We start from the raw sequence: 140,779 nt of genomic DNA, 5'->3' as shown, positions 1-140,779 counted from the left end.
GTTCACCTGAAGGCTTGGCCGGGGCTGCACGGCCCGCTGGTCAGGAGGCGCCCCTGCAGGGCCGTGGGCAGGAGGCGTTAGTTCCTCCGCACGGGGGCTTCTCCATGGCCACCGGCCTCCCACAGAGGGTGGGATGCCAGAGAGGGAAGGGCAGAAGCCACCATGTCTTCTGTGTCCTCTCCATGGAGGTGACACACACTCACTTCCGCAATGTTCTATTGGTCACACTGACCAACTCTGATTCTGTGTGGAAGGGGACTCCACTGTGGAGATTGGGGAGGTGCGGTCATGGGGACCCCACGGAAGCTGGCCGCCCAGTCCTTCCGACCCACCGCCCGCTCCCCTCAGCCTCGGCCACACTCACTTACCCTGGGTCACTCCCTCAGAGCCCTGCTGCAGGAGACCCCCAGGAGGTGACGTATGCGCAGCTGGACCAGCGGAACCTCATACGGGGAGCAGCTCAAGCCGTGTCCCCACCGTCCATGGAGCCCACAGCTGAGTCCAGCATGTACGCGGCCCTCGCCAGACCCTGACCTCAGGACCACCTGGCCTCTGCACCTAGTGACACAAGGAGTCACTCTTGCAAAGGCCTTTAGTGGCCACTTGGAGGGCCTCCCAATGGAACCAATCCTTTCCTGAAAGTCATGTAGACATTTCTCCTGGAGGGAAGACCTGGAGTCTGTGGACACTGAGTAACTTCTAGGAGGTTGATTAACCAGGCGTCTCTCCGACAACCAACCAGCTCTGTGGAGCAGATGTGTAACACCTGTTTCCAGAGACCCAGCTACAAGCACCTGGCTGTTTCTAGACACCCAGCTAACGTCATCCAGTGGTTTCACCAGACCCTGTTTAGGGGGTCAAACCCAGCTGCTCCATCAGGTTGAAACAAGACTTGACCTTGAGAACCAATACGGGGCACCAGCATGTCATTCGGATTAATTTTGCTTTTTAATAAAAAAAATAAAAAAGAAACTCGCATGCCTGTTACAGGCCTGGTATTAAAAATAGTATTTTATATTAAAAGAATGTCTTAAAAAGTTCAACCAAAACTCAGCCTGAGGCCAAGCTGCCTCCCAGGCTGCAGCTTTGCGGGAAACTCCTTGTCCAGCTGAGGTTTCAAGACCACGGAGGAACAAATTTATCCAGGACACTGTATTTTGTCTGGGGAATGGGAGGTGGCTAATCTCTCTAGTGGAGAAGAGCACAGAACTTCCGTCTCCTGTATCTTTTATTGAGGAGGGGATTCGGGAGATACAAGGTCAGGACTTACGAATCATCAATAAGCTTTCCGACGCTTGGGTTACATTGACAGTTACTGATTACAGATATCAGTATAGAGGGCACAGTGACCAGTCTGTCAGGGTCTTCGAAACACCCTGACGCCATGCTGACTTCAGGTGCAAGGCTTCATACATTTTTAGCTATAGATTGTGTATAGTTAAGAGATCAGGAAAGCAGAGCAAGCTCTAAAGCATAATATGTATTCTTTAAACCCAATTCCCATGGGCGCCCTCTGCGTGGCCTTCAAACCTGTCTGCCTCTTAGCCTTCCGGTTTTCCGTTGAGACTTAGAGGGCTCCCGGGGAGCTGGCTCAGGGTTTAGGCTACCATTCCTGAAATCACAGGGAGCAGTCCCCTGCATCAGCCAGCTCTTTAAAAGTGCAATTGCTATTTTAATTCTGTGAAACATTAGCATATTGAATCTTGGTTCAAACCCTTCATAGTACTTTCAGTCTTTTTTTGTTTCTTTGTTTGTTTGTTTGTTTCAGTTTTTCAAAAGCTAGGCATGGAAACATTCACTAACTTGCCCAAGGTGGGCTAGCTCTAAGTGGTGGTGGTGGTGGTGGGGGATAGGGTGTCACTGTTCTGACCTCAGGACACGTTCAACATCTCACCAGTCAGGAGGTTTCCGTCCTGGCTCAGAGATGGTGGGGTCCCAGGCTTCCTCCTCAATTTCAAATTCTGCTGATATTTAATTGACTCTTTCCATTCAAGATTCATTTCCTCAAGGGATTTCCTTTCTAATTCTATATTTTATCTTTATTTTCTTGGGGTGACATCATGTATAGGATTTCTCTCTCTTCCCATCATGTTGTCACTTGTCATCTGTGACTGTGTCAGTCTGCATTCTCCAGGTGAACAGAACCGACAGGCTCTGATGTCTAGGTCGCCTAGGGGTAAATAAGGGGAGATTTAGTACAGGAACAGGTTCCCGGGTTATGGAAGCTGCCAGTCCCACTCCCTGTCTGCTCTCTGCACACGAGAGACCCAGGGAAGTCGGTGGTATAATTCAGTCCAAGTGCAAAGGCCTGAGGCCCACAGGGCAGCTGGTGTGTGTCCTGGAGTCCAAAGGCCGGAGACCCAGGAGCTCTGACGTCCGAGGGAAGGAGAGGTGGATGTTCCAGCTCAAGACAGGACCTATTTTTCTTTTTTGTAGGTCTTTAGGGACTGGGTGGTGCCCCCACATTGGACAGGGCAGATAACTCATCCACTGAATGAAAGCTCACGTCCTTCAGCCACATCTCGCAGACACGCCCAGAGTAGTGTGTTACCAGCTCCCCAGGTGTCCCGGAGCCCCGTCAGGTGGCTTCTAAATAAGATCACAGACAGGTGGGTTCATTTCTGCTGAACTCTGGCTTGTTCTGCTCAGATGCGAGACGGACGGGTGGACACAGGCTTGGTGGGCAGGAAGGGACACACTCAACATCCGTGTTTGCCTTGCACAGGTGCATCTTAGAACAGGGTGTGTTTCCTTGCGAACTGAAGGTGGTTGACCTCACCTAGGACAAGAAAAGCTTTCTGAGGGGAGGGGCTCCTACTGCAGAACCCGGCTCCCTGTAGCATGGGGGGGATGTAATCTGCTGTGGCCTCAACTACCTGAATCCAAGGTGGCCACCATCTTGGTTTTTTCCAGGGCAGGGCCCATAGTCTGAACTCTCCGTTTCTTACAGGCACTGGGTAACTTGGACTCAGGGATACGGAAAACTGGGCAGAGTGGGGTGAGCCCAAGGATCATAACGCACACGGGCCTTGGTGTCTGTAGGGATGGCGCACGCCCAGAGCTTGACTCTCTTCTCCTGTAACAGCAGCGACCACAGGACTGGGTCTCCCCTGAGCTTGAGCTTGAGGTCTGGGGCGAGTCGCAGGTCTGTGCCCTTGGAGAGGCAGAGCCCCACCCCGTCCGGGAGGACATGACAGCCGGCATGCAGACACCTCCTCCGTGTCTATCAGACTCACCTGGCTGACCCAGGTCAGTGAGGAGGTCCCTTCCCGATGACCCCGGCTCTGCCTGGGAGCCTGCCTGGGGCTGCGGCCGTGACCCTGAGCGGTCTCAGGTCTTTCCCTCCAGGTCCTGGTTCCCCCCTGTCCCCTCCTCACGGGGCTGGGCCCTCCCTGTGACATCACAATCATGGCTCACTATGTGACGTCACAATCATGGCTCACTGTGTGAGGTCACAATCATGGCTCACTGTGTGAGGGGCGGAGGCTAGGAGACCTACTTTAGTCACAGTGCCTGTGATCCGTGTCACACATGGACCGAGGGGTGTGGTCAGTGCAGGACAGAAATCCAGCCACCAGCCCAGACTCATCTGCTTCTTCACAAACTCCACCTTCAAGGAGTCGCCACCCCCTGCCCCCACCACCGTGTGGACGACACGCCTGTGTCTTGGGTGCATTTGCTTCTGCAGACTTCGGGGCTTTTCGTGTAGAAATAACCGGAGCCAGCGGGGAAGCAGGTGTGTGCGGCGCACAGCCCAGGGTCCCAGGACACAGGGGCACAGAGACAAGGGCATCGCGCCTGAGCTGGTGCCACCTGCCTGGGGCACGAGGGGTGTGACTGAGTGTCCTTCCAGCGCCACTCTCCTCTCTGCGCTCTCCCCGTGACAGCGTGAAGGCGTTGAGTTTGCGGTTCCCCTGCTGCATGTGGGGAACCAAGTGTTTGCGTGAATCAATGTGTGGTTTGGGGACATTCCGCCTGTGAGGACCCGATGGCAAGCCAACCGGTTTCCTGCTTATACTGCCCACCTCGGTATTTATCAGTGATAGACGAGACGCCATGAGGATGAAGTTTAATGGAAATGTTGGTATAAGTTCATGATAAATAGTTACAGGTAGATGAGAGATACATCAATACATGACAGAAAGCTACACAGTGGATGAGGGAGAGAAAGAGATGGGGGGTAGGGAGAGAGTCTTATTTGGCCAAGGAATAAGATGATTTTAGATGAAACCCTAAAGAAATAGTTTTTACGTGTATCATACGTTGATCTTAAATGAAATTCAAAGGCACATTCAATAACTCATTGGCCTCCATGCAGGAACATCAATGGCTTTATACGTGTGCTGACTCTAAATTCTAGTTGGAATCATCACCTGAACGTGTGTGTTGTAGATGTTTTTGTCTTACAAGAATGATACACTTACCTGTTTCATTGGTAAAGCAGCATTGGGTGCTCTAAGCAGACCTTGTAGTTCAGGAAAGTTTAAAGCAATTAAGCTTTGACCTGAGTTGAGCCTTAAACACTCATGAGAGACCTGAGCGGCGAGGGTGGCCTGCCGCGGCCTTGGGTCCTGCGGAAAACCGTCAGGGGGCTGGGTGCCTCTCTCAGCCACAGCCCAGGGAGGGTCCGAGACCTACAGGGTGGAAGGAAAACCGCTCGTGTGTATGTATAGCTGCTGTGCGCACTGTGGTGTGGGGCCCGACACACCACATCCCGTGTACGCGCTGGTCTGCGGCGCCGCCGAAGCCTGTTTACCCCCCACGTTTGTCTCCGGTGGTCTCAGCGAGCCCCGAGAAGGAAGACAGGGAGGGGAGGGCGATGCTGGGAAAGCCTGCCCTGAGGACGCGGCCTTCCCCAGGCCAGGGCTGCAGGTGGGGCCCGTGGGAAGCTGAGTTCATCCACCGCCCACGTCCGGGCCAGGCCGCCAAGGCTTACAGCCAAGACCACGCCGCACTCTGGGAGCCTGGGCTCCAGAGAAAGGCGGGTCACCGGTCATGAGGTCTTCCTTCCAGGTTCCATCAAGGCCTGAGGACCTGGTCGCAGGCGGATGAGTGCACCCCCGCCCGAGGCTGCTTGCTGGGCAGGAACCCAAGGTTCCCCGAGCAGGAGGAGTGGAGTGCGGGGCAGCGGGCTGATTTGGATGACCTGGGACGGGCTTTGCATCTGGGTCTCCCGGAAACACCACGAAGCAGGACTCCTGGGCATCCTAGGATCAGGTTCTGTCCTGGAGACCCCATGGCAGGCACGGTCCTCAGAGTCACGGCCCCACACAGTCCCGGGAGGAGGACTGGGCAGCCCCACGGCCCCTGCTGGAGCATTTTTGCAACATCCCAATTAATTCTGATGCCGATTAATCTTTAAACATTGAAATAAGTTGAAATGAAACATAGTGTAAGTTTAAGGTGTACAATGAGCTGGTTTGTTGCATTTACCTGCAACATAATTGCCGCAGTAGCTGCGAGGTGCACACACGCTGTCCCCACCCCTGGTCCTGCCCTTTGTCCAAGCACCCGATGGGTGTCCCAGGCGGCCCCACCCCAGGAACAGCTCCCACGCCCTCTCCTTATCATTCAGTCCCTTTAGAATTTTGTATCAGCTGATGGGGCCCCCTCGGCTCCCATTTCCAGGCCCCCTGGGGGGAAGATGGGAAGAGAGCTTGTTGAGCAGCATTTATTTAATGTCCTGAATGCCCTGCTGGGGTCTCACATAGAGCATGACATTAAAGGCTTGGGGGGAGAACGTAGGCTTCCATTGTGTGTGTGAGGACATGTCAGGGTGACGCGGTGGAACGCTCTGCCCAAGAAAGAGATGGCTCATTGGTGGGGTCGGAGGTGACGTTTATGCCAGTTGGTTGCACTAATTCCTGCTCTGCCTGGTCCCGCAGACTCAAGTGAGGCGCACGCTCAGCAGGGGGCGGGGAGGGGGCGGCTGGAGCTGAGCTCAGACTCTGAGCGGGCGGGGAGGTAATGGCTTTGGAAACCCAGGCCCTCCGCTGCCTCATTAGCAGGAAACTTGGGAAGAACTGGAGAAAGCTCTTCCGCTTTGTACGAGGACATTGACGTAGCAACCACCAGATGGGCCCCGACCAGCACTTCCTGTCCCTGCACCAGCTGCAGGCTCTGCCCTTCACCCTCTGGCTCCAGGACGGCGTGTGAGCTGCAGGGCTCCCATGGGCCCCTGTCCCACCGCCCTCCTGGGCCTTGGTGAGTTCTGGAATGGGCGGACGGCCTCCCTGGACAGGTCGGGGGAAGCTGGTCCTGACCCCAGCCCCGGAGACTCCTGGTCCCCCCTGGGGGTCTAACCCCCACCCAAGTCTGACTTGGGAGGTTGAGTCCTAGAAGCAGGTACCTGGGTATGGGGACAGGATCAGACTGAGAAGCTCTTTGGGAGAGGGGACTGGGGTTTTACTGAAACTCAGAGCAAGAAGAGGGGCTGTGCTCAGAGGTGATGCTGAGGAGGGCGCTGGGAATTCTTGGGGGCTGAGCCCCTGCCTCCATCAAGGCCCCCAATGCAGCCACCCGAGGAGCCGGGCGCTGGGCGTTTTTCTCACGATGGCTTCTCTTCCAGTGCTCTGCCTGGGCCAGACCGTCCGCACGCAGCACGGTGAGTCTACGTTTTACAGTTTATGCTTTAACTTTTTCTTGTTGTTGTTCTATTGTAGTTTCCCCAGTTTTCATGATCTGTTCTATTTTTAGAAGAAATAATAATTTCCTTAGAGTCCTCTGAGGGCTTATGGTCAGGAAGAATGAGACCCGGGCCCCTCTCTGTGTCTGGGTCTGTCTGTTCTCACGCTATCTGCTCCCCGATCTGTTTAGCCCTGGCCCTGCTGTCACTTCCACAAATGCCACTGTCCCGCTGCACCTGATCCCTCCCAGGCTGACGTCTCCTCTCGCTGGGCTTGGCTGGTTCCCCCTTGCCCATCTTCCCGGTCTCCACTCAGCGCTTCTTCCTTCTGACTCCCAGACGAGGTCGGCTGTCCCTGGGTGGCTGGGACCCCCACACTGACCCAGGGCCCATATCCCTGCCAGGGGCTATGGGTTTGCACCATCCCATCATTGGCCTCTGTGTTCTCTCGACCCTTTCAGACAAGGAGGCTGTGTCCTTGTGTGTGTGTCTCATGTTTGGGGGCAACATGGAGCGCACCTGTCTTTGCATGAGAGGAGCCAGGATGTGGTTGAAAGAATGAGCGAGGGAATGAGGGGGGAGCCTCGGCCAGCGCTTGCCTTTATCAGGGACGGCATGACGTGGGTGCCACCTTCCTCTGTCGGACCTACAAGCCCTTTCTCTCCCCTGCCCCAGCCTAGTGACACACGTGGGCTTTCCAGGAGCCCCAATAATAAGAAAAAGAGAACAGGCAGTGGGGAAAGTGGAACATGCAGAGGGAACCAGAGAGGAGTGCTGCTCAGAGGACGTGCCCTGGAGGCGGGGACCCTCTGGCACTGGGGTCTTGTGACCAGATCGGGGCGCGAGCTCCACCTCCCCCACTGGACTTCCCGTGGAGCTCTGCAACGCCCATGGCCCGCCACGGTGTCACCCAGCTGTCCTCAGACCCTGCCCAGGTCATTCCCACGTCTCAGACACCTGCTTCCCTGTCGCCACAAATGACCCATCGTCCTCATCCTCTGCCTCCCTCCCAGTGTCTCTGTCCCTTAGAAAGTGGTCATGGCAGGGAGACATGCCTGGGGCCCAGCCTGCTCTTTGTCACCCTGAGAAAAGCCCGGCATGTCTCCAAGCCTCGGGGTCCTGTGTCACGGGGGGGGGGAGGGGGTCACCGCAGTGATGAGAGCTCACTGTCCCCTACAGTGGGTGGAGGGGGTGGTGTTTGGGGGAAGGACGGTGGGAATGTTCTACACCGGGTGGTGGGGTGGTTGCTCAACTCTGCAAGTTGGGGAAAAGCATGGAGGGGAGCACTGGGAACGGGGGGCTGTGAGGTCGGCGACTTCCTCCCATGGACCCTGAGCTCTGCTCCCTCCCAGGGGTCTGGCCTAAACCCTCCATCAGCGCCGAGCCGGGCCCTGTGCTCCGCCGAGGACAGCCTGTGACCATCGTGTGCCGGGGCCCAGCGGGGGCTGAGAAGTACCGCCTGGAATACGGTGGAGGAACTGTGCATGGGGAAGAGAAAAGCATGCCTCGGCGTGGCTCACCGGGGACGGAGGCCAGGTTCCGTGTTCATGCAGTGAGTAAAGCCATGGCCAGGAGTTTCCGCTGCCTCTATCGCAGAGGGGCCTGGTGGTCGGAGCGCAGTGATGTGCCGAAGCTGGAGGTGACAGATGAGGACGTCCCCAATTCACCCTCAGGTTTGCTCCAGGTCCCTGCATCCTGTCCCCGCTGTGTCCCCTGTCCCAGGGTCCCTGCTCTCCAGGGGTCCACTGTTCTAGGGATACCCTGCCCCTCTGCCACATGTCCCTCAAACTTCGCATGCAGCTCAGGGCCCTGGAGTCCTATCCCCTCCGGGCACCACAGTGGCCTGGACACTGAGCCGGCATGGGGTGGGCTGGGAGCTGTCCTGCAGGGCTGGCTGGGGAGGGGACTTCCAGGGACAGAACCCCTCCAAAGATACCTTTGTCCTTGTACTCAAGATGGTTTAAGTCTTTTTTGTCTACTTGGGCACACTCTTGGGGGCCCCAGGTAATGTGTCCCCTCTGGACAGTGCTTTGGGGGGACCTTTGGGATGGAGATGTCCATCCCCGGTGTGGTCAGCTCCTGAGACGTCCCGGAGTCAGAGTTCATGGGAGGGGGATGAGGAGGGTGGGGTTCTTCCTTCAAAACCAAGTATTTTCTCTCCCTTTGCTCTTTATGCTGCGGTGACTCAGTCTCCCATGGGTCAGTGCGCATGTCCAGGCCATCCTGACCCTGTGACCCCTCCATGCCCTGGGAAGTGTGGGCGCACAGTGGCCCTGATAGGTGGGGTCAGCCTCCAGGAACTGCTGACCCTGTGGGCAGGTGCCCCGGCTACCCCTCATCCTGCTTGTCTCTGGGCCGGGGACCAGCTGCTTTGTGCTCACGTAGCGAGGATGGTGGGACATTCTGAGGGGTGTCCAGCCCCCAGACAAGCAGGAGCAGAGAACTGCATCCTGGTGTCCTCCCATCTCCCTGTCCCCTTTCCTGGGAGTCTAGGGGGCATCCCCTGTGCTGACAGGTGCAGGGACAGAGGTGAGGGGTGGACGCTGGGGGAGCTAAAGGGCCAGGCTGAGGGGGACAGGCCGAGGAGGAGCCTGGGCTCAGTGCCTCCCTGCCCCACACAGGAGCCCGCTGAGACCTTGGTCTCCCACCCGGAGCCCCCTCCTTGGCCAGGGAGTGAGGCCTCAGCCTGGGGCATCCTTTCCTCTGGGCCCCGCTGGGGAGTGGGCAGCGTGGTGGCAGTGGGGCAGGGGCCTGCTTCTCACCTGGTGGGCAGACACTCGGTGGCAGTGAAATGTTGCACCTCAACTGCCACAGGCCTGCTCACCTGGGGGTTTGTGAGCCGGGAGGGGAGACCCGCCCTAGATCCCCACGCGAGTCTGCACCTCGCAGCTGTGCGTGGACCTGGGTTCCTCTACCTGGGGATACACCCAGGGGTCTCCAGGTGGGCGAGGGCAGGGGCTGGGGGTTCCCAGTGCAAGGAGAGTCTCTGCAGGACAATCCCCCAGTCCCTTCTCATTCACAGAAAAACCCCCTGAAGTCACCCCCACACCCACAGAAGCGGGCTCCCAGACAGGTAAGTCACCTGGGAGAGTGCCGGGGTGGAGGGTACTGAAAGGGGCAGGTCCTCCCCAATAAAGAAGCAGCTCCTGTCTCAGGTCCTGGGCTTGGCTGGGCCTTGTCCACCTGTCAGTGACCCCCTGTCCTCTGCTTCCAGCCCCCGCCTCCCGGAATTACACGCTGGGGAACTGTGTGCGTCTCGGCCTGGCTGGCGTGCTCTTGCTGATCCTGGTGGCGATCCTGGCAGAGGCTGGGCACAGCCAGTGCAGGTCCCCACAGGGACCACAGGGATGAAGACCGGGAAGCTCCTGCTGGAGGGATGAGGCCGCAGGCCCCAGAAGGCACCTCCCCCAGACCCTGAGGTTCATGCTGGAGCCCAGGAGACACAATGCTGCTCCCTCTGTGGCCTCCACGGGAGGCTGGCCTTTGAGACTTCTCCATCCTCATCCTCATGCACAGGGTGCTCAGCAGTGACATCCTGGCCCCTCCTGCGTGGTCCCTCTCAGGTCTCCAGGGTTTGGCCCCAGGTCTGACTGGCACCAGGATCATGGCCCCACCCCTCTGCTTCCTGGGCTCCCTTCTCGCCAGGTTCTAGGACAGGCCCCAGGTCCCTCCACCCTCTTCCCCCCACTCCTCGCCCTGGAGTCCCACATTCTCACCTGCTTCCTGGGAACCAAGACTTTGGTCCCACCCACACCCATCACCTGTGGAACTGCACCTGCTCTGGGCCCCCGCACCCACTTCTGTCCCTGGAATGGTCTCTGCCTGCTGGGTCTGTCCCCTCAGGTCCCAGCTGACTTGGATCTGACGTCCCGGGAAGAGACATCCACCCAAACCACGGAGAGATGTCATGCACTCTCCTCAGGATGGCGCTGCTGAAATCGTTGTTAAATGACGGGGACTCGGCTTATTGGGGTGATCACTTCACAATGTATATAACTGACTAATCCTCGTGTTGTGCACTTGGAATAAAATGTTGTATGTCGACTGTCATTGTAGAATCAATTAAAAACAATTACTGAAAAAGGAGGGCAGCGAGCGTTGCAAGGCTGTGGACGAACGGGAGCACTTGTGCGCGGCGGGGTGCAAAGCGGCGCAGGAACGTCGCGAGCCCGGCACCCGACACTCGTGGTCTCAGGGCGCCCCAGGTTCCTGCAAACCCGGGCAGGGGGTCCCTGACAAGCTCCGACCGCACCCCGGACGCTCCATCCGAACCTCGCCCGCCGGAGACGGAAGCCCAGCCGGGCGCGCGGGGGCTCCAGGGCCTGGGGGACTCGGCGGGACTCGGAGCCGCCGCCCTGCGTCTGGGCTGCACCCGCGCGGGGTCCCCGGGCGGCGGCCGGGGTGCGGGACAAGCAGGAGCCCCAGGCACCTCCTCCTGCAGAGCCGGGCGGGCACGCGACCCCGCGCCTCCCCTGTCCCCGCACCGCCGGCAGCGGGGAGGGAGGCTCCCTTCGCGCCCACCGAGGCTTCTCCTCTCCGGGACACTGCGGGGGGTGGGGGGTGCCCTCTGCCAAGTGCCCACTGTCTGAGGGGCGGGCGGGGAGGGGATGTCACGTGTCAGGCAGGAAGCGCTGGAGGAGCTGAGGGGTGAACCCCCCACCCCCACCCCATCGTTGTCTTGGAGGGCAGTGCCTGCGGGCGCTCTGGGGGCGGCTCTCGTCCTCCCAAGGAAGGAAGTGAGGGCTGTTGCTACCAGGAATCGTTGGGGATGGACTGTGCAGCTTATTCACAGGACGTGGCGAGAACGGGGGACAAGGAGAGCGCCCCTTTTCTCGGTGAACCGTGACTGTCAGGAAGCATCACCCAGACACCGAACACCGTCTTCCCGACAAGGGGGGGTCCTCTCTGCCTTAAAAACAAAGGCTCCCCGGAGGCCTGTTATCTCCCCATCCACTGGGAGAAGGGAGACGATCCAACACCCGCCCTTCCCTCCCCAGCGGACACGAGAGCGCTTCTAAGGGCTCTGGTCTCCAAACTGGGTGCAGGACGCCTGAGGCCGCCGGAGGGGCCCATAGGGACACACCCGGGACAAGCACTCAGCATCCCGAGCCTGCGCTGGGCCCGTGAGTGAAGAGGAGAGGCCACAGGGCCGGCGCGTGTCCCTCCTGCCACCCAGAATGCAGCCCAGACAGTCCCCAGCTTGAGGACAGCGTGAGGACTGTGATTCCAAAGCCCCTTCCCGGCCACGTTCATAGAAACGGAGTGTCGGCTGGAAAGTCCCAGGAAGAACCAGCAGCTTCTCCGAAAACACAGGACCTCACGTCCACGGAAGGGTTAGAAGCTCACCTCGCAGCAGCGTGAACTCTAAATCCTGCTTTAATTCCTTAGATTCTCCTGGGACTCAGCCTCCAAACTCCCTCACTGATGACAGACACCGGGCAGGAAACAAGCAACTTGCGGTGGCCTCACAGCAAGGTGGGGAGGGGGAGAGAGCAGGCACTGCCCATCACCCTCACTTCCCCAAACATGTCCTGAGACCTCCCATAACTGTAGGTTTTCAGATCACTTTAAGTTTAAAAAAAAACAAAAACTTTTTTATACAAAGGAATCCAGGAACTGGATGAATGACAAATATAAATATCTGCTTACTGATCTCACTTTGCTTTTCATGCTCAGGAGAGACAGAAATCGGAGCTCTGAGGTGGAGTTGCCGATGGAGGAAAACGAGTTCTTAGGAAGGACACCCGAATTGTCTAGACAGTTCCTCATCTCATGGTTCATCAATTCCATCCATGGGGAAACCATGGAAAACAAACCAACAACAACAACAAAAAAAACCAAACGGAATAGAGAAGAGATTCCCAAAGTAGAAGTATTAGCCCTACTTGCTGATCTAACAATCTAGCCAGTCTTTAACCTCAGGGGTCCCTGCGGTACCGGGAAGCTATGACTGAAGCGTCAGAAAGAAGATAAGTCCCCCTGGCTGGTGTGGCTCAGTGGATGGAGCATTGGTCAGTGATCCAAAAGGTCACTGGTTTCATTCCCAGTCAGGGCACATGGCTGGTTGCCAGTTGGGTCCCCAGTTGAGGGCATGTGAGAAGCGACCACACACTGATGTTTCTCTCCTGCTCTTTCTCCTTCCCTTCTGCTCTCTCTAAAAATAAATAAACAAAATCTTCAAAGGAAAAAAGAAGAGAAAGATAAGTCCCGAGAGAGCACTCTGGGATCCCGCAGATGGGTCACCTAGTGACCCTGTCTCTGCTGACTTAGAAGGAAATGGACCTCTGCTCCCACAACCTGTGGGGACTCTCGTCTCCAGCACTAAAGACTCTGGAAAGAATACAATGGACACCTGCCCCTCTCCTCAAGAACACCTCAGTTTTCTACTTCAGGGATGTGTAAACGGCATTGGTCTAAAAGTACCAAGGAAGACGTGACCTCTGGCAGCACGGGCTAATCTTGCATGATGAACGCACAAGGTGACATGGAAGGAGGGTACCATGAAAGTCCATATGAACAACATTTAGAGCAAAAATGCCCTCTGTTTTAGAGACAGAAAAAAGTTAACAAAACTTTCTCAAATTGTGTCTAAGTAGCATAGCTCATGGGTGCTTTCTAAGAAATACAAACAAGTAGTCTTAGCAGACGGTGGGCGATGGGCCACGCTGGGCATGTTTCCCACACAGTAGCTTCCCCCTCCGACTACAGTAAAAGCTACGACTGGTTCAGGCCTTGGGTAGAAAGGCCACGTCTGTCGGGATGCTAAAATATTGGCGGTATGATGGCAGGCAGGATCCGTGCCTCCACGTGCATGTTTTCCCAGCTCGCCCTTATCTTGAGAGTGTCTTCATCCACAAGTGCCACGCGACCTCCCAGCACTCCTTGGCCCCATGCCCCTTTGGGGCAACCTGTATTGGGGGTTCCCTACCCTTGGCCACATGTCCCTCAATGTTCACATGCAACTCAGGGCCCTGGAACCCTGGGCCCATCTGGACACCCCCATGATGGGGACACTGACCCAGTATTGTGTGTACAGAGCTGTCCCTGCTGGGCCAGGTGGGGAAGGGACCCCCAGAAGTCAGGTGGGAACAGACACCCTCGAAGTGAACATGGGTCCTTTCCTCAGGATGGGGTTAAATTGCCCTTCCCATGGGTGCAACTCTGGATCCTCAGGCAGCGTGTGCCCTCTGTGGTCACCCAGCACTGGGCAGGTCATGTGGTCCAGGGGCCCAGACCAGGGATTTTGGGTAGTGCTGTGTGTTTGGTCCCTGAGACGTCCTGGACTCAGGATCCCATGCAGACACTTCAGCCTCAGGAGCAGCTCCCTGCTGCCTCTGTGAGGTCAAGCGCAGCCTGGTGGTGGGAGGGGAGAGGAGTGACCCCTCCCCCACAGCAGGATGGAGCAGGGTGCCCCTCCCAGGTCTCCTGAGCCCCACTGACCCCATTTCTCAGGATGGGATCAGGGACTGAGTGATGCAGATGTGGCCTGTGAGTGGCACTTGGGGTGGAGAGGGCCCAGGCTGAGTGGGAGGGACCCCAGCAGCACCCCCATAGCATCAGCCCTTCTCCTGCCCTGTTCACAGGAACCCCCAGAGCCATCAGCTCCACCGCCCTCACACACACCCAGAGCCCCCACCTCAGCTGGTGAGTAGACACTTCAGCCTGGAGGGGCTTGGGGGGCTCCGTGAGGTTGACCAGGCTCCGTGGCTCGACCCTCTTCCCTGGGCGACGCTTAGAAACTGTAAGACCACAGCAAGGGGCTGGCACCGCGGGATGTCACTAATGTTCCTGACTGCGGTGGCATTAACTGCAGGTTTGACCTACTGGGTGCCAGGCCCTGTGAAAGCATTTCCTGCCAGCAACTGCCCATGAAGGGGTGCTAGCCTGACCTCTGAGAGACCCGCTTTTTTTAATCTGCAGAAACACAGCTCCAGTTTTTTGCCCAAAGACACAGGTGATGGAGAGGCCAATCCAGCCCAGGGCGGCCAGAGCTCAGACCTCAGGGTTTGTTCGCAGCTCTGCAGCGCCCCTTGTGGTCAGAGTCCTCCTATCTGCAAGACTAGAGACAGAGGGACAGAGGGACAGAGAGAAAAGGGACAGAGGAACTGATAGCTCAGCTTCCAAACTTGGACATTTGGAGAAAAGGGACCTTTTGATGGTTGTACCCGAACAGCGACTAAGTCACCTGGAGGCAGAGAGACCCCCGTGGGGGAATCCTGAGCACAGCGCTGTTGAAGGGACACAGGGCACCGCGTTTAAATCCGATCCGCGGGACAGGAGCAGCGGGACAAGCTCTTCCTACCACTGAGCAAGTATTTTCTTGTCACGTCGTCTGCAGCCGAGGACCCCCGCGGCGGGCTTGGGGCACACGGGGAATGAGGAGATACGGTCCCTGTCCTCCCAACCCTAATGGGGAGAATTAACTAGAATGACAAAAAAAAAAAAAAGGTAAATATTAAAATGTCTATACGTGCAAATATAAATATATAATTTATAGTGTGAAGTTTCAGATCTCTAAATTCCATTGTTAGGGTATATGTTTAGATTATATATTAAAGATGTAAGTAATATAATTAATAAAATACATTAACATATCACAAATGAATGTAGACTACATTATTATACATGATGTTATCCATCAATTCACGTATTTCTAAAACTGATATATGTAGATTTTAACATATATACCATACAGGATATAATAAAATGTATATTTGGTATAATTGATATTATCTATAATATGTCATATAAGTTCTTTTAAATTATCTTTTAAAAATATTTACATTATTTAAATCATACATATATAAGTTAAATCATCTAATTACATATATTTACATTTACTGGAATTATATTATACTCAAGTATTGATTATATATTAATACCCCCTACATATTACATGTGTTATACACATATTGCACATACATGTAATCTGAAGTTGCCATAAAGGTCACAAAGGGAAGCGCAGGCAGCGCAGTGTAGAAACGAGGGTGGGGGCGCTGCTCCCCGAGAAGGAACCGGGACGCGCTCCCTGTGCGGGGCCGACCCCGGAGCTCAGCCGCCCACCTGTGACCGGTGCTGGCGCGCGTGGGCAGGGGGGTCCCTGGCACCGTGACGGACACCCGCGCATGCCCTTAAATATCTGTGGGCGCGGGACCGCGGGGTTACCCGTGGGGACAGGACAGACGTGGGTACGTTCATCCTTACGGACAGTCCCACGGGCAGGGCCGCTCGGGGGGAGCCGGTGAGGGCCGCGGGGCCCTCCTTCTCTTCTTTCTCCTCCTCCTCCTCCTCCTCCTCTTCCTCCTCCTCCTCCTCCTTCTCCCCCCTCCTTCTCCTTCTTCTCTCTCTCTCTCCCTCTCTTTTTAAAAAATCAGTAAATATATCTGTGCACGAAGATTTCTTTTTTGGAAAATACAGATCAACTGGACTATCCGAGATTTACAAATCCTGTTCTTTAAAATACACGAGAAAGTGAAACTTCAGCTACACTAGTAGATACAATGAATGTTTCCAACAGCGAACTCATATGTGTAACGGGAAGAGAAAGCTTCCTACTGTTTAGTTTAAGAAAGGAAAAAGACGGTCAACTCATTTTAATGAAAAAATGAGAAAATGACCCCAATAGACATTTCAGAAAACTAAAAATGGATATGCATATTACCGAAACTGCATGCAAATACCCCCAACTGCATTAGTCGTCAGAGAAGTGCAAACGAAAGCCACAACAGTGTAGCAAAAATAAAAGGGTGGAAACTCAGAAGCTTGGTAACGTAAACAGGAAACTGAAATGCACGGGGTGTGAACGGATACCATTGTTTGAAAAATGTTTGGCGGTACCCACAAAAGTAGAATAAATGCACAGGATGAAAAAAAAAACAATTTACGCCCCCAGCTTTAGAGCAGAAATGTACATACAGGCTCAGTGAGAGACACGCATGAAGGCATCGAAAGCGATATTATCCATCATAACCAACTAAACAGAAACAGACTCATCGAAACAGAGAACAAACTAATGGCCACCAGATGGGAGGAGGTTAAAGGTGGGGAGTGAAAGGGGAAGGGTCAAAGGGCAGCTTGGTAGCCACAGAACAGTCACCGGGCTGTAAAGTCCAGCACAGGGAATAGAGACCATAATATCGCACTAAATGTAGGGTGTCAGATGGGTGCTAGACTTATTGGGGGGAATCGCTTCATAAATGATATAAATGTCTAACCACTACGCTGTGCCCCTGAAATGAATATGATATTGAATGCCAACTGCAATCTGAAATTTAAAAAGTTTAGACGTAAATGAGAAAAGTAAATAAATAAACAAATGGGGAATTAGAATGGATAGAAACGTTGTGATTATTTCCACCATCAAGGACTCCAGAGGAAAGGCGGATCTGTTGTCTGCACCCCCACGCATTACTGTGGATAAATCTGACAAATGTTTGGTTTAGGAAGAGAAACCAGGAACCCACAAAAGACAGCAGTATACGTTCACATCTCTGTAAAGAACCAAACACACTGTTGCAAGCCAGGGTGGTCATCGCCTTTGGGGGGAGGTTACTGGAAAGAAGATTGAAGGCACCCTGGCTGGTGTGGCTCAGTGGACTGAGTGCTGCCTGCAAACCAAAAGGTCACCAGTTCCATTCCCAGTCAGGGCACATGCCTCTGTTGCGGGCCAGGTCCTTGGTTGGGGGCATGTGAGAGGCAACCGATCGATGTTTCTCTTCCTCTCTTTCTCCCTCCCTTCTCCTCTCTCTAAAAATAAATAAATACAATATATTTTTTAAAGCCATGTTTTATAAAAAGAAGAAGACCAGAGAGAGCTCACGTGGGTCTCGAAGTGTCTGTTTGGGAGTCGGGGTGGTGGGGAGGACGGGGTGCCCAGTCTGTGGAAATCCATCCGGCTGTGCACCTGTGTGTGAACCTCTGGTCTACGTTGCTTCTACAGAAGAAAACGCACAGCGAGACACAGCATGGTCAAACGGTGAAACACAAAGACAAAATTATGAGAGCATTGGAAGAAAAAAAGACGTCTTTTCAGACAAGCAACCATAAGATTTAATTTTATTCACAACAGAGAGACCTTGTTCAAAGTGCCCCAAGAAAGCAGATGGCAGCCTAGAACGCCACAACGGGACAAAATTGGCAGAAAACTTAGTTATAGAAACGTCTAACCACTATGTGGTGCCCTTCAAACTAATAAAATATGGAGTGTGGACTATAATTGAAAAAAAGGAGAATACATTTTAATAAACTGGCCCCCTGTGATTTCACTCACATGTGGGCTATAAAACAGAAAGCTACAAATACACAGATGAAAAAGAAACAAAAAATTGTAGTCACAGACAACAGTGTGGAGGTGACCGGAGGGAAGGGGGGTTAAAGGGTAAAGGGGGCCAAACCGGAGGTGAAGATTAGACTTGGAGAGGTGGGCACACAATGCAACATACAGGTGATGTGTTACAGAAACGTGCACTTGAGACCTATATGCTTTTTTAAAAGAATTTTAAATTTTATTTCTTTAGAGAGAGGGGATGGGAGAGAGAAAGGGAGAGGAGCATCAATGTGTCGTTGCCTCTTGTGCGCCCTGAACTGGGAACCTGGCCCACAACCCGGGCATGTGTCCTGACTGGGAATTGAACTGGTGACCTTTTGGGTCACAGACCAGTGCTCAGTCCACTGAGCCACACCAGCCAGGGCTCTGAAACCTATATGCTTGTATTAACCAGTGTCACCCCAATGCATTCTATGACAAAAAAAATTGGGACATACTATTTCTGATTTCAAAAATTACTTTGAAAATTATAGTCTGTCATAAAGTCCAAAGTGTGATGAGTTCATGTGAAAACTACGTGCACACAGATACATATGTGGTAACACTTTTTACAGAAGAGTGAGGGCAACGTGAGCACAAGATTTTGGGTGCGGTTCTTTGGGGTGGGGACGTCCGGGGGCAGGTTGGGTACAAGTGACACAGACTCTATTTTGACCCATTTCTGTCTTTCTTGCAGGATGTTGATTTCACAGGGGTTTTCTTTATGTTTTTGTTTGTTTGTTTAATTTTCTCTAAGGTGGCCTTTAGACATGGACAGCAGCATGGGGATATGTGTGGAAAAATCAGCTTTCAGAGAAAAAGAAAAGAAACACCTGATTTGTAGCATTTGCCAGTTTCTGTGGCGTGAGTGCTGACCGAGGCTGATTTCAAGCAACCGAGGTGGTGTCCCTGAATGCGGAATTGGCAGAGACATCCACAACCAGGTGTCAGGAGCCAGTGTGAGCTGCCTGGCCCCAGCTCACCACTGAGGGTAGCATTGAAGCCAGTGAAAATGGTCTCTATCCAAAGGCCGGGGGCTACTGGGCTGTCCTAAAGCAAAATAAGGGTGAGGGAGGGAGAGGAGGGAGAGTGAGCAGTGAGAGGGAAGGAGGGAGAGAGAGAAAGAGAGAGAGAGAGAGAGAGACAGAGAGAGAGAACGAAGGAGAGAGGGGGAGATGAAGAGGATGGATAAAGAAGAGAGACAGATAGATAATGGATGGATGGATGGACAGACGGTAGACAGACACACAGGGAGACAGACAAACATGTTGGTAGGTAAAGGTGGATGATACATAGATGATTCTTAAATGCTACATAGATATCTAGACATAAATATAAGATTGATCAGTGAAATACAGATGAGAGACCATGAGGATGAAGTTTAATGGACAGGTTGATATAAGTTAATGATAAATAGATATAGGTAGATGAGAGATACATCAATATAAGACAGAAAGCTAGTAGAGGATGAGGGAGAGACACAGAGAGAGAGAGATGGGGGATAGAGAGAGAGAGTCTTATTTTGCGAAGGAATAAGAGGATTTTAAATGAAACCCTCAAGAAATAGATTTTACATGTATCATACGTGGCTCTAAAATGAAATTCAAAGGCACATTCAGTAACTCATTGGCCTCCACGTAGGAAAACCAATGGCTTTGTACGTGTGCTGAGTCAAAATTCTAGTTGGAATCATCACTTGAACGTGTGTTGCAGATGTTTTTGTCTTACAAGAATAACACACTTGCCTGTTTCATTGGAAAAGCTGTATTGGGTGCTCTAAGCAGACCTTGTAATTCAGGAAAGTTGAAAGCAATTAAGCTTTGACCTGAGTTGAGCCTTTGGGAGGCAGAGCTGCACCCCCATAAACACTCATGAGAGACCTGAGCGGCGAGGGCGGCCTGCCGCGGCCTTGGGTCCTGCAGAAAACCGTCGGGGGGCTGGGCGCCTCTCTCAGCCGCAGCCCGGGGAGGGTCCGAGACCTACGGGGCGGAAGGAAAACCGCTCGTGTGTATGTATAGCTGCTGTGCGCACTGTGGTGTGGGGCCCGACACACCACATCCCGTGTACACGCTGGTCTGCGGCGCCGCCGAAGCCTGTTGACCCCCCACGTTTGTCTCCGGTGGTCTCAGCGAGCCCCGAGAAGGAAGGCGGGGTGGGGGGCAATGGTGGGAAAGCCTGCCCTGAGGACGCGGCCTTCCCCAGGCCAGGGCTGCAGGTGGGGCCCGTGGGAAGCTGAGTTCATCCACCGCCCACGTCCGGGCCAGGCAGCCAAGGCTTACAGCCAAGACCACGCCGCAGTCTGTGAGGCTGGACTTCAGAGAAAGGCGGGTCCCCAGTCATGAGGTCTTCCTTCCAGGTTCCATCAAGGCCCGAGGACCTGGTCGCGGGCGGATGAGTGCACCCCCTCCCGAGGCTGCTTGCTGGGCAGGAACCCAAGGTTCCCCGAGCAGGAGGAGTGGAGTGCGGGGCAGCGGGCTGATTTGGATGACCTGGGACGGGCTTTGCATCTGCAACTCCCAGAAACACCACGAAGCAGGACCCCTGGGCACCCTAGGATCAGGTTCTGTCCCGGAGACCCCATGGCAGGCACGGTCCTTAAGGTCATGACCGCATCGAAGTCCCAGGAGGAGGACTGGGCAGCCTGAGGACCCCTGCTGGAGTAGTTTTGCAACATCCCAATTAATGCTGATGCCGATTAATCCTTTTAAACATTGAAATAAGTTGAAATGAAACATAGTGTAAGTTTAAGGTGTACAATGAGCTGGTTTGTTGCATTTACCTGCAACATAATTGCCGCAGTAGCTGCGAGGTGCACACACGCCGTCCCGACCCCTGGCCCTGCCCTTTGTCCCAGCACCCGGTGGGTGTCCCAGGCGGCCCCACCCCAGGAACAGCTCCCACGCCCTCTCCTGACCATTCAGTCCCTTTAGGCCAGTGGTTCTCAACCTTCCTAATGTCACGACCCTTTAATACAGTTCCTCATGTTGTGGTGACCCCCAACCTTAAAATTATTTTTGTTGCTATTTCAAAAGTGTAATTTTGCTACTGTTGTGAATCATAATGTAAATATATAATATGCAGGATGTATTTTTATTATTACTAATTGAACATAATTAAAGCATAGTGATTAATCGTAAAAACAATATGTAATTATGTATGTGTTTTCCGATGGTCTTAGGCAACCCCTGTGAAAGTGCCGTTCAACCCCCAAAGGGGTCATGACCCACAGGTTGAGAACGGCTGCTTTAGAATTTTGTATCATTTTTGGGGTCCCCTCCCATTTCCAGGCCCACTAAGGGGAGAGATGGGAAGAGAGCTTGTTGAGCAGCATTTATTTAATGTCCTGAATGCCCTGCTGGGGTCTCACATAGAGCAGGACATTAAAGGCTTGGGGGGAGACCGTAGGCTTCCCACTGTATGTTTGAGGACATGTCAGGGTGACACAGTGGAATGCTCTGCTCAAGAAAGAGACGGCTCATTGGTGGGGTCGGAGGTGACGTTTATGCCAGTTGGTTGCACTAATACCTGCTCTGCCTGGTCCCACAGACTCAAGTGAGGCGCACGCTCAGCAGGGGGCGGGGAGGGGGCGGCTGGAGCTGAGCTCAGACTCTGAGCGTGCGGGGAGGTAATGGCTTTGGAAGCCCAGGCCCTCCGCTGCCTCATTAGCAGGAAACGTGGAAAGAACCGGAGAAAGCCCCTCCCCTTTGCACGAGGACGCTGACTTAGCAGCCACCAGACGCCCCGACCAGCACTTCCTGTCCCTGCGCCAGCTGCAGGCTCTGCCCTTCACCCTCTGGCTCCAGGACGGCACGCGGGCTGCAGGGCTGGCCATGGGCCCCTGTCCCACCGCCCTCCTGGGCCTCGGTGAGTCCTGGAATGGGCGGAGGGCCTCCGGGGACAGGGCGGGGAGAAGCTGGTCCTGACCCCAGCCCCGGAGACCCGTGGTCCCTCCTGGGGGTCTGACCCCTCAGCGCTGCCCCTACCCAAGTGTGACTTGGGAGGTTGAGTCCTAGAAGCGGGAACCTGGGTATGGGGACAGGACCAGACTGAGTAGCTCTTTGGGAGAGGGGACTGGGGTTTTACTGAAACTCAGATAAGAAGAGGGGCTGTGCTCAGAGGTGATGCTGAGGAGGGGGCTGGGAATTCTCGGGGACTGAGCCCCTGCCTCCATCAAGGCCCCCGATGCAGCCCCGTGAGGAGCCGGGCGCTGGGCGTTTTTCTCACGATGGCTTTTCTTCCAGTGCTCTGCCTGGGCCAGACCGTCCACATGCAGAAGAGTGAGTCTATGCTTTTTAATTTATGCTTTAACTTTCTTTTTGCTATATTACAGTTGTCCCAATTTTCATGATATGTTCTATTTTCAGTAGAAATAGTAATTTCCTTAGAGTCCTCTGAGGGCTCATGTTCAGTGAGAATGAGACCCAGGCCCCTCTCTGTGTCTGGGTCTGTCTGTTCTCACGCTGTCTGCTCCCCAATTTGCAGGGCCCAGGTCCCACTGTCACTTCCGCAAATGCCACTGTCCCAGTGCACCCGACCCCTCCCAGGCTGACATCTCCTCTCACTGGGCTTGGCTGCTACCTAGCTGTCCATCTGTCTGGTCTTCGCTAGTGCCTCTCCCCTCTGACTCCCAAACGAGGTCGGCTGTCCCTGGGTGGCTGAGCTCCCACACTGACCCAGGGCGCGTATCCCCGCGTGGGGCTGTGGGTTTGCACCATCCTGTCACCGGCCTCTGTGCTCCCTCTACCCCTTCAGAGAAGGAGGCCGGGTCCTTCTGTGTGTGTCTCATGTTTTGGGACCAGCGGAACATGGAGCGCACCTGTCAGTGGATGAGAGGAGCCGTGATGTGGTCGAAAGAATGAGTGAGGGGATGAGGGGGAAGCCTCGGCCAGTGCTTGCCCCAATCGGGGACTATGTGATGTGGGTGCCACCTTCCTGTGTCCCTTCCCTGTGCCCCAACTTAGTGACACACATCGGCTTTCCAGGAGCCCCAATAGTAAGAAAAAGAGAACAGGGAGCGGGAAAGGAGGAACATGCAGAGGGAACCAGAGAGGAGTGCTGCTCAGAGGACGTGCCATGGAGGCGGGAACTATCCCTCACTGGGGTCTTGTGACCAGATCGGGGCTGGAGCTCCACCTCCCCCACTGGACTCCAGTGGAGCTCTGCAGCCCTCGTGGGCCCCCACAGTGTCACCCAGCTGCCCTCAGACCCTGCCCAGGTCATTCCCACGTCTCAGACACCTGCTTCCCTGTCCCCACAAATGACCCATCGTCCTCATCCTCTGCTTTTGTCCCAGTGTCTCTTTCCCTTAGAAAATGGCCATGGCAGGGAGACATGCCTGGGGCCCAGCCTGCGCTTTGTCACCCTGAGAAAAGCCCAACTTTTCACCAAGCCTCAGGATCCTGTCTCAAGGGGAAAGTCAATGCAGTGATGAGAGTTCACAGTCCCCTGCAGTGGGTGGGGGGTGGTATTTCGGAACGATAGTGGGAATATTCTATACCGGGTGGTGGGGTCTTTGTACAACTCTGCGAGTTTGCTAAAAACACGGAAGGGAGCACTGAGAATGGGGGGCTGTGAGGTGTGGTGACTCCCTCCTCATAGACCCTGAGCTCTGCTCTGCTTCCCTCCAGGCATCCTGCCCAGACCCTTCATCTGGACCGAGACGGGCCCTGTGATCCGCCCGGGACAGAATGTGACCATCGTGTGCGGGGTCTCAGGTGGGGCTGAGAAGTTCCGCCTGGAGGACCGGAGTTCATTTGCTTCTTGGGATCAGAAAAACATCCTTCGACATGGCTTACGGGGGACAAAGGCCAGATTCCACATCCCCGCAGGGACTGAAGTCACGACCAGGCGTTATGGCTGCCGCTATCGTAAAGGGCCCTGGTCTGAGCTCAGTGATGTGCTGGAGCTGGAGGTGACAGGTAAGGACGTCTCCACTCCACCCTCAGGTTTGCCCCAGCTGTGTCCCCTGTCCCCACTACATCCCCTATCCCAGGCTCCTTGCCCTCCTGGACCACCAGCCCTGGGGCTCCCCAGCCCTTCTACCACATGTCCCTCACACTACACACCCAGATCAGGGCCCTGGAGTGTTGGTCCCATTTGGACACCTGCATGGCAGAGACACTGACCCAGCGCTGTGTGTGTGCACAGAGCTGTCCCTGCTGGGCCGCTTGGGGAGGGGATGCGCTGAGGTCAACTGGGGACAGACCCCCTCCAAGGGAACACAGATCCTTTCCTCAGGACGGTGTTAAACTGCCCTTCCCATGGGGGGACTCTGGAGCCCCAGGCAGCCCATTCACTCTGTGGTCCCTAGAACGGCACTGGGCAGGTCATGTGCTCCAGGGATTTTGGGGATGACCTGGTTATTCGCTCCCTGAGACGTCCTGGACTCAGGGTCCCATGGGACACTTCGGCCTTAGGAGCAGCTCCCTGCTGCCTCTGTGAGGTCAAGTGCAGCTTGGTGGTGGGACCCCTCCCCCACATAGCAGGTTGGAGTAGGGTGCTGCCCCCCTCATTTCTCAGGATGGGATCTAAGACTGAGTGATGCAGATGTGTCGTGTGGGTGGGCACTCGGGGTGGAGAGGGGCCAGGCCTAGTGGGACGGACCCCAGTTGCCCCCCCATAGCGTCAGCCCTTCTCCTGCCCTGTTCAGAGGAACCCCCAGAGCCATCAGCTCCACCGCCCTCACACACACAGAGCCCCCCTCCTCAGCTTGTGAATAGAGGTTTCAGCCTGGAGGGGTTTGGGAGGCGCCTTATGGGGATCAGGCTCCACAGCCCGGGCCTCTGCCCTGAGCTTGGCTTAGAAACTGTAAGACCACAGCAAGGGGCTGGCACCCCAGGGCGTCACTAATGCTCCTGACTGTAGTGGCATCACCCGCACGATTGACCAATTCGGTGCCATGCCCTGTGAAAGTATTTCCTGCCACCAACCGCCCATGAGAGGGTGCTTGCCTGACATCTGAGAGCCCCCCCGCATTTTTAAATCTGCAGAAACAAAGCTCCCGTTTTTTGCCCAAAGACACAGGTGATGGAGAGGCCAAACCAGCCCAGGGCGGCCAGAGCGCAGACCTCAGGGTTTGTTCGCAGCTCTGCAGCGCCCCTTGTGGTCAGAGTCCTCCTCCCTGCAAGATACACAGCGGGACTAATAGCTCAGCTTCTTCAAACTGGGACACTAGGAGAAAAGGGGTCTATTGATGGTTGTACCCAAACAGCGACTAAGTGACATGGATGCAGAGAGACCCCTGTGGGGGAACCCTGAGCACAGAGCTGTTGAAGGGTCACAGGGCACCGCGTTTAAATCTGATCCGCGGGACAGCAACAGCGGGACAAGCTCTTCCTACCACTGAGCAAATATTTTTTTGTCACCTCGTCTGCACGGGGAATTCGGAGAAATGGTCCTTGTCCTCCCAACCATAATGGGGAGAATTAACTAGAAAGACCAAAAAAGGAAAAGAAAAAGAAAAGGCAAATATTAATATGTCTATACTTGCAAATATAAATATATAATTTACAGTGTGAAGTTTCAGATCTCTAATTTCAATTTTTAGTGTATATATTTAGGTTATATATTAAAGATCTAAGTAATATAATTAATAAAATACATTAAGATATCACCAAAAATGAATGTAGACTACATTACGATACATGATGTTATCCATCATTTCATGTATTTCTAAAACTAATATATGAAAATTTTAACATATTACCATATATGATATAATAAAATGTATAATTGGTATAATTCATATTATCTATAACATGCCATATAAGTTCTTTTAAGTTTTCTTAAAATATTTATATAATTTACATAAATAAATTAAATCACATAATTACAAATATTGATATTTACTATAAAGATATACTATATAATTGATTATAAATATATCAATACCTTCTACATATTATATGTGTTATACACATATTGCACACACATGTAACCTGAAGTTGCAGTAAATGTCACAAAGGGAAGCACAGGCAGCGCAGTGTAGAAACGAGGGCGGGGAGCTGCGTCTCGGACGCCCCAGGTATTGAGGGAAGGTCACTCTGGCAGGTGACGCTTCCCACTTTCTCAGGGGACAGTGAGGACAGGTCACCGGCAGGGGAAGGGGCGCTGCTCCCCGAGAAGGAACCCGGGACGCGCTCCCTGTGCGGGGCCGACCCCGGAGCTCAGCCGCCCACCTGTGACCGGTGCTGGCGCGCGTGGGCAGGGGCGTCCCTGGCACCGTGACAGACACCCGCGCATGCCCTTAAATATCAGTGGGTGCGGGACCGCGGGGTTACCCGTGGGGACAGAACAGACGTGGGTACGTTCATCCTCACGGAGAGCCCCACGGGCAGGGCCGCTCTGGGGGAGCCGCTGAGGGCCCCGCAGGGAGGGAGACCCACCGGGGTGGGGGGCACAGAGACGCAGAGCCTGCTCTGTCCAGCTCGGGCCTTTGATGCGTGTCCTCCTGAATCCTCTCTCCTAGGAGACACGGGGACGGAATCGCGGGGCAGTAACCATGGCGGTGAGTGATGGGGACAGAGGACCGTGGTCCCGGAGCTGCCTCCTGGGGGAGGGGAAGAGAATGGGCGTTGTTGTTCGTCGCATTCCAGGTTTGTCAGCGTCCTGTGGACAGAGGACGTCAGCGCTGAGGGCCCTGGTTTTGTAAAACAGGGGTGATGGTTCCCGAGTTGGCAGGACTGCTAAGCGTGTGAGAGGATTTATATATATATAATCTATAAATATATATAGGAACATGACTAGCACCCGGCATATACATGGCATGCAGTAGGTGCTCAATAGTTGCATGCTGTCAATACGTTGCTTCCATCTTCCCGGCTCCCCAGGCCTGATGACAAAGTATATTTATATTATTATCGGGGTGTCTGTGGCCTTCCTGCTTTGTCTCCTCCTCCTGGTCTTCCTCTTCGTCCGTCGTCAACATCAGAAAAAACGCAGTAAGTCTCAGGGTCAGGGTGGGGTGATGTGGGAAGGCATTTGGGGTGCTGGGAAGACAGCCTCCCTCCTAACTCACACGCTGACTGTCCTCAGGGCCCCCCGGCAGCCAGGACAAAAAGCCGAGGCCCCAGCAGAGGTGAGGACGCCCCCTGGAAATACCGTGGACCCCCTCCCAGTTCTCTGCCTCCAGGTGCCCCCCGGGCTCACTTGTTCTTTCTCCGCAGGCTCAGCCCGACTGTCACAGAGAGCACAGCAGGTAAGGGGACAAGGGGAGGGGACCGCGTGGGAGGAGGGAAGAGGGCATTCGGCACCATTCCAGAAGCAATGGGGGTGGGAGGGCCTTTGGGAATATGACAGGATGTCCTAGAAGGGGTGGGCATGAACTCTGCACCTGTGAGAGCTCAGGCACATTTGCCTTTAGGGGTCCGCCCCAAGGAACTGACCACTGCTCTCTCCCCTCCAGATGCGGCCGCGGTGTGCACACTGCCTGGGGAAAACCGGGGCACGCACCGCCCAGTAAGTCCTTGGATTAGCCATCGGTGTCTGGGTACCAGAGCACCCCAACCTGAACAGCTTCCCACAATTATCCCATGTCTTGGGTGAGGAATTGGGAGGTGGATCCAGTCTGCTGGGTGGGGCTGGCTCACGGCCCCTCCTGAGGCGGGGGTCCCGATGGCGGGGGCTGCGTTCACCTGAAGGCTTGTCTGGGGCTGCACGGCCCAGTGTCTGGGCAGCACCCCCGCAGGGCCATGGGCAGGAGGCCTCAGTTCCTCCACACGGGGGCTTCTCCATGGCAGCCGGCCTCCCACAGAGGGTGGGATGGCAGAGAGGGAAGGGCAGAAGCCACCAAGTCTTCTGTGGCCTCTCCATGGAGGTGACACGCACTCACTTCCGCAATGACCAACTCTGATTCTGTGTGGAAGGGGACTCCACAATAGAGATTCAGGAGGTGGGGTCACGGGGGTCCCATGGAAGCTGACCGCCCAGTCTTTCCTTCCCACAGCCCCCTCCCCTCAGCCTCGGCCACACTCACTTACCCTGGGTCACTCCTTCAGAGCCCTGCTGCAGGAGACCCCCAGGAGGTGACGTATGCTAAGCTGGACCAGCGGACCCTCATACGGGGAGCAGGTCAAGCCGTGTCCCCACCATCCATGAAGCCCAGAGCTGAGTCCAGCATGTACGCAGCCCTCAAGAGACGCTGACCTCAGGACCACCTGGCCTCTGCACCTAGTGACACCAGGAATTGCTCTTGCAAAGGCTGGTAGTGGCCACTTGGTGGGCTTCCCAATGGATCCAATCCTTTTTGGAAGTCATGTACACATTTCTCCTGGAGGCAAGACCTGGAGTCTGTGGACACTGAGTTAACTTGTAGGAGGTTGATTAAGCAGGTGCCACTCCTACAGCCAACCAGCTCCGTGGAGCAGCTGAGTAACACCTGTTTCCAGAGACCCAGCTAGAAGCACCTGGCTGTTTCTAGAGACCCAGCTACAGTTGTCCAGCAGTTTCCAGAGACCCAGCTACAGTCTTCCAGCAGTTTCCAGAGACCCAGTGAACGTCATCCAGTGGTTTCACCAGACCCAGTTAATGGGGTCAAACCCAGCTTCCCTATCATGTTACAATGAGACTTCACCTTGAGAACCAATAAGGGCTGCCAGCATCTCATTTGGATTAATTTTGAATTACTTTTAATAAAAAAATAAGAATCGTGCATGCCTGTTACAGGCCTGGTATTAAAAATGTTATTCTATATTGAAAGAATATTTTTAAAAGTTCAACCAAAACTTAGCCTGAGGCTGATCTGCCTCCCATGCCCCGGCTCGGTTGTAAACTCCCTGTCCACAGAGGTTTCAGGACCGCGGCGGAACAAACTTATCCAGGACACTGTGTTTTGTCTGGGGGAATGGGAGGTGGCTAATCTCTCTAGGGGAGAAGAGCACAGAGCTTCCATCTCCTGTGCCTTTCATTGAGGAGGGGATTTGGGAGATACACAGTCAAGACTTATGAGTCATCAATAAGCTTTCAGAATTTGGGTTACAGTTGAGAGTTACTGATTACAGATATCAGTATAGAGGGCACAGTGACCAGTGTGTGTTGGGGTGTGCTAATATCCTGAGGCCATGCTAACATCAGGTGCAAAGCTTCATAGATTTTTATCTACAGACTGTTTATAGTTGACTAAGAGATAAGAAAAGCAGAGCAAGCTCTAAGGCATAATAAGCATTTTAAAATCTAATTCCCATGTGAATCCTCTGAGTGGCCTTCGGTCCTGTCTGCTGCACAGTCTTTCGGTTTCCGCTGAGACTTAGAGGCCTTCCCGGGGGTGGGGGGAGCGGGGAGGGGGCTGGCTCGTGGTTTAGGCTACAATTCCCAAAGCCACAAGGAGCGGTCCCCTGCATCAGCCAGCTCTTTTTAAAGTGCAATTGCTATTTTAATTCTGTGAAACATTAGCATATTGAATCTTGGTTCAAACCCTCCACAGGACTCTCTGTCTTTTCTGGTTTTTTGTTTGATTGTTTGTTTGTTTCATTTTTTGAAAAACTAGGCATGGAAACTGACAGCCTTGGTTCCCATGCCATCCCCCCCTCTCCCCGCCCTCCTGCAGCTGCCTGGGACTTTCCCCTGATCGTGGGGTACATGAGCCCAAGCTCCGTTGGCCTTGATGAGCCCTAGACTCACAGCTGCGAGATAACGACTGAATTCAATAGTTTCTTTTTTCTTCCCCCTATAAAGTAACCCCCTCCTCCCTAGGACCCCGGAGTCGGGCTATTCATGTCATGGCTTCCTCCCCGCTTGCTAGTTCCCTCAAAAAACTCTTTTTCTCTGCTTGCTGCATCCTCATGGTTCTCTGAGCAACACCGTTCTTACATGATGGTGCCGGAACCCGGGATTGGCACACCGGCTCAATCAGGACTCCCGAGTCGGACTGAGGCCTGAGCTGACCCCAATCCTTGGACCTGGAGTCGCTCAGACCTCCATAAGTTAGCGGCTCGAGCTACCCCTCTGGCTAGCTGACCCTTTCTGCCTCCTTTTTCCTCCGACCCCTCCCCCAACTGCCATCTACTCCCAGTCAACACTGGCCCTTGGATTTATGCATGAGTTCTCTGCCTCCCTTTTCTCCGTGGTTCTGTTTCCTGGTCTAATCAGAGTCCATTCCGGGCAGTCCGGCCCTAAATCTGAGCGCTCAGTCGGAACCACTCTCAGAGTCTAACTCCTCGGGGTCAGTCCGGACTACTCTCTCCGGAGCCTGATAATCTCAGGGGCGCCTGGGATAAATCAGCGCCCCTCTTCTCGGCCTTTGGCCCTCCACACTCTGGTCGAAAGAGGGACGCTTGTCTTGACATAGTGCAGAACCAGAAACGTTGACTTGAACTCGCCCTCCCCCTCCCCTTCTTTCTCGGACCCACAATAACCATAACCGTCGCCATGGGACTTGGCCAGTCCCTCCCACCCAAAAATACCCCTCTTGGGTGGTTAGCCTATAATCTCAGATATCTCCAACTAAATGGAGAGGTCAAGGCACTGTCGTGTAACCCCAATATCCCCTAAATAACCAAAGTCAGTAGCCAAAAATAAAAGAACGGCACTTCGGAGTTTTCACAGACCTCCATAACCTTCTCTGGCAGTTGGACAGGCGGTCAAAAACTCTCCCTATGCTCAGGCTTTCTGAACTCTTCAGACCACTCTCTCTACAAACAGCTCACTGTCCACCAAACTCTCCTTATCCAAAAACCCAACTTCCTCTTGACCTTCTGCACCCCCTTTAGCCCCTCCTTCTTCCTTACACACATACACACACACAAAAAAAATTAATTACCATAAAACATCAAAACACAGATTTTTAGCAAAAACCAAAACATTTATTCACAAACCGGCAGCTCTGGGCGCAGCCAAGGACCAAGGGGGCTGCCTAGCTGAATTTTCCCATTTCCTAGGGTTTGGTAACGAACGTCCTCTCCTCGGAGTTCATATGTCTTGTTCTCAGAGGCGTTGGTGCTGAGCCCCGGAATGACTCTTTTCTAATCCTAGTATTATTGTTAACTCTGACTCAAGCCCCTCTAATTACATTGGCCCTTTACTGCTAAATATTTTTCCACTGGTCTAAAAGCTTCTTACATTTAAACACTTTCGCTCCCGCGCCGCCCGACCTGAGACCGGGCTGCCAGGCGCTTGGCACCAGAAATGAGAGCCCCTTCGGGCTCGCCTTCCCCCGCCCCTGTTCCTGTCTCCCCTGCCAGCACGGCCGCCGCGCGCGGAGGGAGAACTAAGGCGCGGGGCTTCGCCTCCCCCCGCCCCCCGCGAGCGCGCTGGCTCCTGCCGCAGCTAGGACGATCCACAGGAAGGACCCGACTCCCGTCCAGAGTTGCCGCCGGCCCCCCGGGTGTCCGGGCCCCCACCCGTGGAGAAAACCTCCCCCTGCCGCCTTCAAAACCTCTATCACCTAACTCCTCACAGCTCCCGCCCACGCCCCTCCGTGCGCTGGTACACGCGCATGCAGAACGCACACGCGGGGCCCGGGCCTCGCCCCGGTCGGAGTGCCCGGTCTGCCACGGAGGCCGCGGGAGCGCGCTCGTTAGGGCCCCGCCCGGCCCACACGTTCATTCACTTATAATAAAAGACATCCCTATAGCCGGCGGACAGCCCCCACCTTCTGAGCACTTCTTCCCTCTCCCAGCCCTGCGGGAGCGCTAGGCACTCCCACCTTTCCCGCTCCATCCCGCCCGGCTCCTCGGGCCCACCCACGGCCCGGGACTCCCTATCCCAAAGGCAGCGAAGTCACCCTCCCTGCGGCCGCGGCTGCCCCTCCCATTAATGCTGCCACCTTCTCCAGCCAATCCCAGAGGCCCATCCCTGCCTCCCCTCCCCCAAGTTCCTCCCAACCTCCATCAGCATCGCCCCTCTAGCCTCCACTCCCCACTACAGCCACCGTCACTCATGTTATAGGTCCTGCCGCTCTCTGCCTCCGCTTCAGATGTGTCAAGGACACCCACATTCAGCCTCGCTCCTTAGGCGCATCCTCCCTGTCCCTCCTCTACAACCACACCCTAGACCTGGCCTTCATACACGGTAAGAGTCGACCAAAAACTCCTATTCAACCTTATATATTAGCCCAAATTCACAATCATACCAACACTTCAAATTTTCTACCTCCCTATCCTCTCACGCCTGTTTGATAAGTTTCTGAGCCTCTTCTCATTTTCCTTACTTTTCGTTTCCTCTTTCTGCACTGGTTGACTGTTTGCTCCTTCCCTATGTTCCGATTTGTTGATTTGATCCCTGGTTTTCTTTTCCTCACCACTAGTTTCGTATATGTTTTTGTTCATTTCAGCAGGACTAGCCTTCATTCCTTCCCCATCTTGTTTAAAATCTGCTGTCAGGTCTGTAAGCATTTTTATAACCAAAGCTCTGAACTGAGCCTCAGACAGATTTTCTATCTGCTGAGCCATTAGATTAGATATTTGCTGTGTGGTCAGCTGTGTCACCGGGGTCTCTATCATGATCTGTGCCATCCTGACCATTTTGTGTTTACTTTTGCTTCCTGGGCAGGGCTGTCACACCTCCTACGCTATAGGGGGCGGAGCCTCATGCACTCTTCACAACTAGGCGTCCCATCTCACCACGCTATGACGTTTTCTGCAGGGGTGGGGGTCCAAGATGCATTTCTGCCGTTCACTCTCTGCTGAGAGACGGGAGCCTCCTCCTCCATCCCCCATCCCCCGGGCCTCACAGTCCAATGCAATGAAGGTCTGCTTTGGAATCGCAAGCTGATGGGTGTGGTCTGCAGCTGGGGGTGCTCCCCAGGCGCTTCTGTCCTCCCGTTAAATGCGGGTGTCTGTGCTTACCGCTGTCCTGCCTTCATCGCTGCTGCTGCCGCGGACAGCACAGCTTGACCTCTCCTCCCCGGCTTCACCCCTCCTACCTGTCCAGATGAGCACCACTTCTTTATAACTTCATACGTTGGACTTGCATGTATTTTCTGAAACTTCTGGTTATTTCTGGTTTTGTGGTAGTTGTATTGCTTCTTAGTTTTGGAGGGAGACGGAGTGTATCAGTCTAGGCCTCCATCTTGGCCAGAAGTCTCCTGTTTTCGTTTGTTTTCATGTCCCAGGGAGAGCCGTCGCTCCTTCTACATTGGAAGGTGCAGAGACTTAGGTATTCATCAGCAACGGGGCATCCGGTTTCACCACGTTGTGGCGCTGTGTGCAGGGGAGGGGTCTGAGAGGGAACAATGCTGCTTGCACAGCACTCGCCCCTTTTCCAGGCACTTTTCCCACTTCCACACCAGACTGGCGTCCCTCTAGCTGTTGCCCCGGCCATCGTTCCCAGAGTGGGTGGGTCTGCGAATGTTCTAGGCCCTTTAAACAAGCAGACTCTGCTGAGATACCAGCAGTTTCTGCCTCTGTCCCAACCCCCACTGGTTTGCACAGTCAGAAGAAATTAGGCTTTATTTTCCCGGTGCTGGGACCATGGGCTGCGCGGTCTGGTGAGGAGCTGGGAATGCTCCCCAGGTGTCCCTCCTGACTTTTTAAAATGTATGACTGCCCTTTCTGCCTGCCTGCCGCTGTTACGGCTGTTGCCAACACCACACCGTGTCCTCTCTGCCCCGCTCCACCCCTCCTACCTGTCTGGATGAGTATTTCTTCTTTATATCTTTGTTTGCTGGACTTCCATGCGGTTTGATTTCCTGGAACTTATGGTTGTTTCTAGTTTTGAGGTAGTTGTGTTCCTTCTTAGTTGTGGAGGGAGACGCAGTGTGTCTGTCTACACCTCCATCTTGGCCGGAGTCACATATAAGTTCTTTTAAGGTATCTTTCAAAAATATTCATATAATTTAAATCATACATATATAAGTTAAATCACATAATTATATATATTTACATTTACTATGATTATATTATACTCATGTAGTTGATTATAAATACATTAATACCTCCTATATATTACATGTATTATACACATATCGCACATACATGTAACCTGAAGTTGCAGTAAATGTCACAAAGGGAAGCGCAGGCAGCGCAGTGTAGAAACCAGGGCAGGGAGCTGCATCGCGGGCGCCCCAGGCGTTGAGGGAAGGACACTCTGGCAGGTGACGCTTCCCACTTTCTCAGGGGACAGGGAGGACAGGTCTCCGGCAGGGGCGGGGGTGCTGCTCCCCGTGAAGGAACACGGGACGCGCTCCCTGTGCGGGGCCAACCCCGGAGCTCAGCCGCCCGCCTGTGACCGGTGCTGGCGCGCGTGCGCGGAGGGGTCCCTGGCACCGTGACGGACACTCCCGCACACACCCCGCCCCGCCCGCGCCAGGTGCTCCATCCACTCGCCGCCAACCGCAGGGCTTCGGGCGATGGAGGCCGTCGGGGCCGGGCCGCCTCCCTCCCAGAAGGGCTCTGAAACCTATATACTTTTATTAACCAATGTCACCCAATATAATTGGTGCATATTATATTTCAGATTTCAAAAATCACTTGGAAAATTATAGTCTGTCATAAAGTTTAAAGTGTGATGAGTTAAAGTGAAAACTACATGCACACAGATATATATGTGGTAACACTTTTTACAAAAGAGCGAGGGAAACGTTGGCACAAGATTTTGGGTGTGGTTTTGTTGGTGTGGGGACGTCCGGGGGCAGGTTGGCGTACAACTGACACAGACTCTATTTTGACCAATTTCCTGGCTTTCTTGCAGGGTGTTGATTTCACAGGGGTTTTCTTTATGGTTTTGGTTTGTTTGTTTAATTTTCTCTACATTGGCCTTTAGACATGGACCAGCTGCATGGGGGTAAATGTGGAACAATCAGCTTTCAGAGAAAAACAAACAAACACATGATTTGTAGCATTTGCTGGTTTCTGTGGCGTGAGTGCTGACCAAGGCTGATTTCAAGCAACCAAAGTGGTATCTCTGAATGCGGAATTGACAGAGACATCCACAACCAGGCGTCAGGAGCCAGTGTGAGCTGCCTGGCCCCAGCTCACCACTGAGGGTAGCATTGAAGCCAGTGAAAATGCCATTGATCCAAAGGCCAGGGGCTAATGGGCTCTCTTACAGCAAAACAAGGGTGAGGGAGGGAGAGGAGGGAGAGTGAGCAGTGAGAGGGAAGGGGAGAGAGAGAGAGAGAGAGAGAGAGAGAGAGAGAGAGAGAGAGAGAGAGAGAGAGAAGGAGGGAGATGAAGAGAATGGATAAAAATTAGAGACAGATAGATAATGGATGCATGGGTCAATGGATGGACAGATGGATAGACAGACACACAGGAAGACAGACAAACATATGTAGGTAGGTAGATATGGATGATACATAGATGATTCTTAAATGCTACATCGATATCTAGACATTAATATAACATTGATCAGTGATAGACAGATGAGAGACCATGAAAATGAAGTTTAATAGACAGCTTGATATAGATTAATGATAAAGAGTTATAGGTAGAACAAAGATATATCAGTTTATGACAGAAAGCAAGATAGAGGATGAGGGAGACAGACAGAGAGAGAGATGGGGGGTAGGGAGAGAGAGAGTCTTATCTGGCCGAGGAATAAGAGGATTTTAGATGAAACCCTCAAGAAATAGATTTTACGTGTCTCATACGTTGCTGTTAAATGGAATTCAAGGCACATTCAGTAACCCATTGGCCTCCACGCAGGAAAATCAATGGCTTTATACGTGTGCTGACTCAAAATTCTAGATGGAATCATCACTTGAACGTGTGTGTTGCATTTGTTTTTGTCTTACAAGAATAACACACTTGCCTGTTTCATTGGTAAAGCAGTATTGGGTGCTCTAAGCAGACCTTGCAGTTAAAGAAAGTTGAAAACAATTAAGCTTTGACCTGAGTTGAGCCTTTGGTAGGCAGAGATGCACCCCCATCAGGCACTCATGAGACATGAGCAGTGAGGGCAGCCTGCCGCAGCCGTGGGTCCTGCAGAAAACCGTCGGGGGGCTGGGCGCCTCTCTCAGCCGCAGCCCGGGGAGGGTCCGAGACCTACGGGCGGAAGGAAAACCGCTCGTGTGTATGTATAGCTGCTGTGCGCACTGTGGTGTGGGGCCCGACACACCACATCCCGTGTACACGCTGGTCTGGGGTGCAGCCGAAGCCTGTTTACCCCCCACGTTTGTCTCCGGTGGTCTCAGCGACCCCCGAGAAGGAAGGCGGGGTGGGGGGCGATGGTGGGAAAGCCTGCCCTGAGGACGCGGCCTTCCCCAGGCCAGGGCTGCAGGTGGGGCCCGAGGGAAGCTGAGTTCATCCACCGCCCACGTCCGGGCCAGGCCGCCAAGGCTTACAGCCAAGACCACGCCGCACTCTGGGAGGCTGGACTTCAGAGAAAGGCGGCTCACCCATCATGAGGTCTTCCTTCCAGGTTCCATCCAGGCCCGAGGACCTGGTCACAGGCGGATGAGTGCACCCCCGCCCGAGGCTGCTTGCTGGGCAGGAACCCAAGGTTTCCGGAGCAGGAGGAGTGGAGTGCGGGGAAGCGGACTGATTTGGATGACCTGGGACGGGCTTTGCATCTTGATCTCCTGGAAACACCACAAAGCATGACCCCTGGGCATCCTAGGATCAGGTTCTGTCCCGGAGACCCCATGGCAGGCATGGTCCTCAGGGTCATGACCCCACACAGTCCCAGGAGGAGGACTGGGCAGCCCCACGGCCCTTGCTGGAGCACTTTTGCAACATCCCAATTAATTCTGATGCCGATTAATCATTTTAAACATTGAAATAAGTTGAAATGAAACATAGTGTAAGTTTAAGGTGTACAATGAGCTTGTTTGTTGCATTTACCTGCAACATAATTGCCGCAGTAGCTGCGAGGTGCACACACGACATTCCCACCCCCGGTCCTGCCCTTTGTCCCAGCACCCGGTGGGTGTCCCAGGCGGCCCCACCCCAGGAACAGCTCCCACGCCCTCTCCTGAACATTCAATCCCTTTAAACCAGTGGTTCTCAACCTTCCTGATGCCGCGACCCTTTAATACAGCTCCTCATGTTTGGTGACCCCTAACCATAAAATTATTTTCATTGCTACTTCACAACTGTAATTTGGCTACTGTTATGAATCGTAATGTAAATATCTGATATGCAGGATGTATTTTCATTTTTACAGATTGAACATAACTAAAGCATAGTGATTAATCACAAAAACAATATGTGATTATGTATGTGTTTTTTGATGGTCTTAGGCGACCCCGTGAAAGGTCTTTCAGTCCACAAAAGGGTTGCGACCCACAGGTTGAGAACGGCTGCTTTAGAATTTTGTATCATTTATGGGGTCCCCTCCATCCCATTTCCAGACCCCCAAAGGGGAAGATGGGAAGAGAGCTTGTTGAACAGCATTTATTTAATGTCCTGAATGCCCTGCTGGGGTCTCACATAGAGCATGACATTAAAGGCTTAGGGGGTGACTGTAGGCTTCCCACTGTATGTTTGAGGACATGTCAGGGTGACGCAGTGGAACGCGGTGCCCAAAAAAGAGACGGCTCATTGGTGGGGTCGGAGGTTACATTTATGCCAGTTGGTTGCACTAATACCTGCTCTGCCTGGTCCCGCAGACTCAAGTGAGGCGCACGCTCAGCAGGGGGTGGGGAGGGGGCGGCTGGAGCTGAGTTCAGACTCCAAGCGGGCGGGGAGGTAATGGCTTTGGAAGCCCAGGCCCTCTCCTGCCTCATTAGCAGGAAACGTGGGAAGAACCGGAGAAAGCCCCTCCCCTTTGCCCAAGGACATTGATGTAGCAACCCCCAGATGGTCTCCGACCAACACTTCCTGTCCCTGCGCCAGCTGCAGACTCTGCCCTTCACCCTCTGGCTCCAGGACGTGCTCGGGCTGCAGGGCTGGCCATGGGCCCCTGTCCCACCGCCCTCCTGGGCCTCGGTGAGTCCTGGAATGGGCGGACGGCCTCCCGGGACAGGTCGGGAGAAGCTGGTCCTGACTCCAGCCCCAGAGACCCCTGGTTCCTCCTGGGGGTCTGACCCCTCACCTCAACCCCCACTGGAAGCTTGAGTCCTAGAAGCAGGTACCTGGGTATGGGGACAGGATCAGACTGAGCAGCTCTTTGGGAGAGGGGACTGGGGTTTATTGAAACTCAGAGCAAAAAGAGGGGCTGTGCTCAGAGGTGATGCTGAGGAGGGCGCTGGGAATTCTCGGGGGCTGAGCCCCTGCCTCCATCAAGGCCCCCAATGCAGCCCCGTGAGGAGCCGGGTGCTGGGCATTTTTCTCACGACGGCTTCTCTTCCAGTGCTCTGCCTGTGCCAGACCGTTCGCACGCAGGACGGTGAGTCTACGTTTTATAATCTATGCGTTAACTTTTTCTTTTTGTTATATTACAGTTGTCCCAATTTTCATGATCTGTTCCATTTTCAGAAGAAATAGTAATTTCCTTAGAGTCCTCTGAGGGCTCATGGTCAGCGAGAATGAGACCCGGGCCCCTCTCTGTGTCTGGGTCTGTCTGTTCTCGCGCTGTCTGCTCCCCGATCTGTAGAGCCCCAGCCCCGCTGTCACTTCCACAAACACCACTGTCCCGCTGCACCTGATCCCTCCCAGGCTGACGTCTCCTCTCGCTGGGCTTGGCTGGTTCCTATCTGTCCATTTGCCTGGTCTCCGCTGGTGTCTCTCCCCTCTGACTCCCCGACGAGGCCGGCTGTCCCTGGGCAGCTGAGACTCCCACACTGACCCAGGGCGCGTATCCCTGCGTGGGGCTGTGGGTTTGCACATTCCCGTCATCGGCCTCTGTGCTCCCTGTACCCCTCAGACAAAGAGGCCGGGTCCTTGTGTGTGTGTCTCATGTTTGTGGGACCAGCGGCACATGGAGCGCACCTGTCAGTGGATGAGAGGAGCCAGGATGTGGTTGAAAGAATGAGCGAGGGAACGAGGGTCGACCCTTGGGCAGCGGTTGCCCCAGTTGGGGACGGCATGACGTGGGTGTCACCTTCCTGTGTCAGAGCTACAAGCCCTCTCTTCTCCCTGCCCCAGCCTAATGACACACGTGGGCTTTCCAGGAGCCCCAATAACAAGGAAAAGAGAACGGGCAGCAGGGAAGGGGGAACATGCAGAGGGAACAGAGAGGAGTGCTGCTCAGAGGACGTGCCCTGGAGGCGGGGACCCTCCCACACTGGGCCCTTGTGACCAGATCGGGGCTGGAGCTCCACCTCCCCCACTGGACTTCCCGTGGAGCTCTGCAGCCCCCATGGGCCCCCACTGTGTCACCCAGCTGCCCTCAGACCCTGCCCAGGTCATTCCCACGTCTCAGACACCTGCTTCCCTGTCCCCACGAGTGACCCATCATCCTCATCCTCTGCCTCCCTCCCAGTGTCTCTGTCCCCTAGTAAGTGGCCATGGCAGGGAGACATGCCTGGGGCCCAGCCTGCTCTTTGTCATCCTGAGAAAAGCCTGACATGTCACCAAGCCTCGGGGTCCTGTCTCAGGTGGGGAGTCAGTGCGGTGATGAGAGTTCACTGTCCCCTACAGTGGGCGAGAGGGTGCTGTTTGGGGGAAGAACGGTAGGCGTGTCCTAACTGGGTGGTGGGTGGTTGCTCAACTCTGCGAGTTTCCTAAAAACACATAGAGAAGCACTGGGAACTGGGGGTGTCAGGTGTGGCGACTTCTCCTCCATGGACCCTGAGCTCTGTTCTCCTTCCCTCCAGGGACCCTGCCCAGACCCTTCATCTGGGCCGAGACGGGCCCTGTCATCCGCCCGGGACAGAATGCGACCATCGTGTGCGGGGTCCCAGCTGGGGCTGAGACGTTCCGCCTGGAGGACCAGAATTCATTTGCTTATTGGGTTCAGGAAAATATTCTTCGACATGGCTCACAGGGGACAAAGGCCAGATTCCACATCCCGGCAGGGACTGAAGTCACGACCAGGCGTTATGTCTGCCGCTATTTTACAGGCACCAGCTGGTCTAATAACAGTGATGTGCTGGAGCTGGAGGTGACATGTGAGGACGTCTCCACTCCACCCTCAGGTTTGCCCCAGCTGTGTCCTCTGTCCCCACTGCATCCCCTGTCCCAGGTTCCCTGCCCTCCTGCTGGCCCTCAGCCCTGGGGCAACCCTGCCCCTCAGCCCACACATCCCTTGGTGTCCACACCAGGCTCAGGGCCCTGGAGCCCTATCCCGTCCGGGCACCACAGTGGCCTGGACACTGACCCGGCATGGGATGGGCTGGGAGCTGTGCCTGCAGGGCTGGCTGGGGAGGGGACTTCCAAGGACAGAACCCCTCCAAGGGAACATTAATCCTTGCACTCAAGATGGTTTAACCATTTTTTGTCCACTTGGGCAGACTCTGTGGGGGCCCCAGGTAGTGTGTCCCCTCTGGATGGTGCTTTGGGGGACCTTTAGGGTGGCGATGTCCATCCTCATGTGGTCAGCTCCTGAGACGTCCCAGAGTCACAGTTCAAGGGAGGGTGGCAAGCCGGGTGGGGGGTTCTTCTTTCAAACCAAGTATTTTCTCTCCCTTTGCTCTTTCTGCTGCAGTGACTCAGACTCCCATGGGCCAGTGCGCATGTCCAGGTCATTCTGACCCTGTGACCCCTCCGTGCCCTGGGAAGTGTGGGCGCTCAGTGGCCCTGACAGGTGGGGTCAGCCTCCAGGACCTGCTGACCCTGTGGGCAGGTGCCCCGGCTACCCCTCACCCTACTTGTCTCTGGGCCGGGGACCAGCTGCTTTGTGCTCACGTAGCGAAGATGTTGAACATTCTGAGGGGTGTCCAGCACCCCAGACAAGCAGGAGCAGAGAACTGCATCCCGGTGTCCTCCCATCTCCCTGTCCCCTTTCTGGGGAGTCTAGGGGGCATCCCCTGTGCTGACAGGTGCAGGGACAGAGGCCAGGGGTGGACGCCGGGGGAGCTGCAGGGCCAGGCTGAGGGGGACAGGCCGAGGAGGAGCCTGGGCTCAGTGCCTCCCTGCCCCACACAGAAGCCCCTGGAGATCTCAGCTCCCAACCTGGAGCCCTCTCCTGGGCTTGGGAATGAGACCTCAGCCTGGGGCATCCCCTCCTCTGGGTCCGCTGGGGAGTGGGCAGCGTGGTGGCAGTGGGGAAGGGGCCTGCTTCTCTCCTGGTGGGCGGACACTCAGTGGCAGTGAAATGTTGCACCTCAACTGCCACAGGCCTGCTCACCTGGGTGTTTGAGAGCCGAGAGGGGAGACCCACCCTAGATCCCTGCATATGTCTGCACCTTGCAGCTGGGGTCCTCTACCTGGGCTCCTCTACCTGGGGATACACCCATGGGTCTCCAGGTGGGCGAGGACAGGGGCTGGGGGTTCCTAGTTAAAGGAAGGTCTCTGCAGGACACATCCCCCAGTCCCTTCTCATTCCCAGGAGAATCCCCTGAAGTCACCCCCACACCCACAGAAGCAGGCTCCCAGACAGATGAGTCACTTGGGAGAGTGCCTGGGGTGGGATTGGGGTGCTGGGAGGGGCACGTCCCCTCCAATAGAGAAGCAGCTTCTGTAGCAGGTCCTGGGCTTGGCTGGGTCTTGTGCACCTGTCAGTGACCCCCTTGTCCTCTGCTTCCAGGCCCCGCCTCCCAGAATTACATGCTGGGGAACTGTGTGCGTCTCGGCGTGGCTGGCGTGGTCTTGCTGATCTTGGTGGTGATTCTGGCAGAGGCTGGGCACAGCCAGTGCGGGTCCCCACAAGGACCACAGGGAGGAAGACCAGGAAGCTCCTCCTGGAGAGATGAGGCCGCAGGCCCCCAGAAGAGACCTCCCCCAGGACCTGAGCCTCATGCTGGAGCCCAGGAGACTTAATGCTACTCCCTCTGTGGCCTCCATGGGAGGCTGGCCTTTGAGACTACTCCATCCTAACCCTCAGGCACATGGGGTTCAGCAGTGACATCCTGGCCTCTCCTACGTGGTCCCTCTCAGTCTCCAGGGTTTGGCTCCAGGTCTGACTCGCACCATGATCATGGCCCCGCCCCTCTGCTTCCTGGGCCTCCATTCTCTTCAGGTCCTAGGACAGACCCCAGGTCCCTCCATCCTCTGCTCCCCCTACTCCTCGCCCTGGAGCCCCACATTGAAGTGTTGAATATGGCCAGGGACGCTGAGATAATTCCAGCAAGCAGGATGAATGGCCAGTACTCATGGAGGACTGTGGCTTGCTCAGACCATCAGCAAAAAGCGAGAGGTCACACTGTCCTTTTATTAGGATTTCAAAAGTTACTAGAACAGGGGGTGTGATGTTCCAGCCAACAATAAAAGAATTTTTACAAGTGAAAGAATTCTTACAAAGTATCATTAATATGTAAAATACAGCCAGGGTAACTTCTGGTTTTGATAACATCTCTCAGGGATGCAAAGCAGATCCACTAATCATCAAGGCCAGCCCCAATTTAAGACTTTATCTTCAAGGAGGCAGATGGAATACTCAACAGACCTCTTTGTCCTCAAGATTCCATGACCCAGTGGCCTGAACAGCCTAAAGCCAAAGGCAGAGACAAGATTAGCTCATCATCTCCTGAGTCACAGGACACCTGGGCGGAGGGGCATGAAAATGCCCCTACTCAGAGATCTGTGTTCCTGCAACATCTCCCCATTTTTGTTTTACAGACGTCTTATGGAGCATGTCCAAGAAGATAGCAGATTTAACTTTCTGTTTTTTCTTATAGTGCAGAAACATAACAAACACTAAAATGAGAATAAGGAATAAAAAGATTGTACCAACATGAGTTCCAATGAACCCATTAATATATGAAACAGGATTTATTTTATCAATTCCATTCATAACATCTTCAAAGATATTTTGACCAGATAATTGTTCTAAATGTTTCTCAAAAGTAGTATGAATTTTAGTTTGCAAGGTAATAATATGGTAGGTTAGATTATCATGATTTAGCAAATGTTTACGAACCTTTTCCCAAGGGAATTCAGTTTCATTCTAAGGAACAGGAGTAATACAATAGGAAGATTGGTTCCAATCACATTTTAACAATAACTGCCTTTTAACACTTTGTAACTGATCACCTACTAAAACAACCGCTTGGTTCAAATCAGCTAACTCAGACTGCATTTCAGCATCAATTTGGCGTTGAGCAGTCCATAATTGTTCAGAATTCTGGTGCCAGGTCTGTACAAAATCCGCAGTCTGCACAGACTGATGAAGAGCAACACCAGCAGTCGCAGCGGTAGCGGTGACAGCAATTAGTCCCATGATGACTGCAATAAGGAGGCCGAGAAAGTGCTTGCCTCAGCGAAGCAGTCATTCAGTCACCTTACGAAGGAGTCCAGAGGCAGGGCTGTCTTGCCATGCATGGTCAAGCTGAACAGGCATCCAGACTCCAGTTCGGACTCTCAGGAGGTAGAGACTTTCCTTGGGAGACAAACTCATGGTATGATTAACACAGGTATGCAGAGTACAATTAAAACAAGGGATTTCTTCTGTCTCAGGAACCCAGGTGACTTTCCCTTTGTGTAGTAAATAGGAGTCTAACACAAGCCTGAAAATTTCTGGTAACACTTTGTACAAAAGTAATGTTATGTAAACTGTTGGCCTGATATAGCCATCCCATCCAGACTCTAAGAGGTCCAAGAGCTGCACTCAATTTCCACAAATGAGGTTGAGAATAAAAGCCTTTCTATAGGGTCATGATGGTGAAAAACCACTTTCTTGCCAAACAATGGAATCTCTGGCAGTACCGGTCATCCAAGTAATGCGATTGGTCCACTGTATATTTTGCTTAGGATTTGCCGTACGAGCGGATCCATATGGACTCCAAGTAATGACGCTTCCATAGGAAGTATTAACAGTAACTCGTACTTGTTCTCCCCTGCACTGAGTCCAATGGACCCAGTCAGTTACTGAGTGAAACGCTGGCATTTTACAGAGTGGCTTATCCGGTGGAGAACAAAATTCACAATGATTTGGAATATAACCAGTAGGAGTATAAGCAGAGAGCATTATTAACAGCTTATTATATAACCCGGTGGTATTTCCTTCTGCTGTGACCCACTTTTGAAGACCAATATTAAAGCAGTGGTAACCGGCACCAAAACACATGGGTGGACCAGAAACTCCTGTAACATAATATGGAACCATGGTTCCTTCCTCATCAGGCTTTAAAGGACCACGTGTATCAAAAGGACCAGGAAGCCAACGTGTTTCATTATGATATATAGGAACAGTAGGTTCCCACCAAGAGACCCCTCTCATTAAAGGAGGATTAGCAATGTAAGCCCAATAAGTATGAGTTTCAGCATTAGCTCTGGGGGTCTGAATAGACAAAATGGTGAGCATTGCCAAAAAACAAGGCCTCAGCTGTAAGCGGGCTATGATTAGCGCTTACTAATACTTTTCCTTGATTTAATAATTCTTTAATTTGATTTTAAGTTGGCAGGTTTGGCAGGTTCCTCCAGTCCTCCTCGCCACTGTCCTCTGACCCCTCTTCTGGGTGGACATGATGCAGTTTAAGGTGTTTTTCAGGAATCCAAATATTCTGAGTGTCTGTGGAAATATAAGCATAGCCTCGGCCCCATAACAGTTGCTGGGAGCCAATTGGATGTTAAAACATCATAATAAAAAACAGATTGATTTATTGGTGAAACAGTTTTCATTGCCCAATGCCTTTGAGCTGGAATGAGAGAATAATCACCAATTTGCAAAAAATTTAGAGCAAATATTGCATTCATTAATCTTTTCTTTGGGGAGTCCATACCATATCCCCCCTTTTGTTTTTCAAGAAGCTCTTTTAACGTTCGATTATGGCGTTCAATGAGAGCTTGCCCAGTGCTGTTATGTGGAATGCCAGTAATATGTTTAATATTATGCTGAGAAAAAGATTCCTGACATTTCTTAGAGAGATAAGTTGGAGCATTATCTGTCTTAATAGTTTCTGGCTTTCCAAGAACAGCAAAAGCTTCTAATAGGTGTGTAATAACACATCCTGCACGTTCAGAGGACATTGCTGGAGCCCATGAAAATTTAGAGCAAGTATCAACAGAATGATGAACAAATTTAAGCTTTCCAAAACTAGGTACAATAGTAACACCCATTTGCCAGATTTGATTAGGTAGCAAACCTTTAGGATTAACACCTATTGGTAAGGAAGGTTGGTTAATAAGTTGACATGTAGGACAATCCCTAACAATCTGACGTGCTTGACGCCAGGTAAGATTATGCCGGTGTCTAAGCGACCGAGCATTATCATGATGAAGCTGATGTTCAGCTTGAGCTTTGATAACAGAACCAACTAGCGTGTCTATATAATTGTTGCCTTCAGTTAAGGGTCCTGGCAAACCTGTATGGGATCGAATATGGGTTATGTAAATTAAATGATGGCGAGTTCGAAGGAGGAACTGCAACTGTAAGAAAAGAGTATTAAGTTCAGAACCATTCTGAGGTATGGTTACAGTCTCCAGGGCTTGAACAGTATGGGCAGCATACTGTGAATCTGTAATGATGTTTAAAGGAACTGAAAGTACATCAGTTAGAAGCATAACAATAGCGAATAACTCTGCCTTTTGTACAGAAGTATAAGGGCTTTGAATAGTTTTGTTATTTTTCAGGTTACTATAACCAGCAACACCAAATTTATCAGCATCAGTAAAATATGTCTGCCTCAGATAAAGTTGTGAGACAACACATTAGGAAGTATCCACTGAGTCCACTTTAAAAACTGAAACCTTTTGGAGAAAGGATATGAATTATGAATTTTACCTAGAAAGTCAGAAAAGGCATTTTGCCATTTCTCACATAATATCCAATGATTAGTAATTTCTTTATTGGTAAAAGGAACAATGATTTCATCAGGATCTTGACCACATAGTTGTCTAAAACATGATCTGCCACGAATTATAATTTGAACAATTTTACTGAGATAAGTGTCTAGTCTTTTGGTTGATTTGTGCGGTAAGAATAGCCATTCGATAATGTTTTCTTCTTGACATAACACTCCAGTAGGAGAATGAGTGCTGTAGATAATGATTAACTTAAGATTAATTAGTTGCTGAATACGATTTAATTGGCTATTTTGGAAATATTGTTCAATTAATTCAAGCTCCTTTTCAGCCTCTTTAGTTAGTGATCTGGGGCTGTTTAGATTGGAGTCACCTTCAAGGGTGTGAAAAAGATTTTCAAGAGCATATGTAGGAATTCCTAAAGAAGGTCGGAGCCAATTAATATCTCCTAATAATTTTTGAAAATCATTTAAGGTTTGAAGAGAATCCTTACAAATTTTAACCTTCTGAGGTATTATATGACTTTTAGTTACTTGGTATCCTAAATAATTTCACGGCTCCTCTTTTTGTATTTTTTCTGGAGCAATTTGAAGGCCATACTTAGCACACAAATTAGAAGTTAATTCAAACATTTGTAATAGTTGTGCCTCAGAGGGATGTGCTAGTAGAATATTATCCATGTAATGTAGGCACATTCTCTCTGGAAATTGACCTTGGAGTTCTTCCAGACATTGATTAACAAAATATTGGCACATTGTAGGACTATTCAGCATTCCTTGAGGAAGTACCTTCCACTGATATCTTTGACTAGGCTTTTGATTATTAAGAGAAGGTACAGTGAAAGCAAATTTTTCTTTTGCTGAGCAGAAGCTCTTTATTTTGATGTGGGGGAGGGGGGAGGGAGAGAAGGGGGATAAGTAAGGGAAGGGTTTAGTCAAGGAACGTGTATAAATGACTCATGGACATGGACAATGGGGAGGGATATGATGCGTGAGAAGGGATGGGCTGGGTGGGGGGGGAGCAATGGGGGAAAAATGCGACAACTGTAATTGAAAAACCAAAAAATAAAAGAAAACTAAAATAAAATAAAAAAAGAAAGAAAGCAAACTTTTCACAGTCCTCCAGCTGTAAGGGAATAGTAAAGAAACAGTCCTTTAAATCAATTATAATAATATGCCAAAGCTTTGGAATTAATGCAGGGTTAGGTAGCCCTGACTGTAAAGATCCCATAGGTTGAATTACCTCATTAATTTTCTTTAAATCAGTTAACATTCTTCACTTCCCAGATTTTTTCTTTAATACAAAAACAGGAGAATTCCATGGTGACGTACTTGGTTCGATATGTCTCTGATTTATTTGTTCCTGTATTAATTGATGAAGTGCTTCTAATTTGATATTTGTTAGAGGCCACTGTTCTACCCACACCGGTTTATTTGTTAACCATTTCAGAGGAAGGGCGAAGCGCTCAACAGTGGCCTTTAAAATAAATTTGCATCAGAGGAAGGGTGTCCCAGGCCTTGACAATCCTGTCCTGTCCTGGTATCAAATTCTGGCAGCTTAGGTTGTGAAAGAGTACGATTATAACCCATATTAAACATAATATCCTTTGATACGGGGGAAATTGTGGGTATTGATAACGTAGCACCCCATTGCTGTAGTAAATCTCTTCCCCATAAGGTGACAGATATTGGGGCCATATAAGGCTGTAAAACTGCAGTTTGTCCCTCAGGCCCATAGCAAGAATAAGGCTTAGTGCTTTGTTGTATCTTGTTAAGGGTGTCCAACCCTACAAAGGTAGCCTTAATAATATTAGTGTCCCAATGTTTAGGCCAATGTTCCAAAGATATAACAGATACATCAGCTCCGGTATCTGCTAATCCAGTAATAGAGGTTCCATCCTCAAATTGTACGGTTAATTGAGGCCTCTGATCATTAATCAGAGTGTGCCAAAAAACTCGTTTGTCAATACTTCCAAATCCCCCAGTGCACTTAGCAGGCACTGATTTTCTGGGGATGTACGGAAGAATTAACAATTGGGCAATGCGCTGCCCTTGCTCAAAAGAGAAAGGCTTTTCTGCTGTCATCATAACCTCAATTTCTCCCATAAAATCAGCATCAATTACTCCTAAATGTACTATAATTCCTTTACTAGTCAGGCTGTTTCTTCCTATTAGTAAGACAACACTGCCAGCCGGCAGGGAGCCACAAACACCAGTAGGAATTCTCTGGATCCCTTTGTCAGGAGACAAAGAAAATGCAGAAAGAGCTGGTATATCTAAGGCCACACTCAACCCGGTGGCGTGGTATAATTCTGAGAATAATAATTTGGATTTAGATTTAGATTCATCATCTGATGAGTTTGCCCCAAGCTGACAGGAAACTGAGTAATTAGGCTCATATTGTTTGATGTTGGGCCCTGAGCTGGGCCCTGCTGCCAGTTTCCCGACCCTGCTGAAGGGAGGGGCGGCAGAAGATTGCCCTGTTTATCTTTTTTGGAATGGCATTCATTGGTCCAGTGCCTTCCTTTGTAACACCTTCAGCACAGTCCTGGAGGCTGGGAAGATTTTCCTCCCCCCTTTTCCCCTTTTCCTTTTCTGCAATCTTTTCTAGTATGTCCAATTTTGCCACAATTATAACACTTAAGTTTAGAATTTTGAGAGCCTTTCTTTATAGCTGAGGCTAACAAATTAATACCACAAGTCTGAGATCCAGTTTCTCTACATGCTCTGATATAATCTTCAACCGTTCCGCCCTTTTATTTCACAGGAGCCAACACCCTTTTACAATCCTCATTAGCATTTTCATATGCAAGGGTTAAGAGTAAACAATTCTGTGCTTCAATGCCAGTAGTGACCTTTTTGATAGCAGTCTGGAGTCTGGCAAGAAACTCAGTATAGGGCTCATTAGCCTCTTGGAGGATTTTTATGAAAGATTTTGCCATCTCCCCAGGATTTTGTAATTGCTGCCAAGCGAAGAGGCAAATATCCTTCACTTGCGCAAGAGTCTGATTAGGTAATTGAATTTGATTGGTAACCACGGAAAAGGCCCCGGTACCCATAAGTTGCTCAAATGTCGCTCCAGGCGGCTGATGGGCAGCGTTCTCATGGCTGACCCGTTCCGCCTCTTCGCGCCACCAAGGTTTGAATTTTAAATACTGTGCGGGCTCCAGGGGGGACCGAGAAAGAACATCCCAATCTGCTGGGATTAAATGATTATCATTAGCAAATGAGGAAATGAGACCGTACAGGTAGGGAGAGTTTGGTCCATAACTAGAAACGGAGGATTTAAGGATTTTTAAAAACTGAAATTCAACATTGCGATGGGCAACAACAACCTGGCCCTGCGGATGTCGATCATCCGGATGTTGTTGAATTCTTATTGCTGGAAATATTGAAGAAGTATTAGTCAACACTTTTGGGGGAGGTGTTCCGTCCTCTGCCTGAAGCATGACCCTTGTTAAATTTGGAGGCTCAGTGAAACAAAAGGTGGACTCGGTATAGTCAGAAGGATTTTTTGGAACAAAAGCTGCAGTAGTGGCAGCTGGAGGCAGCGTCGGGAACAGACAGCGGAGCCTCCTGAGCTAGAATTGCGGCAGGAGGAGCAGTAGGCTCCTTAGAATCTATACGATTAACAAGTTTCTCAAACTTAGTATCTAGATTAACAGCAAACTTCTCAAACAATCTAGACATGTTGTTAAAGGCAGCTAACAGCTGGGCATTCTCACCAGGAAATGCTGGAAGTGGCGACAAAGGAGGATAACGGGGTGGAGCCTCATTTTCTAATTCAAAATCTGAAAGCGGGACTGGAGCCACCGACAGCGGGGGGCTGGGCGCAGCAGCTGCAGTCAGCACGGGGACATGGCTCTTGTTCCCGGTATGCTCTGCCAGAACGGAGTGGGCCGCCACGGCACCCTGAATATCTCCCGGAGCTTCATTGAGAATTACCTCTGGGTGGTTATAAATTTGAGGCGAGGGCTGATAACAACAAGCTTTCACTGAATCTGTCTCAGAGTCCGACTGAAATGGCTGCAAGGCCACAGCCACCTTGTTAAAAGCGGCCCATGTTTCGCCTGCTATGGGATGACCAGTTTGATGAGCTCTTCTAAGAGCTTTGCCAACTTGTTTCCAAGCCTTTAACTTTAACTGATTCTTTTTCTCTAGAGTAAACCAATAACAGTGGTTCCTGACCTGCAGGAGTAAATCTGTCAAAGTACTCCCTTTTACCTGTAAACCTGAGCTTTTAAGTAAAGACTTTAAAAGCCTAACATATTCGTCATTAACTGAAGGATTGTTTCCCGTTACTCCGATGCGTTTTTCCGCAGAGTTCTGTGTACAACAACGCAGTCAATTCCTTTTCGGTCCTACCTGTTCCAGGTTCTTACCTTCGGGTCCCTAGGTCCGGGAGCCAGATAAAGTGTTGAATATGGTCGGGGTCGCTGAGATAATTCCAGCAAGCAGGATGAATGGTCAGTACTCACGGAGGACTGTGGCTCGCTCAGACCATCAGCAAAAAGCGAGAGGTCACACCGTCCTTTTATCAGGATTTCAAAAGTTACTAGAACAGGGGGTGTGACTTTCCAGCGAACAATAAAAGAATTTTTACAAGTGAAAGAATTCTTACAAAGTATCATTAATATGTAAAATACAGCCAGGTAACTTCTGGTTTAGCTAGCACCAATCAGAGATGCAAAGCAGATCCACTAATCATCAAGGCCAGCCCCAATTTAAGACTTTATCTTCAAGGAGGCAGATGGAGTACTCAACAGACCTCTTTGTCCTCAGGATTCCATGACCCAGTGGCCTGAACAGCCTAAAGCCAAAGGCGGAGACGAGATTAGCTCATCATCTCCTGAGTCACAGGACACCTGGGCGGAGGGGCATGGGAATGCCCCTACCCAGAGATCTGTGTTCCTGCAACACCACATTCTCACCTGCTTCCTGGGAACCGAGACTTTGGTCCCACCCACACCCGTCACCTGTGGAACTGCACGTGCTCTGGGCCCCCGCATCCACTTCTGTCCCTGAAATGGTCTCTGCCTCCTGGATCTGTACCCTCAGGTCCCAGCTGACTTGGGTCTGACGTCCTGGGAAGAGACACCCACCCAAACCACAGAGAGACGTCATGCACTCTCCTCAGGATGGCGCTGCTGACATTGTTTTTAAATGACGGGGACTGGGCTTATTGTGGAGGGATCACTTCATAATGTATGTGACTGTCTAATCCCCGTGTTGTGCACTTGATATATGTTGTATGTCGCCTGTCGTTGTAGAATCAACTAAAAATAATAAACTGACAAAGGAGGGCAGCGAGCGTTGCAAGGCCTTGAAGGAACGGGAGCCCGTGTGCCCCCGGCGGGGTGCAAAGCGGTGCAGCCACCCCGGGCGCTTGCAGGGCGTCCCCGGAGCTGAAACAGGGAACCAGCATCTATGCAGCAGGTGCCTCCGACCTCTCGCGCCTGGGGTCCGCGCGAAGGAAGCGACAGCGGGGCCTACACGCTGGTGCTCACAAGCGTCCCCGCAGCAGCGTGACTCACAGCGGTCCCCGCATCAGAGGCCCCTCGGCCGCGGGGCAGGCGGCAGACACGGGGCCGAGTGACGGTCCCCGGGGAGGACCCGCCGGCAGCGGTGCCCCTGAAGACCCCGGAGGAAGGGGCAGGCGTCCCGGGAGGCGGGGTCGCTAGATGCTGCAGGACGAGGAACAGCGTCTCCCCGGAGCCTCCGGGAGGGGCGCAGCCCTGCAGACCCTCAGGCTCGGACCCCCTCGGACCTCTGACCCGCGGACCCGAGGGCTAATGCGTCCGCGCTGCCGGGAGCCACCACGCGGCCGCCCCGGGGTCACAGGGCGCAGGAACGTCGCGAGCCTGGCGCACGACACTCGTGGTCTCAGGGCGCCCAAGGCTCCTGCAAACCCGGGCAGGGGGTCCCTGACAAGCTCCGACCGCACCCCGGACGCTCCATCCGAACCTCGCCCGCCGTAAACCGAAGCCCAGCCGGGCGCGCGGGGCCTCCAGGGCCTGGGGGACGCGGCGGGACTCGGAGCCACCGCCCTGCGTCTGGGCTGCACCCGCGCGGGGTCCCCGGGCCGCGGCCGGGGTGCGGGACAAGCAGGAGCCCCAGGCTCCTCCACCTGCAGAGCCGGGCGGGCACGGGACCCCGCGCCTCCCCTGTCCCCGCACCGCCGGCAGCGGGGAGGGAGGCTTCCTTCGCGCCCACCAAGGCTTCTCCTCTCTGGGGAAGTGCGGGGGGCGGGGGGGTGCCCTCTGCCAAGTGCCCACTGTCTGAGGGGCTGGCGGGGAGGGGAGGTCACCTGTCAGGTAGGAAGAGCACGGGAAGCTGAGGGGTGAACCCCCCACCCCCACCCCATCGTTGTCTTGGAGGGCAGTGCCCGCGGGCGCTCTGGGGGCGGCTCTCGTCCTCCCAAGGAAGGAAGTGAGGGCTGTTGCTACCAGGAGTCGTTGGGGATGGACTGTGCAGCTTATTCACAGGGTGTGACGAGAACGGGGGACAGTGAGAGCGCCCCTTTTCTCGGTGAACCGTGACTGTCAGGAAGCATCATCACCCAGACACTGTGCACCGGCTTCTCACAAGGAGGGTCCTCTCTGCCTTTAAAACAAAGGCTCCCGGAGGCCTGTTACCTCCCCATCCACTGGGAGAAGGGAGACGATCCAACACCCGCCCTTCCCTCCGCAGCAGACAGGAGAGCGCTTCTAAGGGCTCTGGTCTCCAAACTGGGTGCAGGACGCCTGAGGCCGCCGGCGGGGCCCATACGGACACACCCGGGACAAGCGCTCAGCATCCCGCACCTGCGCTGGGCCCGTGAGTGAAGAGGAGAGGCCACAGGGCCACGTGTGTCCCTCCTGCCACCCAGAACGCAGCCCAGACAGTCCCCAGCTTGAGGACAGCGTGAGGACTGTGATTCCAAAGCCCCTTCCCGGCCACGTTCATAGAAACGGAGTGTCGGCTGGAAAGTTCCTGGAAGAACCAGCAGCTTCTCCGAAAACACAGGACCTCACGTCCACGGGAGGGTTAGAAGCTCACCTCGCAGCACCGTTAACTCTAAATCCTGCTTTATTCCCTTAGATTCTCCTGGGACTCAGCCTCCAAACTCCCTCACTGATGACAGACACCAGGCAGGAAACAAGCAACTTGCGGTGGCCTCACACCAAGGGGGGGAGCGGGCACTGCCCATCAGCCCCACTTCCCCAAACATGCCCTGGCACCTCCCATAACTGTAGGGTTTTAGATCACTTTAAATTTGACAAAAAATCTTTTTATACAAAGGAATCCAGGAACTGGATGAATGACAAATATAAACATCTGCTTATTGCTCTCACTTTGCTTTTCATGCTCAGGAAAGACAGAAATCAGCTCTGAGGTGGAGTTGCCGATGGAGGAAAACGAGTTCTTGGGAAGGACACCCGAATTGTCTAGACAGGTCCTCATCTCATGGTTCATCAATTTCATCCAAAACCATAGAAAATAAACCAACAACAAAACCAAATGGAATAGAGGAGAGATTTCCAAAGTAGAAGTTTTAGTCCTGCTATCTGATCTAACAATCTAGCCAGTCTTTAACCTCAGGGGTCCCTGGGGTACCCTGAAGCTACAACTGAAGCGTCAGAAAGAAGATAAGTCCCCCTGGCTGGTGTGGCTCAGTGGATGGAGCATTGGCCAGTGATCCAAAAGGTCACCGGTTTGATTCCCAGTCAGGACACATGCCTGGGTTGCCAGTTGGGTCCCCAGTTGAGGGCATGTGAGAAGCGACCACACACTGATGTTTCTCTCCCTTTCTTTCTCCTTCCTTCCCCTCTCTCTAAAAATAAATAAATAAAATCTTCAAAGGAAAAAAGAAGAAAAAGATAAGGCCCTAGAGAGCACTCTGGGATCCCGCAGACAGACAGGCCACCTAGTGACCTTGTCTCTTCTGACTTAGAAGGAAATGGACCTCCGCTCCCACAATCTGTGGGGACTCTCGTCTCCAGCAGAAGGACTCTGGAAAGAGTCCCCCTTCTCAAGAAGACCTCAGTTTTCTACTTCAGAGATGTGTAAATGGAATTTGCCTAAAAGTACCAAGGAAGACGTGACCTCTGGCAGCGTGGGTTAATCTTGCATGATGAACGCACAAGGTGACATGGAAGGAGGGTAACATGAAAGTCCATGTGCACAAAACAGAGCAAAAATGCCCTGTTTCAGAGAGAGAGAAAAAATCACCAAAAACTTCTCAAATTGTCTGTAAGTAGCATAGCTCATGGATGCTTCCTAAGAAATACAAACAAGTAGTCAGAGCAGTCGGTGGGCGATGGGCCACGCTGGGCATGTTTCCCACACAGTAGGTTCCCCCTCCGACTACAGTAAAAGCTACGATTGGTTCAGGCCTTGCGTAGAAAGGCCGCGTCTGTCAGGATGCTAAAATATTGGCAGTATGATGGCAGGCAGGATCCGTGCCTCCACGTGCATGTGTTTCCCCAGCTCACCCTTATCTAAGAGAGTGTCTTCGTCCACGAGTGCCACGCTACCTCTCAGAGCTCCTTGGCCCCATGCCCCTCTGGGGTCCCCTGTCTTGGGGGTCCCCTACCCTTTGCCACATGTCCCTCAACGTTCACATGCAGCTCAGGGCTCTGGAACCCTGGGTCCATCTGGACACCCCCATGATGGGGACACTGACCCAGTATTGAGTGTGTGCACAGAGCTGTCCCTGCTGGGCCAGGTGGGAAAGGGACTCCCAGAAGTCAGGTGGGAACAGACACCCTCGAAGTGAACATGGGTCCTTTCCTCAAGATGGTGTTAAACTGCCCTTCCCATGGGCAGGACTCTGGAGAGCCAGGCAGCACGTGCCCTGTGTAGTCACCCAGCACTGGGCAGGTCACATGGTCCAGGGACCCTGACCAGGGATTTTGGGTAGTGCTGTGTGTTTGGTCCCTGAGACGTCCTGGACTCAGGATCCCATGGGGACACTTCAGCCTCAGGAGCAGCTCCCTGCTGCCTCTGTGAGGTCAAGAGCAGCCTGGTGGTGGGAGGGGAGAAGACCAACTCCTCCCCCACACAGCAGGATGGAGCAGGGTGCCCCTTCTGGGTCTCCTGAGCCCCACTGCCCCCGTTTCTCAGGATGGGATCAGAGACTGAGTGATGCAGGCGTGGCCTGTGAGTGGCACTCGGGGTGGAGAGGGCCCAGGCTGAGTGGGAGGGACCCCAGCAGCACCCCCATAGCATCAGCCCTTCCCCTGCCCTGTTCACAGGAACCCCCAGAGCCATCAGCTCCACCGCTCTCACACACAGAGAGCCCCCTACCTCAGCTGGTGAGCAGACGCTTTAGCCTGGAGCGGCTTGGGAGGCTCCTTGCGGGGGATCAGGATCAGTGGCCCAGCCCTCTGCCCCAGGCTGGGCTTAGAAACTGTAAGACCACAGCAAGGCGCCGCCACCCTGGGAGGTCACTAATGTCCCTGACTGCCGTGGCATTAACTGCAGGTTTGACCTACTGGGTATCAGACCCTGTGAAAGCATTTCCTGCCACCAACCGCCCATGAGGGGTGCTCGCCTGACCTCTAAGAGCCCCTGCTTTTTTAAATCTGCAGAAACAAAGCTCCCGTTTTTTGCCCAAAGACACAAGGTGATGGAGAGGCCGAACCAGCCCAGCCCGTGGGTACGTTCATCCTCACAGAGAGTCCCACGGGCAGGGCCGCTCTGTGGGAGCCGGTGAGGGCCCCGCAGTGGCCCTCCTCCTCCTCCTCCTCCTCCTCCTTCTTTTCCTCCTCCTCCTTCTTCTCTCCCTCTCGCTCTGAAAAATCAAGAAATGTATCCTTGCACAAGGACTTTTTAAAAAAATACAGATCGACTGGACTATCCGAGATTTACAAATCTTGTTCTTTAAAATGCACGACAAAGTGAAACTTCAGCTACACTTGTAGATACAATGAATGTTTCCGACAGCGAACTCATATGTGTAACAGGAAGAGAAAGCTTCCTACTGTTTAGTTTAAGAAAGAAAAAAGACGGTCAACTCATTTTAATGAAAACATGAGAAAATGACCAAAATAGACATTTCAGAAAACTAAAAAAGATATCCAAATGACCCAAACCATATGAAAATGCCCCGAACTACATTAGTCATCACAGAAGTGCAAAAGCCACAACAGTGTAGCAAAAATAAAAGGGTGGAAACTCAGAAGTTTGGTAAAGTAACCAGGAAACTGAAATGCACGGGGTGTGAACGGATACCATCACTTTGAAAAATGTTCGGCGGTACCCACAAAAGTAGAATAAATGCACAGCATGAAAAAAACAATTTACGTCCCCAGGTTTGGAGCAGAAATGTACATACAGGCTCAGTGAGAGAAACGCATGAAGGCATTGATAGCAATATTATCCATCATAACCAACTAAACAGAAACAAACTCATAGAAACAGAGAACAACTAATGGCTACCAGATGGGAGGGGGGTTAAGGGCTGGGTGTGAAAGGGGAAAGGTCAAAGGACAGCTTGGTAGCCACAGAACAGTCACGGGGCTGTAAAGTCCAGCACAGGGAATAGAGACCATAATATCGTAATAACTGTAGGGTGTCAGGTGGGTGCTAGACTTATTGGGGGGAAATGCTTCATAAATGATATAAATGTCTAACCACTATGCCTTGTAGCTGAATTGTATATAATATTGAATGCCAACTGAAATATAAATAAAATAAGTTTAGACATAAATGAGAAATGTAAATAAATAAACAAATGGGGAATTAGAATGGATAGAAACGTTGTGAATATTTCCACCATAAAATACTCCAGAGGAAGGCGGATCAGTTGTCTACACCCCCACGCATTACTGTGGATAAATCTGACAAACGTTTGGTTTAGGAAGAGAAACCAGGCACCCGCAAAAAGACAGCAGTATGCACACACATCTTTGTAAAGAACCAAACACACTGTTAAGAGCCAGGGTGGTCATCGCCCTTGGGGGGAAGTTACTGGAAAGAACATTGAAGACACTCTTGCTGGTGTGGCTCAGCGGATTGAGCGCTGCCTGCAAACCAAAAGGTCACCAGTTCCATTCCCGGTCAGATCACATGCCTGGGTTGTGGGCCAGGTCCCTGGTTGGGGGCATGTGAGAGGCAACCAATCAATGTTTCTCTTCCTCTGTTTCTCCTTCCCTTCTCCTCTCTCTAAAAATAAATAAATACAATATATTTTTTTACAGCCATCTTTTAAAAAAAGAAGAAGAAGACCAGAGGGAGCTCACGTGGGTCTCGAAGTGTCTGTTTGGGAGTCAGGGTGGTAGGGCAGACACGGTGCCCAGTCTGCGGAAATCCATCCAGCTGTGCACATGTGTGTGCCACTGGTCTACGTTGCTTCAACAGAAGAAAACGCACAGCGAGACACGTCATGGTCAAACAGTGAAACACAAAGACAAAATTATGACAGCATTGGAAGAAAAAAAGATGTCTTTTCAAACAAGCAACCGTAAAATTTACATTTTATTCGCAACAGAGACACTTTGTTCAAAGTGCCCCAAGAAAGCAGATGGCAGCCTAGAACGCCACAACAGGACAAAATTGGCAGAAAACTTAGTTACAGAAACGTCTAACCACTATGTGGTGCCATCAAACTAATAAAATATGGAGTGTGGACTATAATTGAAAAAAAGGAGAATACATTTTTAAAAATTGGCCCCCTGTGATTTTACTCACATGTGGGCTATGAAACAGAAAGCTACAAATACACAGATGAAAAAGAAACAAAAATCATAGGCACAGACAACAGTGTGGAGGTGACAGAGGGAAGGGGGGTGGTTAAAGGGTAAAGGGGGCCAAACCGGGGGTGAAGATTTGACTTGGAGAAGTGGGCACACAATGCAACATACAGGTGATGTGTTATAGAAATGTGCACTTGAGACCTATATGCTTTTTAAAAAGATTTTTCAAATTTATTTTTAGAGAGAGGGGAAGGGAGAGAAAAATAGAGGGAGAGGAGTATCTATGTGTGGTTGCCTCTTGGGCACCCCGAACTGGGAACCTGGCCCACAACCCAGGCATGTGTCCTGACTGGGAATTGAACCGGGAACTCTTTGGTTCATAGGCCGGCCCTCAATCCACTGAGCAATGCCAGCCAGGGGTCTGAAACCTATATACTTGTATTAACCAATGTCACCATAATACATTTGATGAAAAAAAAAATGGGACACACTATATTTCAAATTTAAAAATCACTTTAAAATTTATAGTCTGTCATAAAGTTTAAAGTGTGATGAGTTAAAGTGAAAACTACATGCACACAGATACATATGTGGTAACACTTTTTGCAAAAGAGTGAGGGAAACGTGAGCAGAAGTTTTTGGGTGCGGTTTCGTTGGGGTCGGGGACGTTCGGGGGCAGGGTAGGGTACAAGTGCACAGACTCTATTTTGAACGATCTACTGGGTTTCTTGCATGATGTTGATTTCAAAGGGGTGTTCTTCATGGTTTTTGTTTGTTTCTTTGTTTGTTTGTTTGTTTAATTTTCTCTAAGTTGGCCTTTAGACATGGACCAGCAGCGTGGGGGTAAATGTGGAACAATCAGCTTTCAGGGGGGAAAAAGAAACACCTGATTTGTAGCATTTGCTGGTTTCTGTGGCGTGAGTGCTGACCGAGGCTGATTTTGAGCAACCGAGGTGGTGTCCCTGAATGCAGAATTGGCAAGAGACGTCCACACCAGGTGTCAGGAGCCAGTGTGAGCTCCCTGGCCCCAGCTCACCACTGAGGGTAGCATTGAAGTCATTGAAAATGGTATCAATCCAAAGACCGGGGTCTACAGGGCTGTCCTAAAGCAAAATAAGGGTGGGGGAGGGAGAGGAGGGAAAGTGAGCAGTGAGAGGGAAGGAGGGAAAGAGAGAGAGAGAGAAGGAGCGAGACATGGAGGGAGAGGGGGAGAGGGAGAGGAAAAGGATGGATAAAAAAGAGACAGATAGATAATGGGTGGAAGGATGGACAGATGGAAAGACAAACAGGGAGAGAGACAAACATATACAGGTAGGTAGAAATGGATGATACATAGATGATTCTTAAATGCTACGTAGATATCTAGACATAAATATAAGATTGATCAGTGATAGATAGACAAGAGACCATGAGGATGAAGTTTAATAGACAGGTCCATATAGATTAATGATAAATAGTTATAAGTAGATGAGAGATACATCAATACGTGACAGAAAGCTTGTTAGAGGATGAGGGAAAAAGACAGAGAGAGATGGGAGTAGGGAGAGAGAGAGTCTTATTTGACCAAGAAATAAGAGGATTTTAGATGAAACCCTCAAGAAATAGATTTTACATGTATCATACGTTGATCTTAAATAAAATTCAAGGCACATTCAGTAACTCATTGGCCTCCACGTAGGAAAATCAATGGCTTTATACGTGTGCTGAGTCAAAATTCTAGTTGGAATCATCACTTGAACGTGTGTGTTGCAGATGTTTTTGTCTTACAAGAATAACACACTTGCCTGTTTCATTGGAAAAGCAGTATTGGGTGCCATAAGCAGGCATTGTAGTTCAGGAAAGTTTAAAGCAATTAAGCTTTGACCTGAGTTTACCCTTTGGGAGGCAGAACTGCACCCCCATAAACACTCATGAGAGACGTGAGGGGCGAGGGCGGCCTGCCGCAGCCTTGGGTCCCGCAGAAAACCGTCGGGGGGCTGGGCGCCTCTCTCAGCCACAGCCCGGGGAGGGTCCGAGACCTACGTGGCGGAAGGAAAACCGCTCGTGTGTATGTTTAGCTGCTGTGCGCACTGTGGTGTGGGGCCCGACACACCACATCCCGTGTACGCGCTGGTCTGCGGCGCAGCCGAAGCCTGTTTACCCCCCACGTTTGTCTCTGGTGGTCTCAGCGAGCCCCGAGAAGGAAGGCAGGGAGGGGACGGCGATGGTGGGAAAGCCTGCCCTGAGGACGCGGCCTTCCCCAGGCCAGGGCTGCAGGTGGGGCCCGTGGGAAGCTGAGTTCATCCACCGCCCACGTCCGGGCCAGGCCGCCAAGGCTTACAGCCAAGACCACGCCGCACTCTGGGAGCCTGGGCTTCAGAGAAAGGCGCGTCACCGCTCATGAGGTCTTCCTTCCAGGTTCCATCAAGGCCCAAGGATCTGGTCACAGGCGGATGAGTGCACCCCCTCCCGAGGCTGCTCGCTGGGCAGGAATCCAAGGTTCCCCGAGCAGGAGGAGTGGAGTGCGGGGCAGCAGGCTGATTTGGATGACCTGGGACGGGCTTTGCATCTGCGTCTCCCGGAAACACCACGAAGCAGGACCCCTGGGCATCCTAGGATCAGGTTCTGTCCCGGAGACCCCATGACAGGCATGGTCCTCAGGGTCACGACCCCATCAAAGTCCCAGGAGGACTGGGCAGCCCGAGGGCCCCTGCTGGAGCATTTTTGCAACATCCCAATTAATGCTGATGCCGATTAATCCTTTTAAACATTGAAATAAGTTGAAATGAAACATAATGTAAGTTTAAGGTGTACAAGGATCTGGTTTGTTGCATTTACCTGCAACATAATTGCCGCAGTAGCTGCGAGGTGCACACACGCCGTCCCCACCCCTGGCCTGTCCCTATCTCCCAGCACCCGGTGGGTGTCCCAGGGGCCCTACCCCAGGAACAGCTCCCACGCCCTCTCCTGACCATTCAGTCCCTGCAGGACAGTGGTTCTCAACCTTCCTGATGCCGCGACCCTTTAATACAGCTCCTCATGTTGTGGGGACCCCCAACCATAAAATCATTTTTGTTGCTACTTCAAAAGTGTAATTTTGCTACTGTTGTGAATCATAATGTAAATATATAATATGCAGGATGTATTTTTATTATTACTAATTGAACATAATTAAAGCATAGTGATTAATCGTAAAAACAATATGTAATTATGTATGTGTTTTCCGATGGTCTTCGCCATCCCCTATGAAAGGGTCGTTCGATCCACAAGGAGTCGCGACCCACAGGTTGAGAACGGCTGCTTTAGAATTTTGTATCAGCTGAAGGGGCCCCCTCCCCTCCTGTTTCCAGGCCCACTGGGGGGAAGACGGGAAGAGAGCTTGTTGAGCAACATCTTTTTAATGTCCTGAATGCCCTGCTGGGGTCTCACATAGAGCATGACATTAAAGGCTTGGGGGGAGACCGTAGGCTTCCCACTGTATGTGTGAGCAGATGTCAGGGTGAAGCGGTGGAACGCTCTGCCCAAGAAAGAGACGGCTCATTGGTGGGGTCGGAGGTGACATTTATGCCAGTTGGTTGCACAAATTCCTGCTCTGCCTGGTCCCGCAGACTCAAGTGAGGTGCACGCTCAGCAGGGGGTGGGGAGGGGGCGGCTGGAGCTGAGCTCAGACTCTGAGCGTGCGGGGAGGTAATGGCTTTGGAAGCCCAGGCCCTCCGCTGCCTCATTAGCAGGAAACGTGGGAAGAACCGGAGAAAGCCCCTCCCCTTTGCACGAGGACATTCATGTAGCAACCCCCAGACGCCCCGACCAGCACTTCCTGTCCCTGCGCCAGCTGCAGGCTCTGCCCTTCACCCTCTGGCTCCAGGACGTGCTCGGGCTGCAGGGCTCCCATGGGCCCCCGTCCCACCGCCCTCCTGGGCCTCGGTGAGTCCTGGAATGGGCGGACGGCCTCCGGGGACAGGTCGGGGGGTAGCTGGTCCTGACCCCAGCCCAGGAGACTCCTGGTTCCTCCTGGGGGTCTGACCCCTCAGCTCAGCCCCCACTGGGAGGTTGAGTCCTAGAAGCGGGTACCTGGGTATGGGGACAGGACCAGACTGAGCAGCTCTTTGGGAGAGGGGACTGGGGTTTACTGAAACTCAGAGCAAGAAGAGGGGCTGTGCTCAGAGGTGAGACTGAGGAGGGCGCTGGGAATTCTCGGGGGCTGAGCCCCTGCCTCCATCAAGGCCCCCGATGCAGCCCCGCAAGGAGCCGGGCGCTGGGTGTATTTCTCACGGCGGCTTCTCTTGCAGTGCTCTGCCTGGGCCAGACCGTCCACACGCAGCACGGTGAGTCTACGTTTTTAAATTTATGCGTTAACTTTTTCTTTTTGTTATATTACAGTTGTCCCAATTTTCATGATCTGTTCCATTTTCAGAAGAAATAGTAATTTCCTTAGAGTCCTCTGAGGGCTCACGTTCAGCGAGAATGAGACCCAGGCCCCTCTCTGTGTCTGGGTCTGTCTGTTCTCGCGCTGTCTGCTCCCCGATCTGTAGAGCCCGGGCCCTGCTGTCACTTCCACAAACACCACTGTCCCACTGCACCCCACCCCTCCCAGGCTGACGTCTCCTCTCGCTGGGCTTGGCTGGTTCCTATCTGTCCATTTCCCTGGTCTCCGCTAGTGTCTCTCCCCTCTGACTCCCAGACAAGGCCAGCTGTCCCTGGGTGGCCGAGACTCCCGCACTGACCCAGGGCGTATATCCCCGCGTGGGGCTGTGGGTTTGCACATTCCCGTCATCGGTCTCTGTGCTCCCTGTACCCCTCAGACAAAGAGGCCGGGTCCTTGTGTGTGTGTCTCATGTTTGCGGGACCAGCGGCACATGGAGCGCACCTGTCAGTGGATGAGAGGAGCCAGGATGTGGTTGAAAGAATGAGCGAGGGAACGAGGGTCGACCCTTGGGCAGCGGTTGCCCCAGTTGGGGTCGGCATGACGTGGGTGCCACCTTCCTGTGTCAGAGCTACAAGCCCTCTCTTCTCCCTGCCCCTGCCTAGTGACACACGTGGGCTTTCCAGGAGCCCCAATAACAAGGAAAAGAGAACGGGCAGCAGGGAAGGGGGAACATGCAGAGGGAACCAGAGAGGAGTGCTGCTCAGAGGACGGGCCCTGGAGGCGGGGACCCTCCCACACTGGGCCCTTGTGACCAGATCGGGGCGGGAGCTCCACCTCCCCCACTGGACTCAAGTGGAGCTCTGCAGCCCCCATGGGCCCCCACAGTGTCACCCAGCCGCCCTCAGACCCTGCCCAGGTCATTCCCACGTCTCAGACACCTGCTTCCCTGTCCCCACGAGTGACCCATCGTCCTCATCCTCTGCCTCCCTCCCAGTGTCTCTGTCACCTAGTAAGTGGCCATGGCAGGGAGACATGCCTGGGGCCAGCCTGCTCTTTGTCACCCTGAGAAAAGCCTGACATGTCACCAAGCCTCGGGGTCCTGTCTCAGGTGGGGAGTCAGTGCAGTGATGAGAATTCACTGTCCCCTACAGTGGGCGAGAGGGTGCTGTTTGGGGGAAGGACGGTAGGCGTGTCCTAACTGGGTGGTGGGTGGTTGCTCAACTCTGCGAGTTTCCTAAAAACACACAGAGAAGCACTGGGAACTGGGGGGTGTCAGGTGTGGCGACTTCCTCCCCACAGACCCTGAGCTCTGTTCTCCTTCCCTCCAGGGACCCTGCCCAAACCCTTCATCTGGGCCGAGACGGGCCCTGTCATCCGCCCGGGACAGAATGCGACCATCGTGTGCGAGGTCCCAGTTGGGTCTGAGAAGTTCCGCCTGGAGGACCAGAATTCATCTGATTATTGGGATCAGAAAAACATGCTTCGACGTGGCTTACAGGGGACAAAGGCCAGATTCCACATCCCCGCAGGGACTGAAGTCACAACCAGGCGTTACGTCTGCCGGTATTTTATAGGCACCAGCTGGTCTAGGAACAGTGATGTGCTGGAGCTGCAGGTGACAGATGAGGACGTCTCCACTCCACCCTCAGGTTTGCCGCAGTTCTGTCCTCTGTCCGCACTGTGTCCTCTGTCCCAGGCTCCGTGCCCTCTTGGACCCCCAACCCTGGGGTTTCCCAGCTCCTCTGCCACATGTCCCTCACACTTCACACCTGCATCAGGGCCATGGAGCCCTGGTCCCATCTGGACACCTGCATGGCGTGGACACGCACCCGGCACTGTGTGTGTGCACAGAGCTGTCCCTGCTGGGCTGCATGGGAGGGGACTCCCTGAGGTCAGGTGGGGACAGGCACCCTCAAGAGAACATGGGTCCTTTTCTGAGGACAGTGTTAAACTGCCCTTCCCCTGGGCGGGGCTCTGGAGCCCCAGGCAGCGCGTTTAGTGTGTGGCCCCCCAAATGGCACTGGGCAGGTTGTGGTCCTGGGATTTTCGGCATTAGCTGTGTGTTCAGTCCCTGAGACATCCTGGACTGGGAGTCCCATGGGGACACTTCAGCCTCAGGAGCAGCTCCCTGCTGCCTCTGTGAGGTCAAGCGCAGCCTGGAGGTCGAAGGGGAGAGGACCGACCCCTCCCCCACACAGCAGGATGGAGCAGGGTGCCCCTCCTGGGTCTCCTGAGCCCCGCCCCCCATTACTGAGGATAGGATCAGGGACCGAGTGATGCAGACGTGGCCTGTGAGTGGGTGCTCAGGGTGGAGAGGACCCAGGCCAAGTGGGACAGACCCCAGCAGCACCCCCATAGCATCAGCCCTTCTCCTGCCCTGTTCACAGGAACCACCAGACCCGTCAGCTCCACTGCCCTCACACACACCAAGACCTCCACCTCAGCTGGTGAGTAAAGGCTTCAGCCTGGAGGGGCTTCGGGGGCTCCGTGCAGGGGATCAGGCTCTGGGCCAGCCCTCTGCCCTGGGCGGGGCCTAGGAACTGTAAGACCACAGCAAGGGGCTGGCACCCCGGGATGTCACTAATGTTCCTGACTGGGGGGGCTTAAGCGGCAGGTTTGACCTACTGGGTGCCAGGCCCTGTGAAAGCATTTCCTGCCACCAACTGCCCATGAGGGGGTGCTCGCCTGACCTCTAAGAGCTCCCCGCTTTTTTATATCTGCAGAAACAAAGCTCCCCTTTCTTGCCCAAAGACACAGGTGATGGAGAGGCCAATCCAGCCGAGGGCGGCCAGGGCGCAGACCTCAGGGTTTGTTCGCACCTCTGCACCACCCCTTGTGGTCAGAGTCCTCCTCCCTGCAAGACAGGTAAGGGACAGAGGGACAGAGGAACTGATAGCTCAGCTTCCAAACTCAGACACTAGGAGAAAAGGGACCTCTTGACGGCTGTACCCAGACAGTGACTAAGTCACCTGCAGGCAGAGGGACCCCTGTGGGGGAATCCTGAGCACAGCGCTGTTGAAGGAACACAGGGCACCGCGTTTAAATCTGACACTCTGGCAGGTGACACTTCCTACTTTCTCAGGGGACAGTGAGGACAGGTCACCGGCAGGGGAGGGGGGTGCTGCTCCCCGAGAAGGAACACGGGACACGCTCCCTGTGCGGGGCCGATCCCGGAGCTCAGCCGCCCGCCTGTGACCGGTGCTGGCGCGCGTGGGCAGAGGGGGCCCGGGCACCGTGACGGACACCCGCGCATGCACCCCGGTAGTGCGGCTCGTGCCGCTTAGGGGCTGGCTGCTCCATTTACTGACCTTAAATATCAGTGGGCGCGGGACCGCGGGGTTAACCGTGGGGACAGGACAGACATGGGTACGTTCATCCTCACGGAGAGCCCCACGGGCAGGGCCGCTCTGGGGGAGCCGCTGAGGGCCCCGCAGGGAGGGAGACCCGCCGGGGTGGGGGCACAGAGAGCAGAGCCTACTCTGTCCAGCTTGGGCCTTTGGCGCGTGTCCTCCTGAATCCTCTCTCCTAGGAGACACACGGACGGAATCGCGGGGCAGTAACCATGGCGGTGAGTGATGGGGACAGAGGACAGCGGTCCCGGAGCTGCCTCCTGGGGTGGGGGGGAGGGAATGGGAATTGGTGTTCATCGTATTCCAGGTTTGTCAGCGTCCTGTGCAGAGGACGTCAGTGCTCAGGGCCCTGGTTTTGTAAAACGGGGGTGATGGTTCCCGTGTTGGCAGGACTGCTAAGCCTGTGAGAGGTTTCATATATATATAAAATCTGTAAATATATATATGAACACGACAAGCACCCAGCATATGCATGGTATGCAGTAGGTGCTCAATAGTTGCATGCTGTCAAAACGTTGGTTCCATCTTCCCTGCTCCCCAGGCCTGATGACAAAGTATACTTATATTCTTATCGGGGTGTCTGTGGCTTTCCTGCTTTGTCTCCTCCTCCTGGTCTTCCTCTTCGTCCGTCGTCAGCATCAGAAAAAACGCGGTAAGTCTCAGGGTCAGGGTGGGGTGATGTGGGAAGGCATTTGGGGTGCTGGGAAGACAGCCTCCCTCCTAACTCACACGCTGACTGTCCTCAGGGCCCCCTGGAAGCCAGGATGAGGAGCTGAGGCCCCAGGAGAGGTGAGGCTGGAAATAATGTGGACCCCCTCCGGGTTCTCTGCCTCCAGGTGCCCCCCGGGCTCACTTGTTCTTTCTCCGCAGGCTCAGCCCGACTGTCAGCATCTCAGAGAGCACAGCAGGTAAGGGGACAAGGGGAGGGGACCGCGTGGGAGGAGGGAAGAGGGCATTCGGTACCATTCCAGAAGCAATGGGGGTGGGAGAGCCTTTGGGAATATGACAGGATGTCCTAGAAGGGGTGGGCATGAACTCTGCACCTGTGAGAGCTCAGGCACATTTGCCTTTAGGGGTCCGCCCCAAGGAACTGACCGGGCTCTCTCCCCTCCAGATGCGGCCGCGGTGTGCACACTGCCTGGGGAAAACCGGGGCACGCACCGTCCAGTAAGTCCTTGTATTAGCCATCGGTGTCTGGGTACCAGAGCACCCCAACCTGAACAGCTTCACACAATTATCTTGTGTCTTGGGTGAGGAATTGGGAGGTAGATCCAGTCTCCCGGGTGGGGCTGGCTCACGGCCCCTCCTGAGGCTGGGGTCCCGATGGCGGGGGCTGCGTTCACCCGAAGGCTTGGCCGGGGCTGCACGGCCCGCTGGGCAGGAGGCGCCCCTGCAGGGCCGTGGGCAGGAGGCCTCAGTTGATCCGCACGGGGGCTTCTCCATGGCAGCCGGCCTCCCACAGAGGGTGGGATGCAGAGAGTGAAGGGCAGAAGCCACCATGTCTTCTGTGTGCTCTCCATGGAGGTGACAAGCACTCACTTCTGCCATGTCTATTCGTCACACTGACCAACTCTGACTCTATGTGGAAGGGGACTCCACAATGGAGACTTGGGAGGTGCGGTCACGGGGGCCCCACGGAAGCTGGCCGCTCAGTCCTTCCTTCCCACAGCCCCCTCCCCTCAGCCTCAGCCACACTAACTTACCCTGGGTCACTCCCTCAGAGCCCTGCTGCAGGAGACCCCCAGGAGGTGACATGCCAAGCGGGACCAGCGGACCCTCACACAGGGAGCAGCTCAAGCCGTGTCCCCACAGTCCATGAAGCCCACAGCTGAGTCCGGCATGTACGCGGCCCTCGCCAGACCCTGACCTCAGGACCACCGGGCCTCTGCACCTAGTGACACCAGGAGTCGCTCTTCCAAAGGCTGGTAGTGGCCATTTGAAGGGCTTCCCAATGGAACCAATCCTTTCTTGAAAGTCATGTAGACATTTCTCCTGGAGGCTGGGGACACTGAATCAACTTGTAGGAGGTTGATTAACCAGGCGTCTCTCCTACAACCAATCAGCTCCGTGAAACAGCTATGTAACACCTGTTTCCAGAAACCCAACTACAAGCGCCTGGCTGTTTCTAGAGACCCAGCTACAGTTGTCCAGCAGTTTCCAGAGACCCAGCTAATGTCGTCCAGTGGTTTTACCAAAATCCAGTTTATGGGGTCAAACCCGGCTTCCCCATCAAGTTAAAATGAAACTGACCTTGAGAACTAACAAGGGGTGCCAGCATCTCATTCGGATTAAATTTGCATTATTTAAAAAAAAAAAAGGAAAAGAAACTTGCATGCCTGTCAGAGGCCTGGTATTAAAAATGGTATTCTATATTAAAAAAAAAATTTTAAGAAGTTCAAACAAAACTCAGCCTGAGGCTGAGCTGCCTGCCTCCCATGCCCCAGCTTGGTTGGAAACTCCCTGTCCAGCAGATGTTTCAGGACCAGGGAGGAACAAACTTATCCAGAACACAGTATTTTGTCTGAGGGAATGGGAGGTGGCTAATCTCTCTAGGGAAGAAGAGCACAGAACTTCTGTCTCCTGTACCTTTTATTGAGGAGGGGAATTGGGAGATACACAGTCAAGACTTAAGAGTCATCAATAAGCTTTCAGACGCTTGGGTTACAGTTGAGAGTTACTAATTATAGATATCAATATAGAGAACATGGTCTGGGTCAGGGTCTGCTAAATATCCTGACGCCATGCTGACATCTGGTGCATGGATTCATACATTTTTAGGTACACACTGTTTATAGTTAACTGAGAGATAAGAAAAGCAGAGCAAGCTCTAAAGCATAATATGTATTCTTTAAACCCAATTCCCATGGGAACCCTCTGAGTGGCCTCAGTCCTGTTGCCTCTTAGCCTTCTGGTTTTCTGTTGAGACTTAGAGACGGGGTGGGGGTGGGGACTGGCTCACAATTTAGGCTTCCATTCCTGAAACCACAAGGAGCAGTCCCCTGCATCAGCCAGCTCTTTTAAAGGTGCAATTGCTATTTTAATTCTGTGAAACATTAGCATATTGAATCTTGGTTCAAACCCTTCGTAGTACACTGTCTTTTCTAGGTTTTTTAAAATTGTTCGTTTGTTTCAGTTTTTTAAAACCTAGGCATAGAAACATTCACTAACTTGCCCAAGGTGGGCTAGCTCTAAGTGGTGGTGGTGGTAGGGGGATAGGATGTCACTGTTCTAACCTCAGGACACAATCAACATCTCACGGGTGAGCAGGTTTCCGTCCTGGCTCAGAGAAAGTGGGGTCCCAGGCTTCCTCCTCAATTTCAAATTCTGCTGATATTTAATTGGCTCTTTCCATTCAAGATTCATTTCCTCAAGGGATTTGCTTCCTAATTCTATATTTTTATCTTTGTTTTCTTGGGGTGACAACATGTATAGGATTTCTCTCTCTTCCCATCACTTTGTCACTTGTCATCTGTGACTGTGTCAGTCTGCATTCTCCAAGTGAACAGAATTGACAGGCTCTGCTATCTAGGTCGCCCAGAGATAACTAAGGGGAGATTTAGTACAGGAACAGGCTCCTGGGTTATGGAAGCTGCCAGTCCCACTCTGTCTGCTCTCCGCACACGAGAGACCCAGGGCAGCCGGTGGTATAATTGAGTCCAAGTGCAAAGGTCTGAGGCCTGCAGGGCAGCTGGTGTGTGTCATGGAATCCCAAGGCCAGAGACTCCGGAGCTCTGACATCCATGGGAAGGAGAGGTAGACATCCCAGCTCAAGACAGGACCTATTTTTCTTCTTTGTAGGTCTCTGGGGACTGGGTGGTGCCCCCACATTGGGGAGGGCAGATCACTCATCCACTGAATGAAAGCTCACGTCCTTCAGCCAAGTCTCCCAGACAGGCCCAGAGTAGTGTGTTACCAGCTCCCCAGGTGTCCCGGAGTCCCGTCAGGTGGCTCCTAAATAAGATCACAGACAGGTGGGTGCATTTCTGCTGAACTCTGGCTTGTCCTGCTCGGACTCGAGAGGGACAGGTGGGCACAGGCTTGGTGGGCAGGAAGGGACACACGCAGCATCTGTGTTTGCCTTGCACAGCTGCATCTCAGCACCGGGTGTGTTTCTCTGTGAACCGTGGGCGGTTGTCTTCACCTAGAACAAGAAAAGCTTTCTGAGGGGAAGGGCTCTGATCGCAGACCCCGGCTCCCTGCAGCACGTGGGGGACGCCATCTGCTGTGGCCCCACCACACGAATACATGCAGACACCATCTTGGTTATTTCCCAGGGCAGGGCCCATAGTCTGAACCTTCCATTTCTTAGAGGCGCTGGGCTGCTTGGGCTCAGGAGCACAGAGAGCTGGGCAGAGTGGGGTGAGCCCAAGGATCGTAACCCACACGGGCCTTGGTGTCCGTAGGGACGGTGCACGCCCAGAGCCTGACTCTCTTCTCCTGGAACAGCAGCGACCACAGGACTGGGTCTCCCCTGAGCTTGAGCTTGAGGTCTGGGGAGAGTCGCAGGTCTGTGCCCTTGGAGAGGCAGACTCCGCCCTGTCCAGGAGGACATGACAGCCGGCATGCAGACACCTCCTCCGTGTCTATCAGACTCACCTGGCTGACCCAGGTCAGTGAGGAGGTCCCTTCCCAATGACCCGGCTCTGCCTGGGAGCCTGCCTGGGGCTGCGGCCGTGACCCTGAGCGGTCTCAGGTCTTTCCCTCTAGGTCCTGGTTCCCCCCCGTCTCCTCCTCACGGGGCTATGTAACTATGTTTTTCTATGCACGTATGTATGTACCCACGTACCTGTGTATGTATGCATGTGTCTATACAAGTATGTATCTGTCACGAGTCTTGCTCCTACAAACCACCCAGAGGAAGGCCTACCATTGTCACACCACACTTACCGAGACAGGGAAAAAGGAGATGAAACGGAAGACGAAACTCCCAAATGGACTCAAAGACACGTAGAAACAAAGAAGCAGAGAAACAGGAAAACAATGGAGAAGAGACTTCACATCAGGGTCCAAGAGCCATACAAGCGGGCTCCCCGTCCGTGGTTTTGCGCACCGTCTCCACACGTTTCTGAACCTGCATTTCCCTTATGGTGAGTTTTCCATCAACACTTTCGGCATGTTCGTTTGCATATGCTTCATTTGCATACGGTTCATTTGCATACGTCAAAAGTCAGGGTGGGCGGTCCAGCTGCCGCGTTCTGACTGTATCTACCTATCATTTATCTATCAACCTGCCTGTCATTGACTTTCTATCAACCTGCCATCTGCTTCTAAATCTACAAGCCGTCACCTATATCGACCTGTTTATAGCGTATGTGCCTTGGCCCTGGCTGGTTTGGCTCAGTGGATTGAGCGTCGGCCTGCGAGCTAAGTGTCGCTGGTTCGATCTTCCAGTCAGGGCACATCAGAGAAGGAAAACTCTGACTCCAAAAAACCTCCGCTGCCTTGCGGCATACCTCTTCAGGGGAAAGGCTAAGGGAGTAAACCCCGACAGAAAATCCGGAGCCGGAGTCCCTAAGGCGGTTTGACGTTGTAGTCAACACCGGCAACTCCTGCGGCGCACCTGAAGCCAAGCTGTATTGACTCCGTCTTTCCCTTGGACCCTTCAGCTGCGAAGAGAGGGGGGTCTGCTGCATGGGCAACAGCAGACCCTCCATATCACCCTGCCCAGGCTCTGTAGCTTCAGCTTCACTGGAGAGGACACTCCAGCGTCATCGCAAGATGTCGATTCAACACGGGAGGAGACACTGTCACTCCCGAGTCGCACTGCACAGCCATTCTCGGCGGTGCAGATAGACTCTTAAGAAGCTACACCATCGTCTCTCGAGACGGACGGCTGCCGACGATCTGTCCCTTACGTACCGACCACGCATCACCTGCACCCCGCCGTCACCCCTGTTTCCGTCCCGGGTCCTGCCCGGCGGTCACGGACTCGCACCAGGCGCTGCACGTGCCCGCGGCGTCGGCCCGGGGGGGCGGGGCTCCCCACAAACGCCCGCCGGGGACCACGCCTCCTGGGCGCCCGCGGGGGGGCCGGACTCGCTGCCTGGGAGACCCCGGGGACGCGGCCCGCACCCCCTGTCCGCAAGGCGCCGCCCCCCCAGGACAAGGACAGCGATGCAGCCCAAGCCCCCCGCCCCCCAGGGCCTCCGTGAGCCGGGACGCGGGCGGGACCCCGGGACCACAGAGCTGGGATCCGCGCGGGCCCGGGCCCCACCTCCGTCTGCGCTCCGGGCCACGACCCGCGGGGCCGGGGAGAGTCGGCCTGCAGGCCCTGCCCGCCCGCGGTCCCCGGGGCCTGCGTCTCCCGTGGACGGACCGGGGCCTCCGACCTGCTCTGGACACGGGGAGGGTCAGCTCAGACACAACGGCCAGAGGGGGCCTGGTTGGGGGGCGCCTGGGGACCTGTCTGTGCCCCGTTATAGAGGAAGGAAGGTGCTCCCGGGAGTCACGCTGATGCGGGCGGTTTGGGGGTCACGGCGGAGATGACGTCATTCCCTGCAGCACAGGACGGGGACCCCCGTGTGAGGAGGTGAAACCGTGGGTGTGTTTCTGATGGAGCCTCCCTTGCGGTGCTCTGCCTGGGCCAGGTGATCCACACGCGGGAGTCAGTTATTTTTACACAATTTCTCTTTGTTTTAGAGAGAGGGAAAGGGAGTGAGAAGGAGAGGGAGACACATCAATGTGTGGTTGCCTCCCGCGTGCCCCCCACTGGGAACCTGGCCCACAACCCAGGCCTGTGCCCTGACTGGGGATCGAACCAGCAACCCTTAGTTTGCAGGCTGGTACTCTATCCCTGAGCCACACCAGCCAGCGCTGTTTGTACATGATTCCTAAGCCCTCCCACCCCAAGAGCAGCTCTGACGGGAGCCCTGTGGATTCCGGGAGGGATCTGAACCCTGAGTGACACCAGGTGAATGTCCCTTCTGCATCTCTCATGACAGCTACAAACACCCAAAGGACGTCAGCATTAATTTCCAGACTCTTGAGAGCCAATAAATAGACCCATGATTTCTGCCGGCTCTAACTGACCCCTCAGCACCCCCGTCCTGTGTTGTCGGTGTAGGTCGTCTGTCCATGACCAGATAACACAATTGTCCTTGATTCTCTTTAACCCCCCCACCCCCCTGCCACGTTGCTCCATCCCAGAACCCCATTGAGTTCACCCCACGTGTTCTCACCTGTCCTCACATGTACCCGCATCCCTGCTGGGTCGGGTGCCCCCAGTCTGAGCTCCATCGGCTCTCCCCTCCACAGCAGCTGTTGGGGCGTCCAGGGTCCTCTCCCTGCTGGCTCTGCCCTCTTCTCCCCCGCAGGTGCATTTAGAAAAAGCACTTCCGAGGACTCAACCCCGCAGCTGAAATCTTCAACTGGTTGCATGAAGTCAGGTCAGATCCCTCATCAACGTGTTTCCTCTGGCCCTGCCCACCTCTCCCCACATCCGGCCCGGCGGTCTGCCTCTGCCTCCCTTATCGCCAGGCACGTTGGTTATCTTTCCATTTCTTTTTTTAATTGAAAACGATGTACTAAAAATAGTCACAGAAGTACAACTGAAGAAGAAAACAGAAAACAATAAACTTGGCGGTGTGTCCCCAGCTGGATACAATTCCATTGAACAGCTACAAGGGTTTGGAATTTTACCGCTAAGTCACCCTTTGAGGGGCTGACGTACACAAATCACATGAAATTGTGCCAGGCCCTATGAAAGCATTTCCTGCCAGCAACTTCCCATGAGGGGGTGCTCGTCTGACGTCTGAGAATCCCCGATTTTTTTAATCTACAGAAACAAAGCTCCCGTTTCTTGCCCAAAGATACAAGGTGATGGAGAGGCCAAACCAGCCCAGGGCGCCCAGTGCGCAGACCTCAGGGTTTGTTCGCAGCTCTGCGCCGCCCCTTGTGGTCAGAGTCCTCCTCCCTGCAAGACAGGCAGACGGACAGAGGGACAGAGGAACAGAGGGACAGAAGGACAGAGGGACAGAGGGACAGGTAGCTCAGCTTCCAACTCGGACACTAGGAGAAAAGGGGCCTCTTGACGGTTGTACCCAAACAGGGACTAAGTCGCCTCGAGGCAGAGAGACCCCCGTGGGGGAATCCTGAGTACGGCGCTGTTGAAGGGACACAGGGCACCGCGTTTACAGTGTGAAGTTTCAGATCTCTAATTTCAATTGTTAGTGTACATGTTTACATTATATATTAAAGATGTAAATTATATAATTAACATAATAAATACATTAAGATATCACAAATGAATGTACACTGCATTATTATACATGATGTTATCCATCATTTCACGTATTTCTAAAACTAATATATGTAGATTTTAACATATATACCATACATGGTATAATAAAATGTATAATTGGTATCATTGATATTATCTATATTATGGCACTTAAGTTCTTACAATCTTTTAAAATATTCACATTATTTAAATCATACATATATGTTAAATTATATAATTACATATATTTACATTTACTGTAATTATGTTATACTCTTGTAATTGAGTTTAAATATATTAATACCTTTTACATGTTACATGTATTGTACACATATTGCACATACATGTAATCTGAAGTTGCAGTAAATGTCACAAAGGGAAGCGCAGGCAGCGCAGTGTAGAAACGAGGGCGGGGAGCTGCATCGCGACGCCCCAGGCGTTGAGGGAAGGACACTCTGGCAGGTGACGCTTCCTCCTTTCTGAGGGGACAGTGAGGACAGTCTCCGGGTGGGGCGGGGACGCCGGCGGAGGTGCGCGCTCCCGGCTCCTCTGGCGCCAGTCCCTCCCGAGGGCGTCGGGGGAGCGCGGCGCTGCGCACGGAGCCTCCTGCGGGGCGCGCACGGGGTGCGTCTGCGGATTCGGGGAGCGCGTCCCCGGCCGGTGCAGCCCGGAGCCCTTGGGACGTGCGGCTCGTGCCGCTGCGGGGCTGGCGGTTCCATTACTGACCTTAAATATCAGTCAGTGCGCGCGGGACCGCGGGGTTACCCGTGGGGACAGGAAAGACGTGGGTGTGTTCATCCCCACGGAGAGTCCCACGGGCAGGGCCGCTCTGGGGGAGCCGGTGAGGGCCGCGGGGCCCTCCTTCTCTTCCTTCTCCTCTTCCTCCTCCTCCTCCTCTTCCTCCTCCTCCTCCTCCTTCTCCCTCCCCTCCTCCTTCTTCTCTCTCTCTCTCTCTCTCTTTCTAAACAATGAATAAATATATCTTTGCACGAGGATTTTTTTGGGAATTGCAGGTCAAGTGGACTATCCGAGATTTACAAATCTTGTTCTTTAAAATACACGACAAAGTGAAACCTCAGCTACACTAGTAGATACAATGAATGTTTCTGACAGCGAACTCATATGTGTAACGGGAAGAGAAAGCTCCCTACTGTTTAGCTTAAGAAAGGAAAAAAAAAAAAAGTCAACTCATTTTAATGTAAAAATGAGAAAATGACCCCAACTGACATTTCAGAAAACTAAAAAAGGATATGCAAATAACCCAAACCGCATGCAAACGCCCCCAACTGCATTAGTCGTCAGAGAAATGCAAACTAAAGCCACAACAGTGCAGCAAAATAAAAGCGTGGAAACTCAGAAGCTTGGTAATGTAACCAGAAAACTGAAATGCACGGGGTGTGAACGGATACCATCACTTTGAAAAATGTTCGGCGGTACCCACAAAAGTTGAATAAATGCACAGCATGAAAAAACAGTTTACGCCCCCAGGTTTGGAGCAGAAATGTACATACAAGCTCAGTGAGAGAAACGCATGAAGGCATCTAAAGCGATATTACCCATCATAACCAACTAAACAGAAACAGACTCATAGAAACAGAGAACAAACTAATGGCCACCAGATGGAAGGAGGTTAAGGGCTGGGTGTGAAAGGGGACGGGACAAAGGACAGCTTGGTAGTCACAGAACAGTCACCGGGCTGTAAAGTCCAGCACTGGGAACACAGTCCATTTATCGTAATAACTGTAGGGTGTCAGGCAGGTGCTAGACTTATTGGGGGGAATCGCTTCATAAATGATATAAATGTCTAACCACTATGCTGTGCCCCTGAAATGATATGATATTGAATGCCAACTGCACTCTAAAATTTAAAAAGTTTAGACATAAATGAGAAAAGTAAATAAATGAACAAATGGGGAGTTAGAATGGATAGAAACGTTGTGATTATTTCCACCATAAAGTACTCCAGAGGAAGGCAGATCAGTTGTCTACACCCCCACGCATTACTGTGGATAAATCTGACAAACGTTTGGTTTAGGAAGAGAAACCAGGCACCCACAAAAGACAGCAATATGCACACACATCTCTGTAAAGAACCAAACACACTGTTGCAAGGCAGGGTGGTCATCGCCCTTGGGGGGAAGTTACTGGAAAGAAGATTGAAGGCACCCTGGCTGGTTTGGCTCAGTGGATTGAGTGCTGGCCTGCAAACCAAAGTTCTCCAGTTCAACTCCCGGTCAGGGCACATGCCTGGGTTGAGGACCAGGTCCCTGGTTTGGGGCATGTGAGAGGCAACCAATCGATGTTTCTCTTCCTCTGTTTCTCCTTCCCTTCTCCTCTCTCTAAAAATAAATAAATACAATATATTTTTTAAAGCCATATTTTAAAAAAATAAGAGAAGACCAGAGGCAGCTCACGTGAGTCTCTAAGTGTCTGTTTGGGAGTCAGGATGGTGAGGAGGACGGGGTTCCCTGTCTGAAGAAATCCATCCGGCTGTGCACCTGTGTGTGCACCTCTGGTCTATTTTGCTTCAACAGAAGAAAACGCACAGTGAGACACGTCATGGTCAAATGGTGAAACACAAAGACAAAATTATAAGAGCATCGGAAGAAAAGAAGACATCTTTTCAAACAAGCAACCGTAAAATTTACATTTTATTCACAACAGAGACACTTTGTTCAAAGTGCCCCAGGAAAGCAGATGGCAGCCTAGAACGCCACAACAGGAGAAAATTGGCAGACAACTTAGTTATAGAAACGTCTAACCGCTATGTGGTGCCCTGCAAACTAATAAAATATGGAGTATGGACTATAATTGAAAAAAAAGGAGAATACATTTTTAAAAATTGGCCCCCTGTGATTTCACTCACATGTGGGCTATAAAACAGAAAGCTACAAATACACAGATGAAAAAGAAACAAAAATCATAGGCACAGACAACAGAGTGGTGGTGACAGAGGGAAGGAGGGGTTAAAGGGTAAAGGGGGCCAAACCGGGGTTGAAGATTTGACTTGGAGAGGTGGGCACACAATGCAACATACAGGTCACCTGCTATAGAAACGTGCATTTGAAACCTGCATACTTTTTAATAGATTTTTAAATTTTATTTTTGGAGAGAGGGCCAGGGAGAGAGAAAGAGAAGGAGAGGAGCATCAATGTGTGGTTGCCTCTTGTGCGCCCTGAACTGGGCACCTGGCCCACAACCCAGGCACGTGTCCTGACTGGGAATTGAACCAGGGACCCTTTGGGTCACAGGCCGGTCCTAAATCCATTGAGCCACACCAGCCAGGGCTCTGAAACCTATACACTTTTATTAGCCAATGTCACCCCAATACATTCGATGCCAAAAAGAATTGGGACATACTATTTCAGATTTCAAAAATCACTTGGAAAATTATAGTTTGTCATAAAGTTTAAAGTGTGATGAGTTAAAGTGAAAACCACGTGCACACAGATATATATGTGGTAAATCTATTTACAGAAGAGTGAGGGAAACATGAGCACAAGATTTTGGGTGCTGTGTTGTTGGTGTGGTGACGTCCAGGGGCAGGTTGGGGTACAAATGACACAGACTCTATTTTGACCCATTTCTGTCTTTCTTGCAGGATGTTGATTTCACAGTGTTTTCTTTATGGTTTTGGTTTCTTTGTTTGTTTAATTTTCTCTAAGTCTGCCTTTAGACATAGGCCAGCAGCGTGGGGGTATGTGTGGAACAATCAGCTTTCAGAGGAAAAAGAAACACCTGATTTGTAGCATTTGCTGGTTTCTGTGGCGTGAGTGCTGACCGAGGCTGATTTTGAGCAACCGAGGTGGTGTCCCTGAATGCAGAATTGGCAAGAGACATCCACAACCAGGCGTCAGGAGCCAGTGTGAGCTGCCTGGCCCCAGCTCACCACTGAGGGTAGCATTGAAGCCAGTGAAAATGATATCGATCCAAAGGCCAGGGGCTACTGGGTTGTCTTACAGCCAAACAAGAGTGATGGAGGGAGAGGAGGGAGAGTGAGCAGTGAGAGGGAAGGAGGGAGACATGGAGGGAGAGAGGGAGAGGGAGATGAAGAGGATGGAGCAAGAAGAGAGACAGATAGATAACGGATGGATGGTTGGATGGACAGACAGACGAATAGACAGACAGACAGGGAGGCAGACAAACATATGTACATAGGTAGATATGGATGATACATAGATGATTCTTAAATGCTACATAGATATCTAGACATAAATATAAGATTGATCAGGGATAGATAGACGAGAGACCATGAGGATGAAGTTTAATAGACAGGTCGATATAGATTTATAATAAGTAGTTATAGGTAGATGAGAGATACATCAATACATGACAGAAAACTAGACACAGGATGAGGGAGAGACAGAGAGAGAGAGAGATGGGGGGTACGGAGAGAGAGAGTCTTATTTGGCGAAGGAATAACAGGATTTTAGATGAAACCCTCAAGAAACAGTTTTTACATATATCATACGTGGCTCTTAAATGGAATTCAAAGGCACATTCAGTAACCCATTGGCCTCCACGTAGGAAAATCAATGGCTTTATACGTTTGCTGACTCAAAATTCTAGTTGGAATCATCACCTGAATGTGTGTGTTGTAGATGTTTTTGTCTTACAAGAATAACACACTTGCCTGTTTCATTGGAAAAGCAGTATTGGGTGCTCTAAGCAGACCTTGTAGTTCAGGAAAGTTTAAAGCAATAAAGCTTTGACCTGAGTTGAGCCTTTGGGAGGCAGAGATGCACCCCCATCAGGCACTCATGAGACGTGAGGGGCGAGGGCGGCCTGCCGCGGCCTTGGGTCCTGCAGAAAACAGTCGGGGGGCTGGGCGCCTCTCTCAACCGCAGCCCAGGGAGGGTCCGAGACCTACAGGGTGGAAGGAAAACCGCTCGTGTGTATGTATAGCTGCTGTGCGCACTGTGGTGTGGGGCCCGACACACCACATCCCGTGTACGCGCTGGTCTGGGGCGCAGCCAAAGCCTGTTTACCCCCCACGTTTGTCTCCGGTGGTCTCAGCGACCCCCGAGAAGGAAGGCAGGGAGGGGACGGCGATGGTGGGAAAGCCTGCCCTGAGGACGCGGCCTTCCCCAGCCCAGGGCTGCAGGTGGGGCCCGTGGGAAGCTGAGTTCATCCACCGCCCACGTCCGGGCCAGGCCGCCAAGGCTTACAGCCAAGACCACGCCGCACTCTGGGAGCCTGGGCTCCAGAGAAAGGCGAGTCACCGGTCATGAGGTCTTCCTTCCAGGTTCCATCAAGGCCTGAGGACCTGGTCGCAGGCGGATGAGTGCACCCCCTCCCGAGGCTGCTTGCTGGGCAGGAACCCAAGGTTCCCCGAGCAGGAGGAGTGGAGTGCGGGGCAGCGGGCTGATTTGGATGACCCGGGACGGGCTTTGCATCTGGGTCTCCTGGAAACACCACGAAGCAGGACTCCTGGGCATCCTAGGATCAGGTTCTGTCCCGGAGACCCCATGACAGGCATGGTCCTCAGGGTCATGACCCCACACAGTCCCAGGAGGACTGGGCAGCCTGAGGGCCCCTGCTGGAGCATTTTTGCAACATCCTAATTAATGCTGATGCCGATTAATCTTTAAACATTGAAATAAGTTGAAATGAAACATTGTGTAAGTTTAAGGTGTACAAGGAGCTGGTTTGTTGCATTTACCTGCAACATAATTGCCGCAGTAGCTGCGAGGTGCACACACGCCATCCCCACCCCTGGCCTGTCCCTATCTCCCAGCACCCAGTGGGTGTCCCAGGCGGCCCCACCCCAGGAGCAGCTCCCACGCCCTTTCCTGAACATTCAGTCCCTTTAGGACAGTGGTTCTCAACCTTCCTAATGCCGCGACCCTTTAATACAGCTCCTCATGTTGTGGTGACCCCCAACCATAAAATCATTTTCGTTGCTACTTCACAACTGTAATTTTGCTACTGTTATGAATCGTAATGTAAATATCTGATATGCAGGATGCATTTTCATTGTTACAAATTGAACATAATTAAAGCATAGTGATTAATCACAAAAACGATATGCAATCATGTATGTGTTTTTTAATGATCTTAGGCGACCCCTGTGAAAGTGTCCTTCGATCCACAAAGGGTCGTGACCCACAGGTTGAGAACGGCTGCTTTAGAATTTTGTATCAGCTGATGGGGCCCCCTCGGCTCCCATTTTCAGGCCCCCTGGGGGAAGATAGGAAGAGAGCTTGTTGAGCAGCATTTATTTAATGTCCTGAATGCCCTGCTGGGGTCTCACATAGAGCATGACATTAAAGGCTTGAGGGGAGACCGTAGGCTTCCCACTGTATGTTTGAGGACATGTCAGGGTGACGCAGTGGAATGCTCTGCCCAAGAAAGAGACGGCTCATTGGTGGGGTCGGAGGTGACATCTATGCCCGTTGGTTGCACTAATACCTGCTCTGCCTGGTCCCGCAGACTCAAGTGAGGCGCACGCTCAGCAGGGGGCGGGGAGGGGGCGGCTGGAGCTGAGCTCAGACTCCGAGCGTGCGGGGAGGTAATGGCTTTGGAAGCCCAGGCCCTCCGCTGCCTCATTAGCAGGAAACGTGGGAAGAACCGGAGAAAGCCCCTCCCCTTTGCACCAGGACGCTGACTTAGCAGCCACCAGACGCCCCGACCAGCACTTCCTGTCCCTGCGCCAGCTGCAGACTCTGCCCTTCACCCTCTGGCTCCAGAACGTGCTCGGGCTGCAGGGCTGGCCATGGGCCCCTGTCCCACCGCCCTCCTGGGCCTCGGTGAGTCCTGGAATGGGCGGACGGCCTCCCGGGACAGGTCGGGAGAAGCTGGTCCTGACTCCAGCCCCGGAGACCCCTGGTCCCTCCTGGGGATCTGACCCCTCAGCGCTGCCCCCACCCAGGTCTGACTTGGGAGGTTGAGTCCTAGAAGCAGGTACCTGGGTATGGGGACAGGATCAGACTGAGCAGCTCTTTGGGAGAAGGGACTGGGGTTTATTGAAACTCAGAGCAAGAAGAGGGACTGTGCTCAGAGGTGATGCTGAGGAGGGCGCTGGGAATTCTCGGGGGCTGAGCCCCTGCCTCCATCAAGGCCCCCGATGCAGCCCCGTGAGGAGCCGGGCGCTGGGCGTTTTTCTCACGACGGCTTCTCTTCCAGTGCTCTGCCTGGGCCAGACCGTCCGCACGCAGCACAGTGAGTCTACGTTTTTAAATTTATGTGTTAACTTTTTCTTTTTGTTATATTACAGTTGTCCCAATTTTCATGATCTGTTCTATTTTCAGAAGAAATAGTAATTTCCTTAGAGTCCTCTGAGGGCTCACGTTCAGCGAGAATGAGACCCAGGCCCCTCTCTGTGTCTGGGTCTGTCTGTTCTCACGCTGTCTGCTCCCCGATCTGTAGAGCCCCGGGCCTGCTGTCACTTCCACAAACACCACTGTCCCGCTGCACCCCACCCCTCCCAGGCTGATGTCTCTCCTCTTGCTGGGCTTGGCTGGTTCCTATCTGTCCATCTGCCTGGTTTCCGCTATTGTCTCCCCCCTCTGACTCCCCGACGAGGCCGGCTGTCCCTGGGCAGCTGAGACTCCCACACTGACCCAGGGCGTGCATCCCCGTGTGGGGCTGTGGGTTTGCACATTCCCGTCATCGGCCTCTGTGCTCCCTCTACCCCTCACACAAGGAGGTTGTCTCTTTGTGTGTGTGTCTCGTGTTTGAGGACCAGCGGCACATGGAGCGCACCTGTCAGTGGATGAGAGGAGCCAGGATGTGGTTGAAAGAATTAGCGAGGGAACGAGGGGGGACCCTTGGGCACTGGGGTCTTGTGACCAGATTGGGGCAGGAGCTCCACCTCCCCCACTGGACTCCAGTGGAGCTCTGCAGCCCCCATGGGCCCCCACAGTGTCACCCAGCTGCCCTCAGACCCTGCCCAGGTCATTCCCACGTCTCAGACACCTGCTTCCCTGTCCCCACGAGTGACCCATCATCCTCATCCTCTGCCTCCCTCCCAGTGTCTCTGTCCCCTAGTAAGTGGCCATGGCAGGGAGACATGCCTGGGGCCCAGCCTGCTCTTTGTCACCCTGAGAAAAGCCTGACATGTCACCAAGCCTCGGGGTCCTGTCTCAGGTGGGGAGTCAGTGCGGTGATGAGAGTTCACTGTCCCCTACAGTGGGCGAGAGGGTGCTGTTTGGGGGAAGGACGGTGGGAGTGTCCCAACTGGGTGGTGGGTGGTTGCTCAACTCTACGAGTTTCCTAAAAACACATAGAGAAGCACTGGGAACTGGGGGGTGTCAGGTGTGGCGACTTCCTCCCCACAGACCCTGAGCTCTGTTCTCCTTCCCTCCAGGGACCCTGCCCAAACCCTTCATCTGGGCCGAGACGGGCCCTGTCATCCGCCGGGGACAGCCTGTGACCATCGTGTGCTCCGTCCCAGCTGAGGCTGAGAAGTTCCGCCTGGAGGACCAGAATTCATCTGATTATTGGGATCAGAAAAACATGCTTCAACATGGCTTACAGGGGACAAAGGCCCGATTCCACATCCCCGCAGGGACTGAAGTCACGACCAGGCGTTATGTCTGCCGCTATTTTACAGGCACCAGGAGGTCTAAGCTCAGTGATGTGCTGGAGCTGCAGGTGACAGATGAGGACGTCTCCACTCCACCCTCAGGTTTGCCCCAGCTGTGTCCTCTGTCCACACTGTGTCCTCTGTCCCAGGCTCCGTGCCCTCTTGGACCCCCAGCCCTGGGGTTTCCCAGCCCTTCTACCACATGTCCCTCACACTTCACACCTGCATCAGGGCCATGGAGCCCTGGTCCCATCTGGACACCTGCATGGCGTGGACACTGACCCAGCACTGTGTGTGTGCACAGAGCTGTCCCTGCTGGGCCGCATGGGAGGGGACTCCCTGAGGTCAGGTGGGGACAGACACCCTCAAGAGAACATGGGTCCTTTCCTCAGGACAGTGTTAAACTGCCCTTCCCCTGGGCGTGGCTCTGGAGCCCCAGGCAGCGCGTTTAGTGTGTGGCCCCCCAAATGGCACTGGGCAGGTTGTGGTCCTGGGATTTTCAGCATTAGCTGTGTGTTCAGTCCCTGAGACATCCTGGACTGGGAGTCCCATGGGGACACTTCAGCCTCAGGAGCAGCTCCCTGCTGCCTCTGTGAGGTCAAGCGCAGCCTGGAGGTCGAAGGGGAGAGGACCGACCCCTCCCCCACACAGCAGGATGGAGCAGGGTGCCCCTCCTGGGTCTCCTGAGCCCCGCCCCCCATTACTGAGGATAGGATCAGGGACCGAGTGATGCAGACGTGGCCTGTGAGTGGGTGCTCAGGGTGGAGAGGACCCAGGCCAAGTGGGACAGACCCCAGCAGCACCCCCATAGCATCAGCCCTTCTCCTGCCCTGTTCACAGGAACCACCAGACCCGTCAGCTCCACTGCCCTCACACACACCAAGACCTCCACCTCAGCTGGTGAGTAAAGGCTTCAGCCTGGAGGGGCTTCGGGGGCTCCGTGCAGGGGATCAGGCTCTGGGCCAGCCCTCTGCCCTGGGCGGGGCCTAGGAACTGTAAGACCACAGCAAGGGGCTGGCACCCCGGGATGTCACTAATGTTCCTGACTGGGGGGGCTTAAGCGGCAGGTTTGACCTACTGGGTGCCAGGCCCTGTGAAAGCATTTCCTGCCACCAACTGCCCATGAGGGGGTGCTCGCCTGACCTCTAAGAGCTCCCCGCTTTTTTATATCTGCAGAAACAAAGCTCCCCTTTCTTGCCCAAAGACACAGGTGATGGAGAGGCCAATCCAGCCGAGGGCGGCCAGGGCGCAGACCTCAGGGTTTGTTCGCACCTCTGCACCACCCCTTGTGGTCAGAGTCCTCCTCCCTGCAAGACAGGTAAGGGACAGAGGGACAGAGGGACAGAGGGACAGAGGAACTGATAGCTCAGCTTCCAAACTCAGACACTAGGAGAAAAGGGACCTCTTGACGGCTGTACCCAGACAGTGACTAAGTCACCTGCAGGCAGAGGGACCCCTGTGGGGGAATCCTGAGCACAGCGCTGTTGAAGGAACACAGGGCACCGCGTTTAAATCTGACACTCTGGCAGGTGACACTTCCTACTTTCTCAGGGGACAGTGAGGACAGGTCACCGGCAGGGGAGGGGGGTGCTGCTCCCCGAGAAGGAACACGGGACGCGCTCCCTGTGCGGGGCCGATCCCGGAGCTCAGCCGCCCGCCTGTGACTGGTGCTGGCGCGCGTGGGCAGAGGGGGCCCGGGCACCGTGACGGACACCCGCGCATGCACCCCGGTAGTGCGGCTCGTGCCGCTTAGGGGCTGGCTGCTCCATTTACTGACCTTAAATATCAGTGGGCGCGGGACCGCGGGGTTAACCGTGGGGACAGGACAGACATGGGTACGTTCATCCTCACGGAGAGCCCCACGGGCAGGGCCGCTCTGGGGGAGCCGCTGAGGGCCCCGCAGGGAGGGAGACCCGCCGGGGTGGGGGCACAGAGAGCAGAGCCTACTCTGTCCAGCTTGGGCCTTTGGCGCGTGTCCTCCTGAATCCTCTCTCCTAGGAGACACACGGACGGAATCGCGGGGCAGTAACCATGGCGGTGAGTGATGGGGACAGAGGACAGCGGTCCCGGAGCTGCCTCCTGGGGTGGTGGGGAGGGAATGGGAATTGGTGTTCATCGTATTCCAGGTTTGTCAGCGTCCTGTGCAGAGGACGTCAGTGCTCAGGGCCCTGGTTTTGTAAAACGGGGGTGATGGTTCCCGTGTTGGCAGGACTGCTAAGCCTGTGAGAGGTTTCATATATATATAAAATCTGTAAATATATATATGAACACGACAAGCACCCAGCATATGCATGGTATGCAGTAGGTGCTCAATAGTTGCATGCTGTCAAAACGTTGGTTCCATCTTCCCTGCTCCCCAGGCCTGATGACAAAGTATACTTATATTCTTATCGGGGTGTCTGTGGCTTTCCTGCTTTGTCTCCTCCTCCTGGTCTTCCTCTTCGTCCGTCGTCAGCATCAGAAAAAACGCGGTAAGTCTCAGGGTCAGGGTGGGGTGATGTGGGAAGGCATTTGGGGTGCTGGGAAGACAGCCTCCCTCCTAACTCACACGCTGACTGTCCTCAGGGCCCCCTGGAAGCCAGGATGAGGAGCTGAGGCCCCAGGAGAGGTGAGGCTGGAAATACTGTGGACCCCCTCCCAGTGCTCTGCCTCCAGGTGCCCCTCGGGCTCACTTGTTCTTTCTCCGCAGGCTCAGCCCGACTGTCACAGAGAGCACAGCAGGTAAGGGGACAAGGGGAGGGGACCGCGTGGGAGGAGGGAAGAGGGCATTCGGTACCATTCCAGAAGCAATGGGGGTGGGAGAGCCTTTGGGAATATGACAGGATGTCCTAGAAGGGGTGGGCATGAACTCTGCACCTGTGAGCGTTCAGGCACATTTGCCTTTAGGGGTCCGCCCCAAGGAACTGACCACTGCTCTCTCCCCTCCAGATGCGGCTGCGGTGTGCACACTGCCTGGGGAAAACCAGGGCACGCACTGCCCAGTAAGTCCTTGTATTAGCCATCGGTTTTTGGGTACCAGAGCACCCCAACCTGAACAGCTTCCCACAATTATCTTGTGTCTTGGGTGAGGAATTGGGAGGTGATCCAGTCTCCCGGGTGGGGCTGGCTCACGGCCCCTCCTGAGGCGGGGGTCCCGATGGCGGGGGCTGCGTTCACCTGAAGGCTTGGCCGGGGCTGCACGGCCCGCTGGGCAGGAGGCGCCCCTGCAGGGCCGTGGGCAGGAGGCCTCAGTTGATCCGCACGGGGGCTTCTCCATGGCAGCCAGCCTCCCACAGAGGGTAGGATGCAGAGAGTGAAGGGCAGAAGCCACCATGTCTTCTGTGTGCTCTCCATGGAGGTGACAAGCACTCACTTCTGCCATGTCTATTCGTCACACTGACCAACTCTGACTCTATGTGGAAGGGGACTCCACAATGGAGACTTGGGAGGTGCGGTCACGGGGGCCCCACGGAAGCTGGCCGCTCAGTCCTTCCTTCCCACAGCCCCCTCCCCTCAGCCTCAGCCACACTAACTTACCCTGGGTCACTCCCTCAGAGCCCTGCTGCAGGAGACCCCCAGGAGGTGACATGCCAAACGGGACCAGCGGACCCTCACACGGGGAGCAGCTCAAGCCGTGTCCCCACAGTCCATGAAGCCCACAGCTGAGTCCGGCATGTACGCGGCCCTCGCCAGACCCTGAGCTCAGGACCACCTGGCCTCTGCACCTAGTGACACAAGGATTCGCTCTTCCAAAGGCTGGTAGTGGCCATTTGAAGGGCTTCCCAATGGAACCAATCCTTTCTTGAAAGTCATGTAGACATTTCTCCTGGAGGCTGGGGACACCGAATCAACTTGTAGGAGGTTGATTAACCAGGCGTCTCTCCTACAACCAACCAGCTCCGTGAAACAGCTATGTAACACCTGTTTCTAGAAACCCAACTACAAGCGCCTGGCTGTTTCTAGAGACCCAGCTACAGTTGTCCAGCAGTTTCCAGAGACCCAGCTAATGTCGTCCAGTGGTTTTACCAAAATCCAGTTTATGGGGTCAAACCCGGCTTCCCCATCAAGTTAAAATGAAACTGACCTTGAGAACTAACAAGGGGTGCCAGCATCTCATTCGGATTAAATTTGCATTATTTAAAAAAAAAAAAAGGAAAAGAAACTTGCATGCCTGTCAGAGGCCTGGTATTAAAAATGGTATTCTATATTAAAAAAAAATTTTAAGAAGTTCAAACAAAACTCAGCCTGAGGCTGAGCTGCCTCCCATGCCCCGGCTCGGTTGTAAACTCCCTGTCCAGCAGATGTTTCAGGACCAGGGAGGAACAAACTTATCCAGAACACAGTATTTTGTCTGAGGGAATGGGAGGTGGCTAATCTCTCTAGGGAAGAAGAGCACAGAACTTCTGTCTCCTGTACCTTTTATTGAGGAGGGGAATTGGGAGATACACAGTCAAGACTTAAGAGTCATCAATAAGCTTTCAGACGCTTGGGTTACAGTTGAGAGTTACTAATTATAGATATCACTATAGAGAACACGGTCTGTGTCAGGGTCTGCTAAATATCCTGGCGCCATGCTGACATCAGGTGCATGGATTCATACATTTTTAGGTACACACTGTTTATAGATAATTGAGAGATAAGAAAAGCAGAGCAAGCTCTAAAGCATAATATGTATTCTTTAAACCCAATTCCCATGGGAACCCTCTGAGTGGCCTCAGTCCTGTTGCCTCTTAGCCTTCTGGTTTTCTGTTGAGACTTAGAGACGGGGTGGGGGTGGGGACTGGCTCACAATTTAGGCTTCCATTCCTGAAACCACAAGGAGCAGTCCCCTGCATCAGCCAGCTCTTTTAAAGGTGCAATTGCTATTTTAATTCTGTGAAACATTAGCATATTGAATCTTGGTTCAAACCCTTCGTAGTACACTGTCTTTTCTAGGTTTTTTAAATTGTTTGTTTGTTTCAGTTTTTTAAAAGCTAGGCATAGAAACATTCACTAACTTGCCCAAGGTGGTGGTGGTGGTAGGGGGATAGGATGTCACTGTTCTAACCTCAGGACACAATCAACATCTCACGGGTGAGGAGGTTTCCGTCCTGGCTCAGAGAAAGTGGGGTCCCAGGCTTCCTCCTCAATTTCAAATTCTGCTGATATTTAATTGGCTCTTTCCATTCAAGATACATTTCCTCAAGGGATTTGCTTTCTAATTCTATATTTTATCTTTATTTTCTTGTGGTGACATTATGTATAGGATTTCTCTCTCTTCCTATCACTTTGTCACTTGTCATCTGTGACTGTGTTAGTCTGCATTCTCCAGGTGAACAGAACCGACAGGCTCTGATATACAGGTCACCCAGAGATAAAGAAGGGGAGATTTAGTACAGGAACAGGCTCCCGGGTTATGGAAGCTGCCAGTCCCACTCTCTGTCTGCTGTCTGCACACGAGAGACCCAGGGCAGCCGGTGGTATAATTGAGTCCAAGTGCAAAGGCCTGAGGCCCGCAGGGCAGCTGGTGTGTGTCATGGAGTCCCAAGGCGGAGACCCAGGAGCTCTGACATCCATGGGAAGGAGAGGTAGACATCCCAGCTCAAGACAGGACCTATTTTTCTTCTTTGTAGGTCTCTGGGGACTGGGTGGTGCCCCCACATTGGGGAGGGATGATCACTCCGTCCACTGAATGAAAGCTCACATCCTTCAGCCACATCTCGCAGACACGCCCAGAGTAGTGTGTTACCAGCTCCCCAGGTGTCCCGGAGCCCCGTCAGGTGGCTTCTAAATAAGATCACAGACAGGTGGATGAATTTCTGCTGAACTCTGGCTTATTCTGCTCGGACTTGAGAGGGACAGGTGGGCACAGGCTTGGTGGGCAGGAAGGGACCCACGCAGCATCTGTGTTTGCCTCGCACAGGTGCGTCTCAGCACAGAGCATGTTTCTCTGTGAACCGTGGGTGGTTGAGCTCACCTAGAACAAGAAAAGCTTTCTGAGGGGAAGGGCTCTGGTCGCAGACCCCGGCTCCCTGCAGCACGTGGGGGACGCCATCTGCTGTGGCCCCACCACACGAATACATGCAGACACTACCTTGGTTATTTCGCAGGGCAGGGCCCATAGTCTGAACCCTCCGATTCTTAGAGGCGCTGGGTAGCTTGGGCTCAGGACCACAGAGAACTGGGCAGAGTGGGGTGAGCCCAAGGATCATAATGCACACAGGCCTTGGTACCCGGAGGGACGGCACACGCCCAGAGCCTGACTCTCTTCTCCTCGAACAGCAGCGACCACAGGACTGGGTCTCCCCTGAGCTTGAGCTTGAGGTCTGGGGAGAGTCGCAGGTCTGTGCCCTTGGAGAGGCAGAGCCCCGCCCCGTCCAGGAGGACATGACGGCCGGCATGCAGACACCTCCTCCGTGTCTATCAGACTCACCTGGCTGACCCAGGTCAGTGAGGAGGTCCCTTCCTGATGACCCGGCTCTGCCTGGGAGCCTGCCTGGGGCTGCGGCCGTGACCCTGAGCGGTCTCAGGTCTTTCCCTCCAGGTCCTGGTTCCCCCCGTCTCCTCCTCACGGGGCTATGTAACTATGTTTTTCTATGCACGTATGTATGTACCCACGTACCTGTGTATGTATGCATGTGTCTACACAAGTATGTATCTGTCAAGAGTCTTGCTCCTACAAACCGCCCAGAGGAAGGCCTACCATTGTCACACCACACTTACCGAGACAGGAAAAAAGGGAGATGAAACGGAAGACGAAACTCCCAAATGGACTCAAAGACACGTAGAAACAAAGAAGCAGAGAAACAGGAAAACAATGGAGAAAAGACTTCACATCAGGGTCTGAGACCCAAGCAGCCGGACTCCCGGTCTGTGGTGGTCCGCACCGTCTCCACGCGTTTCTGAACCTGCATTTCCCTTATGGTGAGTTTTCCATCAACGCTTTCGGCGTGTTGATTTGCATATGCTTCATTTGCATGCGGTTCATTTGCATGCGGTTCATTTGCATGCGGTTCATTTGCGTGCGTCAAAAGTCCGGGGGGGCGGTCCAGCTGCCGCCGCGCTCTGACAGCACCCACCGACCACGCATCACCTGCACCCCGACGTCACCCCTGTTTCCGTCCCGGGCCCTGCCCGGCGGTCACGGACTCGCACCAGACGCTGCACGTGCCCGCGGCGTAGGCCTGGGGGGGCGGGGCTCCCCACAAACGCCCGCCGGGGACCACGCCTCCTGGGCGCCCGCGGGGCGGCCGGACTCGCTGCCTGGGAGACCCCGGGGACGCGGCCCGCACCCCCTGTCCGCAGGGCGCCGCCCCCCCCCAGGACAAGGACAGCGATGCAGCCCAAGCCCCCCGCCCCCCCGGGCCGCCGTGAGCCGGGACGCGGGCGGGACCCCGGGACCACAGAGCTGGGATCCGCGCGGGCCCGGGCCCCACCTCCGTCCGCGCTCCGGGCCACGACCCGCGGGGCCGGGGAGAGTCGGCCTGCAGGCCCTGCCTGCCCGCGGGCACCGGGGCCTGCGTCTCCCGTGGACGGACCGGGGCCTCCGACCTGCTCTGGACACGGGGAGGCTCAGCTCAGACACAACGGCCAGAGGGGCCTGGTTGGGGGGCGCCTGGGGACCTGTCTGTGCCCCGTTATAGAGGAAGGAAGGTGCTCCCCGGAGTCACGCTGATGCGGGCGGTTTGGAGGTCACGGCGGAGATGACGTCATTCCCTGCAGCACAGGACGGGGACCCCCGTGTGAGGAGGTGAAACCGTGGGTGTGTTTCTGATGGAGCCTCCCTTGCGGTGCTCTGCCTGGGCCAGGTGATCCACACGCGGGAGTCAGTTATTTTTACACAATTTCTCTTTGTTTTAGAGAGAGGGAAAGGGAGTGAGAAGGAGAGGGAGACACATCAATGTGTGGTTGCCTCCCGCGTGCCCCCCACTGGGAACCTGGCCCACAACCCAGGCCTGTGCCCTGACTGGGGATCGAACCAGCAACCCTTAGTTTGCATGCTGGCGCTCTATCCCTGAGCCACACCAGCCAGGGCTGTTTGTACATGATTCCTAAGCCCTCCCACCCCAAGAGCAGCTCTGACGGGAGCCCTGTGGATTCCGGGAGGGATCTGAACCCTGAGTGACACCAGGTGAATGTCCCTCCTGCGTCTCTCACGACAGCTGCAAACACCCACAGGACGTCAGCATTAATTTCCAGACTCCTGAGAACCACTAAATAGACCCCTGATTCCCGGCCGCTCTAACTGACCCCTCAGCACCCCCGTCCTGTGTTGTCGGTGTAGGTCGTCTGTCCATGACCAGATAACACAATTGTCCTTGATTCTCTTTAACCCCCCACCCCCCTGCCATGTTGCTCCATCCCAGAACCCCATTGAGTTCACCCCACGTGTTCTCACCTGTCCTCACATGTACCCGCATCCCTGCTGGGTCGGGTGCCCCCAGTCTGAGCTCCATCAGCTCTCCCCTCCACAGCAGCTGTTGGGGCGTCCAGGGTCCTCTCCCTGCTGGCTCTGCCCTCTTCTCCCCCGCAGGTGCATTTAGAAAAAGCACATCCGAGGACTCAACCCCGCAGCTGAAATCTTCAACTGGTTGCATGAAGTCAGGTCAGATCCCTCATCAACGTGTTTCCTCTGGCCCTGCCCACCTCTCCTCACATCCTGCCCGGCGGTCTGCCTCTGCCTCCCTTATCGCCAGGCACGTTGGTTATCTTTCCATTTCTTTTTTTAATTGAAAACGATGTACTAAAAATAGTCACAGAAGTACAACTGAAGAAGAAAACAGAAAACAATAAACTTGGCGGTGTGTCCCCCGCTGGATACAATTCCATTGAACAGCTACAAGGGTTTGGAATTTTACCGCTAAGTCACCCTTTGAGGGGCTGACGTACACAAATCACATGAAATTGTGCCAGGCCCTATGAAAGCATTTCCTGCCAGCAACTTCCCATGAGGGGGTGCTCGTCTGACGTCTGAGAATCCCCGATTTTTTTAATCTGCAGAAACAAAGCTCCCGTTTCTTGGCCAAAGATACAAGGTGATGGAGAGGCCAAACCAGCCCAGGGCGCCCAGTGCTCAGACCTCAGGGTTTGTTCGCAGCTCTGCGCCGCCCCTTGTGGTCAGAGTCCTCCTCCCTGCAAGACAGGCAGACGGACAGAGGGACAGAGGAACAGAGGGACAGAAGGACAGAGGGACAGAGGGACAGGTAGCTCAGCTTCCAACTCGGACACTAGGAGAAAAGGGGCCTCTTGACGGTTGTACCCAAACAGGGACTAAGTCGCCTCGAGGCAGAGAGACCCCCGTGGGGGAATCCTGAGCACGGCGCTGTTGAAGGGACACAGGGCACCGCGTTTACAGTGTGAAGTTTCAGATCTCTAATTTCAATTGATAGTGTACATGTTTACATTATATATTAAAGATGTAAATTATATAATTAACATAATAAATACATTAAGATATCACAAATGAATGTACACTGCATTATTATACATGATGTTATCCATCATTTCACGTATTTCTAAAACTAATATATGTAGATTTTAACATATATACCATACATGGTATAATAAAATGTATAATTGGTATCATTGATATTATCTATATTATGGCACTTAAGTTCTTACAATCTTTTAAAATATTCACATTATTTAAATCATACATATATGTTAAATTATATAATTACATATATTTACATTTACTGTAATTATGTTATACTCTTGTAATTGAGTTTAAATATATTAATACCTTTTACATGTTACATGTATTGTACACATATTGCACATACATGTAATCTGAAGTTGCAGTAAATGTCACAAAGGGAAGCGCAGGCAGCGCAGTGTAGAAACGAGGGCGGGGAGCTGCATCGCGACGCCCCAGGCGTTGAGGGAAGGACACTCTGGCAGGTGACGCTTCCTCCTTTCTGAGGGGACAGTGAGGACAGTCTCCGGTGGGGCGGGGACGCCGGCAGAGGTGCGCCCTCCCGGCTCCTCTGGCGCCAGTCCCTCCCTAGGGCGTCGGGGGAGCGCGGCGCTGCGCACGGAGCCTCCTGCGGGGCGCGCACGGGGTGCGTCTGCGGATTCGGGGAGCGCGTCCCCGGCCGGTGCAGCCCGGAGCCCTTGGGACGTGCGGCTCGTGCCGCTGCGGGGCTGGCGGTTCCATTACTGACCTTAAATATCAGTCAGTGCGCGCGGGACCGCGGGGTTACCCGTGGGGACAGGAAAGACGTGGGTGTGTTCATCCCCACGGAGAGTCCCACGGGCAGGGCCGCTCTGGGGGAGCCGGTGAGGGCCGCGGGGCCCTCCTTCTCTTCCTTCTCCTCTTCCTCCTCCTCCTCCTCTTCCTCCTCCTCCTCCTGCTTCTCCCTCCCCTCCCTCGCCATCTTCTCTCACTCTCTCTCTCTTTCTAAAGAATGAATAAATATATCTCTGCACGAGGATTTTTTTGGGAATTGCAGGTCAAGTGGACTCTCCGAGATTTACAAATCTTGTTCTTTAAAATACACGACAAAGTGAAACCTCAGCTACACTAGTAGATACAATGAATGTTTCTGACAGCGAACTCATATGTGTAACGGGAAGAGAAAGCTCCCTACTGTTTAGCTTAAGAAAGGAAAAAAAAAAAAAGTCAACTCATTTTAATGAAAAAATGAGAAAATGACCCCAACTGACATTTCAGAAAACTAAAAAAGGATATGCAAATAACCCAAACCGCATGCAAACGCCCCCAACTGCATTAGTCGTCAGAGAAATGCAAACTAAAGCCACAACAGTGCAGCAAAATAAAAGCGTGGAAACTCAGAAGCTTGGTAATGTAACCAGAAAACTGAAATGCACGGGGTGTGAACGGATACCATCACTTTGAAAAATGTTTGGCGGTACCCACAAAAGTTGAATAAATGCACAGCATGAAAAAACAGTTTACGCCCCCAGCTTTAGAGCAGAAATGTACATACAGGCTCAGTGAGAGAAACGCATGAACGCATTGAAAGCGATATTACCCATCATAACCAACTAAACAGAAACAAACTCATAGAAACAGAGAACAAACTAATGGCCACCAGATGGGAGGGGGGTTAAGGGCTGGGTGTGAAAGGGGACGGGACAAAGGACAGCTTGGTAGTCACAGAACAGTCACCGGGCTGTAAAGTCCAGCACTGGGAACACAGTCCATTTATCGTAATAACTGTAGGGTGTCAGGCAGGTGCTAGACTTATTGGGGGGAATCGCTTCATAAATGATATAGATGTCTAACCACTATGCTGTGCCCCTGAAATGATATGATATTGAATGCCAACTGCACTCTAAAATTTAAAAAGTTTAGACATAAATGAGAAAAGTAAATAAATGAACAAATGGGGAATTAGAATGGATAGAAACGTTGTGATTATTTCCACCATAAAGTACTCCAGAGGAAGGTGGATCAGTTGTCTACACCCCCACGCATTACTGTGGATAAATCTGACAAACGTTTGGTTTAGGAAGAGAAACCAGGCACCCACAAAAGACAGCAGTATGCACACACATCTCTGTAAAGGACCAAACACACTGTTGCAAGCCAGGGTGGTCATCGCTCTTGGGGGGAAGTTACTGGAAAGAAGATTGAAGGCACCCTGGCTGGTTTGGCTCAGTGGATTGAGTGCTGGCCTGCAAACGAAAGTTCTCCAGTTCAACTCCCGGTCAGGGCACATGCCTGGGTTGAGGACCAGGCCCCTGGTTTGGGGCATGTGAGAGGCAACCAATCGATGTTTCTCTTCCTCTGTTTCTCCTTCCTTTCTCCTCTCTCTAAAAATAAATAAATACAATATATTTTTTAAAGCCATATTTTAAAAAAACAAGAGAAGACCAGAGGTAGCTCACGTGAGTCTCTAAGTGTCTGTTTGGGAGTCAGGATGGTGAGGAGGACGGGGTTCCCTGTCTGAAGAAATCAATCCGGCTGTGCACCTGTGTGTATACTTCTGGTCTATTTTGCTTCAACAGAAGAAAACGCACAGCGAGACACATCATGGTCAAATGGTGAAACACAAAGACAAAATTATAAGAGCATCAGAAGAAAAGAAGACATCTTTTCAAACAAGCAACCATAAAATTTACATTTTATTCGCAACAGAGACACTTTGTTTAAAGTGACCCAAGAAAGCAGATGGCAGCCTAGAACACCACAACGGGAGAAAATTGGCAGACAACTTAGTTACAGAAACGTCTAACCACTATGTGGTGCCTTCAAACTAATAAAATATGGAGTGTGGACTGTAATTTAAAAAAAGGAGAATACATTTTTAAAAATTGGCCCCCTGTGATTTTACTCACATGTGGTCTATAAAACAGAAAGCTACAAATACACAGATGAAAAAGAAACAAAAATCATAGGCACAGACAACAGAGTGGTAGTGACAGAGGGAAGGAGTGGTTAAAGGGTCATCGTCGTCGGCAGCCGTCCGTCTCGAGAGACGATGGTGTAGCTTCTTAAGAGTCTATCTGCACCGCCGAGAATGGCTGTGCAGTCCGACTCGGGAGTGACACGGTATCTGTCTCCTCCCGTGTTGAATCGACATCTTGCGATGACACTGGAGTGTCCTCTCCAGTGAAGCTGAAGCTACAGAGCCTAGGCGGGGTGATATGGAGGGTCTGCTGTTGCCCATGCAGCAGACCCCCCCTCTCTTCGCAGCTGAAGGATCCAAGGGAAAGACGGAGTCAATACAGCTTGGCTTCAGGTGCGCCGCAGGAGTTGCCGATGTTGACTACAATGTCAAACCGCCTTAGGGACTCCGGCTCTGGATTTTCTGTCGGGGTTTACTCCCTTAGCCTTTCCCCTGAAGAGGTATGCCGCAAGGCAGCGGAGGTTTTTTGGAATCAGAGTTTTCCTTCTCTGATGTGCCCTGACTGGAAGATCGAACCAGCGACACTTAGCTCGCAGGCCGACGCTCAATCCACTGAGCCAAACCAGCCAGGGCAGGGTTAAAGGGTAAAGGGGGCCAAACCGGGGGTGAAGATTTGACTTGGAGAGGTGGGCACACAATGCAACATACAGGTCTCCTGCTATAGAAATGTGCATTTGAAACCTGCATACTTTTTAATAGATTTTTAAATTTTATTTTTGGAGAGAGGGCCAGGGAGAGAGAAAGAGAAGGAGAGGAGCATCAATGTGTGGTTGCCTCTTGTGCGCCCTGAACTGGGCACCTGGCCCACAACCCAGGCACGTGTCCTGACTGGGAATTGAACCAGGGACCCTTTGGGTCACAGGCCGGTCCTAAATCCATTGAGCCACACCAGCCAGGGCTCTGAAACCTATACACTTTTATTAGCCAATGTCACCCCAATACATTCGATGCCAAAAAGAATTGGGACATACTATTTCAGATTTCAAAAATCACTTGGAAAATTATAGTTTGTCATAAAGTTTAAAGTGTGATGAGTTAAAGTGAAAACTACGTGCACACAGATCTATATGTGGTAAATCTATTTACAGAAGAGTGAGGGAAACATGAGCACAAGATTTTGGGTGCTGTGTTGTTGGTGTGGGGACGTCCGGGGGCAGGTTGGGGTACAAATGACACAGACTCTATTTGGAGCCATTTCTGTCTTTCTTGCAGGATGTTGATTTCACAGGGGTTTTCTTTATGGTTTTGGTTTCTTTGTTTGTTTAATTTTCTCTAAGCTGGCCTTTAGACATAGGCCAGCAGCGTGGGGGTATGTGTGGAACAATCAGCTTTCAGGGGGGAAAAAGAAACACCTGATTTGTAGCATTTGCTGGTTTCTGTGGCGTGAGTGCTGACCGAGGCTGATTTTGAGCTACTGAGGTGGTATCCCTGAATGCGGAATTGGCAAGAGACATCCACAACCAGGTGTCAGGAGCCAGTGTGAGCTGCCTGGCCCCAGCTCACCACTGAGGGTAGCATTGAAGCCAGTGAAAATGATATCGATCCAAAGGCCAGGGGCTACTGGGTTGTCTTACAGCCAAACAAGAGTGATGGAGGGAGAGGAGGGAGAGTGAGCAGTGAGAGGGAAGGAGGGAGACATGGAGGGAGAGAGGGAGAGGGAGATGAAGAGGATGGAGCAAGAACAGAGACAGATAGATAACGGATGGATGGTTGGATGGACAGACAGACGAATAGACAGACAGGGAGGCAGACAAACATATGTATGTAGGTAGATATGGATGATACATAGATGATTCTTAAATGCTACATAGATATCTAGACATAAATATAAGATTGATCAGTGATAGATAGACGAGAGACCATGAGGATGAAGTTTAATAGACAGGTCGATATAGATTTATAATAAGTAGTTATGGGTAGATGAGAGATACATCAATACATGACAGAAAACTAGACACAGGATGAGGGAGAGACAGAGAGAGAGAGATGGGGGTACGGAGAGAGAGAGTCTTATTTGGCGAAGGAATAACAGGATTTTAGATGAAACCCTCAAGAAACAGTTTTTACATATATCATACGTGGCTCTTAAATGGAATTCAAAGGCACATTCAGTAACCCATTGACCTCCACGTAGGAAAATCAATGGCTTTATACGAGTGCTGAGTCAAAATTCTAGATGGAATCATCACTTGAATGTGTGTGTTGCAGATGTTTTTGTCTTACAAGAATAACACACTTGCCTGTTTCATTGGAAAAGCAGTATTGGGTGCCATAAGCAGACCTTGTAGTTAAAGAAAGTTGAAAACAATTAAGCTTTGACCTGAGTTTACCCTTTGGGAGGCAGAGCTGTACCCCCATCAGGCACTAATGAGAGACTTGAGCTGTGAGGGCGGCCTGACGGGGCCTTGGGTCCTGCAGAAAACCGTCGGGGGGCTGGGCGCCTCTCTCAGCCACAGCCCGGGGAGGGTCCGAGACCTACGGGGCGGAAGGAAAACCGCTCGTGTGTATGTATAGCTGCTGTGCGCACTGTGGTGTGGGGCCCGACACACCACATCCCGTGTACGCGCTGGTCTGCGGCGCAGCCGAAGCCTGTTTACCCCCCACGTTTGTCTCCGGTGGTCTCAGCGAGCCCCGAGAAGGAAGGCGGGGTGGGGGGCAATGGTGGGAAAGCCTGCCCTGAGGACGCGGCCTTCCCCAGGCCAGGGCTGCAGGTGGGGCCCGAGGGAAGCTGAGTTCATCCACCGCCCACGTCCGGGCCAGGCCGCCCAGGCTTACAGCCAAGACCACGCCGCACTCTGGGAGCCTGGGCTTCAGAGAAAGGCGGGTCACCGGTCATGAGGTCTTCCTTCCAGGTTCCATCAAGGCCTGAGGATCTGGTCGCAGGCGAATGAGTGCACCCCCGCCCGAGGCTGCTTGCTGGGCAGGAATCCAAGGTTCCCCGAGCAGGAGGAGTGGAGTGCGGGGCATCGGGCTGATTTGGATGACCCGGGACGGGCTTTGCATCTGGATCTCCTGGAAACACCACGAAGCAGGACCCCTGGGCATCCTAGGATCAGGTTCTGTCCCGGAGACCCCATGACAGGCATGGTCCTCAGGGTCATGACCCCACACAGTCCCAGGAGGAGGACTGGGCAGCCTGAGGACCCCTGCTGGAGCATTTTTGCAACATCCCAATTAATGCTGATGCCGATTAATCTTTAAACATTGAAATAAGTTGAAATGAAACATAGTGTAAGTTTAAGGTGTACAATGAGCTGGTTTGTTGCATTTACGTGCAGCGTAATTGCCACTGTAACTTCGATGTGCACACACGCCATCCCCACCCCTGGCCTGTCCCTATCTCCCAGCACCCGGTGGGTGTCCCAGGCGGCCCCACCGCAGGAACAGCTCCCACGCCCTCTCCTGACCATTCAATCCCTTTAGGCCAGTGGTTCTCAACCTTCCTAATGCCGCGATCCTTTAATACAGTTCCTCATGTTGTGGTGACCCCCAACCTTAAAATTATTTTTGTTGCTATTTCAAAAGTGTAATTTTGCTACTGTTGTGAATCATAATGTAAATATATAATATGCAGGATGTATTTTTATTATTACCAATTGAACATAATTAAAGCATAGTGATTAATCGTAAAAACAATATGTAATTATGTGTGTGTTTTCCGATGGTCTTAGGCAACCCCTGTGAAAGGGCCGTTCAACCCCCAAAGGGGTCATGACCCACAGGTTGAGAACGGCTGCTTTAGAATTTTGTATCAGCTGATGGAGCCCCCTCCCCTCCCATTTCCAGGCCCCCTAAGGGGAGAGATGGGAAGAGAGCCTGTTGAGCAGCATTTATTTAATGTCCTGAATGCCCTGCTGGGGTCTCACATAGAGCATGACATTAAAGGCTTGAGGGGAGACCGTAGGCTTCCCACTGTATGTTTGAGGACATGTCAGGGTGACGCGGTGGAACGCTCTGCTCAAAAAAGAGACGGCTCATTGGTGGGGTCGGAGGTGACGTTTATGCCAGTTGGTTGCACTAATTCCTGCTCTGCCTGGTCCCGCAGACTCAAGTGAGGCCCACGCTCAGCAGGGGGTGGGGAGGGGGCAGCTGGAGCTGAGCTCAGACTCTGAGCGTGCGGGGAGGTAATGGCTTTGGAAGCCCAGGCCCTCCGCTGCCTCATTAGCAGGAAACGTGGGAAGAACCGGAGAAAGTCCCTCCCCTTTGCACGAGGACGCTGATGTAGCAGCCACCAGACGGCCCTGACCAGCACTTCCTGTCCCTGCGCCAGCTGCAGGCTCTGCCCTTCACCCTCTGGCTCCAGGACGTGCTCGGGCTGCAGGGCTGGCCATGGGCCCCCGTCCCACCGCCCTCCTGGGCCTCGGTGAGTCCTGGAATGGGTGGACGGCCTCCCGGGACAGGGCGGGGGGGGGAAGCTGGTCCTGACCACAGCCCCAGAGACTCCTGGTTCCCCCTGGGGGTCTGACCCCTCAGCGCTGCCCCCACCCAGGTCTTACTTGGGAGGTTGAGTCCTAGAAGCAGGTACCTGGGTATGGGGACAGGATCAGACTGAGCAGCTCTTTGGGAGAGTGGACTGGGGTTTATTGAAACTCAGAGCAAGAAGACGGGCTGTGCTCAGAGGTGATGCTGAGGAGGACGCTGGGAATTCTCGGGGGCTGAGCCTCTGCCTCCATCAAGGCCCCCAATGCAGCCCCGTGAGGAGCCGGGCGCTGGGCGTTTTTCTCATGACGGCTTCTCTTCCAGTGCTCTGCCTGGGCTGGACCGTCCACATGCAGAAGAGTGAGTCTACGTTTTTTTAATTTATGCTTTAACTTTTTCTTTTTGCTATATTACAGTTGCCCTGGTTTTCATGATCTGTTCTATTTTCAGAACAAATAGTAATTTCCTTAGAGTCCTCTGAGGGCTCATGTTCAGTGAGAATGAGACCCGGGCCCCTCTCTGTGCCTGGACCTGTCAATTCTCACGCTATCTGCTCCCCAATTTGCAGGGCCCAGGTCCCACTGTCACTTCCGCAAATGCCACTGTCCTGCTGCACCCGACCCCTCCCAGGGTGACATCTCCTCTCTCTGGGCTTGGCTGCTTCCTAGCTGTCCATCTGTCTGGTCTTCGCTAGTCCCTCTCCCCTCTGACTCCCAAACGAGGTCGGCTGTCCCTGGGCGGCTGAGACTCCCACACTGACCCAGGGCGTGTATCCCCGCGTGGGGCTCTGGGTTTGCACCACCCCGTCACCGGCCTCTGTGCTCCCTCGACCCCTTCAGGGAAGGAGGCCGTGTCCTTGTGTTGTGTCTCATGTTTGGGGACCAGCGGAACATGGAGCGCACCTGTCAATGGATGAGAGGAGCCGTGATGTGGTCGAAAGAATGAGTGAGGGGATGAGGGGTTAGCCTCAGCCAGTGCTTGTCCCAATCGGGGACTGTGTGATGTGGGTGCCACCTTCCTGTGTCCCTTCCCTGTGCCCCAACTTAGTGACACACATGGGCTTTCCAGGAGCCCCAATAAGAAGAAAAAGAGAACAGGCAGCGGGGAAGGGGGAACATGCAGAGGGAACCAGAGAGGAGTGCTGCTCAGAGGGCATGCCCTGGAGGCGGGAACGATCCCTCACTGGGGTCTTGTGACCAGATCAGGGCGGGAGTTCCACCCCCTTCCACTGGACTTCCAGTGGAGCTCTGCAACGCCCATGGGCCACCACGGTGTCACCCAGCTGCCCTCAGACCCTGCCCAGGTCATTCTCACGTCTCAGACACCTGCTTCCCTGTCCCCACAAATGACCCATCATCCTCATCCTCTGCTTTCGTCCCAGTGTCTCTTTCCCTTAGAAAATGGCCATGGCAGGGAGACATGCCTGGGGTCCAGCCTGTGCTTTGTCACCCTGAGAAAAGCCCAACTTTTCACCAAGCCTCAGGATCCTGTCTCAAGGGGAAAGTCAATGCAGTGATGAGAGTTCACAGTCCCCTGCAGTGGGTGGGGGGTGGTATTTCGGAACGATAGTGGGAATATTCTACACCGGGTGGTGGGGTCTTTGTACAACTCTGTGAGTTTGCTAAAAACACGGAAGGGAGCACTGAGAATGGGGGGTTGTGAGGTGTGGTGACTCCCTCCTCATAGACCCTGAGCTCTGCTCTGCTTCCCTCCAGGCATCCTGCCCAGACCCTTCATCTGGGCCGAGACGGGCCCTGTGATCCGCCCTGGACAGAATGTGACCATTGTGTGCGGGGTCTCAGGTGGGGCTGAGAAGTTCCGCCTGGAGGACCGGAGTTCATTTGCTTCTTGGGATCAGAAAAACATCCTTCGACATGGCTTACGGGGGACAAAGGCCAGATTCCACATCCCCGCAGGGACTGAAGTCACGACCAGGCGTTATGGCTGCCGCTATCGTAAAGGGTCCTGGTCTGAGCTCAGTGATGTGCTGGAGCTGGAGGTGACAGGTAAGGACGTCTCCACTCCACCCTCAGGTTTGCCCCAGCTGTGTCCCCTGTCCCCACTACATCCCCTATCCCAGGCTCCTCGCCCTCCTGGACCACCAGCCCTGGGGCTCCCCAGCCCTTCTACCACATGTCCCTCACACTACACACCCGGATCAGGGCCCTGGAGTGTTGGTCCCATCTGGACACCTGCATGTCGGGGACACTGACCCGGCACTGTGTGTGTGCACAGAGCTGTCCCTGCTGGGCCGCATGGGAGGGGACTCCCTGAGGTCAGGTGGGGACAGACACCCTCCAAGGGAACACAGGTCCTTTCCTCAGGACAGTGTTAAACTGCCCCTCCCATGGGGGGGACTCTGCAGCCCAAAGGCAGCCCATTCACTCTGTGGTCCCCGGAACGGCACTGGGCAGGTCATGTGCTCCAGGGATTTTTGGGATGAGCTGTGTGTTTGGTCCCTGAGACGTCCTGGACTCAGGGTCCCATGGGACACTTCAGCCTTAGGAGCAGCTCCCTGCTGCCTCTGTGAGGTCAAGCGCAGCGTGGTGGTGGGACCCCTCCCCCACATAGCAGGTTGGAGTAGGGTGCTGCCCCCTTCATTTCTCAGGATGGGATCTAAGACTGAGTGATGCAGATGTGTTGTGTGGGTGGGCACTCAGGGTGGAGAGGGGCCAGGCCTAGTGGGACAGACCCCAGTTGCCCCCCCATAGCGTCAGCCCTTCTCCTGCCCTGTTCACAGGAACCCCCAGAGCCGTCAGTTCCACCGCCCTCACACACACAGAGCCCCCCAACTCAGCTGGTGAATGGAGGTTTCAGACTGGAGGGGCTTGGGAGGCGCCTTATGGGGATCAGGCTCCACGGCCCGGGCCTCTGCCCTGAGCTTGGCTTAGAAACTGTAAGACCACAGCAAGGGGCTGGCACCCCGGGGCGTCACTAATGCTCCTGACTGTAGTGGCATCACCAGCACGATTGACTAACTGGGTGCCAGGCCCTGTGAAAGCATTTCCTGTCAGCAACCGCCCATGAGGGGTGCTTGCCTGACCTCTGAGAGCCCCCTGCATTTTTTAATCTGCAGAAACAAAGCTCCCCTTTCTTGCCCAAAGACACAGGTGATGGAGAGGCCACACCAGCCCAGTGCGGCCAGAGCGCAGACCTCAGGGTTTGTTCGCAGCTCTGCAGCGCCCCTTGTGGTCAGAGTCCTCCTCCCTGCAAGACACACAGCGGGACTAATAGCTCAGCTTCTTCAAACTGGGACACTAGGACAAAAGGGGTCTATTGATGGTTGTACCCAAACAGCGACTAAGTGACATGGAAGCACAGAGACCCCTGTGGGGGAATCCTGAGCACAACACTGTTGAAGGGTCACAGGGCACCGCGTTTAAATCTGATCCGCGGGACAGGAACAGCGGGACAAGCTCTTCCTACCACTGAGCAAGTATTTTCTTGTCACCTCGTCTGCATGGGGAATTCAGAGAAATGGTCCTTGTCCCCCCAACCCTAATGGGGAGAATTAACTAGAAAGACCAAAAAAGAAAAAGAAAAAGAAAAGGCAAATATTAATATGTCTATACTTGCAAATATAAATATATAATTTACAGTGTGAAGTTTCAGATCTCTAATTTCAATTTTTAGTGTATATGTTTAGATTATATATTAAAGATCTAAGTAATAAAATTAATAAAATACATTAAGATATCACCAAAAATGAATGTAGACTACATTATGATACATGATGTTATCCATCATTTCATGTATTTCTAAAACTAATATATGAAAATTTTAACATATATACCATATATGATATAATAAAATGTATAATTGGTATAATTCATATTATCTATAACATGCCATATAAGTTCTTTTAAGTTATCTTAAAATATTTATATAATTTACATAAATAAATTAAATCACATAATTATAAATATTGATATTTACTATAAAGATAATTTATGTAATTGATTATAGATATATTAATACCTTCTACATATTACATGTGTTATACACATATTGCACATACATGTAACCTGAAGTTGCAGTAAATGTCACAAAGGGAAGTGCAGGCAGTGCAGTGTAGAAACGAGGGCGGGGAGCTGCGTCGCGGACGCCCCAGGCGTTGAGGGAAGGACACTCTGGCAGGTGACGCTTCCCACTTTCTCAGGGGACAGTGAGCACAGGTCCCCGGCAGGGGCGGGGGCGCTGCTCCCCGAGAAGGAACCCGGGACGCGCTCCCTGTGCGGGGCCGACCCCGGAGCTCGGTCGCCCGCCTGTGACCGGTGCTGGCGCGCATGGGCAGGGGGGTCCCGGGCACCGTGACGGACACCCGCGCATGCCCTTATATATCAGTGGGCGCGGGACGGCGGGGTTACCCGTGGGGACAGAACAGACATGGGTACGTTCATCCTCACGGAGAGTCCCACGGGCAGGGCCGCTCTGGGGGAGCCAGTGAGGGCCCCGCACGGAGGGAGACCCGCCGGGGTGGGGGGCACAGAGACGCAGAGCCTGCTCTGTCCAGCTCGGGCCTTTGACGCGAGTCCTCCTGAATCCTCTCTCCTAGGAGACACGGGGACGGAATCGCGGGACAGTAACCATGGTGGTGAGTGATGGGGACAGAGGACAGTGGTCCCGGAGCTGCCTCCTGGGGTGAGGGGGAGGGAATGGGCGTTGGTGTCCGTCGTATCCCAGGTTTGTCAGCATCCTGTGGACAGAGGACGTCAGCGCTGAGGGCCCTGGTTTTGTAAAACGGGGGTAATGGTTCCCGAGTTGGCAGGACTGCTAAGCATGTGAGAGGTTTCATATATATATAATCTATAAATATATATATGAACATGACTAGCACCACCATATGCATGGTATGCAGTAGGTGTTCAATAACTCCATGCTGTCAATACGTTGCTTCCATCTTCCCTGTTCCCCAGGCCTGACGACAATGTATATTTATACCCTTATCCGGGTGTCTTTGGCCTTCCTGCTTTGTCTCCTCCTCCTGGTCTTCCTCTTCGTCCATCGTCAGCATCAGAAAAAACGCAGTAAGTCTCAGGGTCAGGGTGGGGTGATGTGGGAAGGCATTTGGGGTGCTGGGAAGACAGCCTCCCTCCTAATTCACACGCTGACTGTCCTCAGGGCCCCCCGGCAGCCAGGACAAGGAGCCGAGGCCCCAGGAGAGGTGAGGCTTCCCCATGGAAATACCGTGGACCCCCTCCCAGTTCTCTGCCTCCAGGTCCCCCCCGGGCTCACTTGTTCTTTCTCCGCAGGCTCAGCCCGACTGTCACAGAGAGCACAGCAGGTAAGGGGACAAGGGGAGGGGACCGCATGGGAGGAGGGAAGAGGGCATTTGGCACCATTCCAGAAACAATGGGGGTGGGAGGGCTTTGGGGAATATGACAGGATGTCCTAGAAGGGGTGGGCATGAACTCTGCACCTGTGAGCGTTCAGGCACATTTGCCTTTAGGGGTCCGCCCCAAGGAACTGACCGCTGCTCTATCCCCTCCAGATGCGGCCACCGTATACACAGTCTGGGCAAAACCAGGGCACGCACAGCCCAGTAAGTCCTTGTATTAGCCATTGGTTTCTGGGTACCAGAGCACCCCAACCTGAACAGCTTCCCACAATTATCTTGTGTCTTGGGTGAGGAATTGGGAGGTGGATCCAGTCTCCCGGGTGGGGCTGGCTCACGGCCCCTCCTGAGGCGGGGGTCCCGATGGCGGGGGCTGCGTTCACCTGAAGGCTTGGCCGGGGCGGCAGGACCCGCTGGTCAGGAGGCGCCCCTGCAGGGCCGTGGGCAGGAGGCCTCAGTTGCTCCGCACGGGGGCTTCTCCATGGCAGCCGGCCTCCCACAGAGGGTGGGATGCCAGAGAGGGAAGGGCAGAAGCCACCATGTCTTCTGTGGCCTCTCCATGGAGGTGACACGCACTCACTTCCACAATGTTCTATTGGTCACACTGACCAACTCTGATTCTGTGTGGAAGGGGACTCCACAATAGATATTCGGGAGGTGGTGTCACAGGGCCACATGGAAGCTGACCGCCCAGTCTTTCCTTCCCACAGCCCCCTCCCCTCAGCCTCGGCAACACTAACTTACCCTGGGTCACTCCCTCAGAGCCCTGCTGCAGGAGACCCCCAGGAGGTGACATATGCTAAGCTGGACCAGCGGACCCTCATACGGGGAGCAGGTCACGCCGTGTCCCCACAGTCCATGAAGACCACAGCTGAGTCCAGCATGTACGCCACCCTCGCCAGACGCTGACCTCAGGACCACCTGGCCTCTGCACCTAGTGACACAAGGAGTCGCTCTTGCAAAGGCTGGTAGTGGCCACTTGGTGGGCTTCCCAATGGATCCAATCCTTTTTGAAAGTCATGTACACATTTCTCCTGGAGGCAAGACCTGGAGTCTGGGGACACTGAGTCAACTTGTAGGAGGTTGATTAAGCAGGTGCCACTCCTACAACCAACCAGCTCCGTGGAGCAGCTATGTAACACCTGTTTCCAGAGACCCAGCTAGAAGCACCTGGCTGTTTCTAGAGACCCAGCTACAGTTGTCCAGCAGTTTCCAGAGACCCAGCTACAGTTTTCCAGCGATTTCCAGAGACCCAGCTAATGTCGTCCAGTGGTTTTACCAAAATCCAGTTTATGGGGTCAAACCCGGCTTCCCCATCAAGTTAAAATGAAACTGACCTTGAGAACTAACAAGGGGTGCCAGCAACTCATTCGGATTAAATTTGCATTACTTAAAAAAAAAAAAAGGAAAAGAAACTTGCATGCCTGTCAGAGGCCTGGTATTAAAAATGGTATTCTATATTAAAAAAAAAAATTTTTAAAAAGTTCAAACAAAACTCAGCCTGAGGCTGAGCTGCCTCCCATGCCCCGGCTCGGTTGTAAACTCCCTGTCCAGCAGAGGTTTCAGGACCATGGAGGAACAAATTTACCCAGAACACAGTATTTTGTCTGGGGGAATGGGAGGTGGCTAATCTCTCTAGTGGAGAAGAGCATAGAACTTCCATCTCCTGTACCTTTTATTGAGGAGGGGAATTGGGAGATACACAGTCAAGACTTAAGAGTCATCAATAAGCTTTCAGACGCTTGGGTTACAGTTGAGAGTTACTAATTATAGATATCACTATAGAGAACACGGTCTGGGTCAGGGTCTGCTAAATATCCTGGCGCCATGCTGACATCAGGTGCATGGATTCATACATTTTTAGGTACACACTGTTTATAGTTAACTGAGAGATAAGAAAAGCGGAGCAAGCTCTAAAGCATAATATGTATTCTTTAAATCCAATTCCCATGGGAACCCTCTGAGTGGCCTCAGTCCTGTTGCCTCTTAGCCTTCTGGTTTTCTGTTGAGACTTAGAGACGGGGTGGGGGTGGGGGCTGGCTCACAATTTAGGCTTCCATTCCTGAAACCACAAGGAGCAGTCCCCTGCATCAGCCAGCTCTTTTAAAGATGCAATTGCTATTTTAATTCTGTGAAATATTAGCATATTGAATCTTGGTTCAAACCCTTCGTAGTACACTGTCTTTTCTAGGTTTTTAAAAATTGTTTGTTTGTTTCAGTTTTTTAAAAGCTAGGCATAGAAACATTCACTAACTTGCCCAAGGTGGGCTAGCTGTAAGTGGTGGTGGTGGTAGGGGGATAGGATGTCACTGTTCTAACCTCAGGACACAATCAACATCTCACGGGTGAGGAGGTTTCCGTCCTGGCTCAGAGAAAGTGGGGTCCCAGGCTTCCTCCTCAATTTCAAATTCTGCTGATATTTAATTGGCTCTTTCCATTCAAGATACATTTCCTCAAGGGATTTGCTTTCTAATTCTATATTTTATCTTTATTTTCTTGTGGTGACATTATATATAGGATTTCTCTCTCTTCCTATCACTTTGTCACTTGTCATCTGTGACTGTGTTAGTCTGCATTCTCCAGGTGAACAGAACCGACAGGCTCTGATGTCTAGGTCACCCAGAGATAAAGAAGGGGAGATTTAGTACAGGAACAGGCTCCCGGGTTATGGAAGCTGCCAGTCCCACTCTCTGTCTGCTGTCTGCACACGAGAGACCCAGGGCAGCCGGTGGTATAATTGAGTCCAAGTGCAAAGGCCTGAGGCCCGCAGGGCAGCAGCTGTGTGTCCTGGAGTCATAAGGACGGAGACCCAGGAGCTCTGACATCCATGGGAAGGAGAGGTAGACATCCCAGCTCAAGACAGGACCTATTTTTCTTCTTTGTAGGTCTCTGGGGACTGGGTGGTGCCCCCACATTGGGGAGGGATGATCACTCCGTCCACTGAATGAAAGCTCACGTCCTTCAGCCACATCTCGCAGACACGCCCAGAGTAGTGTGTTACCAGCTCCCCAGGTGTCCCGGAGCCCCGTCAGGTGGCTTCTAAATAAGATCACAGACAGGTGGGTGAATTTCTGCTGAACTCTGGCTTATTCTGCTCGGACTTGAGAGGGACAGGTGGGCACAGGCTTGGTGGGCAGGAAGGGACCCACGCAGCATCTGTGTTTGCCTCGCACAGGTGCGTCTCAGCACAGAGCATGTTTCTCTGTGAACCGTGGGTGGTTGAGCTCACCTAGAACAAGAAAAGCTTTCTGAGGGGAAAGGCTCTGGTCGCAGACCCCGGCTCCCTGCAGCACGTGGGGGACGCCATCTGCTGTGGCCCCACCACACGAATACATGCAGACACTACCTTGGTTATTTCGCAGGGCAGGGCCCATAGTCTGAACCCTCCGATTCTTAGAGGCGCTGGGTAGCTTGGGCTCAGGACCACAGAGAACTGGGCAGAGTGGGGTGAGCCCAAGGATCATAACCCACACGGGCCTTGGTGTCCGGAGGGACGGTGCACGCCTAGAGCCTGACTCTCTTCTCCTGGAACAGCAGCGACCACAGGACTGGGTCTCCCCTGAGCTTGAGCTTGAGGTCTGGGGAGAGTCGCAGGTCTGTGCCCTTGGAGAGGCAGAGCCCCGCCCCGTCCAGGAGGACATGACAGCCGGCATGCAGACACCTCCTCCGTGTCTATCAGACTCACCTGGCTGACCCAGGTCAATGAGGAGGTCCCTTCCCGATGACCCGGCTCTGCCTGGGAGCCTGCCTGGGGCTGCGGCCGTGACCCTGAGCGGTCTCAGGTCTTTGCCTTCAGGTCCTGGTTCCCCCCGTCTCCTCCTCACGGGGCTATGTAACTATGTTTTTCTATGCACGTATGTATGTACCCACGTACCTGTGTATGTATGCATGTGTCTACACAAATACGTATCTGTCAAGAGTCTTGCTCCTACAAACCACCCAGAGGAAGGCCTACCATTGTCACACCACACTTACTGAGACAGGGAAAAAAGGAGATGAAACAGAAAACGAAACCCCCAAATGGACTCAAAGACACGTAGAAACAAAGAAGCAGAGAAACAGGAAAACAATGGAGAAAAGACTTCACATCAGGGACTAAGACCCATGCAAACGGCTCCCCGTCTGTGGTGTTGCGCACCGTCTCCACGCGTTTCTGAACCTGCATTTCCCTTATGGTGAGTTTTCCATCAACGCTTTGGCGTGTTGGTTTGCATAAGCTTCATTTGCACGCGGTTCATTTGCATGCGGCTCATTTGCATGAGGTTCATTTGCATACGTCAAAAGTGCAGGTGGACGGTCCAGCTGCCGCGGTGTTCTGACCGTATCTACCGTCTACGCACCACCTGCACCCCGACGTCACCCCTGTTTCCGTCCCGGGCCCTGCCCCGCGGTCACTGACTCGCACCAGGCGCTGCACGTGCCCGCGACATCGGCCCGGGGGGCGGGGCTCCCCACAAACGCCCGCCGGGGACCACGCCTCCTGGGCGCCCGCGGGGCGGCCGGACTCGCTGCCTGGGAGACCCCGGGGACGCGGCCCGCACCCCCTGTCCGCAGGGCGCCGCCCCCCAGCACAAGGACAGCGATGCAGCCCAGGCCCCCCGCCCCCCCGGGCCGCCCTGAGCCGGGACGCGGGCGGGACCCCGGGACCACAGAGCTGGGATCCGCGCGGGCCCGGGCCCCACCTCCGTCCGCGCTTCGGGCCACGACCCTCGGGGCCGGGGAGAGTCGGCCTGCAGGCCCTGCCCGCCCGCGGGCACCAGGGCCTGCGTCTCCGTGGACAGACCCGGGCCTCCGACCTGCTCTGGACACGGGGAGGCTCAGCTCAGACACAACGGCCAGAGGGGGCCTGGTTGGGGGGCGCCTGGGGACCTGTCTGTGCCCCGTTATAGAGGAAGGAAGGTGCCCCCGGGAGTCACGCTGATGCGGGCGGTTTGGGGGTCACGGCGGAGATGACGTCATGCCCTGCAGCACAGGACGGGGACCACCGTGTGAGGAGATGAAACCCTGGGTGTGTTTCTGATGGAGCCTCCCTTGCAGTGCTCTGCCTGGACCATGTGATCCACACACAGGAGAGTCGGTTATTTTTACACGATTTCTCTCTGTTTTAGAGAGAGGGAAAGGGAGAGAGAAAGAGAGAGACACATCAATGTGTGGTTGATCCCGCGTGCCCCCCACTGGGAACCCAGGCCTGTGCCCTGACTGGGAATCGAACCAGCAACCCTTAGTTTGCAGGCTGGCACTCTATCCCTGAGCCACACCAGCTAAGGCTGTTTGTACATGATTCCTAAGCTCTCCCACCCCAAGAGCAGCTCTGACGGGAGCCCTGTGGATTCCGGGAGGGATCTGAACCCTGAGTGACACCAGGTGAATGTCCCTCCTGCGTCTCTCATGACAGCTGCAAACACCCAAAGGACGTCAGCATTAATTTCCAGACTCCTGAGAGCCAATAAATAGACCCCTGATTTCTGCCTGCTCTAACTGACCCCTCAGCACCCCCGTCTTGTTTTCTCGGCGAAGGTCGTCTGTCCATGACCAGATAACACAATTGTCCTTGATTCTCTTTAACCCCCCACCCCCCTGCCATGTTGCTCCATCCCAGAACCCCATTGAGTTCACCCCACGTGTTCTCACCTCTCCTCACATGTACCCGCAACCCTGCTGGGTCGGGTGCCCCCAGTCTGAGCTCCATCGGCTCTCCCCTCCACAGCAGCTCTTGGGGCATCCAGGGTCCTCTCCCTGCTGGCTCTGCCCTCTTCTCCCCCGCAGGTGCATTTAGAGAAAGCACTTCCGAGGACTCAACCCCGCAACTGAAATCTTCAACTGGTTGCATGAAGTCAGGTCAGATCCCTCATCAACGTGTTTCCTCTGGCCCTGCCCACCTCTCCCCACATCCTGCCAGTGGTCTGCCTCTGCCTCCCTTATCGCCAGGCACGTTGGTTGTCTTTCCATTTCTTTTTTTAATTGAAAATGATGTACTAAAAATAGTCACAGAAGTACAACTGAAGAAGAAAACAGAAAACAATAAACTTGGCGGTGTGTCCCCAGCTGGATACAGTTCCATTGAACAGCTACAAGGGTTTGGAATCTTACCGCTAAGTCACCCTTTGAGGGGCTGACGTACACAAATCACATGAAATTGTGCCAGGCCCTATGAAAGCATTTCCTGCCAGCAACTTCCCATGAGGGGGTGCTCGTCTGACGTCTGAGAATCCCCGATTTTTTTAATCTGCAGAAACAAAGCTCCCGTTTCTTGCCCAAAGACACACAGTGATGGAGAGGCCAAACCAGCCCAGGGCGGCCAGAGCGCAGACCTCAGGGTTTGTTCGCAGCTCTGCAGCGCCCCTTGTGGTCAGAGTCCTCCTCCCTGCAAGACAGGCAGAGGGACAGAGGGACAGAGGAACAGAGGGACAGAAGGACAGAGGGACAGAGGGACAGGTAGCTCAGCTTCCAACTCGGACACTAGGAGAAAAGGGGCCTCTTGACGGTTGTACCCAAATAGGGACTAAGTCGCCTCGAGGCAGAGAGACCCCCGTGGGGGAATCCTGAGCACAGAGCTGTTGAAGGGACACAGGGCACCGCGTTTACAGTGTGAAGTTTCAGATCTCTAATTTCAATTGTTAGTGTATATGTTTACATTATATATTAAAGATGTAAATTATATAATTAACATAATAAATACATTAAGATATCACAAATGAATGTACACTGCATTATTATACATGATGTTATCCATCATTTCACGTATTTCTAAAACTAATATGTAGATTTTAACATATATACCATACATGGTATAATAAAATGTATCATTGGTATCATTGATATTATCTATATTATGGCACTTAAGTTCTTACAATCTTTTAAAATATTCACATTATTTAAATCATACACATATGTTAAATCATATAATTACATATATTTACATTTACTGTAATTATGTTATACTCGTGTAATTGAGTTTAAATATATTAATACCTTTTACATGTTACATGTGTTATACACATATTGCACATACATGTAACCTGAAGTTGCAGTAAATGCCACAAAGGGAAGCGCAGGCAGCGCAGTGTAGAAACGAGGGCGGGGAGCTGCATCGCGGACGCCCCAGGCGTTGAGGGAAGGACACTCTGGCAGGTGACGCTTCCTCCTTTCTGAGGGGACAGTGAGGACAGTCTCCGGTGGGGCGGGGACGCAGGAGGAGGTGCTCGTCCCGGGCCCCTCTGGCGCCGTCCCTCCCGAGGGCGTCGGGGGAGCGCAGCGCTGCGCACGGAGCCTCCTGCGGGGCGCGCACGGGGTGCGTCTGCGGATCCGGGGAGCGCGTCCCCGGCCGGTGCGGCCCCGAGCCCTTGGGACGTGCGGCTCGTGCCGCTGCGGGGCTGGCGGTTCCATTTACTGACCTTAAATATCAGTGCGCGCGGGACCGCGGGGCTACCCGTGGGGACAGGACAGACGTGGGCGTGTTCATCCTCACGGGGAGTCCCACGGGCAGGGTCGCTCTGGGGGAGCCGGTGAGGGCCGCGGGGCCCTCCTCCTCCTCCTTCTCCTCCTCCTCCTCCTTCTCCTCCTCCTCCTCCTCCTCCTCCTCCTCTTCCTCCTCCTCTTCCTCCTCCTCCTCCTGCTTCTCCCTCCGCTCCTTCTCCTTCTTCTCTCACTCTCTCTCTTTCTAAACAATGAATAAATATATCTCTGCACGAGGATTTTTTTAGGTATTGCAGGTCAAGTGGACTCTCCGAGATTTACAAATCTTGTTCTTTAAAATACACGACAAAGTGAAACCTCAGCTACACTTGTACATACAATGAATGTTTCTGACAGCGAACTCATATGTGTAACGGGAAGAGAAAGCTTCCTACTGTTTAGCTTAAGAAAGGAAAAAAAAAAAAGAGTCAACTCATTTTAATGAAAAAATGAGAAAATGACCCCAACTGACATTTCAGAAAACTAAAAAAGGACATCCAAATGTCCCAAATCGCATGAAAACGCCCCCAACTGCATTAGTCATCAGAGAAATGCAAACTAAAGCCACAACAGTGTAGCAAAAATAAAAGGGTGGAAACTCAGAAGTTTGGTAACGTAACCAGGAAACTGAAATGCACGGGGTGTGAACGGATACCATCACTTTGAAAAATGTTTGGCGGTACCCACAAAAGTTGAATAAATGCACAGCATGAAAAAACAATTTACACCCCCAGGTTTGGAGCAGAAATGTACATGCAGGCTCAGTGAGAGAAACGCATGAAGGCATCTAAAGCGATATTACCCATCATAACCAACTAAACAGAAACAGACTCATAGAAACAGAGAACAAACTAATGGCCACCAGATGGGAGGGGGGTTAAGGGCTGGGTGTGAAAGGGGAAAGGTCAAAGGACAGCTTGGTAGTCACAGAACAGTCACCGGGCTGTAAATTCCAGCACTGGGAACACAGTCCATTTATCGTAATAACTGTAGGGTGTCAGGCAGGTGCTAGACTTATTGGGGGGAATCGTTTCATAAATGATATAAATGTCTAACCACTATGCTGTGCTCCTGAAATGAACATGATATTGAATGCCAACTGCACTCTAAAATTTAAAAAGTTTAGACATAAATGAGAAAAGTAAATAAATGAACAAATGGGGAATTAGAATGGATAGAAACGTTGTGATTATTTCCACCATAAAGTACTCCAGAGGAAGGCGGATCAGTTGTCTACACCCCCACGCATTACTGTGGATAAATCTGACAAACGTTTGGTTTAGGAAGAGAAACCAGACACCCACAAAAGACAGCAGTATGCACACACATCTCTGTAAAGAACCAAACACACTGTTGCAAGCCAGGGTGGTCATCGCCTTTGGGGGGAAGTTACTGGAAAGAAGATTGAAGGCACCCTGGCTGGTTTGACTCAGTGGATTGAGTGCTGGCCTGCAAACCAAAGTTCTCCAGTTCAACTCCCGGTCAGGGCACATGCCTGGGTTGAGGACCAGGTCCCTGGTTTGGGGCATGTGAGAGGCAACCAATCGATGTTTCTCTTCCTCTGTTTCTCCTTCCCTTCTCCTCTCTCTAAAAATAAATAAATACAATATATTTTTTTAAAGCCATATTTTAAAAAAACAAGAGAAGACCAGAGGCAGCTCACGTGAGTCTCTAAGTGTCTGTTTGGGAGTCAGGATGGTGAGGAGGACGGGGTTCCCTGTCTGAAGAAATCAATCCGGCTGTGCACCTGTGTGTATACTTCTGGTCTATTTTGCTTCTACAGAAGAAAACGCACAGCGAGACACATCATGGTCAAACGGTGAAACACAAAGACAAAATTATAAGAGCATCGGAAGAAAAAAAGACGCCTTTTCAAACAAGCAACCGTAAAATTTACATTTTATTCGCAACAGAGACACTTTGTTTAAAGTGCCCCAAGAAAGCAGATGGCAGCCTAGAACGCCACAACAGGACAAAATTGGCAGAAAACTTAGTTACAGAAACGTCTAACCGCTATGTGGTGCCCTGCAAACTAATAAAATATGGAGCGTGGACTATAATTGAAAAAAAAGGAGAATACATTTTTAAAAATTGGCCCCCTGTGATTTCATTCACATGTGGGCTATAAAACAAAAAACTATAAATACACAGATGAAAAAGAATCAAAAATCATAGGCACAGACAACAGAGTGGTGGTGACAGAGGGAAGGAGGGGTTAAAGGGTAAAGGGGGCCAAACCGGGGGTGAAGATTTGACTTGGAGAGGTGGGCACACAATGCAACATACAGGTCACCTGCTATAGAAACGTGCATTTGAAACCTGCATACTTTTTAATAGATTTTTAAATTTTATTTTTGGAGAGAGGGCCAGGGAGAGAGAAAGAGAAGGAGAGGAGCATCAATGTGTGGTTGCCTCTTGTGCGCCCTGAACTGGGCACCTGGCCCACAACCCAGGCACGTGTCCTGACTGGGAATTGAACCAGGGACCCTTTGGGTCACAGGCCGGTCCTAAATCCATTGAGCCACACCAGCCAGGGCTCTGAAACCTATACACTTTTATTAGCCAATGTCACCCCAATACATTCGATGCCAAAAAGAATTGGGACATACTATTTCAGATTTCAAAAATCACTTGGAAAATTATAGTTTGTCATAAAGTTTAAAGTGTGATGAGTTAAAGTGAAAACTACGTGCACACAGATATATATGTGGTAAATCTATTTACAGAAGAGTGAGGGAAACATGAGCACAAGATTTTGGGTGCTGTGTTGTTGGTGTGGTGACGTCCGGGGGCAGGTTGGGGTACAAATGACACAGACTCTATTTTGACCCATTTCTGTCTTTCTTGCAGGATGTTGATTTCACAGGGGTTTTTTTTATGGTTTTGGTTTCTTTGTTTGTTTAATTTTCTCTAAGCTGGCCTTTAGACATAGGCCAGCAGCGTGGGGGTATGTGTGGAACAATCAGCTTTCAGAGGAAAAAGAAACACCTGATTTGTAGCATTTGCTGGTTTCTGTGGCGTGAGTGCTGACCGAGGCTGATTTTGAGCAACCGAGGTGGTGTCCCTGAATGCGGAATTGGCAAGAGACATCCACACCAGGTGTCAGGAGCCAGTGTGAGCTGCCTGGCCCCAGCTCACCACTGAGGGTAGCATTGAGGCCAGTGAAAATGATATCGACCCAAAGGCCAGGGGCTACTGGGTTGTCTTACAGCCAAACAAGAGTGATGGAGGGAGAGGAGGGAGAGTGAGCAGTGACAGGGAAGGAGGGAGACAATGGAGGGAGAGAGGGAGAGGGAGTTGAAGAGGATGGAGCAAGAAGAGAGACAGATAGATAACGGATGGATGGTTGGATGGACAGACAGACGAATAGACAGACAGACAGGGAGGCAGACAAACATATGTACGTAGGTAGATATGGATGATACATAGATGATTCTTAAATGCTACATAGATATCTAGACATAAATATAAGATTGATCAGTGATAGATAGACAAGAGACCATGAGGATGAAGTTTAATAGACAGGTCGATATAGATTTATAATAAGTAGTTATAGGTAGATGAGAGATACATCAATACATGACAGAAAACTAGACACAGGATGAGGGAGAGACAGAGAGAGAGAGATGGGGGGTACGGAGAGAGAGAGTCTTATTTGGCGAAGGAATAACAGGATTTTAGATGAAACCCTCAAGAAACAGTTTTTACATATATCATACGTGGCTCTTAAATGGAATTCAAAGGCACATTCAGTAACCCATTGGCCTCCACGTAGGAAAACCAATGGCTTTATACGTGTGCTGACTCAAAATTCTAGTTGGAATCATCACTTGAACATGTGTGTTGCGGATGTTTTTGTCTTACAAGAATAACACACTTGCCTGTTTCATTGGAAAAGCAGTATTGGGTGCCATAAGCAGGCCTTGTAGTTAAAGAAAGTTGAAAACAATTAAGCTTTGACCTGAGTTTACCCTTTGGGAGGCAGAGCTGCACCGCCATCAGGCACTAATGAGAGACTTGAGCTGCGAGGGCGGCCTGATGAGGCCTTGGGTCCTGCAGAAAACCGTCGGGGGGGCTGGGCGCCTCTCTCAGCCGCAGCCCGGGGAGGGTCCGAGACCTACGGGGCGGAAGGAAAACCGCTCGTGTGTATGTTTAGCTGCTGTGCGCACTGTGGTGTGGGGCCCGACACACCACATCCCGTGTACGCGCTGGTCTGCGGCGCAGCCGAAGCCTGTTTACCCCCCACGTTTGTCTCCGGTGGTCTCAGCGAGCCCCGAGAAGGAAGGCGGGGTGGGGGGCAATGGTGGGAAGGTCTGCCCTGAGGACGCGGCCTTCCCCAGGCCAGGGCTGCAGGTGGGGCCCATGGGAAGCTGAGTTCATCCACCGCCCACGTCCAGGACAGGCCGCCCAGGCTTACAGCCAAGACCACGCCGCACTCTGGGAGGCTGGGCTCCAGAGAAAGGCGGGTCACCGGTCATGAGGTCTTCCTTCCAGGTTCCATCAAGGCCTGAGGATCTGGTCGCAGGCGGATGAGTGCACCCCCGCCCGAGGCTGCTTGCTGGGCAGGAACCCAAGGTTCCCCGAGCAGGAGGAGTGGAGTGCGGGGCATCGGGCTGATTTGGATGACCTGGGACGGGCTTTGCATCTGGGTCTCCCGGAAACACCACAAAGCAGGACCCCTGGGCATCCTAGGCTCAGGTTCTGTCCCGGAGACCCCATGGCAGGCATGGTCCTCAGGGTCATGACCCCACACAGTCCCAGGAGGAGGACTGGGCAGCCTGAGGGCCCCTGCTGGAGCATTTTTGCAACATCCTAATTAATGCTGATGTCGATTAATCTTTAAACATTGAAATAAGTTGAAATGAAACATAGTGTAAGCTTAAGGTGTACAAGGAGCTGGTTTGTTGCATTTACCTGCAACATAATTGCCGCAGTAGCTGCGAGGTGCACACACGCCATTGCCACCCCTGGCCTGTCCCTATCTCCCAGCACCCGGTGGGTGTCCCAGGCGGCCCCACCCCAGGAACAGCTCCCACGCCATTTCCTGACCATTCAGTCCCTGCAGGACCGTGGTTCTCAACCTTCCTGATGCCGCGACCCTTTAATACAGCTCCTCATGTTGTGGTGACCCCCAACCTTAAAATTATTTTTGTTGCTACTTCAAAGGTGTAATTTTGCTACTGTTATGAATCATAACGTAAATATATAATATGCAGGATGTATTTTCATTGTTACAAATTGAACATAATTAAAGCATAGTGATTAATCATAAAAACAATATGTAATTATGTATGTGTTTTCCGATGGTCTTAGGCAACACCTGGGAAAGGGCCATTCGACCCCCAAAGGGGTCACGACCCACAGGTTGAGAACGGCTGCTTTAGAATTTTGTATCAGCTGAAGGGGCCCCTTCCCCTCCCATTCCCAGGCCCCCTGGGGGGAAGACGGGAAGAGAGCTTGTTGAGCAACATCTATTTAATGTCCTGAATGCCCTGCTGGGGTCTCACATAGAGCATGACATTAAAGGCTCGGGGGGAGACCGTAGGCTTCCCACTGTATGTTTGAGGACATGTCAGGGTGACGCAGTGGAATGCTCTGGCCAAGAAAGAGACGGCTCATTGGTGGGGTCGGAGGTGACGTTTATGCCAGTTGGTTGCACTAATACCTGCTCTGCCTGGTCCCGCAGACTCAAGTGAGGCACACACTCAGCAGGGGATGGGGAGGGGGCGGCTGGAGCTGAGCTCAGACTCTGAGCGTGCGGGGAGGTAATGGCTTTGGAAGCCCAGGCCCTCCGCTGCCTCATTAGCAGGAAACGTGGGAAGAACCGGAGAAAGCCCCTCCCCTTTGCACAAGGACGCTGACTTAGCAGCCACCAAACGCCCCGACCAACACTTCCTGTCCCTGCGCCAGCTGCAGGTTGTGCCCTTCACCCTTTGGCTCCAGGACGGCGTGTGAGCTGCAGGGCTGGCCATGGTCCTCTGTCCCACCGCCCTCCTGGGCCTCGGTGAGTCCTGGAATGGGTGGACGGCCTTTTGGGATAGGTGGGGGAAGAGCTGGGGGAGGCATCTGCATCCCTGCTGAGTCCTGACCCCAGCCCAGGAGACCCCTGGTCCCCCCTGGAGTCTGACCCCTCAGCGCTGCCCCCACCCAAGTCTGACTTGGGAGGTTGAGTCCTAGAAGCGGGTACCTGGGTATGGGGACAGGACCAGACTGAGCAGCTCTTTGGGAGAGGGGACTGGGGTTTACTGAAACTCAGAGCAAGAAGAGGGGCTGTGCTCAGAGGTGATGCTGAGGAGGGGGCTGGGAATTCTTGGGGGCTGAGCCCCTGCCTCCATCAAGGCCCCGATGCATCCCCGTGAGGAGCCGGGCGCTGGGCGTTTTTCTCACGATGGCTTCTCTTCCAGTGCTCTGCCTGGGCCAGACCGTCCACACGCAGCACGGTGAGTCTATGCTTTTTAATTTATGGCCGTGGCAGGGAGACGTCCCTGGGGCCCAGCCTGCTCTCTGTCACCCTGAGAAAAGCCCGGCATGTCTCCAAGCCTGAGGTTCCTGGGTCACAGGGGGAGTCACCGCAGTGATGAGAGCTCACTGTCCCCTGCAGTGGATGGGGGTGTGGCATTTGGGGGAAGGACAGTGGGAATGTTCTACACCGGGTGGTGGGGTGGTTGCTCAGTTCTGTGAGTTGGGGAAAAGCATGGAGGGGAGCACTGGGAACGGGGGGCTGTGAGGTCGGCGACTTCCTCCCATGGACCCTGAGCTCTGCTCCCTCCCAGGGGTCTGGCCTAAACCCTCCATCAGCGCCGAGCCGGGCCCTGTGCTCCGCCGGGGACAGCCTGTGACCATCGTGTGCCGGGGCCCAGCGGGGGCTGAGAAGTACCGCCTGGAATACGGTGGAGGAACTGTGCATGGGGAAGAGAAAAGCATGCCTCGGCGTGGCTCACAGGGGACGGAGGCCAGGTTCCGTGTTCATGCAGTGAGTAAAGCCATGGCCAGGAGTTTCCGCTGCCTCTATCGCAGAGGGGCCTGGTGGTCGGAGCGCAGTGATGTGCCGAAGCTGGAGGTGACAGATGAGGACGTCCCCAATTCACCCTCAGGTTTGCTCCAACTGTGTCCTCTGTCCCCACTGCATCCCCTGGCCCAGGCTCCCTACCCTCCTGGGGCCCGCTATCCTGCGGGTCCCCTGCCCCTCTGCCACATGTCCCTCAAACTTCACATGCAGCTCAGGGCCCTGGAACCCTGGGACCGTCAGGACACCCGTATGACAGGGACACTGACCCAGTATTCTATGTGTGCACAGTGCTGTCCCTGCTGGGCCAGGGGGGGAGGGGTCCCCCAGAGGTCAGGTGGGAATAGACCCCCCTGGTAGTGAACACAGATCCTTTCCTCAGGAGGGTGTTAAACTGCCCTTCCCCTGGGCGGGGCTCCGGAGCCTCAGGCAGCGTGTGCCCTCTGTGGTCCCCCGGCACTGGGCAGGTCACGTGGTCCAGGGGCCCTGATCAGGGATTTTTGGGATGAGCGGTGTTTTCGGTCCATGAGATGTTCTAGACTCAGGCTCCCATGGAGACACTTCAGCCTCAGGAGCAGCTCCCTGCTGCCTCTGTGAGGTCAAGAGCAACATGGTGGTGGGAGGGGAGAGGAGTGACCCCTCCCCCACAGCAGGATGGAGCAGGGTGCCCCTCCTGGGTCTCCTGAGCCCCTCTTCCCCCCATTTCTCATGATGAACTCTGGACTGAGTGATGCAGACATGGCTGTGGGTGGGTGCTCAGGATGGAGAGGGGCCAGGCCGATTGGGACGGACCCCAGCAGCACCCCCATAGCATCATCCCCACTCCTGCCCTGTTCACACAACAGGAACCCCCAGAGCCATCAGCTCCACCGCCCTCAAGCACACAGAGCCCCCCAACTCAGCTGGTGAGTAAAGGCTTCAGCCTGGAGGGGTTTCGGGGGCTCCATGTGGGGGATCAGGCTCCAGGGCCCGGCCCTCTGCCCCAGGCTGGGTTTAGAAACTGTAAGACCACAGCAAGGGGCTGGCACCCCGGGATGTCACTAATGCTCCTGACTGGTGACATCACCGGTAGGATTGACTAACTGGGTTCCAGGCCCTGTGAAAGCATTTCCTGCCAGCAACCGCCCATGACGGGTGCTCGCCTGATCTCTAAGAGCCCCTGCTTTTTTAAATCTGCAGAAACAAAGCTCCCGTTTTCTGCCCAAAAACACACAGTGATGGAGAGGCCAAACCAGCCCAGGGCGGCCAGAGCGCAGACCTCAGGGTTTGTTCGCAGCTCTGCAGCGCCCCTTGTGGTCAGAGTCCTCCTCCCTGCAAGACAGGCAGAGGGACAGAGGGACAGAGGGACAGAAGGACAGAGGGACAGAGGGACTGGTAGCTCAGCTTCCAACTCGGACACTAGGAGAAAAGGGGCCTCTTGACACTTGTACCCAGACAGGGACTAAGTCACCTGCAGGCAGAGAGACCCCCGTGGGGGAATCCTGAGCACAGCGCTGTTGAAGGGACACAGGGCACCGCGTTTAAATACGATCCGCGGGACAGGAACAGCGGGACAGGCTCTTCCTACCACTGAGCAAGTATTTTCTTGTTGCCTCATCTGCAGCTGATGCCCCTTGCGGCGGGCTTGGGGCACACGGGGAATGAGGAGATACGGTCCCTGTCCTCCCAACCCTAATGGGAAGAATTAGCTAGAAAGACAAAAAAAAAAAGCAAATATTAATATGTGTATACGGGCAAATATAAATATATAATTTATAGTATGAAGTTTCAGATCTCTAATTTCAATTGTTAGTTTGTTTAGATTATATATTAAAGGTGTGATATAATTAATATAATAAATACATTAAGATACCACAAATGAATGTAGACTACATTATTGTGCATGATGTTATCCATCACTTCACGTATTTCTAAAACTAATATATGTATATTTTAACATATATACCATATATAATATAATAAAATATATAATTGGTATAATTTTTATTATCTATAACATGTTATATAAGTTCTTTTAAATTATCGTTTTAAAATATTTATACAATTTAAATTATACATATATAAGTTAAATCACACAAATACATATTTACATTTACTATAATTATATTATACTTATGTAATTATAAATGTATTCATACCTTCTACACATTACATGTATTATACACATATTGCACATACATGTAATCTAAAGTTGCAGTAAATGCCATACAGGGAAGCACAGGCAGCGCAGTGTAGAAATGAGGGCGGGGAGCTGCATCGCGGACGCCCCAGGTGTTGAGGGAAGGACACTCTGGCAGGTGACGCTTCCTACTTTCTCAGGGGACAGTGAGGGCAGGTCTCTGGAGGGGCGGGGACGCTGTTCCAGGAGACGGACCGACCCCCAGAGCTCAGTCGCCCGCCTGTGACCTGTGCTGGCGCACGTGGGCAGGGGGTGTCCCTGGCACCGTGACAGACACCCCCGCGGATGCGCCCCGCTAGTGCGGCTAGTGCTGCTGAGGGGCTGGCTGTTCCATTTATTGACCTTAAATATCTGTGGGCGCAGGACCACGTGGTTACCCATGGGGACAGGACAGACATGGGTATGTTCATCCTCACGGAGAGTCCCACAGGCAGGGCCGCTCTCGGGGAGCCGGTGAGAGCCCCGCACGGAGGGAGACCCACCTGGGTGGGGGGCACAGAAACGCAGAGCCTGCTCTGTCCAGCTCGGGCCTTTGACGCGTGTCCTCCTGAATTTTCCTAGGAGACACAGGGACGGAATCGCAGGGCAGTAACCATGGCGGTGAGTGATGGGGACAGAGGACCGTGGTCCCGGAGCTGCCTCCTGGGGGAGGGGGGAGGGAATGGGCGTTGGTGTTCGTCATATTCCAGGTTTGTCAATGTCCTGTGGACAGAGGACGTCAGCGATCAGGGCCCTGGTTTTGTAAAACGGGGGTGATGGTTCCTGTGTTGGTGGGAGTGCTAAGCATGTGACAGATTTTATGTATAAAAATATATATGAACATGACTAGCACCAGCATATGCGTGGTATGCAGTAGGTGCTCAATAAATGCATGCTCTTAATACGTTGGTTCCATCTTCCCGGCTCCCCAGGCCTGAAGACGAAGTATATTTTTATTATTATCGGGGTGTCTGTGGCCTTCCTGCTTTGTCTCCTCCTGGTCTTCCTCTTCGTCCGTCGTCAGCATCAGAGAAAATGCGGTAAGTCTCAGGATCAGGGTGGGGTGATGTGGGAAGGCATTTGGGGTGCTGGGAAGACACCCTCCCTCCTAATTCACATGCTGACTGTCCTCAGGGCCCCCCGGCAGCCAGAACGAAAAGCCGAGACCTCAGCAGAGGTGAGGACGCCCCCTGAAAATACCGTGGAACCCCTCCCATTGCTCTGCCTCCAGGTGCCCCCCGGGCTCACTTGTTCTTTCTCCGCAGGCTCAGCCCGACTGCCGGCATCACAGAGAGCACAGCAGGTAAGGGGACAAGGGGAGGGGACCGCGTGGGAGGAGGGAACAGGGCATTCGGCACCATTCCAGAAGCAATGGGGGTGGGAGGGCTTTTGGGAATATGACAGGATGTCCTAGAAGGGGTGGGCATGAACTCTGCACCTGTGAGAGCTCAGGCACATTTGCCTTTAGGGGTCCGCCCCAAGGAACTGACCACTGCTCTCTCCCCTCCAGATGCGGCCGCGGTGTACACACTGCCTCGGAAAAACCAGGGCATGTACCGCCCAGTAAGTCCTTGGATTAGCCATCGGTTTCTGGGTACCAGAACACCCCAACCTGAACAGCTTCACACAATTATCTCGTGTCTTGGGTGAGGAATTGGGAGGTGGATCCAGTCTCCCGGGTGGGGCTGGCTCACGGCCCCTCCTGAGGCGGGGGTCCCGATGGCGGGGGCTGCGTTCACCTGAAGGCTTGGCCGGGGCTGCACGGCCCGCTGGGCAGGAGGCACCCCTGCAGGGCCGTGGGCAGGAGGCCTCAGTTCCTCCGCACGGGGGCTTCTCCATGGCAGCTGGCCTCCCACAGAGGGTGGGATGCCAGAGAGGGAAGGGCAGAAGCCACCATGTCTTCTGTGGTCTCTCCATGGAGGTGACACACACTCACTTCTGCCATGTCTATTGGTCACACAGACCAACTCTGACTCTGTGTGGAAGGGGACTCCACTGTGGAGATTCGGGAGGTGCGGTCACGGGGGCCCCACGGAAGCTGGCCGCTCAGTCCTTCCTTCCCACAGCCCCCTCCGCTCAGCCTCGGCCACACTAACTTACCCTGGGTCACTCCCTCAGAGCCCTGCTGCAGGAGACCCCAAGGAGGTGACATATGCCAAGCTGGACCGGCAGACCCTCACACGGGGAGCAACTCAAGCTGTGTCCCCACCATCCATGAAGACCACAGCTGAGTCCAGCATGTACGCCGCCCTCAAGAGACGCTGACCTCAGGACCACCTGGCCTCTGCACCTAGTGACACCAGGAGTCGCTCTTGCAAAGGCTGGTAGTGGCCACTTGGAGGGCTTCCCAATGGAACCAATCCTTTCTTGAAAGTCATGTAGACATTTCTCCTGGAGGCAAGACCTGGAGTATGGGGTCACTGAATAACTTGTAGGAGGTCGATTAAGCAGGTACCTCTCTTACAGCCAACCAGGTCGGTAGAGCAGCTGCGTAACACCTGTTTCCAGAAACCCAGCTACAAGCACCTGGCTGTTTCTAGAGACCCGGCTACAATTGTTCAGCAGTTTCCAGAGACCCAGCTACTGTGGTCCAGCAGTTTCCAGAGACCCAGCTAGCATCATCTAGTGGTTTCTCCAGACCCAGTTTATGGGGTCAAACCCGGCTGCTCCATCAATTTAAAATGAGACTTCACCTTGAGAACCAATAAGGGCTGCCAGCATCTCATTCGGATTATTTTTGCATTATTTATAAGAAAAAAGTAAGAAACTTACATGCTGTTACAGGCCTGGTATTTAAAATGTTATTCTATATTAAAATCATATTTTAAAAAATTCCACCAAAACAGCCTGAGGCTGAGCTGCCTCCCACGGCCTGGCTCACTGGGAACCTCCCTGTCCACAGAGGTTTCAGGACCACGGCGGAACAAACTTATCCAGGACACTGTGTTTTGTCTGGGGGAATGGGAGGTGGCTAATCTCTCTAGTGGAGAAGAGCACAGAACTTCTGTCTCCTGTACCTTTTATTGAGGAGGGGATTCGGGAGATACAAGGTCAAGACTTAAGAATCATCAATAAGCTTTCCGACGCTTGGGTTACAGTTGACAGTTACTGATTACAGATATCAGTATAGGGGGCACAGTGACCAGTCTGTCAGGGTCTGCTAAACACCCTGACGCCATGCTGATTTCAGGTGCAAGGCTTCATACATTTTTAGCTATAGATTGTGTATAGTTAAGAGATCAGGAAAGCAGAGCAAGCTCTAAAGCATAATATGTATTCTTTAAACCCAGTTCCCATGGGCGCCCTCTGAGTGGCCTTCAGTCCTGTCTGCCTCTCAGCCTTCCGGTTTTCTGTTGAGACTTAGAGGGCTCCCGGGGAGCTGGCTCATGGTTCAGGCCACCATTCCTGAAACCACAGGGAGCGGTCCCCTGCATCAGCCAGCTCTTTTAAAGTGCAATCGCTATTTTAATTCTGTGAAACATTAGCATATTGAATCTTGGTTCAAACCCTCCATAGGACTCTCCTGTTGCAGACCCGCAACCAGCGGGATCCACGGCGTTCTGAATGAAATGAATAAATGCACATGGACTGCAAAAATACTGTGACGAATAGGGGACAGAACTGGCCACTTTCTAGGGGAGAAGGCGCCATTTGCCCCTGCCTCAACAGACTTTTATTGATTTTTAGGTGGATTACATCCAAGAAAGTTATGAAGCATTGTGCCAACGATTGTCTTATATGATTATTACTTGTATGTGACAGAGAAAAGAACGTCACACATGCATGGATGATAAGGATAACTCATCCAGCTACATCCTGTCCTTGATAATCAGCCCAGAATAGGCCCGAAGAGATTGGTTCAGGTTACACAGTGAACATCTGTTGTTCTCAGCCCAGGATGAGGGGGTCCTTTAGCAGAAAGCAAGCTTTTAACCACAGTATTATAGAAACGCAGGCCTGGTTCCCCACGGGAAAACCGGTGTGTGCAGTGGGTCCTGTGTGCCGTCACGCTCCCAGTGGTTTTCCACTCTGGGGCTGAGCTACATCTGCCACCACCAAGCACCCCTGCTTCCCATACACTCCGTCTTTTCTGTTTTTTTGTTTGATTGTTTGTTTGTTTCATTTTTTTAAAAGCTAGGCATGGAAATATACACTAACTTGCCCAAGGTGGGCTAGCTCTAAGTGGTCGTGGTGGGGGGGTGTAGGGTGTCAATGTTCTGACCTCAGGACACGTTCAACATCTCACTGGTGAGAAGCATTCTGTCCTGGCTCAGAGAAGGTCGGTTCGCAGGCTTCCTCCTCAATTTCAAATTCTGCTGATATTTAATTTGCTATTTCCATTAAAGATTCATTTCCTCAAGGGATTTGCTTCCTAATTCTATATTTTTATCTTTGTTTTCTCGGGGTGACAACACATATTGAAATTCTCTCTCTTCTCATCATGTTGTCACTTGTCATCTGTGACTGTGTTAGTCTGCATTCTCCAGGTGAACAGAATCGACAGGCTCTGATGTCTAGGTCGCCCAGAGATAAAGAAGGGGAGGTTTAGTGCAGGAACAGGCTCCCGGGTTATGGAGGCTGCCAGTCCCACTCTGTCTGCTGTCTGCACACGAGAGACCCAGGGAAGTTGGTGGTATAATTTAGTCCAAGTCCAAAGGCAAGGCAGCTGGTGTGCATCCTGGAGTCCCAAGGCCAGAGACTCAGAAGCTCTGACGTTTGAGGGAAGGAGAGGTGGACGCCCCAGCACAAGACAGGACCTATTATTGTTCTTTGTGGGTCTCTGGGGACTAGGTGGTGCCCCCACATTGGACAGGGCAGATCACTCATCCACTGAATGAAAGCTCACGTCCTTCAGCCACTTCTCCCAGACACGCCCAGAGTAGTGTGTTACCAGCTCCCCAGGTGTCCCGGAGCCCCGTCAGGTGGCTTCTAAATAAGATCACAGACAGGTGGGTGCATTTCTGCTGAACTCTGGCTTCTTCTGCTCGGACTCAAGAGGGACAGGTGGGCACAGGCTTGGTGGGCAGGAAGGGACACCCACAGTCTCTGTGTTTGCCTCGCAGAGGTGCGTCTCACCACAGAGCATGTTTCCTTGCGAACCGTGGGTGGTTGAGCTCACCTAGAACAAGAAAAGCTTTCTGAGGGGAAGGGCTCCAACCGCAAACCCTGGCTCCCTGCAGCACAAGGAGGATGCCAGCTGCTGTGGCCAGACCACCTGAATCCACGGGGCCACTATGTAGGTCCTTTCCCAGGGCAGGACCCATAGTCTGAACTCTCTGATTCTTAGAGGCGCTGGGTAGCTTGGGCTCAGGAACATGGAGAACTGGGAGGAGCGAGGTTGAGCCCAAGGATCATAACCCACATGTGCCTTAGTACCCAGAGGGACGGCACACACCCAGAGCCTGACTCTCTTCTCCTCGAACAGCAGCGACCACAGGACTGGGTCTCCCCTGAGCTTGAGCTTGAGGTCTGGGGAGAGCCGCAGGTCTGTGCCCTTGGAGAGGCAGACCCCGCCTTGTCCGGGAGGACATGACAGCCGGCATGCAGACACCTCCTCCATCTCTACCAGACTCACCTGGCTGACCCAGGTCAATGAGGAGGTCCCTTCCCGATGACCCCGGCTCTGCCTGGGAGCCTGCCTGGGGCTGCGGCCGTGACCCTGAGCGGTCTCAGGTCTTTCCCTCCAGGTCCTGGTCCCCCCTGTCTCCTCACGGGGCTGGGCCCTCCCTGTGAGGTCACAATCATGGCTCACTGTGTGAGGGGCGGGGGCTAGGAGACCTACTCTAGTCACAGTGCCTGTGATCCGTGTCACACATGCACCGAGGGGTGTGGTCAGTGCCGGGACAGAAATCCAGCCACCAGCCCAGACTCATCTGCTTCCTCACAAACTCCACCTTCCAGGAGTCTCCACCCCCTGCCCCCACCACCGTGTGGACGACACACCTGTGTCTTGGGTGCATTTGCTTCTGCAGACTTCGGGGCTTTTCGTGTAGAAATAACCGGAGCCAGCGGGGAAGCAGGCGTGTGCGGAGCACAACCCAGGGTCCCAGGACACAGGGGCACAGAGACAAGGGCATCGCGCCTGAGCTGGTGCCACCTGCCTGGGGCACGAGGGTGTGACTGAGTGTCCCTCCTGCGCACCGCTCTCCTCTCTGCGCTCTCCCCGTGACAGCGTGAAGGCGTTGAGTTTGCGGTTCCCCTGCTGCATGTGGGGAACCAAGTGTTTGCGTGAATCAGTGTGTGGTTTGGGGACATTCCGCCTGTGAGGACCCGATGGCAGGGCAACCGGTTTCCTGCTTGTATTGCCCCCCTCGGTATTTATCTGCATATCCGAGTATCTCTCCATGGATTTAAGTATCTATATGTTTTCCTATGTATCCATCTATGTATCCATGCACCTATGTGTGTATTCATCTGTCCAGGCAAATTGTATCAGTCACGTGACTTTGATCTGAGAGGCCGCCCAGAGGACAGCCCAGCATCTTACATCGCTTATCAACAGAAGGAAAACGGCTGAGACAAAGAGGAACTCCCGGACCAACTGAGAAACATACAAAAGAAAAAGAGGAAGGAAACAGAAGAAAACTGGAGTGAAGACTCTTTAGCACCGTCCAGGGCCTGAACAAAGAAATCCTCTAAGTAATAACAGGCGCCGTCTTCATGCATTCCGGAACGTACATCCCATTATGGTGAGTTTACCCATCAACCCCTTCGGCGAGTTAATTTGCATGCGGTTCATTTGCGTGCGGTCATTTGCATACGGTTCGTTTGCATGCGTCAAAAGTCCGGGGGGCGGTCCAGCTGCCGCCGCGCTCTGACAGCACCCACCGACCGCGCATCACCTGCACCCCGACGTCACCCCTGTTTCCGTCCCGGGCCCTGCCCGGCGGTCACGGACTCGCACCAGGCGCTGCACGTGCCCGCGGCGTCGGCCCGGGGGGGCGGGGCTCCCCACAAACGCCCGCCGGGGACCACGCCTCCTGGGCGCCCGCTGGGGGGCCGGACTCGCTGCCTGGGAGACCCCGGGGACGCGGCCCGCACCCCCTGTCCGCAGGGCGCCGCCCCCCCAGGACAAGGACAGCGATGCAGCCCAAGCCCCCGCCCCCCCGGGCCGCCGTGAGCCGGGACGCGGGCGGGACCCCGGGACCACAGAGCTGGGATCCGCGCGGGCCCGGGCCCCACCTCCGTCCGCGCTCCGGGCCACGACCCGCGGGGCCGGGGAGAGTCGGCCTGCAGGCCCTGCGCGCCCGCGGGCACCGGGGCCTGCGTCTCCCGTGGACGGACCGGGGCCTCCGACCTGCTCTGGACACGGGGAGGCTCAGCTCAGACACAACGGCCAGAGGGGCCTGGTTGGGGGGCGCCTGGGGACCTGTCTGTGCCCCGTTATAGAGGAAGGAAGGTGCCCCCGGGAGTCACGCTGATGCGGGCGGTTTGGGGGTCACGGCGGAGATGACGTCATTCCCTGCAGCACAGGACGGGGACCCCCGTGTGAGGAGGTGAAACCGTGGGTGTGTTTCTGATGGAGCCTCCCGTGCGGTGCTCTGCCTGGGCGCGGTGATCCTCACGCGGGAGAGTCGGTTATTTTTACATGATTTCTCTCTGTTTTACAGAGAGGGAAAGGGAGGGAGAAAGAGGGAGAGACATCAACGTGTGGTTGCCTCCCGCGTGCCCCCCACTGGGAACCCAGGCCTGTGCCCTGACTGGGGATCGAACCAGTGACGCTTACTTTGCAGGCTGGCACTCTATCCCTGAGCCACACCAGCCAGTGCTGATTCCTAACCCCTCCCACCCCTAGAGCAGCTCTGATGGGAGGGATCTGAACCCTGAGTGACACCAGGTGAATGTCCCTCCTGCGTCTCTCATGACAGCTGCAAACACCCACAGGACGTCAGCATTAATTTCCAGATTCCTGAGAACCACTAAATGGACCCCTGATTCCCGCCTGCTCTAACTGACCCCTCAGCACCCTCGTTCTGTGTTCTTGGTGAGGGTCGTCCGTCCAGGACCAGGTAACACAATTGTCCTTGATTCTCCTTATCCCCCACCCCTGCCACGTTCCTCCATCCCAGAACCCTGTTGATTTCACCCCACGTGTTCTCACCTGTTCTCACATGTACCCGCATCCCTGCTGGGTCCTGAGTCCCCAGTCTGAGCTCCATCAGCTCTCCCCTCCACAGCGGCAATTGGGGCCTCCAGGGCCTCTCCCTGCCACCTTTGTCCTGCTCTGTCCGGCAGGTGAATCTAGAAAGTGAGAATTGATGACTTGACTTTCCAGCTGAAATCCACAACTGGTTACATGAAGTCACGTCAGATCCTTTATGAAAATGTTTCCTCTGGCCCTGCCCACCTCTTCTCACATCCTGCCCGGCGGTCTGCCTCCCTTATTGCCAGGCACGTTGGTTCTCTTTCCGTTTCTTTTTTTAATGGAAAGAGATGTATTAAAAATAGTCTCAGAAGTACAACAACTGAAGAAGAACAGAGAAAACAATGAACTTGGCAGTGTGTCCCCAGCTGGATACAGTTCCATCGAACAGCTACAAGGGTCTGGAATCTGACCTCTGAGTCACCCTTTTAGGGGCTGCCATACACACATATCACGTGTAAGTGTAAGGGGCCTCCTTCTGCCAATACGAAGACGCAGAGAGCCCTCTTTCATATAGAAACAGCCCCACAATTGGTGTCAGCGGCCAAGGACGGGACAGGGGAACCCAGGAGAAAGGGCCCCAAGAACCCCAGGAGATGGTGTCAGCCACTCCCTCAGATCCCAGAGCGCGGCACCAGCCTCTCAGGTTCTCAGACACGCCACACTCACCCTGCGCTCAGGACCGGCTGGCTAGAGCTCTTCCCCTGTCTGCACGCGTGTGTTGACGTAACAAACCCCAGACGGGCCCGACCAGCACTTCCTGTCCCTGCGCCAGCTGCAGGCTCTGCCCTTCACCCTCTGGTTCCAGGACGGCACAGGCTGCAGGGCTCCCATGGTCCTCTGTCCCACTGCCCTCCTGGGCCTCGGTGAGTCCTGGAATGGGTGGACGGCCTCCAGGGACAGGGTGGGGGGAAGCTGGTCCTGACCCCAGCCCCGGAGACTCCTGGTCCCTCCTGGGGGTCTAACCCCCACCCAAGTGTGACTTGGGAGGTTGAGTCCTAGAAGCCGGTACCTGGGTATGGGGACATGACCAGACTGAGCAGCTCTTTGGGAGAGGGGACTGGGGTTTACTGAAACTCAGCAAGAAGAAGGGCTGTGCTCAGAGGTGATGCTGAGGAGGGCACTGGGAATTCTCGGGGGCTGAGCCCCTGCCTCCATCAAGGCCCCCGATGCAGCCCCGCGAGGAGCCGGGCGCTGGGCGTTTTTCTCACGGCGGCTTCTCTTGCAGTGCTCTGCCTGGGCCAGACCGTCTGCACGCAGGACGGTGAGTCTACGTTTTTTAATTTATATTTTAACTTCTTATCATTCTTCTATTATAGTTGTCCCAATTATCATGATCTGTTCCATTTCCAGGGGAAATAATAATTTTCTTAGTCCTCTGACAGCTTATCTTCAGCGAGAATGAGACCGAGGCCCCTCTCTGTGTCTGGGTCTGTCTGTTCTCACGCTGTCTGCTCCCCGATCTGCAGAGCCCGGGCCCCGCTGTCACTTCCGCAAATGCCATTCCCACAGAAACCAACCCATCCCAGGCTGACGTCTCCTCTCACTGGGCTTGGCTGGTTCCCACTTGTCTATCTGCCTGGTGTGTGCTCAGCGCCTCCCTCCGCTGACTCCCCGACAAGGCCAGCTGTCCCTGGGTGGCTGAAACTCCCACACTGACCCAGGGCGTGTATCCCCGCATGGGGCTGTGGGTTTGCACCATCCCGCCATTGGCCTCTGTGCTCCCTCTACCCCTCACACAAGGAGGTTGTCTCTGTGTGTGTGTCTCGTGTTTGGGGACCAGCAGCACATGGAGCGCACCTGTCAGTGGATGAGAGGAGCCAGGATGTGGTTGAAAGACTGAGCGAGGGAACAACCAAGTGAATGAGCAGGGGGGTGATTGAGAGAAGGATGATGGGAATGTCCTACACTGGGTGGTGGGTGGTTGCACAACTCTGCGAGTTTGCTAAAAACACAGAGGGGAGTACTGGGAATGGGGGGCTGTGAGGTATGGCAACTTCCTCCCCATGGACCCTGAGCTCTGCTCTGCATCCCCCCAGGGACCCTGCCCAGACCCTCCATCAGGGCCGAGCTGGGCCCTGTTCTCCACCGGGGACAGCCTGTGACCATCGTGTGCTGGGTCCCAGCTCAGGCTGAGGTATTTCGCCTGGAGGATGCAGAGAATCCATCTGGTTATGAGGATCAGAATATCTTGTCTCAGCATGGCTCACAGGGGACAGAGGCCAGATTCCACGTCCCTGCAAAGAGTGAAGTCACGACCAGGAGTTATCGCTGCCGCTATCATAAAGGGTCCTGGTCTGAGCTCAGTGACGCGCTGGAGCCGGGGGTGACAGATGAGGACGTCTCCACTCCACCCTCACGTATGTTCCAGGTCTCTGTACCCTGTCTCCACCATGTCCCCTGTCCGAGGCTCCCTGCGCTCCTGGGGGCCCCAGTCCTGGGGTCCCCCGCTCCTCTGCCACATGTCCCTCAGCTTCACATGCAGCTCAGGGCCCTGGAGCCCTGGTCCCATCTGGACCCCACCATGACATGGACGCTGACCCAGCATTGTGTGTGTGCACAGAGCTGTCCCTGCTGGGCTGGGTGGGGAGGAGACCCTCAGAGGTCAGATAGGGACAGACCCTCTCCAAGGGAACAAAGGTCCTTTCCTCAGGATGGTGTTAAACTGCCCCTTCCCATGGGAGCCTCAGGCAGCATGTGCCCTGTGTGGTCCCCCGGCACTGGGCCGGTAACATGGTCCAGGGTCCCTGACCAGGGATTTTTGGGATGAGCTGTGTGTTCGGTCCCTGAGACGTCCTGGACTCAGGGTCCTATGGGGACACATCAGCCTCAGGACCTGCTCCCTGCTGCCTCTGTGAGGTCCAGAGCAGCATGGAGGTGGGAGGGGAGAGGACTGATCCCTCCCCCAGATAGTGGGATAGACCAGGATGGAGCATGGTGCCCCCCCCACCCCATTTCTCTGGATGGGATCTGGGACCGAGTGATGCAGACATGGGCTTGGGTGGGTGCTCAGGGTGGAGAGGGCCAGGCTGAGTGGGACAGACCACAGCAGTATCCCCATAGCATCAGCCCTCCTTCTGCCCTGTTCACAGGAACCCCCAGAGCCGTCAGCTCCACCGCCCTCACACACACAGTGCCCCCCTCCTCAGCTGGTGAGTAGACGCTTCAGCCTGGAAGGGCTTCGGGGGCTCCCTGTGTGGGGGATCAGGATCCGTGGCCTGACCCTCTGTCCCTGGCGGGGCTTAGAAACTGTAAGACCACAGCAAGGCGCTGGCACCCTGGGATGTCTCTGATGTTCCTGACTGCGGTGACATCACCAGCAGGATTGACTAACTGGATGCCAGGCCCTGTGAAAGCATTTCCCGCCAGCAACTGCCCATGAGGGGGTGCTCATCTGACTTCTGAGAGCCACTGCTTTTTAAAATCTGCAGAAACAAAGCTCCTGTTTCTCGCCCAAAGACACAGGTGATGGAGAGGCCGAACCAGCCCAGAGCGGCCAGAGCGCAGACCTCAGGGTTTGTTCGCAGCTCTGCAGCGCCCCTTGTGGCCAGAGTCCTCCTCCCTGCAAGACAGGCAGAGGGTCAGAGGGACAGAGGGACAGAGGGACAGAGGGACTGGTAGCTCAGCTTCCAACTCGGACACTAGGAGAAAAGGGACCTCTTGACGGTTGTACCTGAACATTGTAAGTCACCTGCAGGCAGAGAGACCCCTGTGGGGGAATTCTGAGCACAGCGCTGTTGAAGGGACACAGGGCACCGCGTTTAAATCTGATCCGCGGGACAGGAACAGCGGGACAAGCTCTTCCTACCACTGAGCAAGTATTTTCTTGTCACCTCGTCTGCAGCCGACGCACCCCTGCGGCGGGCTTGGGGCACACGGGGAATGAGGAGATACGGTCCCTGTCCTCCCAACCCTAATGGGGAGAATTAGCTAGAAAGACCAAAAAAAAAAAAAAAAAAAACAGGCAAATATTAGTATGTCTATACGTGCAAATATAAATATATCATTTACATTGTGAAGTTTCAGATCTCTAATTTCCATTGTTTGTGTATATGTTTAGATTATATATTAAAGATGTAAGTAATATAATTAATAAAATACATTAACATATCACAAATGAATGTAGGCTACATTATGATACATGATGTTATCCATCAGTTCACATATTTCTAAAACTGATATATGTAGATTTCAACATATATACCATACAGGATATAATAAAATGTATCATTGGTATCATTGATATTATCTATAATATGGCACTTAAGTTTTTACAATCTTTTAAAATATTTACATTATTTAAATCATACACATATAAGTTAAATCCCATAATCACATATATTTACATTTACATTAATTATGTTATAGTCATGTAATTGATTTTAAATATATTAATACCTCCTGCATATTACATGTGTTATACACATATTGCACATACATGTAATCTTAAGTTGCAGTAAATGCCATACAGGGAAGCACAGGCAGCGCAGTGTAGAAACGAGGGCGGGGAGCTGCGTCGCGGACGCCCCAGGCGTTGAGGGAAGGACACTCTGGCAGGTGACGCTTCCCACTTTCTCAGGGGACAGTGAGGACAGGTCACTGGCAGGGGCGGGGACGCTGCTCCCCGAGAAGGAACACGGGACGCGCTCCCTGTGCGGGGCTGACCCCGGAGCTCAGTCGCCCGCCTGTGACCGGTGCTGGCGTGCGTGGGCGGCGGGGTCCCTGTCACGGTGACGGACACTCGCGCACGCGCCCCGCCCCGCCCGCGCCATGTGCTCCATCCACTCGCCCGCCAACCGCAGGGCTTCGGGCGATGGAGGCAGTCAGGGCCGGGCCGCCTCCCTCCCAGAAGGGCCGCCCCGCCCCGCTCAGGGTCGCCATGAGAAACAAGGAGTCCCCGCTGGGGAGACCGTGCCCGCTGGGCGGGGACGCCAGCGGAAGGGTGCGCTCCCGGCTCCTCTGGCGCCGGTCCCTCCCGAGGGCGTCGGGGGAGCGCGGTGCTGCGCACGGAGCCTCCTGCAGGGCGCGCACGGGGTGCGTCTGCGGATTCGGGGAGCGCGTCCCCGGCCGGTGCGGCCCCGAGCCCTTGGGACGTGCGGCTCATGCCGCTGCGGGGCTGGCTGCTCCATTACTGACCTTAAATATCGGTGCGCGCGGGACCGCGGGGTTACCCGTGGGGACAGGACAGACGTGGGCGTGTTCATCCTCACGGAGAGCCCCATGGGCAGGGCCGCTCTGGGGGAGCCGCTGAGGGCCCCGCAGGGAGGGAGACCCGCCAGGGTGGGGGGCACAGAGAGCAGAGCCTGCTCTGTCCAGCTCAGGCCTTTGACGCGTGTCCTCCTGAATCCTCTCTCCTAGGAGACACGGGGACGGAATCGCGGGGCAGTAACCATGGCGGTGAGTGATGGGGACAGAGGACCGTGGTCCCGGAGCTGCCTCCTGTGGGTGGGGGGAGGGAATGGGCGTTGGTGTTCCTCGTATCCCAGGTTTGTCAGCGTCCTGTGGACAGAGGACGTCAGCGCTCAGGGCCCTGGTTTTGTAAAACGGGGGTGATGGTTCCCGTGTTGGCAGGACTGCTAAGCATGTGCGAGATTATATATTTATATATATATTTTATAAATATATATATGTGAACACGAAAAGCACCAGCATATGCATGGTATGCAGTAGGTGCTCAATAAATGCATGCTGTCAAAACATTGGTTCCATCTTCCCTGCTCCCCAGGCCTGATGACAAAGTATATTTATATTCCTATTGGGGTGTCTGTGGCCTTCCTGCTTTGTCTCCTCCTCCTGGTCTTCCTCTTTGTCCGTCGTCAGCATCAGAAAAAACCCAGTAAGTCTCAGGGTCAAGGTGGGGTGATGTGGGAAGGCATTTGGGGTGCTGGGAAGACAGCCTCCCTCCTAACTCACACGCTGACTGTCCTCAGGGCCCCCTGGAAGCCAGGATGAGAAACTGAGGCCCCAGGAGAGGTGAGGCTGGAAATACCGTGGACCCCCTCCCGGTTATCTGCGTCCAGGTGCCCCCCGGGCTCACTTGTTCTTTCTCCACAGGCTCAGCCCGACTGTCACAGAGATCACAGCAGGTAAAGGGACAAGGGGAGGGGACCGCGTGGGAGGAAGGAACAGGGCATTCGGCACCATTCCAGAAGCAATAGGAGTGGGAGGGCTTTTGGGAATATGATAGGATGTCCTAGAAGGGGTGGGCATGAACTCTGCACCTGTGAGAGCTCAGGCACATTTGCCTTTAGGGGTCCGCCCCAAGGAACTGACCACTGCTCTCTCTGCTCCAGATGCGGCCGCGGTGTACACACTGCCTGGGGAAAACCGGGGCACGCACCGCCCAGTAAGTCCTTGGATTAGCCATCGGTGTCTGGGTACCAGAGCACCCCAACGTGAACAGCTTCCCACAATTATCTTGTGTCTTGGGTGAGGAATTGGGAGGCAGATCCAGTCTGCTGGGTGGGGCTGGCTCACGGCCCCTCCTGAGGCTGGGGTCCCGATGGCGGGGGCTGCGTTCACCTGAAGGCTTGGCCGGGGCTGCAGGACCCGCTGGTCAGGAGGCGCCCCTGCAGGGCCGTGGGCAGGAGGCCTCAGTTCCTCCGCACGGGGGCTTCTCCATGGCCACCGGCCTCCCACAGAGGGTGGGATGCCAGAGAGGGAAGGGCAGAAGCCACCATGTCTTCTGTGGTCTCTCCATGGAGGTGACACACACTCACTTCCGCAATGTTCTGTTGGTCACACTGACCAACTCTGACTCTGTGTGGAAGGGGACTCCACTGTGGAGATTGGGGAGGTGCGGTCACGGGGACCCCACGGAAGCTGACCGCTCAGTCTTTCCGACCCACCGCCCCCTCCCCTCAGCCTCGGCCACACTAACTTACCCTGGGTCACTCCCTCAGAGCCCTGCTGCAGGAGACCCCCAGGAGGTGACGTATGCCCAGCTGGACCAGCGGACCCTCACACGGGGAGCAGGTCAAGCCGTGTCCCCACCGCCCATGGAGCCCACAGCTGAGTCCGGCATGTACGCGGCCCTCGCCAGACCCTGACCTCAGGACCACCTGGCCTCTGCACCTAGTGACACCAGGAGTCACTCTTCCAAAGGTCTTTAGTGGCCACTTGGAGGGCTTCCCAATGGAACCAATCCTTTCTTGAAAGTCATGTAGACATTTCTCCTGGAGTCTGGGAACATCGGGTCACCTTGTAGGAGGTTGATTAACCAGGCGTCTCTCCTACAACCAACCAGCTCCGTGGAGCAGATGTGTAACACCTGTTTCCAGAAACCCAACTACAAGCGCCCGGCTGTTTCTAGAGACCCAGCTACAGTTGTCCAGCAGTTTCCAGAGGCCCAGCTAGCGTCGTCCAGTAGTTTCACCAGACCCAGTTTAAGGGGTCAAACCTGGCTGCCCCATCACATTAAAATGAGAAGCATTAACTGGTGCCAGCATCTCATTTGGATTAATGTTGCATTTTTTTTAATAGAAAAAATAAGAAACTTGCATGCCTGTTACAGGCCAGGTATTAAAAATGTTATTCTATATTAAATGAATATTTTGAAAAGTTCAACCAAAACTCAGCCTGAGGCTGAGCTGCCTCCCATGCCCCGGCTCGGTTGTAAACTCCTTGTCCAGCAGAGGTTTCAGGACCAGGGAGGAACAAACTTATCCAGGACACTGTGTTTTGTCTGGGGGAATGGGAGGTGGCTAATCTCTCTAGGGGAGAAGAGCACAGAACTTCTGTCTCCTGTGCCTTTTATTGAGGAGGGGATTCAGGAAATACAAGTTCAAGACTTAGGAATCATCAATAAGCTTTCCGACGCTTGGGTTACATTGACAGTTACTGATTACAGATATCAGTATAGAGGGCACAGTGACAGGTCTGTGTCGGGGTCTATGAACATCCTGACGCCATCCTTACATCAGGTGAGAGGCTTCATACATCTTTAGGTACGCACTGTTTATAGTTAACTAAGAGATAAGAAAAGCAGAGCAAGCTCTAAAGCATAATAAGCATTCTTTAAATCCAATTCCCATGGGAATCCTCTGAGTGGCCTTCGGTCCTGTCTGCTGCACAGCCTTTCAGTTTTCACTGAGACTTAAAAGGCCTTCCGGGGAGCGGGGGGCGCAGCTAGTGGTATAATTCAGTCCAAGTGCAAAGGCCTGAGACTGCAGGGCAGCTGGTGTGTGTCCTGGAATCCCAAGGCTGGAAAACCAGGAGCTCTGACGTCTGAGGGAAGGAGAGGTGGACGTCCCAACTCAAAAGAAGACCTATTTTTTTTTAATTGTGGGCATCTGGGGACTGGATGGTGCCCCACATTGGGGAGGGAAGATCACTCATCCACTGAATGAAAGCTCACGTCCTTCAGCCACGTCTCCCAGATACGCCCAGAGTAGTGTGTTACCAGCTTCCCCAGGTGTCCCGGAGCCCCGTCAGGTGGCTTCTAAATAAGATCACAGACAGGTGGGTGCATTTCTGCTGAACTCTGGCTTGTCCGGCTCGGATGCAAGACAGACAGGTGGGCACAGGCTTGGTGGGCAGGAAGGGACCCACACAGCATCTGTGTTTGCCTCACACAGGTGTGTCTCAGCACAAGACGTGTTTCCTTGCGAACCATGGGTGGTTGAGCTCACCTAGAACAAGAAAAGCTTTCTGAGGGGAAGGGCTCCAACCGCAAACCCTGGCTCCCTGCAGCACGTGGGGGACACCATCTGCTGTGGCCCCAGCACCTGAATCCACGGGGCCACTATCTAGGTCCTTTCCCAGGGCAGGGCCCATAGTCTGAACCCTCCGATTCTTAGAGGCGCTGGGTAGCTTGGGCTCAGGAACATGGAGAACTGGGAGGAGCAAGGTTGAGCCCAAGGATCATAACCCACATGGGCCTTGGTACCCGGAGGGACGGCACACGCCCAGAGCCTGACTCTCTTCTCCTCGAACAGCAGCGACCACAGAACTGGGTCTTACCCGAGCTTGAGCTTGAGGTCTGGGGAGAGTCGCAGGTCTGTGCCCTTGGAGAGGCAGAGCCCCACCCCGTCCGGGAGGACATGACAGCTGGCATGCAGACACCTCCTCCGTCTCTACCAGACTCACCTGGCTGACCCAGGTCAATGAGGAGGTCCCTTCCCGATGACCCCAGCTCTGCCTGGGAGCCTGCCTGGGGCTGCGGCCGTGACCCTGAGCGGTCTCAGGTCTTTCCCTCCAGGTCCTGGTTCCCCCCTGTCTCCTCCTCACGGGGCTGGGCCCTCCCTGTGACGTCACAATCATGGCTCACTGTGTGAGGTCACAATCATGGCTCACTGTGTGAGGGGCGGAGGCTAGGAGACCTGCTCTAGTCACAGTGCCTGTGATCCGTGTCACACATGGACCAAGGGATGTGGTCAGTGCCCGGACAGAAATCCAGCCACCAGCCCAGACTCATCTGCTTCTTCACAAACTCCACCTCCCAGGAGTCGCCACCCCCCTGCCCCCACCACCGTGTGGACGACACACCTGTGTCTTGGGTGCATTTGCTTCTGCAGACTTTGGGGCTTTTCGTGTAGAAATAACCGGAGCCAGCGGGGAAGCAGGCGTGTGCGGAGCACAGCCCAGGGTCCCAGGACACGGGCACAGAGACAAGGGCATCGCGCCTGAGCTGGTGCCACCTGCCTGGGGCACGAGGGGGTGACTGAGTGTCCCTCCTGCGCGCAGCTCTTCTCTCTGCGCTCTCCACGTGACAGCGTGAAGGCGTTGAGTTTGCGGTTCCCCTGCTGCATGTGGGGAACCAAGTGTTTGCATGAATCAGTGTGTGGTTTGGGGACATTCCGCCTGTGAGGACCCGATGGCAGGGCAACCGGTTTCCTGCTCATACTGCCCCCCTCGGTATTTATCTGCATATCTGAGTATCTATCTATGTATCTAAGTTACTATCTATGTATCTAAGTAGCTATGTAGCTATGTTTTTCTATGCAGTTATGTATGTATCCATGTACCTGTGTATGTGCACATCTGTCTACATAAATATGTACCTGTCACGTAGTCTTGCTCTTAGAAGTCACCCAGAGAATGGACTACGATTTTATACCAGCCTTATTGAGAGAAGGGCGAAAAGGAGATGAACTGGGAGATGGAACTCCCAGAGCAACTCGAAGACCCACAGAAACAAAAGAAGCAGAAGAGCAGAAAGAAACTGGAGAAAAGATTTCAAATCAGCGCCCAAGGCCCGTGCAAATGACTTCCGTGTGTGGTTATGGGCGCCATCTCCAAAAGTTTCCAAACGTACATTTCCCTTATGGTTGGTTTACCCATCAACACTTTCGGCATATTGATTTGCATGTGCTTCATTTGCATGCGGTTCATTTGCATATGTCAAAAGTCTGGGGGGCGGTCCAGCTGCCGTCCTGTTCTGACCGTACCTACCTATCGTTTATCTATCAGCCTATCTCTCGTTGACTTTCTACCAACCTACCTGCCATCTGCTTCTAAATCTACAAGCCATCACCTATATCGACCTGTTTATAGCGTATGTATCTGTCCCTTACGTACCGACCACGCATCACCTGCACCCCGACGTCACCCCTGTTTCCGTCCCGGGCCCTGCCCCGCGGTCACGGACTCGCACCAGGCGCTGCACGTGCCCGCGGCGTCGGCCCGGGGGGGCGGGGCTCCCCACAAACGCCCGCCGGGGACCACGCCTCCTGGGCGCCCGCGGGGGGGCCGGACTCGCTGCCTGGGAGACCCCGGGGACGCGGCCCGCACCCCCTGTCCGCAGGGCGCCGCCCCCCCAGGACAAGGACAGCGATGCAGCCCAAGCCCCCCGCCCCCCCGGGCCGCCGTGAGCCGGGACGCGGGCGGGACCCCGGGACCACAGAGCTGGGATCCGCGCGGGCCCGGGCCCCACCTCCGTCCGCGCTCCGGGCCACGACCCGCGGGGCCGGGGAGAGTCGGCCTGCAGGCCCTGCGCGCCCGCGGGCACCGGGGCCTGCGTCTCCGTGGACGGACCGGGGCCTCCGACCTGCTCTGGACACGGGGAGGGTCAGCTCAGACACAACGGCCAGAGGGGCCTGGTTGGGGGGCGCCTGGGGACCTGTCTGTGCCCCGTTATAGAGGAAGGAAGGTGCCCCCGGGAGTCACGCTGATGCGGGCGGTTTGGGGGTCACGGCGGAGATGACGTCATGCCCTGCAGCACAGGACGGGGACCCCCGTGTGAGGAGATGAAACCCTGGGTGTGTTTCTGATGGAGCCTCCCTTGCGGTGCTCTGCCTGGGCCATGTGATCCACATGCGGGAGTCAGTTATTTTTACACAATTTCTCTTTGTTTTACAGAGAGGGAAAGGGAGGGAGAAGGAGAGGGAGAGACATCAATGTGTGGTTGCCTCTCGCGTGCCCCCCACTGGGAACCTGGCCCACAACCCAGGCCTGTGCCCTGACTGGGGATCGAACCAGCAACCCTTAGTTTGCAGGCTGACACTCAATCCACTGAGCCACACCAGCCAGCGCTGTTTCTACATGATTTCTAACCCCTCCCACCCCAAGAGCAGCTCTGACGGGAGCCCTGTGGATTCCGGGAGGGATCTGAACCCTGAGTGACACCAGGTGAATGTCCCTCCTGCGTCTCTCATGACAGCTGCAAACACCCACAGGACGTCAGCATTAATTTCCAGACTCCTGAGAACCACTAAATGGACCCCTGATTCCCGCCCGCTCTAACTGACCCCTCAGCACCCCCGTCCTGTGTTGTCGGTGAAGGTCGTCCGTCCAGGACCAGGTAACACAATTGTCCTCGATTCTCCATATCCCCCACCCCTGCCACGTTCCTCCATCCCAGAACCCTGTTGATTTCACCCCACGTGTTCTCACGTGTCCTCACATATACCCGCATCCCTGCTGGGTCCTGAGTCCCCAGTCTGAGCTCCATCGGCTCTCCCCTCCACAGCAGCAGTTGGGGCCTCCAGGGCCTCTCCCTGCCACCTTTGTCCTGCTCTGTCCGGCAGGTGAATCTAGAAAGTGAAAACTGATGACTTGACTTTCCAGCTGAAATCCACAACTGGTTACATGAAGTCACGTCAGATCCCTTATGAAAATGTTTCCTCTGGCCCTGCCCACCTCTTCCCACACCCTGCCCGGCGGTCTGCCTCCCTTATTGCCAGGCACGTTGGTTCTCTTTCCGTTTCTTTTTTTAATGGAAAATTATGTGTTAAAAATAGTCTCAGAAGTACAACAACTGAAGAAGAAGACAGAAAACAATGAACTTGGCGGTGTGTCCCCAGCTGGATACAGTTCTATCGAACAGCTACAAGGGTTTGGAATCTTACC

At 53.4% G+C, this 140,779-nt stretch overlaps 5 protein-coding genes, 1 long non-coding RNA gene and 1 pseudogene across 7 annotated transcripts in view; all 7 read left to right on the top strand.

Moving 5' to 3' along the window:
* The window catches only part of LOC149995429 (uncharacterized), a 1,027-nt gene extending 445 nt beyond the window's left edge, over window positions 1-582 (top strand). Inside the window, exon 3 of the long non-coding RNA XR_016507868.1 lies at window positions 387-582. This is a non-coding gene — a long non-coding RNA (uncharacterized LOC149995429). The remainder of the gene's footprint in view (window positions 1-386) is intronic.
* A 5,580-nt stretch (window positions 583-6,162) lies between these two features.
* On the top strand, window positions 6,163-41,605 carry LOC149995427 (leukocyte-associated immunoglobulin-like receptor 2). The gene is made up of 5 exons (XM_090259221.1): window positions 6,163-6,204; window positions 6,569-6,604; window positions 7,978-8,298; window positions 40,332-40,469; window positions 41,373-41,605. Exons 1-5 carry the CDS (start codon window positions 6,171-6,173, stop codon window positions 41,603-41,605), a joined length of 762 nt encoding a protein of 253 aa, XP_090115347.1. The 5' UTR covers window positions 6,163-6,170.
* Window positions 21,569-28,578, top strand: LOC149995428 (leukocyte-associated immunoglobulin-like receptor 1). Its single transcript, XM_090260878.1, is given in 12 exon segments — window positions 21,569-21,794; window positions 22,172-22,207; window positions 22,683-22,748; window positions 23,558-23,875; window positions 24,582-24,641; window positions 26,002-26,132; window positions 26,187-26,436; window positions 26,759-26,979; window positions 26,981-27,006; window positions 27,095-27,126; window positions 27,334-27,386; window positions 27,926-28,578. Coding segments are annotated over 12 exon segments (1,374 nt in total). The 5' UTR covers window positions 21,569-21,760; the 3' UTR covers window positions 28,073-28,578.
* Window positions 41,606-60,959: 19,354 nt separating the features above from the next.
* LOC149995426 (leukocyte-associated immunoglobulin-like receptor 1) lies at window positions 60,960-67,319 on the top strand (annotated as a pseudogene). Its single transcript, XR_016507606.1, has 6 exons — window positions 60,960-61,106; window positions 61,472-61,507; window positions 62,877-63,111; window positions 65,396-65,636; window positions 65,769-65,806; window positions 66,568-67,319. The product of XR_016507606.1 is annotated as a leukocyte-associated immunoglobulin-like receptor 1 (transcript).
* A 12,497-nt stretch (window positions 67,320-79,816) lies between these two features.
* On the top strand, window positions 79,817-104,979 carry LOC149995425 (leukocyte-associated immunoglobulin-like receptor 1). Its single transcript, XM_090259220.1, has 14 exons — window positions 79,817-79,865; window positions 80,242-80,277; window positions 81,425-81,745; window positions 82,484-82,543; window positions 82,940-82,961; window positions 83,960-84,114; window positions 84,209-84,251; window positions 84,333-84,364; window positions 98,279-98,338; window positions 98,719-98,754; window positions 100,110-100,196; window positions 103,647-103,678; window positions 103,886-103,936; window positions 104,492-104,979. Exons 1-14 carry the CDS (start codon window positions 79,832-79,834, stop codon window positions 104,636-104,638), a joined length of 1,116 nt encoding a protein of 371 aa, XP_090115346.1. The 5' UTR covers window positions 79,817-79,831; the 3' UTR covers window positions 104,639-104,979.
* A 12,950-nt stretch (window positions 104,980-117,929) lies between these two features.
* Window positions 117,930-119,103, top strand: LOC149995424 (leukocyte-associated immunoglobulin-like receptor 2). Its single transcript, XM_090259218.1, has 2 exons — window positions 117,930-118,278; window positions 119,036-119,103. The coding sequence occupies exons 1-2, from the start codon at window positions 117,930-117,932 to the stop codon at window positions 119,101-119,103; spliced, it is 417 nt and encodes a 138-aa protein (XP_090115344.1).
* Window positions 119,104-121,773: 2,670 nt separating this feature from the next.
* LOC149995423 (leukocyte-associated immunoglobulin-like receptor 1) lies at window positions 121,774-135,926 on the top strand. The gene is made up of 13 exons (XM_090259217.1): window positions 121,774-121,911; window positions 122,467-122,588; window positions 127,403-127,572; window positions 129,232-129,357; window positions 129,720-129,755; window positions 130,531-130,851; window positions 131,584-131,643; window positions 133,850-133,888; window positions 134,217-134,327; window positions 134,422-134,464; window positions 134,546-134,577; window positions 134,785-134,837; window positions 135,394-135,926. Exons 1-13 carry the CDS (start codon window positions 121,774-121,776, stop codon window positions 135,538-135,540), a joined length of 1,398 nt encoding a protein of 465 aa, XP_090115343.1. The 3' UTR covers window positions 135,541-135,926.
* Window positions 135,927-140,779: the final 4,853 nt, after the last annotated feature.

This window comes from Furipterus horrens, unplaced genomic scaffold, assembly GCF_987537825.1.
Source record: "Furipterus horrens unplaced genomic scaffold, mFurHor1.1.pri manual_scaffold_13, whole genome shotgun sequence".
Lineage (NCBI taxonomy): Eukaryota > Metazoa > Chordata > Mammalia > Chiroptera > Furipteridae > Furipterus > Furipterus horrens.
Note: the sequence above shows the minus strand (reverse complement) of the source record. Positions and strands in the feature narration are given on the sequence as shown.

What these genes read in the sequence shown, in the direction of transcription:
- LOC149995427 (XM_090259221.1), top strand. Translation starts at nt 6,171, where the DNA reads ATGGGCCCCTGTCCCACCGCCCTCCTGGGCCTTG. An exon ending in GACCGTCCGCACGCAGCACG is followed by an intron (nt 6,605 to 7,977) that starts GTGAGTCTACGT and finishes GCTCCCTCCCAG; the next exon opens with GGGTCTGGCCTAAACCCTCC. An exon ending in CGTCCCCAATTCACCCTCAG is followed by an intron (nt 8,299 to 40,331) that starts GTTTGCTCCAGG and finishes TTTCTGCTGCAG; the next exon opens with TGACTCAGACTCCCATGGGC.
- LOC149995425 (XM_090259220.1), top strand. Translation starts at nt 79,832, where the DNA reads ATGGGCCCCTGTCCCACCGCCCTCCTGGGCCTCG. An exon ending in CACCGCCCTCCTGGGCCTCG is followed by an intron (nt 79,866 to 80,241) that starts GTGAGTCCTGGA and finishes CTTCTCTTCCAG; the next exon opens with TGCTCTGCCTGGGCCAGACC. An exon ending in CAAGACCTCCACCTCAGCTG is followed by an intron (nt 82,544 to 82,939) that starts GTGAGTAAAGGC and finishes CCTTGTGGTCAG; the next exon opens with AGTCCTCCTCCCTGCAAGAC.
- LOC149995424 (XM_090259218.1), top strand. Translation starts at nt 117,930, where the DNA reads ATGGACCCTGAGCTCTGCTCCCTCCCAGGGGTCTGGCCTAAACCCTCC. An exon ending in CGTCCCCAATTCACCCTCAG is followed by an intron (nt 118,279 to 119,035) that starts GTTTGCTCCAAC and finishes TTCACACAACAG; the next exon opens with GAACCCCCAGAGCCATCAGC.
- LOC149995423 (XM_090259217.1), top strand. Translation starts at nt 121,774, where the DNA reads ATGAACTCTGCACCTGTGAGAGCTCAGGCACATTTGCCTTTAGGGGTC. An exon ending in ACCACAGCTGAGTCCAGCAT is followed by an intron (nt 122,589 to 127,402) that starts GTACGCCGCCCT and finishes CCCTGTCCGCAG; the next exon opens with GGCGCCGCCCCCCCAGGACA. An exon ending in TGTCACAGAGATCACAGCAG is followed by an intron (nt 134,578 to 134,784) that starts GTAAAGGGACAA and finishes TCTCTGCTCCAG; the next exon opens with ATGCGGCCGCGGTGTACACA.